This window comes from Larimichthys crocea, chromosome X, assembly GCF_000972845.2.
Source record: "Larimichthys crocea isolate SSNF chromosome X, L_crocea_2.0, whole genome shotgun sequence".
NCBI lineage: Eukaryota > Metazoa > Chordata > Actinopteri > Sciaenidae > Larimichthys > Larimichthys crocea.
This window is the reverse complement of record NC_040020.1, coordinates 15,486,757-15,604,969: the sequence shown is the minus strand read 5'-3', so window position 1 is coordinate 15,604,969 and position 118,213 is coordinate 15,486,757. Positions and strand designations below refer to the sequence as shown.

The window sequence follows — 118,213 nt, the reverse complement described above, 5'->3', positions numbered from 1 at the left end:
CTCATCTAGCCTAAAACCAGTTTGCCTACCAGACATAAAGAACGCCTTAGGACACCATGTGTATGGCACTCTACAGCCTTTTCTTACCTATAAAGACCAAAACTTGACTTTTAAAACCATCATACCAACCAAGCCAGTCAACAAACTCCATGTACTAGGACTAACTTGCACCTATGCAAGTGGATACTGGATTCCTTCATCAGTTGCCCTTATGGTATCCAGTATGTTACACTGGGCATGCACTACACTACACCACTCTCACCCTTAGCACCAGCATCCCCCAGGGCAGTGTGCTGACTCAAACACTAATGTTAAGTTTTTTGGATGATACGACAATCATCAGACTCACATCAGACAATGACGAAGCCTGAAAACGTTGAGCCACAAAATCGGTTTTAAACACAAACAAGACAAAGGAAATTATTGTGAATTTTAGGGCGACCAAGAAGATCATCCACAGTCTTGCCTGCATCAATATGAAGGCTATGGTGAAGGTCCCCAGCTTCAGGCTCCTAGGAGTCACCATCAAAGGACTGACTCTCCTAGACTGACAACACATCAGCAGTGGTGGCTAATGTACAGCAGCTGCACCAAAGCTGATAGAAAAGCCCTCCAGCTGTTGTGAAGACACCAAAGAACATTGTTGGCATTGAGCTGTCATCACGGCCATGGTTTTGTATTTCTGGTTTTACGTTGACTGAGTCTTTCCTCAGGTGTCTTGTCTTACTTTACTTCCTGTCAGTTCTCTTGTATTTAGTCCATGTGCATCCCCTCTTTTACTGCGTGTGTTCTGCAGTCCGGTCTTACTGCTTCTCATCAGTTCTTGCTTCTAGTGCATTTCTCTTGGATGTTTGGAGTATACAAATCTGTCTGTATTTGGGTTCACCTTTTGAACTAACTTAAAGTCAGACAAGACAGATGTGCTGCCATAACTGAAGCATGTGCGACATTTACTCAGATGACCAGACTCTGCAGTTTTCTTACACCTTATGGACAAGGGACACATTTTGGACAGGGAAGACATATGTATGTAAAAGTAAGTAAAAACAAAGTAGAAAAACTATTCCTCAACAGAGGAGGATGCCTCAGGCACCACCTATGCCCCACCAACAATGCTGTCCTTTCACCCCCCCTAGGAAACTGAACAACTAATTCACACTTGGCCTCATGTGACTCCAATGACCATCATCAACACCGGAGCTCAGGTGATTTAAACGGCTGTTGTTCACACCAGACCTCAGGGACGATAGTCATCCCATCAACAATAAGCACTAACCAGTGGAAACTATGACCAGGTCAACGATCCTACCCAGGATATATATCTGGATCGCCCCACCAGTTAGTCAGAACCGAAGAATCCTCTTGGATGAGAGATGAAATGTCTTCAAAGATTTACAACCAAATCCAGTCGCCCCAGGTTTAATCCTTCTTGAAGAAAGATGACCTGGATGACTGAGATCCTTGCAAGGCTCAGTCGATCACGTAAGGGACAAGACCAAAAACCTACTTTAAATGGCTATGACTTTCCTCAGGCAGAACTGCATTAAAAAGCCACATAATTGTATAAAAAATATTACTACATGGACTCACGAACACTCCAGAAAAACAGTATCATTAAACAAAGTTTATTGCTGCATCTGTAAATCCAAGTTGCAAGACTCTACCATACAAAAAGACCATACCATAGATATCAACAACATCCACAAACACTGCAGACTTCTCTGAGCCCGAGCTCATCTGAGATGGACTGACGGAACACTGACGGTGTGCTGTTGTGTGACAAGTCTACATTTCAAATTGTTTTTGAAAATCATGTATGTTTTGTCCTCTGGGGTAAATTTACATCTTTACAAATCATCCAAACTTTTTTGGGTTGCACAATGGTGTAATTCTACACCAAACACATGTCATTCAACAGCACAATACACTCACTCCATAACTGTCATACTGCATCTTATACTTCTTTATTTGAATATTTCTTATACAGCTTTTGAATGCTTTTGTTCAAAAGCTGATATCCATGATACATTCCTGTCTTATTTATTCTTTGTAAATATTCTTAAACAGAAATGCACTACTTGAGCCTTACACAATAATCAATAACGTTCTTGAAACATGAATCTAGCAGCTAATGTAGCCTCGATCCACAGGCTTCACAGGAGCATCTACAGAGGCCTGTAAAGATCACTTCTTTCTAATCCACAAATCCCAAAATGCTTCCATTTTCAAAGTCTTCAGCCCCAAGTTAATCAAATGACATGACTAATGCCACAAAAGCTTTAGAAATACAGTAATACCCCCCAAGACCTGGAAATCACTTTGATGTGTAAAAGTGGGATTTGTAATTTCACTTCTGTAAACAGTATCATCTCATCAAAATGTTATTTTGTCCAGTACTTTGGTAAATGACTATATACCTGCAAAATAAATGACATTCCCACTAGCCTCTGTTTGTCTTCAGTTTTAATTTGCTTTGTTCTTAGGTCTGCAATGAAACATGAGTAGTACTTTTTTTACTTGTAACCAAAACCTACCCACCCCTGGAAATTCGATATAAGATTCTTAGTGGTATAAATATGTGCATTTTGCACATGTTTTTATATAATCAGGCAAGGTTCACTTTCAGCCATCTGTTTATTCACATCTCTAAATAAAAATGAAGATGTTAATGAATTCAGACATAGAGCTAATATTTATCACAGAAACAACTTGTTGCCTAAAATATGTTTCAATTTGTTATTAAATCTCACTGCTTCTTTCACTTTTATGAAGGAAGACCTCTGGATAGAGGTAGAATGATAAGGGGGATGAAAAGGAGCGAGAAGGAGGAATGATACTGCAAAAGAGGAGAGTGGGTAGATGATGTAACAGATTGAGTTTGGCTAAGACAGGAACAAAGATGCTGATGATAGAAAGAGAGAGAGAGAGAGAGCGAGCGAGAGAGAGAGAGAGAGAGAGAGAGAGAGAGAGAGAGAGATGATGATGATGACGAAATGAAGCCAGGCAGGATATTACATAACAGGTCTGTCAGACCTGGAGAGAAGAAGGGAGGGAAGGGGGGGATAGAAGATGGGTTGATGGGAGCATACATAGAGGAGAGGACAGGCAGTGATGCAGAAATCACTCCTGACTCCACCTCTGCATGAACTAACATGGCAGACACACAGCCACACCTTCTGGTTTGAGTCATCGAGAGCTGAAATCAGAAATCAAACACAATTGTTTCATGCAACAGAACCTATGTCACTTTCAGTGAATCGACCGGAATGTAGTGGCAGTAGTGAGGTTACAAACAACGAAACAACCCAGGCCTCACCTGCTCATTTCAAGTATGAAGGAGAAACTATGGTGGCCACAAAACTCATGACAAAGAATGAGAATGTAAAACCAATGGCATCTGTAAATATAAAAGTCTCATTCTAAGGTAACAAAAACATAACAATTAGTTTTTTTTCAGGTGATTATAAACTAATGAAAACAAAGTTAAGAATATTATATTGGAAACAGAAAACTGAGGCACTCGTGAGGGTAAGATTACTTAAAATGCCTTTATTGATACATGGTTAATCTATTAAAAGCATCAGGACAAGAGTGAAACATTTCACTCTTGTCCTGATGAAGGCCAGTTTGGCTGAAACGCGTAGACACGCTTTTAATAGATTAGCCATGTATCAATAAAGGCATTTTAAGTAATCTTACCCTCACGAGTGCCTCAGTTTTCTGTTTGCAATATTTTATGGATCTCCCTGACTGAAGAGCACCTGAGGGATACACTTTTTGCAATACCCAAGCAGCACTCCATTCACTGCGTTCCGGTCTTAAGAATATTATATTCTGTAAATAAAGCCCCTTAAATATGACACAAATATGACTAGACCTTTAACCAGTCCAGAAGGTTAAGCTCCCATTGAGTTGCTGCTTGTTGTGACCATTTGGCTTTTTGGTTTATGTTGCTTACTGGCCTTTCTCTCTTGTTTTGTTTGCTTGTTCGGACTGACAACCTAGTACAAACTTTATTTTGCTCTTTGGACACTGCTGACAACTATTCTGTGAGTGGAACTGAGCCTCACAGAAATAAGCAGATAGGATAGGTCAGTTTAATTTAAAATTTGACTGACTTTTAGAATTATATTCAGATAAGACTGAAACAGATCAGGAGGGTGAGTGATCAATTGATAAAGAGCAGAGGCATCAATAGGTTCTGACAAATCCAGACTAAGAGGATCAGAACTGGTGAACTAATCAAATAAGACTGGAGTTATTTATTACTGTTAAGATGATAAAAAATATATATGCTACGTGCTTCGTTGCTTGCTGTATGTAATATGTAAGAGATTACAAACAAACCCACTAAATCAAATGGGAGCTATAATCCCAGATAATCCTATAGAAACCTCTGTCTCCTCAACAGCCAGTCAATCATCTGGCTAGCTAGCTTCATCAGCCTGCAGCTCAGTCAGCCAAACAGTCAGTCAGTCAACTAACCACGTGACTGTCTTTCAGTTATTCCTTTAAAACACCACGAAGCAACAAAGTGACGACTCAAAGAGGTTCAACAGTTTACAACTATGAGTTTCAGTGGTTCACAGAATGTCCAATATTGAGAGTGCTCCCTACCCTCCTTTTAAAGATCTGTTTAAAGAGCAATGCTGTGGTATTTGGTTGTTGTTCATACTGTATCTGAATAAAAAGTATGAACGCATCCTGGGATGTAGGACACATATAGACTGATGTATAGAATTTTAGCAGAAATATTTAAAAACTACTGTAGCGTCTGATTATTCTTTGAGTGTTGTTCTTTGAGTATGGGCTCATCTGTAAACAAGGACACAGGATGGCAGTGACATCGCCGTCAAATTACTCTTACATTACTTTTACACTGTTTTACATGTTTGCATATGTGCATATGTTTTATACACAACATGGCTAGACTCTTTGTCCTGTAAGTACTGTTGATTATATGTATAATTATTACTTTTTAATTAATTTCCATTTGTTATTGTTCATTCAGTACATTCATTCAAATTTATCTCTCTACTATATACTACTACTATACTACTATATATAGTAAGGTTCGGATTAGGGGGTTATTTCACTGTATTGGTTCCTTCCAAGTTCTTAGTGTCAAATTGAGACATGTTAACCAATACCAACAACAGACTAATAATTCTGAATAAACCAACATAATAATATAATATAATATAATATAATATAATATAATATAATATAATATATAATAATAAAAATATCATAGCTCTTAGGGTTCTCTTTGGAAGAGTAACTGTCATCTATTAAATGTCAAACAAGACTTTTAGTCAGATTATGGCTTATTCATGACACAGAGTGGCAAGTTATTGATGAATGTTTACAATCAGATGTTTGTAAATGTTTATTTATTTATTTATTTTTTTGCTATTTATTTTTCTGTTTGTGCTGACGTTTTGACGTTTTTATGTTATATGATATGTGTTCGGTCTTGTCTTTTAAGCTTGGGTCCATAGATATCTTGTCATAAAACTAGGTTTTACTGGTTTTACACATTCATAAGTGAAATAAATGAACGCTCTCATATTCACGGCAGCACGTGAACGCAGCAGCAGCCCCGCTGCCTCCAGACTGAAGGGGAAAAGACTCGTTTCTCCTCCTGGCTCCCGATTGGCTGAGCCGGCTGAGGAGGGGGCGTGACTTGCGTCTGAGCGCTGGCACCAGTCTGCTCTGCAAGCAGTGAAAGGTGGAGAGATTTTCACCATCACACACTCTTTAGACTGTCACACACGCACGCACACACACACACACACACACACTCAGCGAAAGAACCGGGACACGGTGAGTCGGTGAGTGAACCTAATTTCACATTTTCCATCAGAGTTAATGTGTGTCACGGCGGGAATGTCCGTTATTTACTGTGCCCTCGCGCTGCGCCGTCGTCTCGTGAATGAATGATGCATTGTCATATTTACAACGTTATTTAGGTCTCGCGCCGCCGCGGCGTGGACATAAGGCCTAGGTTTAGCTCTTCTATATGGCGGACCGGTGATTGAACATTGTTGTGTACGGTGTTCCCCATCACAATGGTGGAGGAGAGTGGGCGTGTGAGGAGGGGAGCTCTGTCTCATGCGGAGGTCCGTGTATTCGTGTCTCTTTGTTATGGTGCTGCCGCAGTCGGGATGGTACACCCCATCCTGCTGAAAACCCCACTTGAATAGTACTCCACAAATATTCCTATAATCTCACATCACTGATGCTGGACTTATTCCATGTAATATATGTCAGACTTTACCTCTTTAACCTTAATATTCCCATATGGGACTACAGTAACATACATTATGAATCTGAGTGCTATTTTGGTCTCCCTGTGTATCATTCTTACTACAGGAGTGTGTTCTTCTCAGAGGGTGCAGCTCCAGAGCAGTGAGGCCTTGTTACATAAAGGCTTTTTTTTCCTCATCTTACTGAGCCTATACAGCAGTTTGAGGAAGATTTTCTATAGAGACTAAGCCTGCCGTTATACAATAATACCCCCCAACTCTAAACACACATATACAGAGCTACATACACACACTGCATCCTGTGCCTTAGTACACATTGTTCCAGCTTATGCTTATGTCTTATCTCTCAGGTTGTCTGTCTCACTCTTAGATTTAAACATGCAATGTTTGAGGATAATGTACATTGTAAAATCAGTAAAGCAACATTATGTATAAATTCATATTTGGTAAACACGGACATCTGTACACGTGTACATTACTTATGATTGAAAAACTAGCGAGTTGACAACTTTGCTAACAGCCAAACATCAAGCAGGTGCAACAGCACAAGACATAGCAGCCAGCTAATATTACTGACTAGTCCAACAGCATTCAGCCCAGCTCGGCGTCTGTCTTTCACACTTTTATTTCACTAAGATCTCACCAACGACTAAAAGTCAGTCCCAGATTTACTCTTGTCTGGTGGCTTCTTGCTCAGTCGCTCTCTTGTTTTGTCTTCTTAGCTTGCTCTGTTAGTGTCCTCTTCGGTCTTTTTGCCTCTTTCATTACGTCCATAGAGACCGCTGAGCCCGGTCACTTTGCCCACTTGCCCAGCTCCGGTTCTGGCACGACACCAGCTCCATGTCAGCATCCCCCACACCCTGGCCCTAAATTCCTCCTCTTTCCCGGTTGTCCATAATGACTGTGTTACAAACATTCCCTCGGTGCTCTGAGCTCACAGTCAACAAACTGAACTGTAACGTTAACTAACAGCAGCTATAGTTTAGAGCAGTTTACTTTACTGTCCATTAGAAAACTCTGTAAATCACAAAGAGTTTGCAGCAGGAGGAGGACATCAGAGGGAAAACCAGAACATTTTCTCCATAAAATATGATCCAGTTTCACCAAAATCAAAGAAATAGTTGGTGGTTTGTGACCATAAAGCATTACGTACTTCTCACGGGTGATCGTACCCGGAGCACTGAGCTACATAGTGCGAGAACAGACATGATAATGACAGAGACGCCATTCACCTGATTACAAGTCAGTGTAGCATCAACATGATTTCAGATCTGTTATTTTCTGGAGAAAAGTTACACAATGTTTCTTTAATGAACAGGCTACAGCAGCACACAAACACACAAACACACACACACACACACACACACACACACACACACACAGATGCTGTAGACCTACATCAGGACATTTCAAGTAGAAGCGTAAGTGTGTATTAACTGCAGCAGCACACAAAATGAACATATTCTGGAGTTTGTGCTTCATCCTGTACAGTAATTCATTCTGACATGTTTGGTTGTCTTTGGAGGGTTTGGGGTCTAGACAAGAATTTGAAATCAGTTTCTGGGGGTGGTGGTGGTGGTGGTGACTTCTGCAGGGTTGAAGAGGTCACTCATTTTTCTGTGTTAATTTGTGGTTGGACACTTTCTGCCCGTCCAGCTCTGCCTACCTGTCACCTTGGTTCAGTCCGTTCACATCTCTGTCACTCATCTGTCACACTGGATTTAATCAAAGAATCCTATTCAGTTTGAAATATTTATTTTGTGACTTCTTCAGACTAAGAATGATCAGTATCAGACAGGTGGGAATTCAGATTTCCGATAACATGACATGTCTGATCGAAGATCCAAATAGTATTTTATGCATTTGTAATCAAATTTTCAACAGTGGTTCATTTTTTATATGATTGTATTATATTCAATATGATTTTATGTGTTGGGTGAGATGGTAGCAGCCAGTAGAACAGGTTGGCTGGAATGGTTGATGGTTTTTTGCTACACTTCACCACTTTTTAAGCCACTTTTCACAAAAATAACGCTATGAATAACTATTATTTACATTAACAAGTAACTTGTAGATTACGTTCTTAACTCTAATTTATAACAACCAATTTTGTAGTCTGTCGAACATCTGGAAATATTACTTCAAATAGTTCTAACACTGTAATCGAGAGAAAAGCAGAAAATCCTCACAAGGTGGGACCAGAACCCCCCTAAAAATTCTAATTGATTATTAAAGCAATCACTTAATTAAAGTGTCTCTTATATAAATGTATTGTAATATTATTTTCATGTGTCTTTTGACCACTGGACTACCACTTAGTTTAATGGTTAATCACCAAATATATATTTGTGATGAATAATATGACTTACTTAGCAAATTGTCATTAATGGGTGCTGCTGCTAGTTCTTGTATTTTATGTATCCTCAATGATGAAAAGCTGTCCATAACAGGAGGTAACAGCAGATGTCATTTTGGGATTTTGGTGATTGCAGATCTGTAACTTATCTTGAGTGAAATAAACAGTGATTATCTATCTACTTGCTCATCATATCCACATTTTTAAGATGTTTTGGGCAGATTAAGTTGTCAGTGTTTGTCAGTGCTGTGATGTGAGATGTCCTACACACTGCAGCCTGACAAACGCAGAGTGGAAATTGAAGATAACCCTCTGTGAGGAACTCCAGAGTTGTTCAGGATGTTAGACTGAAACTTCATCCTGTACGTTTGGCCTTGGAGGAACCTTTTCCAAGGGATTCAATGGACAGTGATGTGACAGAAATGTTACAAACCCAGGTTTATTAGCTTGTCATGACTCAGGACCTTTGGTGGGGATAATGAATGCCTGTCACTGGCAGACAGCAGACTCATTCTTGTTGTTGGCCATTTTACTTCAGTGACAGTGCGTTTCACAGGACAGTGAGTATCATGGTAGTGAGGTCAAAAATAGAGCTGCTTATACTAATTGTCAATAATTCAATTTTTCATTATAACAAGTGTAAAATAATAACCCCATAATGAACAGTGTTCAATTTCTAATTATTACTTGTGTGTACACTTGCTGTGTTAACTGTAGACTGGACAGTTTGCCATTCTGCATGCGTTCCCCCCTGTACTTGCTTACATTTCATCAGCAGTTCTTTCTAAACAGCATACATTTTATTGGAGTTATCTTGATGACATACGTATCAGACAAGTTTAGCAGACAGCCAGACAGCCAAGAATAAAAAATCATACATGATAAGAGGAAGAAAAGAGGATGATACACCTAGGAAGAGACTGATGTGGTAATAACTGATGTGGTAATAACTGATGTGGTAATAACTTGATAGGAACAAAGAATTTACAGAAATGCATCATGCAGGTTCCCAAATTCAGAGAGACCAACATATGAAGATGACAAGAATCGTAAAAGCCAAACATATTTTACAATACTATTAAAATAAGTAAGCAAGAATAAAAAGAAATGCTGGTTTGATTTTATTCTTATCATAATGGTAACCTTGCCAGTGGTGTTTGCAATGCTGTCCAGTTCTGAGTGAAGGTGTGTTCAGACTAACCGTAAAGTAAATTCTAGAGGCAGCCCGATTCACATATAGTTTACCTAGATTGAGAAAACACATCTGTGCTCAACAAAAATCAGCTTGAGAGTCAATACACGTTGGCGATACAAATACCTAAAATACTGCCTCTTGGGTCTAACACACAAGCGTATTGATTCTCGACATCTTCGTAGCTTACAGGTGCAGAGCGCCACAGTATTGATTAACCAGTCAAAAAAATGAATCTGACCTCAAGTTCAACGTGATGAAAGTTAAGACAAGTGTGATATTGTAGCGGTGAACTTGTAAAGAGTCCACTGTACTGAACAGCGGGAGCAGCTTCACTGGAACTTCTCTAACGTGGCATTTTCCATTCATCAGAAGCTAATCAAGATTGATAGCTAATGGGTTTGGGAAATTGGTGAGTTCTGTTTGCAGTGAAATACAAATTCTGAGACAGCGAAGCAGAAAATAATGAGAATGAGCAAAGAACACCTCAGAACACATCGGATCATGTTTGTATGGCTGGATCACAGCCTGCAAGGTTTTGTATCCTTGAATGTTTGAACCATAGATAGCATGAGGAAATATAAAAGAAAGACAGGCTGACAACTACAAGCTAGAGGGATTATCAGATGTTCTAATGCATGGCTGTTGTGATGATGATGATGCCATAATTTCTGCTTTAGGGATTGGTGGGATTACAAGCAATCCCCCCCAGATTACCAGCCAAGCAAACAAGAAATCAAGCAGGCGGTTGTCCAACGAGGTATACTCAACATTTTCAGTGTTTTTGTCAAGCAGTCAGCCATTCAGAGTCACTTGGGTTTCCAGTGGAACAGGCAGTCAATCAGTCATCCAGCTGGCTAGCTATTCACTGTATAAGTCCTTTTGCATCATAACATTGTCAGTTATAATCGGCTACAGGAAATGTGTAGGCTCTCCAGCCATCCAGTAGGTCAGCAAGACAGCCAGGCGGAGGCAGTGTAGCAGATATATGATCTAATAGTGATGTAGCCACCCCCTCCAGACAAGCTCTAAGCCCCAGTAATGAACTTCAGTGTCAACCCACAAAGTTATGTTTCGTGTTTCTGCCTAATATTACCCCAGGCTATATGAAGGAGCTAGATGACTCTGATATAACATAATAACATAAATATATAGAAGTACTTCTTCCTGTAATGGTGAAAGATCTGCTTTACTATAGCCTGCAATGAGGAGGAATGGGACAGATGGGAGTAAAAAAGATTATGATATGCAACCAAGAATCAAATAGTGAAACAATAAAGGACTATATCTACAGGTTTACCCACAAGCACAGTGTGATTGTAATTCACCTGTTTGAACTAAGAATTAAGATGTCATGGCTAATGTGAACAGCGATCATTAAAACCATAGGTGTACCGGGTTGAAAGCAGCACCATTTCAACTGAAATGGACAAAAACGTGCCAACTTGTAAAATCAGTATGAGAATAAATTGAAGTTCTACATAAAATGTGTCCAAATGGTTCATTTTAGGCTGGAGGTTTGCTGTTTGAATGAAGTTGAGCAAATTTCCTCCTGGACTCAAGATTTAAAGCTTCACTTAAAAAATATTTTCATATTTACAACGGGTCAAATGAAATGTAATGTGTCTGCTGCTGCCCATAGAGATGAATCCACAGAGAAATGTCCAACTCCGGCAATTCTCTGAAATTGGAACCTCTTTTAGCTAATTGCTTTGGTTGAGATAAACGAACAATAACAGAACAATAGGCAGAGTTAGCATTTAGCTCCTAAAGAGTCAGATCTATCACTGAAAACAGTGCTAAAAAGAAAAGAACACTATATAAATTGACATAATAACTTTATATGGTGATTAAAATAGCAGATGTGTTTTCAGCTTGTTCTGTTTACCCCAAGCAGATTAAAAATCAATAAATGTAGCTTTAAGTCTGAAACTTGTTGGGTCATCATTTTTCATGTTTTACTCAACAGATGTTTGTTTAGTGTTACTCAAAAGTTGAACACAAGTGTCTTGAATGATCCTTTATTGTTACCTTAAACTGTTTCTAATATCAATGTAAATAAATATTTTAAGACCTAACTCCTTTGGAAAGGATATTATGGGATTCAGATGTATTCAATATGTTGGTGTGTGTTGGAGAGCAACAATATTGCTGCTAAGGATTGAGAAGATAAGATAAATGGTCAGTGTAATAGTCTCACTCCTGCCTTGTAATGAGTGGGAAAAGCTTTCATTGATACAGTATTGTCTGTGAACACTGTGAAGTTGACCTCACGCTGTGCTAATGAGAATATCTGTGCAAACTGTTGCATCAGCTACTCCTGAGAATCCTTCCAAATATTTCCGTACACTTAATGCTCAGGAGTCGTTTTTATTCATTATTGATGACCGTAGACAATTATGTAAGCTGTGAGCTATCTGTTAGAAGCCATTTTATTGCCACAGTGGGAGTAATAAATCATTATGGGAAAGGAAAAGGAAAGTTTTTTACCACTGTGTTATCTTCATTGCTGCCTAAATTTATGTGTAGACAGTGTTTTGGTTGAATGGTGACTTGTGGGAGCCGGTTAGTGAGGAGGTGGGCATGTTATTTATACAGCTTGAACTGGAACCTGCTTCAGTTGTGGTTACCATGGTGATGTCGCCTGGTTAACAGTGAATCACCTTTGTGAAAATGAAAGGCCTGTGTGAAACTCAAAGTTCACTTACTAACACACTAATGTAGCTTTGTGAGGCAGACCCTGGCATTAATAGAAACTTCCTCACAGACCTAATCCAAACGACACAGCAGTGTTTCACCGAGGGGTTAGGGCTTCAAGAGCACTTTTTTAAATTACCAGGAATTATTTGGGACTTGAGCAGATGGTATTGAATTGGCCAGATACTTACTGTAAGTAAATGGAGATGAACATGCACATCCAGAACTGGCTAGAAATAACCTTTTTTCTTTGTGTTACAAGTCAGCTAAAAGACAAGGAGACACTGCACTGCCAAAGTTCTGAGACAATGACGTCCACGGGATACTGTAACCAGCGTTTACATATTTTAGATGTAGTCCTATGTAGTCACATTTTAGTCAGCTTTTGGCCAAAATGTCTTCTCTTTTTTTTAGGATAGTTTGAATATTTTGAAGTGGGGTTGTATGAGGTACTTATCCATAGTCAGTATAGTTGATGGCTTACAACATGCTAATTTGAAGAAGCAGACAGAAATCCTAGCATGGAAATAGAGCAAAGAGCTGTCTGTTTTAGCCACATAAAAAAGGCCCATATTCTCACCTATTTAACTTACTATTAGATCTGCAGCACACAATTGGACTTGGGCGTAGGAATACGTAAGTTGTACGGCAGAGACAAGGGGAAAGGGCTGTCTGACTGCAAGGTATTCCTTTAATTGTAACCACTGTACTAAAGGTGGATTAGTCTCTACTAGAAATTTTTTTTTTTGCAAAATACTACAGCCCCCATGATGCTTTACCAACCATGTCAGTTGGCGTTTTATTCAAATGTCATATTTCTATCCTTACAGCCATAACCTTTGCTGTCAAACAATATCTCCACTGTGCATTTTGAAAGGCATGTCTGATCTAGTCATGGCCACTTCACTCAACATTTCTCACCACCTGGTGAGCTGCTGCTGGTGAGTGCTTGTTAAAGGCCACTAAACCAGAAATATGATAGAGTAAAGCATGTTGTGTGACTTTATTATATCATAAAATAACAGATTTTTAATCATTTTGATGTTACAATGATGTGTAATCAGGTGAATGGTGTCTGTCATTCCTGCTTTTTTCCCCATACGTCTTCTCTTGCACTATATGCACTACTTTGTGCTCTGGGTACAATAACCTGCAAGACGTATGTGGAGGCTGGATATTGTTTATGGAGAAAATGTTTTCTGGTTTACAGAGTTTCTTGATGGACAGTAAAGTAAACTGCTTCCAACTGTAGCTGCTGTTAGCTAATGTTAGCTCAGTTTGTTAGCCGGGCAGTTTAGGGAGTGCAGGTGTTTGTACCGCAGGCCAGGACCAGGACTAGGAAGAGGTTTTCAGGCCGGGGCACATTGATACACTGATGGTTACTGGTGTCGTGCCAGAACCAGAGCCGGGAAAGCAGGTAATGTAACCGGGTTCAGCTGCTTCTACTGGCATAATTACAGTGAAAAGACCAAAGAGAATGTTGATGGAGGAAACTAAGATGAGAAGATCAAGCAAGAAGCAGCTGAACAAGAGTAAATCTGGGACTGACTTTTAGTCGTTGGTGAGAGCTTCGTGAAATAAAATAAAAACCTGGTTTAGCATTTATGTACTGACAATTCTTATCAGCCAACATATATACCCATACACTGATCTGATCTGCAGTAAGATAATATCTACTGATATATGTCGGCCTGGCCAATTTACAAAATATTTTGTATTATTACATTACTATGTATTATACAAAAATAATATTATTTATTAATGATATGCCTGTAGCAGTTTAACCAGTAAATACCAAACAAGTACAGTGCGATACAACAATGACTTAAATGTATGTTAGAGATGCCGTGAGCAGATCAAACAGACAGTTCAGAGGAAACAACAAAGGTCGCTCTCCCCTGCTGAGGGAAGAGGCAGAGATTCAGATCAGACCTGACATCATACGGTACAGTAGAGCCAGAGAGGACGGGGTGAGTCTTCCTCATTCTCATCATCCTCTTCCAGCGAGCTTCCATCAGTGTGTACTTGTGATGTGCAACAAGGAAAGGTCTTTTCTGTCCTGCTGATCACAGAGGCTGACATTCAGATCAGACCTGACATCAGACAGCACAGGAGAGTGAGGGACAAAATGTGCAAAAAAGTCCTCGTCCATCGACCGTCTCTGATGTATTAGAAGATGGGTCCTGTACATGAAACAAACACAAATGTCATATTTACATCCTGTTTTCTGCATTGTTTTTTTTTTTTTTACTGCTTGAGCTTCTACTGGCACTCTTTTAATTTCATCATCTCATTGCGCTCTCTTCTTCTGGTTTTTGGACTGGAGAATTGGTGCCACCTACTGCTAATTTTCACATAATGGTAGTGAACCGAAACAAGCACTCATTCACATTTTTAAACAAACCCGAAATGCAATTCAAATTTGCAGCACATCTGGATGGAAACATTACCGCTGTATTTTGAAACTGCCAGTTGGTGGCACTAGTCGGAAAATTTGAAAGTCTAGCCTAAATATTTTACTTTTGGTGGTAAGAGGTGGTCTGGACTGTAGAGTGGTTTTGAATATTTCTATTTTCTGCATGCATGTGTTGTATGCTTCAAATTCTAAAGCATTTCAACCCTCTTCGTTCTTATCAATGGTTCGATCAATTGCTTTTTCAATCATGGCTGACTGATAGGACCCCAGAAGGGAAATGAAATTGAAGCAATTCCATCTCAGTCCCCAAAATGTATCTGCAAATATAATATTACCCTTTAAATAGTAGATCTTGTTCTGGGAAACACAGAGCAAAGGACACACAGCTTTTAGCTGCTGCCATCTCCTTCTTCTCAGCCTCCTTTTTTGCGTCCTTTGTTCATGCTGTCTGTCCTCCTACGCCCTCCTTTGCATAAATAAACAGCGATTTTGCGTTAAGACTGTGGCAGTGTGGGTGACTGGGATACACAGTGAGGGATGCTCTTTGTTTTGGTTTCAGGGTAAACATACACTAATGTATTGTGTATGTGCAGTAGTAGGCAGACGTACTCAGATGAGAAAAAAAAAATCCTGTCAGTCAGCTATTTGCCTAATCTATTACTCATTTCAGCTCCAGAACAGATTGGAAGTCTAGACACTGGATAGCAAAGAGCAGCACAGTGAGGGGTTTCCTGAAAAACACAGGTGATTACATCAGCAGCTTGCTGTCTGTCTACTGTCTGATTGAGTCAACAGTTTCCACTTAAATGGAAACAGAGATCCAAGAGTATAAGATACATGAATTCCAAAATGAGAAACGGCACCATCACCACAGGGTCTTCATTGTTTTTCTATGCCACCACGTCCTCCATGTATTACACAGTAAATGTATTGCAGTGGTAGGTTCTTGCTGTGATACTGGGGGTGTTGACTATGCCATTTACAGTTGGGTAACTACCAAATACTGACTGAATATGTATTTTTCCAAAAAGTACATTTTGTTTTGAAACATTGCACAGATGATTACAAGCTTGATCAAAGGTTTTGAGAGACTACTGCAAATCTTTCTTCAATTTCCTCCATGTTGCCTTCAATCCCAACAATCCCAATTTTCTTTTAGAAAAGAGGAATGTGACTCCTTGTCCCTGTGCAAGAGTTGGCTGTACGCTCTCTGTATCTTACTGTTCAGCTCAGGTGATACTCTTAAGTACCCTACCCTTGCTATCTCCAGGCACTCGATTTATCTGGATACTGTTGAGTCTGTTTTGCAATTCACCTTGTTTTGGAGTGCTCTCTTGTGCCGTATACCTTTGTCATCAATTTGACTGATTTATTACTCAGTTTCTTTCATTCTTCTGTTTTCTTAATCCATTCCTTTACCTGGGTCATGGATTCTTCCAGTTGTCGTTATCGGAAATTGCTCCGATACTGCCGAAAATGCTGGCATCGATATCGGCTACTACTGGATCGATCCGATACCACTTAATTTATTAAATTAGTAATCTGGTTAGCTCCGTTAAACTCTGGCACAGTTCTTCCTCCCCGCTCTTAAAACAGTGGCGCTGTGCTGCAACCTGCAGCCTGCTGGTTTAGAGGGACAAGTTGACGCAAGGCATGGAACTAAGCTAACTACTAGGTAACTAGCACTAGCATATCATGTCGGCAGTGTGGCAGTATTTCACGCTGAATGCTCCCACCAGTAACGTGCGTGTTCAGGCAAGGACAGGTAAACCGGCAACCGGTGGTGGGGGAGTGCGATGTTGGGGGCGTGATGGGAGCTGAGGTGGGTTGCCATGGGCGTGTCTATACCTCCTGAATGTAACCACTGTATATATGTATATATTCATCTGACACAAATCAAATTAAACTTCTTTGTGTCACTGTTTTGTGGCGTAACTTGTGAGTCAGACTCAGATTTAGAAGCTGGTACATGAGATAAACAAAGTGAGAACACACACAGGTAGAGTATCAGAGTTTAGTCCGTGAATCCACCTGGATAGTCTCTGCTAAAAAACTGCGACATGCAACATATGCAAAGATGTGGCTGCACTTTCATTTTTAAAAATAATAATTATTCCTAGATTTATTTAGTCAAATTGCATTTGCACTAGTGTTTTTTATATTGTACATATCGTATATTCTGTTTAAAAATAAATGTACAAATAAATGGCTTTTTTAAATTTGCTGTATTTATTCATGTTTTTCAAAGGGTTTAACCTGAGCCAGGCCTCACCACAATGATAATCATATCACAAGTCATGCAGGCGTAGTATGATTTTTTTTTTTTATAACATTCTGGTATGGGATCAGTACTTGCGGCTGATACCCGCAGCACAATCAATCAATCAGTGGTATCGGAACGTGTCTAATATATATATTAGAATTAAAGACAAGATCATATCACTAGTGCATCCTTAGTTTGAATTTTGGTTGCATGACTCCTTATTGAGTGTAAATTTGAAGCAGAGCCACATGGATGCATGTTGTCTTCTACCCACGCACCATTAAAAACACTTGGACTTGGACTCTCCGGAGGAAGGAGAGAGATCCTGTACTGTTGTTGGGTGTCTTTCACTTGATTGAAAGACTTTTCTCCATCTCATGTCTTCTGTGCAGTCTTGAATTTCTTCATCATCTCTCACTTTGAAAACAACACACACACACAAACACGGTGCAGAGCCACATTTGACAGATTTGCGCTGTTTGTCATGGGCCTGGTTGAAAAAGCTGACTGTCTGCACCTGTCTCTCATATACTAATGCTCTGTGTGAGCGTGTGAATGTGTATGTGTGAATACAGTGGACACAGTGTGTTGTCAGCAGTAATCTAACCTGCTGCTCATCAGAGACACACTGTGCATGTGTGTGTGTGTGTGTGTGTGTGTGTGTGTGTATCCATCAAGAAGGAGACAGAGAGGAGCTGCTGAGTCACCATGGCGACTGGCTGGGCAGCCATGACAGGATTTTATTAACACGTTAGACGCTGTGAGGGTAAAAGAGCCTCTGGTGATGCTTTTCCTTTTATTTTCTCTTTGTCCTTAATGTGTAATCCCAGAGAAGCGTTCTATTCTCATGTCACCGTCCATTTGTTGGTGCAGGTTTTATCAACAATATAAAAAAAAGAAAAAAAGCCCAGAGGGAACTCCTCCAGCATGCCTGTAGCCATGATTCAGACGGATTCGACTGACATGACCATAACTTTCCCAGCCGACATTTCTGAGCTCCCTAATGGACTCTCAGACACATTTCAGCTGTCTAGCTTGTGAGCTTTGCACTAAATTAGGCTTCTCATTTATCCTCTGCGTCTGCTAGCCTTGTCATCTTAGGGCGTCGATTATCACATCGAATAGAGCAGTCCATCAAGGAAGTATTCTTGTTTGTAAAGTGAGGCCCTTAAACTCTCATTTAGTGAAGGTGTGTCAGTATTAGCAAGATGTTACTTCTTTATATGTCCAGTAGAAACAGAGCTAGATAAGCATCCATTTTGAGTCATGTTTTTGGCCACCTGATATATGTAAGACCCCATTCCAAGACCAAATGAGGAACAAACATAAAAAATATATTGAATAGGGGCATTGCACTTAGGGTGCAGTGGTGTGGGCCACAGGCCAAAAAACAAAACCATCAGCTAATTAAATTATCAGACTGGTCAAACTGCTTCACAGTCACTGCCACAGAGTGGTGGTGGAGTTCAAGGACTAAACTATGATACTCTACCTGTTGTGTTCTGTCTTGGTTTATTTCATCGACCCAGCTTCAGTTTTTGACTTGCAGTGTGCACTGCGGAGTAGTGACACCAAGAAGTTTCCTTTGGTTTGTGTGGTTTGTGTCACACAGCTGTGTGTGTGTCATAGACACTGAATCAGAGACAGGTAGTGCTGATAACAAGAAAGGTGGTGAAACAGAGAAATTAAAGTTTTTTTCTTTTTCATTAGTTGTTCCCATCAGCTGTACTGGAAGGCCAACTATCATGAAGGGTGGACATTTTCAGACTCTACTTCAGTCTCTCCAAAGAGACATTTCTAGTGCTGCAATTCACAGGGAAAGTGATAGAAACATTGTGATAGCCTATTTGGAGGTTGAAAAGGTGTGGTGGGGGGAGAGGATTATAGGTATACAGACACCTTTAGTCCAATATTCATTCTCTTTTTAGCTCTGTTCGGGTCATCACCAACTCTCGGGAGAATATCTGGCTCCTTAGTTGATAAACGCTCCACTATATTCACCAACTAGTCTTTAACTTTGTCAGCCTGTTGTTCAGTGCTGTGCAGGTCGTTTACAGTGGGTTTTTAATTAGAGCTTGTTTCACCGTAGGTTGATGAGAGCAAAAAAGTGAACCTAAACGGAAATCCCAAAACAATGAGCTGAAAGAAGCTAAACCGCTTTGCAGAGACCTGAGGGGAACTGCATAGGCAGGTGATAATTCTCTGTGGGTTCATCACACACAGCAATTAAATGCATTGTTAAGATAAAAAAAATATTCATTAGTGCAACTTTAATCACCTCACTGGGAAGAATAATTAATTGAAATACATGAACTAAGCAATATCCAGCTCACTCTGTATGTGCTCTAAAAACAATTTAATTTATATAATATATAGTGTCTCTATGGTCATCTAAATCAAGTAATCACACCTCTTGGCATTTCCTTGTGATTTGAATCCATTTTAGCATCACTCATGACCTCATTACAGTGCATGCACACACTCATTCTATGCTTCATCCGTTGATACAAGTCCAGTATCAGCAGTTTTGCTCAGAATAGCTCAGCACATACTCTTTAAAGTTGCAGTGCAGCTGGTTTTAGAGGTGAATGGGTAATTTTCTATCTTAGAGTCTTATCTTACAGTTAAAGTGCCATACTGTATAACTATACCCACTGAAGTAGAGCTCCAGCTCTCGTACACTAATGTCCAACATGGATAGATTTTAAAGAGATAGTTTGGGTTATTTGAAGTGTTGTTGTGTAAGGGAACTTATGCATGGTCATTGTGTTACCTAGAGTAGACTGCGGACAGCAAGCTCCTGCTTTGGAGAAGCAGACAGAAGTCCTGGCACAAATGTAGAGCAGTTGGGAGAAACCACTAACGCAATGACTATGCATAAGTAGCTCACACAACCCCATTTCAAATTACCTGAACTCTGCCTTAAATTATAGATGCCCAGATCGATTGGACATTGATCTTTATTGGCTGATATGTAGCAAAATATGCAATTAGAAGATCAGGTTTAATGTTGTTGAGTCAGGATCTTAAATTAATCAGTGTATTAGTTTATTAGAAAATATTAACCTCTCCATTATGATGACAGAACAGGCACAGAGCGGCAACATACAGCAGACTCCTTCCAGTCAAGATGGCGGTGATGGTAACAAGTATGTGGGTTTATTGATCTTTTTTCAAGTGTAACTTAAGTGGATAAGAACATATCGGGTATCACGTTAATCTGCAGATGGGGTGGCAGTAGCTCAGTCTGTAGGGACTTGGCTTGGGAACCAGAGGGCGGCCGTTCAAGTCCAGCATGGATCAAAGTATGGTAGCTTGAGAAGTACAGTACTGACTAGGTAAGAGTTGTTTTTAGGTTAGGAGGACTGAGGAGTCAGCAGTCAGTCAAAAGCCAATCGCTATAAAGTTTCCAGCCATTCTGGATTAAGTTTAAGACTTTGCTGGAACTCCCTTCAAGCAGCTTTTATTGTCCAAATAGACTTAACTTTTATTTTTTTTGTTGACACGCATTGATGCAGCATCAATCTGATGTACAATAACAAAAGGCGTCAGATATCTAAAGATGCCTTCATGGGAGAGAAATCAAATGACTTCTTCAGTCATTGATCTACTGCCTCATGATTATTCCTGACTACCTATTATTTGTCACTGTGTCACATGGTGAGCCAAACCAAATTCCCAAATCAGATTAGGAGTGATCGTCTTCCTCCTTTATCTCAGGTCTCGTCTTCTTGATGACATTTATTTCTGGCTGACAAGAGCAGACAGTGAAACTGAAAGTGGTCCTGAAGCAGTGACGTGCTTCACTGGTTGCACATTAATTTATCATGATTACATTGAGCTGAAGAAAGAATCTGCATAATGCAGTCTTCATAAAATCTAGCAATAAACAAAGATGCTGTGTTGACTCACACTAGCATAGAAAATGTATGAATATGTGTCTTAAATACCCAGAGATTTATGGCTTTGAATGACTGGAGATATTCTTTATTGCGTTTTCAGCGAACAACAACATGAATGCAGCAAGAAACAGCTCCTCTGGGCTCTAACCTCTCCATTTACTGTTGTTACATCATTAGCAGATACTGTGACTCATCACTGAGCTGGACTGACCTGCGGCTCGGCTGTGAAGCTAACCTGTATCATACAATGAGTAAAAACAGCTGTGTTGTGTTGTGTGGTGTGGTGGGATGATATTCACTTGTGCTGTGTGTTGAGTCTGATTTGACTTCCTTTGTGTTACTGTCTTCAATAATTCAGTACTGTCTATCTTCAGACAGATCAGTCAGCGTTTATTGACATGTTGACTGACAAGAGGGACGACCCTCTGGTCATAAGCCCATTCTCCCAGACTGTGAGCATCCACTTCGTCTATTATTCACAAGGCAGTGGTGAGCAGACAGTAATAACATCATTGAATTAGAGAAGTGATTTCAGAGGATTTGTGGCATTGACCAATTTTTTCTCTGTGTTATGAACGAAATTCTCAAGCTGTTCAGACTTATCTTAAAAATCAGGCCTCTCTACAATGAGAAAACACATCAGAATCATAATACCATAACCTGAAATTTAATATAACAAAGTAATAACTAATACAGTATTTTCACACCATCATCATCATCATCATCATCATCAGGGCTGCTAATAAAAAAAATACTTTTTTAGACCATCTAAATCATATGTTAGTCCCGGTATAGAAAGACTTTTTTTAGTATCTACAGTGCTGTTCTGATGACATATCGTTGACAGCTGTTCATTCATTTGGGTTTGGATTGCCTCACTGCTAAAGCTGAACCTAAACCTGCGCACAAACAGAGCGGAACACGTTGTCTTATATGTGAACTTTGATAAGTTTGTGCAGTTTAAAGAGTTTGCTGAATCCGCCTTGGAACCTCAAAGAAAACAGTAAAAGAGATTTAAGATGAAATGTTCTTGAGTGACGGTGATTATCTCATGACTGAAACCAGTAACTTCCTTGTGGAACTGACCAAATCTCTCTCATTTCGCCCACCTGCCTGCTGGAAAGCCAGTTATACTCATTATGATCCAGTGGACCAACATGTGATTGATGTTTGGTAAAATGGGCTTTTATTGTCATGGCGATGCAAAGACATGTGCAAAGTCTGTTGTTGTTTTCTTGACTTTGACACTTTGCTCTTCTGTTTGATGTTTTAATGCACAGGGATGCATTTTCAGTCAGAATAATGAAAACTCACATTCAGTGGATTTGATTTCAGCAGCTAACAAATATTAATGGATCGATACATTCAGAGACATTTAGACCTGTGACAAGCTCATCTGCTGAAAACTGTAAAAACAAAAAACTTTTAACAACACAGGGAATCTAAAGCTGCACAAACAAGCTGACAGCTAATTACTTCCTGGGGTTTTCTTTATTATGTTATTATCTCTGCTAGGTGTACGAGGGGATAAGTTGTGTGTGTGTCTGTTTGTAGCTAATGGTTGCGCTGATTCACAAATTCTGAAAAACATATTTGATTGGCCGCTCTGTTTCATGAAGACTGCTGACTCTTCCCTGCTCCTTATCGGCTGCTAGGTGCCACAAGTGATCAACAACTGCTAAATTAAAAACAAGTCTCAGTCTGTTGCAGGCCACATTTTGGTCTTTCCTGCGGCTCAAAAACTCGCTGCTGTGTATCGCCACTATGCATGTACATCGCCATAGCTCAGGATCTGCTAGTAAACAATACTTTGTGCATTACGAGAACTTCATGATGAAATTGGATGTAACCCACGAAATTCTGAAGTGTTTTTTATGAAATATTGCAAATGTGAGATGGTGACAGTGTTACTGGTTAATTGTTGCAAAAATTCATTCATTCATAAATTCAGTTACTGGAACAGATCTAATCAGCTCTATGCCAAAACAATAACCTACTGATCCACCACAAACTTCCACTGGGACATGCTGACTCTATGAATAGTGTCAATTATTTAGATTTCAGCTTTTGTCAGTTGATTTCTGTATCTATTATATTGTTATAAAGGTGCTTGCCTTGAAACCGAGAAGTTTGGATATGTATTGTTTCCTTATTAAGTTTATACAGTTAGGGGAGCTCAGAACACTCTGTACCATGAGACTATTCTATGCATATTAAGGAAAATTGAGACTATACTATATGGAAAAACTTTCTGCTGATTTATTGAAGTAGGTCCCTCACCCTCTGTTGCCTGGCTGGTGGAGATCTGCACACTTCTAGTAATTGATCTGTCACATTTGAGAAACACCTTGGTGACACATCCTGTCGGTTTCATTCGAATGCCTGTGATGAGTGTTTCTGTTTGGTGTTTTGTTTTCTGTACCGTCACGAATTATGTTTGCTCCTCTTTAGCAGCTCCACATGTGGCTGCTAAAAAGTTAGTTCTTTGTCACCATACTCACATTTATTTGATAATGTGATGAGTGTATTAGTATGTGATGTGATGAAAATCTATTTTAAGTTAACGCACTAAAACAAGTTGATGTGTGTACAAAGTGTGACATAGCAAGAAAGCCAGCCACCAATAGTTTCAATTAGGCCAATGGGCTGTGTGGAAACATGTAGGACAGTCTTGATATTGATATTTTCACTTTCACACACAATCACACACGCCGCCTCAAAGCTAGTTCAGGCAGACAACTTGAGCTGCACCGCATATGCACTTGTGACATGCCTCAATCATCCAATCCAAACACACCCTCCCAGTTTGGCAGTCTATTGAAGCTGCAAAATTCCTCATCGGTCGCTCTGCTACGTGAATGCCATCTCTGCCCTGCGTCACCATCACCGGCTGTTCTCAGGTCAGAGCCTAGACGCCAAATTTTGACAGTGTTCTCCTGTAAAACATTCTAATCGTGAGTTGTCACTGAAATCCATTTTAAATCATCAGCAGTTAACTGATGACTGTGTAAACATAGAGTTTTATTTCAGGTGCTACATATGTCTCATTACAGCGTTTTTTCATCCTCCTGGAAAAAAAGTTTTTTTGAACATGCATGGTTTTCACCGGACAGTGAGGTTATACTCTATATGGTGTTTATACATTATTAACATTCTGTTTATGGAGTTTGTTTGAAGCAGGACTCAGAGAGTAAACTCTCAACCTGACAGATCAGATTCAAAACTTTCTCCAGCTATTCTGACGATTACCAACAGAACCAATATATATATACAGCACTCAGGGTATGAAATTATTAAATGAAGACTGTAGGTTCATTTTCACCAAAACACCAAAATATCCACCAAATCTCTCTTGTGTTTTGATGATACATTAATGTGTTTGATTTCCGGCCAAACAGTAGCCTGCGTGTGTGTGTGTGTTTGTGTGAGGGATGATTATGTAGCAGACGGTTGGCTTCAGAGAGGAAGAGGTGGCGGATGCTGGAGCAGGGGATTGTGGGTACAGAGATAGTTTTTAATCCCTCAGAGTGCAACAGCTGTCCCAACAGCCCCTCATCATCATCATCATCATCGTCATCTCTCTTTCACACACAGTTACATCATAGTGCTTCTGTGTAACAGTGATATACAGTTCTCATGTCAGAGCTGTGTTCTGTGTGTGCCTCTGCCAACTGCAGTGATTCCTTTGAAGTGAATTGCTTTGAGTCTAAAAATATGTAGTTAAACGCTGGTTTGTCTGGACTCAGTGGTGATATAATGTAGTCTTAATTTGAAGGTTACTAATTTCAGTGTTGCAGCTGTCACTTGCTTTCATTATCGGTGATTGGTCGACAAAAAGAACAGAAAAATGCCTCATTTGTTTACAAAGTTCTATATTATTTCATTCATTTTATAGCATTATATTATTTTGTCCAACCAGACGCCTAAAACCTAAATGTATTGGTTTCCTGTGAGTATAAAAACAAAAATCTTCACATTTGAGCAGCTGGATTTTCTGTAATTTGCTGAAAAGATTATTTCATAGTCAAATGTGATTGTTTTTCTGTCTCAGCTTTGAATTTCCTGCAGTGTCATTCTGGTGTAATTAAGAAATCAGATGGTGGGGGCACCTGTGGGCTGTGAAAACACAACACCACCATCTCATGAGGGAAATATCTGGCTCTGTAGCAGCTTAATGCTCCAACATGACATGCTATGTTCACCAGCTAGTCGCTACCTCGTCTCTCTGTTATTTGGTGCTGGGCAGTTAGTGACCAGTTGTAAAAATAAAAATATATATGTACATTCTATACAAGCATACAGTCTGTGTGCTGATGGATAGCCTTGTGAAATATGTCATTGTTTAAAAGCAACAGTGGATTACAGGTTAATTGTCAGCTTGTCACTGCAGAAGTAGTTTATAGAACTACATCTCATAAACTGTATAAAACATAGACGTAGTGTCCATGACATCACCCGCATGTTTTTGAAGAGTTCAGTGTGGTCGCCCTGGCTATCTTGGCGTCTAGCCTCAGCCAGCTCCCCACTTATCCAAAGATGGACAAAGATGTGGGTCATAGGTGGAGCTGAGGCAGGCTGAATGATGCCTGGTTGCTCAAAGCAACCACCCGTAACACCACCCACCTGTCAGTCAAAGCAGTCAGGCTCTTAATTCTGCATAACTGTAAGCCTTAATATAATTGGAACAGGTGAGTTCTATAAAAAATTCACCCTCAGTACAGTTGTTGTGAACGGGGAAAGCTATAGAGTCCAAAACTGTTTTTGTACCAGGCTGTAAACATGTTTATTTCTGCTGTGAAGTTGTACATTTTAACATGGGAGCTTATGTAGCTTAACTCGTTCTGTAGCCAGCCTCAAGTGGACGTTTGAGGAACTGCAGTTTTTGGCACTTGTACATTGGCTTTACTTCACAGCCACAGAGGTTGCCACATGGTTTATCTGTGGTGATAATGTGGACCCCGGAAACCAAAACAAAATTACAGAATAGGCCAAAAGGCTTTGTTGAGTAGGTTCATTACTACGATCACAATTTAATGCATAAAATGAAAAATGTTGTTTGGTGTAGCTTTAAGAATTAAGAAGTTGCTTATGCATGGGCAACAATTCCAGTTTTCCAAAGGAGCAGAATAATCCTCTGTAATGGGCTTTTTGTGATCTTCATTTAGTGCTCATCATTCTTTTCCTGTAGTAATGAGGATATAAAGATGTTTTCAAGAACTGAAGAATCATCAAAAATATCTCATTAATCTAAATTTGAGGTCATACAAAGTTTAAACAGCATGTCTTTTTATGTTTTATGTTATATCTAAATGTGCCACGGATACGTAAAGATGCATGAATAATTAAAACAAAAATCTGCTCTAATGGGTGAAAAGCAACAACGAACACCAGCTCCGGGCCACTAAATATTCTGGCTTATGAAACCTCTCCAGTGAAGCGATAAATGTGGACGAATAATACGTTAAGAGGGTAATAGAGGTTAGGAAGCTTCTATTTGAGATTGGTTTATTTTTGTATTGGAGTGATGGAATTATTGAGTGCATCTTGAGTGTGTGTGTCTGAGAGGGAGAGAGAGCTGTGTGATTAAAAGTCAAAATGTGTGTGGTCAAGCATTTTAGTAAACAGAATTCATAGAGAAATGTGTGTATTTAAGAGAAACATGACACAAAATCAAAAGTAATGACAGGAATATAGACAGTTATTCATAACATCAACAGGGTCAGAGGGAAACGATGAGTGAACACAAAACAAGACTGTTAGTGGTCGAAACCCAAAGTGAAAGTGTGTGTGTGTGTGTGTGTGTGTGTGTGTGTGTGTGTGTGTGCGTGTGTATGTGTGTGTGTGTGTGAGGTATCCACTGTACTGTGTCCTTCCCCTGAAACAATGGCCTACAGTTCCACTCAAGGCCTGTTAACACTTTACTGTATGTTCTCATACTGGCCGCAGTGTGTGTTGTTGTGTGTGTGCGGTACGGTTACAAGACAATGACAGCTTGTTTGCTGGGAGGCTGGATGGAGGGATAAACAGAAACAGAGGACAGAAAGAAAGAAGAGTTTGTTCAGTGGTCAGACTGTCACCATTTATGTTGTGTGTGTGTAGCAGGTGTAACGTCGATCAAATTCAACCCAAACTTAATGTTTAAGGTTCAGTTCTAGTTTTATTTTAAAGTATTTAAACACAGCAGATCATAGTTTTATTCTCTTTTAGTCCCAGAAATGTGACTGTCTGACAGTGATGTCTCTGATTTGGTTCACTTAATGTTACCCAGTTCTTCCTGTCATTTCCATCTTGGCAACACAGAGTGCATCACAACTTGTGTTATGCCAAATACTGGGTGTTCAGAACAGCACATGTAATGCATTGTGTAACCGGCTGCAGATTTATTCACTGTTGTGTGGCAGCTTTCAGTGACAAAGACAGAGATAATTAACATTTGAAGCATTTCATTCTTAAATACAGAATACAGTCCAGTTGGTTACCAATAGGCTTCACTCAGGTGTTTTGGTATCAAGAAGCTGGTTCATTTTGCACTAGTGAAGATCACCATGGTAACCTATACTGCATGCATGATTTAGTTTAAAAGTATCAGATGAAAAACTACTGACAAAAAATGAATCCATCATTCCAACAGGGTGATGACCTTAACAGAAACAGAGTTTATGGTTAAATGATCAATCAATCACCATTGTTCAATGTCCAATCTGTGTTTACTGTAAAACAAGGCTGCGGGCAAACACAAAGATTGTGGGTAACCATGTTAACAGTCTTACTGTATTCAGGCAGGTGCTGAAGTCATTTTGTAGTCACATGTTCCATAGAAACATTTAATCTGCATCAGCGTCAACAAAAGTTACGATCACATTCTGTCCGTACATTGATATATTATGTCTTCAGGAAATATTGACTACTAACACATGCTATTCTTAACTTCTTTTTTCTTTGTTACGATGTTTCAAGGTAAAATTTCTGTTTTTGTCAATGGAGTCCGATGGGTTTGGGCACAGCCATAAACTACTGTTTCTGGTTCCTTTCCATAATGTTGTCAGACACTAAGAATACCAATCTGAGCCTGTCAGGGTAAAAAAAAACAAAAAAAAAAACGCGTTGGACATTGATGGAGCGTCATAGCCCAGAAGGATCACACTGCAATGTAGGCTGCAGTGCTCTGACTTTTCCCCATTAGTCACTTCGACACAAAAACACGAGAAAATAGGAGTTGAAAAATGCAGAATATTTTTTTGGTGGATTATTTTGGAATTAGATGTCATTTATCTCCCTGAAAGGTTTTTAGAATTTTTTTAGGAAAAATAAGAATTTGTTTTCTGGATTGAGCAACTGCAGTTTCAATTGTTTTATGTTCACTTCATTGCATGACTTATTTAGAGACCATTGTTTGTTCACCTTTGTGAATCATCAGGAGAAACACATGATTTATGATAAACTGCTGCTGTGCAAAGACCGTAAAGAAAGGAAAACACAACAAACTGTTCAGTCAGTGCAGTTTTTAAAATTGTGTTGATTCATACTATTTTCAGTTCACTTTTGATTATCATGATATCATGGCTTTGGCTTTAATTACTAATATTATTCCACAGGCCAGAATGTCCCCAGTTAAGAGAGAGGAGAGAAAATACATTCAGATACAGACAGATGAAAACATACCACACGCTGCAACATGTGCCAGTTTCCTCACATTGCTTTATCGACAGGCTTGTAAAAGGTGTGGTGGTCAGTCACATACAAATAATAAGTGTGATAGACAATGGAAGGAAGGAGTACAGGTAACATGACTGTCAGACAACCTGTGAAATGTAACAAGCAAAGAATAATAAAAGTCATCTCTCTTTGTCTCTCTCCAGTAACAGGACTATGGACCTGAGCCTGCGAGATGCTCTGGGTGGAGGTGGAGGTGGGGTGCCCGGCGGGGCCCCTGCCGAGGCCCTCCTAAAGAGAGACTTTGTTGCTACGCTGGAGAAAGAGAGCTATGATGACAAGGTGGGAGAGACGGTCTCCAAGAGCGACTACCGACCCCTTGTAGATGGAAAGGACACCAAGAGCGGTAAGTCGCCATGAACGTTTACAATGGGAGGAGGGAGTGATGCTTTTCCCTAATGTGAAGACGAAAAATGATGGATGATATATCCAGCTAACAAATCAGAGCTTCATCAACCTAAACACACGTCCACATCTTATATCTCACGAAAGATGTGATTTCACTCAGTCTTCATTCTGGGACTCATTTCCATGGAGGTAAACACTTCCTCTGAGTCCTATGTTCAATCGACTAGCAAGACAGATTTCCCGTCTACGAGTAGCCCCAATTAGACCGACTCTGCTCCATGAATCACGCCACGTTTATGACCAAAACATTGTCGCAAGGAGGGATGAGCAACTTGAGTAATACCTGCAAGTAGAGTTGTCACGATACCAAAATGAGTAACCACAATACTATACCAGACAAAGTATCACGGTTCTGGGTATTATCGCGATACTGTGGCCTTTTTTTTATGAACTCCAATCAAATCAAGTCAAATTTTATTTGTATAGCCCAAAGTCACAAAGTACATTTGCCTCGGAGGGCTTTACAATCTGTACAGGGAGTGACACCATCTGTCCTTAGACCCTTGGTTCGAGTGAGGAAAAACTTGCCCACAAAAACCCTTTTAACAGGGAAAAAAGGTGGAAGAAACCTCAGGTAGAGCCACAGATGTGGAAACCCTCTCCCAGGACGGACAGATGTGCATAAGATGTCACGTGTACAGGACAAATCAACACAAACATATTGTACAATAGGACAAATCAACACAAACATATTGTACAATTACAATGACTGATAAACTAATTACAGTAGCAGTGAAACCTGTGATAGAGATAGAGAGACACAGATGCACAGCATAAACTAACTATAAACTGTAATGGAGATATGGTAGCAATAATGACGGTAGTAATATGTGTAGTGGACATCATGCAGGACCACAGTAGCAGCCACGATCCAGTGTATTTGTACAAGTTATAAATACTTAGTTATTATACTTATTAGTTACTTATAATGTTGTTTGGTGCATGATAAACATAATACTGGTGAAGTAAGAATTATACTGAAACAAGTTTGAAACAACAAGTTTGTTTTTTTTTTAGCAAAATTAGTGTTGCCACTGACGACAACGCCACGGCAGAGTCTCCGCTCGAGCCCGGTGCTTCAGCCATGGTGAGCGTCTTGTCTCGTGACTGTAAGCCGTGCGCGTCTGGGCGAGACAGAACTTTAGCTTGTTGTTTGTTCTGAGGTGAATTTCTATGGAAGCGGAGTTGTCTTCATGGAGTTCGTTCTTGCCAACAGAAACACACGAACAGCCAATCAGCTAACAGACGGGCGGACTCAGTGTGCAGAAGCAGCCTATCATATTCCCGGACGTCACCAGTAACAGGCAAACAGCCAATCATTCAGCAGCTGTGTAGTTCGGTTGCCGTAGTTGCCATGTTGGTTTGTTTACAAGGGAGTAGCATGCAGTGAGAAGCCGGGAGGAGAGTAGAGACTGGCACCAGTAGTATAGTAATCCACAGTAGTACCGTCATGTAGAATTTCTAGTATAGTAGGAACTGTTACGATTTGGCACTGCGGGGTACCGTGTATACCGTGAGTATCGTGCAACTCTACCTGCAAGAGTGTGCAAGTGAGTTGCATAGTTATGTGTGTGTTCCTATCAGTAGAGTTTATTTATTGCTACCTGCACTTGTTTTACTAACTAGTATGCAGGTCTTCTTGCCCGATCATCCAGTGATCTGGATGATGCACATCTGCTCTTAGTATAGAGGAATAGTGCATTTATGTTTATTATTTTCATGGACTACACAATACAACTGTCAGATTTATTTATACGTTTTTACAGCAGTTGTTTTCGTTCCTTGTTGAGATTTCATCAACAGAGAACGTCACAGTGTCGTCAGATCTTTATTTCAGCACATGAATGCACCACCAGCAAGGATTCACACAAAAGCCTTCCATTAATAGCAACACCAATAAAGCTCTAAAATTAAGAAAGGGTGGACAGTTTTATTGTCATACATGTCGAGCAAGTGTCAAGGCACTGTGAGTTAGTGCGCTAAAATTAACAGAAACTGATGGAAGGTCAGAAAAAAACACATTTGTAAATTGCAAGAACTTGTCAATTATGCACAATTTAAAGAGTTTACTGGGCTGATCGTGCAAACCACTGGTCCTTTAATGGAATATCTCATTTACACTGATCCACATGGTCACGATTCTCATGCGGGTGTGTTATTAATTTTCCACATTCACTTAAAACTCATAAATTTTCTGTTGAGTAGCTACAAACTAAAGAATCAAATTAAAACTAACTTACCACATGTTCTCTAAGTCAATATGGATATTAATATTATCCAGGCTTTTAATGATTTATTATTGTTGTTAACATTTGTCATCTGCTTACATGTTATATTCGTCCTGATGAATAATATAACACACCTCCTGCAACTTTAATGAGAAATATGATGGAAGATGGAATTGGTTGAATAATCCAGTCAAAGAGGTGATTTAGTACCGTGTTTCTATGAAGTTGGCGAACTTGCAAGAGACTATTTTTTTTACATCCTGACTTTTAGTCTCAGGAACAGATCAAACTTCAAAACATGATATGCAACATATGAATAAAATCAACAGTGCATGGCAGACAGACAGACAGAAAGAAAGTGTAGAGCTTGGAGATGTTGAGAGTAGTAATATAGATAAGAGCAAACTGGAGGATTTGAGGAAGAGGAGAGCAAAGGACGGAGAAAAATAAAGGAGTCATCCAGGCTGGAGTGAAATAGAGCAGACAAAAGCCCTGTAGACACAGAGAGGCATGGATTATTATAGTAGAGGGGGGTTTGTTCAAACTTCAAGGAGAGGGGGGTCATTTCTCTGAACACGGTTAGTCCCCTTTGCACCAACATGTTTATGTCCCTGATTCAAGCAACTGAATTAATGCCGCAGTAAGTCAAATTGGAACTTTGAAATGTTCTTTTTAAAGTAATCAGTGGATCAAGTCTAAGCATGGTGGAGATGGTCTGTCTGTAGTGCACACCTATGGTAATGTTAGAACTAATGTTTATTATTATTATTGTTAAGAGAACATTTAGCATAAAGTTTGTCATTTTGAGCTGCCAAGATGATGTTAGCCTTTCTTTCAGTACTCTAATTGACCATATTTACATGGGGGTCAACGTCCTCTGATGTCACACTCAGGCTGGCATGCTCAAATGTCGCACTGCTGTCTTCCAAATTAAAAGTCGTATAAATGTATGAAACCTGACAAATCTTTATCACTTCGCTCATGATTGATTAACAACTGAAAAGACAGTGGATAGTGAAAAGACAAATCAACACTGGGCCATATTTCAAAGTAGAACATCATATTTTTTAACCCTACTGTCGACAACAGCTAATGTTAGCATTTCACCTTGTTCTAGATAACATTCTTGTTTGATAGTGTTTACTGATACAATCGGAAAGGTGTACATTAATTGAAAATACCAAGTTAGACACACTGGATGTATTCAAGCTTATAATGTAACATTTTTTGTCTCTTCAGCTGACCTCAGAGATGTTCTGGTTCAGTCAGTAACGTTATGTGACATTAAGATCACTGAACACATCTTTGTTCTCCTACAAATTACACTTAAAAAGTGTGTTCTGAGCACTTTAGCAAAGTTTTTTTGTGAAGAGCAAATTGATATTTGATCATTGCTGATCAATCGGGAAGTGACGATAATAATTCGTCAGATTCTTTACATCGATAGAACTTGCAACCTGAACACAGCAGAACGACATTTGAGCTTCCCATCCTGATCATGACATCAGAGGAAAATGGCCACGATGATAATATGGCGAATTGTGACAGTGAAAATTGACTCCAGGCACCTGTATGTTTTTCTCTAAGGAAAAGTTTCTATTTTCTAACTAGCCAGCCAAAGAAAAGTCTATGATTAGCTAAGGTATTCACATTTTTTTTCTTTTACTTCCTTTTTTTCTGGTTAGTCGCATCAAAATAAACTACCACGAAAAGTTCTCACTGACAACCTGTATAGCTGCTAAAATGTGTTTCACAGACCGACTTGACGAGCCACTTCCCATTGCTGAATCCAAATCCTAATACAATAATATAAAGATTCTGGGGGCAACGTGATGTTTGAGAGTTTCCAGTGTAGCCAGAAAATAACGGATATCCAGGCCAAGACTTCGCCTGCAATCTGATCAGCAGCTTGATACACAAGATTGATGAGAGACACATTTCTGCTAATTCTATGAACAGATATCTGCATATGAATTGCCTAAAAAGTTATTTATTTTTGACTGTTTTGGATTGGTGGGGAGAGTTTTTATGTTATGTCTTTGTTTTCAAAGTTTACCATAAACATTTTTCAGGAACATGCTGCATCTGTTGCATTTATTAATGTACTCAAGCCTGTTTTCAGACTGTTGCATCGCCACAGATCATCTGAAAAGGTTAGGAATCTCTCCTCCAGAGTCTGACAAAATAGTGGCCCCCAAATAGCATCTCGCATAAGGACCCCAGCTAGAAACGGCCCTGATAGAAAGCTAAATCATGGTCAGATTATAGCTGCAGATAGATTGCAATTTGGCCATTGCTACGCCTCTTTGTATGTTTTGAAGATGAAGTGTAATTGCTTCGACACTTTGGCCAACTCTGTCTAGACTTTAATTAGCTGTAGGACTTTGTCTTTATCTCTCAGGTTTATTCTCTTCATTGTTCTCTTCATCTTCATTCATTTTATCTGTATTTCTTCATCACTCTTCTTTATCTTTCAGTCTCTGTTCCACTCATCCTCTGTCTTTCTCTCTTCCTGTCATTGTTAAGCTGTGTCAGCCTGGAGACAGCGCTGTATTAGCATCATTACCATCACCACGTCCAAAATTAGTACCCAGCCCGTGGCACAGTTGGGTCCAGTGAGTTGAACGTTAACCCCTCTGTCTGTCAGTGTTTCACACGCAACAGTCCAGAGCTGCAGAGAACCAGGAGTTTGGTAACAACTCTAACCCAGGACACTTGGTCAGATCAAGTCTTGTGATATTTACCTCCATACAGTTCGGCAGATTGACAGGAAACAAAGCAGCAAAGGCTGAGATATCTGAGATATTTTAATCCCAAGTAGCGTCGAGATCCAAAAACCCTGGAGCCTACATTTCCCACACTGCATCATGGTAGCTTTTCTAATTAGAAATTATGACATTACTGGGGTTATTATTCAGACACTATACAACTTTTTACAGGCTGAGTAATTCTAGTACTTATTAGCATTTTCCAAAGATGTTAACAGCATGTCATCTGCTTTATCAGCTGATGGTGTTGGCTCAGTTATTATAGAGATACTGTGGAACACTGACACTCCTTTGACCAGTTTTGTTGGTCTGCTTTAAGAAGACTGCACCGAGGTTCAGAGACCCCGCTGGTCCAGGCGTACAGTGGATCGAGGAAGAGCAGAGAGTGAATAGAGGTCGATCTGGAGTTTTGTTGACCAGGTCAGGGTTACAGTGACAGAAAGTGACATCTGTCTGTAAACGAAACAGCTGACATTTCACAGTAAAAGTCCAGTTTGATTCACAGAATGAATGAAATTGATATGTGGAGTCCCAACACGCTGCATTCTTCTGTTTACTCCCTTAAATACTGCACTCTATGTTTTCTGTTGTGACTCTGTATTATCATTATTGTAATATTAGACTCAGTAAACCTGGTTATACAAGAGCTTCTCAACAATAAGTTGATGATATCTTTATATGTGACAGTAAAAGGACTATTTATTTGTGTAGTAGCTGCTCATGCATTAAATAAACTTCAGCTCACAGATGGCCGATGATTGAGAGTAAAGATTCAATTTAGTTTCCTTTTTATAACCAAATGCCAACCATGGTCATCTCTTCTATATTTTTTAATATTATCGCAAGTAACTGCTTCATAGAAGAAAAAACAATATTCTTTCCTTCCAAATGAAAAGTTGAATCAATAAGTAATAAAACGCACGGATGCTTTGTTCAGTACACTCTGGAGGTTTGCTTATTCATCTTTACTCGGTCTGCTATGACTGGTACCTCATGGTGGCTAATGGTTAAGTTTTGTATAACACATTACTGATTCACATCATTACTGCATGCATTGGAGCTACATGCTAAGTCAGATTACGTGGAACTTTGTGATCTAACTGCACACATGAACGTGGTGCTTGAGGCCCTTTTTTCATCTAAAAGGTCAAAGCAGGTGATTAATGTAAAGGATGACTAAAACATCTACGACCTCCCTCGTATGTAAGACATCTCAGCAGCACTAATTGATGTCCAGAAGGAAGATGAACCGTTGATGTGATTATGAATCCTCCTGATGAGGTGACATAGATGTTGTGGATAGATATAGTGGTGATGTAGATCCAGACGTAGATGAGATTTCGTTAATTGGTTTGATATTTATGATGCTAAACGCAGATGGCACATCAAACTGAGTTACGTGTATGTTTCTTTAACCATCAGCCTGCCCTATCATCTTGCATACTCTTCGACGTGCCCATACACAGCTGGTGTGATAATGATTTCCAAAAGCAGGCACACGTCCTCCAGCTGTGTGTGTGTGTGTGTGTGTGTGTGTGTCACTCTATAGGCCCGTAGGCTCTGTTCTGTATGCTACATATGGGTGCATATACTGAGGAAGATCTGACAGCAGATGTTTTACCACAGGGTTTCTCAAATGTTTGCGTATCGCAGATCATCAGTCAGATACACATTACACCAATGACTCACATGCAATAAGAATTTAAAACAGGCATCAGTGTGGGACTCCTCAATATATATGTATAGACTTAATAGTTTTTTTTATTGTGTAACAAAATAATATAAGCTCAAAGCTCTTTTGGGCCTCCTCTCCTTCTTCTTCAGGTGTTATCATGTCACCAAATTGTCACTGTCGCTGTCACTTCTCTGGTGCCCTCGATCTTTCTCCTGCAGTCTGCTGAGTCCAGACCTTAGACCTTTTCTACTGGATGCTGTGACCACTTTTGGTCTTTTGTCCACAGACAGCTGTTTCTAGTGCTTATTCAGTCTCTTGTTCAGACTACACAACTCCACTGTACTGTATGGTGGACCAGCAGAGTTCTGAAGGTGGTGGATGGTCTGGCTAGATGTTCTGACAGCCTGGGATGCTGCTGGTGGTCTGTCTTGAGATAGTGGTGTCCATCCTGGCCCTAAAGTCTTAAAATCACATGAGTAGGCATTAGATCGGACTAAGGACTACAAATTTGAAAAGAAAAAAGAAAAAAAAACAGCAGCAAAAAAACAACAACCTGGAGCTGTTGAGTTAATCGTTTATTGTTAGCCGTTGAATTGCATTTTTTTGCATCATCTTTGCAATTGCATAATCTTTTTTGTTTATATATTTGAAACATTTTCTGACACTTCTTTTATTATAGACATGATGAGATTTGAAATGGTGTTTCATTTATAGCTCCAAGAGCTTATTATTATTATCGATATTATATAACCTACTATTTAAACCAGTATTGGCATGGTACAGCTGAATTTTGGATGCTGTCTCTTCTTATATAATAAGAGTAGAGAGACATCGTCCAGCTTGGAGAACCAAAGATGTGAGAACAGCAGAGAGCAGTGATGAAACATTTCAGATAAAATGTCCTCACAGCTGCTTTATGTAAGTAAATCCTGCTCGGACCTCAATGATGTGCTAACCAAACTGAAATGAATAATACTTTTAAATACAGTACTGACTTTGATACCTGTGTGCAATCATTACAGTAATATGTTGTGAATGCAGGTGAAAATTTACGTTAAATATTTCTGACAGAGCAACCTGTCAGGCTGATGTATTGACATATCGAGGATGGTCGGGGTACATGTCAGAATCACTTGCAGTCAGTGAGATCTATATTCTCAGACGAGTATCCCTCAATGTTAACATCACTGCTTTTCTTTTACCCTGGTCCCTGGCTTTATTCTTGTGTTTATTGACTTATACTCATCCCTTCTTTCTGTCTCTTTATTGCTTCTTTTCATTCCTCTCTTGTCTTGTACCTTGTTTATCACACAAATTCTGCAGTGGCAAGTGTTGTACTTTTCCTTTCATTCCACTTTAAGTGGAAGATGTGAAGTCATTTAAGGCCTCAGCTTCGGTGACTCCTGAACGGGAAACCAAAAGCTCATCTATCCTCAGTGTCAGTGAGGGCAAACCTTTAGTTCTGCTTTGTTTTTCTTCCTCAAGCTCATTTTGCACCACACCTACAGTGTAGTAAATATCAAATGATTCTTTCCTGTGTCAGTTTAAACTAACCCTTGTAATGTCCTACCGATTGCCATACACCTTTTGTCCTCTGGGGTCAAAATGACCCAGCCGGGTTTTACCTTTTATCTATAGCATAAAGTATAATGTTTTGGAATTTAGGGCCAATAGGCCTTGCTTACATGAAAGTATACTCTGTTGTTGGTTTAATCCTCCTGGTGTCCTGGCATCATTTTAATTTAGTAGAATTCTGAGGTAAGACTCATACCAATACTTACTAATTGAATTCTAAGTGCAAGTCTTCTTCTGGTGTTTATGGCAGTTATCAAACAGCTTCAGATGCATTACCTCCCCTTCAGGACTGCAGTGCAGCTTCACAATCAGCCCAGAAAAAAGACGAGTTTGTGCTCATAGTTGTTGCTTTAGGGATCAGTCATTACTTGGCTGATTGCTGAGTTTTTAAATCTCTTTTTGTGTTTAAGATTTGGACCGTGAAAAAAAAAAAACAAGGGATCTCCTTCTTATGAAGTAGTTCTTGTAATTAAAATGTTCTTTCTGTGAATTAAATAAAATTATGTGCCAGTGCAGTATGTATGCATATCAAATATTTTTTTGTATTTTCTAAAAAAAATCTTTTCTTTGATTCTAGTGCAGCATCCTGCTTTGTTGTTCTTGTCACTTATGAAAGAACTTATGAATGTGTGAGTTTCATGCGGGAATATCTGCAAACGTTTCCTCGTCTTTGCAGAAGCCAACATGTTTTACTACAAATACAAACTGTTTGTCACACTGTGGTCGTGTTAGTCAGGGTCATTCATTTAAAGATTTTTTTTTTAACGTTTTTAAACTTTGTCCAGGTTTAAATGATGCCAGAGTGAAATGTGAGTTGTCCTGGGTTCATGCAGCAGCATAATGAAGATAAAGTTACACTGCAGTCCGTTTGCTGAAGCATGATAACACATCCCTGCAGAGTGTGTACCTCCACTGTACATATGTGCAGGAGAGAGAGAGAAGGCATTAACTAGTGTGTGTGTGTGTGTGTGTGTGTGTGTGTGTGTGTTGCCAGCAAACACGCAGTCACTCTGCAGTCATATCCGTATATGTGCGGCATTGTATTTTGCATTCCTGAGTGAATGGGTGTGCACTTCTGTGTGTGTTACAGTACAAGACACTGCAGTCACATGTGACTGCAGTACAGCAGCTTCACACACATGCAGTTCTGCAGTCACACACACACGCACACACACCTCGCTGTCACTGCCAATAATTAGGATGTGTGTGTGAGTGCACTGAGCTCAGCAGATATGTTGGAGTGAGTATGATGTGAGTGAAGCTGAAACAGCACCCATGGATGGACAGACAGACAGACTGAAGGACAGGTAGGCCAACGGACGGCCTTTTACTTTAACTTATGATTCGTAGTATCAGTTTGACAGTTTGAGATGAATGAATTCGGTCATGATAAAATTTCTAATCAGTAGAACTAATTGCTGAGATCTGAGAACATCACAATAACAAAGTCTGACAGAGAGTGTGTGTATCTGAACTGTAATAATGTTGCAACAAACAGACAAACTGTGTGGACACGTAGTACAGTAGGTCACAGCTGGGGCAGGAAGTGAACTGTAAACTGTGAATGTTGTTCACAGCAAACTGAGTAATAACATCATAGTTTTCTTTCATGTTCAGTTCAAGCTTTTTACAACCCTGTCTAGATGACTGACTGACCTGTTAAGGCCAAATTCCACCGGGCACGGATGCAACACTTTCCATGTGCGCCATTCTTGTCAATATTTTAAACCCAATCAGAGGCGCCATGGTCCGTTTCAGAAAGGTCACAGAAGCAGCTGTCAGGAAGTCAGACACAGAATCTGCATAGAGAATATGTTCATCTTTCAAAATAAAAGTTGTGAAAACAGCCAAAAGGGAAACAAACGAACTATGTAGCATATTTAGAAGTACATAAACCAAGTAAGAATGACCAAATCTGAGCAAGTTAACAAAGTTTGGTGGGTTCTGCTTCTGAAATGCTCCTAGAGGCCTTTGAAGCCTCATGGAGAACAGACCAGGCAGATGAGACGTGCCTGGTGGGGTTTCACCATTGGACTTCTCTGTGATCTTGCCAAATTCTTAAATATTACTGATAGGTATGATGGCCAAACGTATAAAAATAAGACTGTTGATTTCGGGTGATATATAAAGAGGAACTACACCCACATTAGTTTTTGTACACATAGTCACGTTGAGTCTTGTTGGTATATAAAGATGTGTTTTTTTCCCCAACAAAACACGCACACACAAAATAAAATTTGATTCAAAAGTTTGGTTCAACTGAATTCTGTCACTCCTCTCAAAGATGCAGAGAGAATTTTAGAAGTTTCTCATTATTGTCTATGAACAGCACAAAAGGTTTGTTCCTGGAAAGTAAGATCCAGCAAACTCGCAGTTGGATGTCACCTTAAAGGGACAGTTTAGTCTTTCTCAATGACGCCGACGAAGAGATTTTAATACAAAATGAGGCTCCTAACACAAACAACAAACCCTGGAAATACTTTGTTGAAGGTTAGTATATTTCTATGCACTGGGGACCATGTGTTTAGGTGAAAACAGAGATTGTAGCAGTAAATATAATCGTAAAAAGAGCATGTGTGACAGCTTAGAGGAGAAGCCCCCAGAGGTGCCACCGTCCAACAGTCTGTCAGTCACAGTATTTGCATCATGTGTTCAGCAGTCATGGGATTGCACCATTATTGCAGAGAATTTGGAGCGTGTTGTTATGCTGTTAATGGTTGTCAGGACCACAACAGCATCTACACCCGGGGGAGAGAATGATTTACCTGAATATCTCTGTGTTTCTTTCTTCTGTGTGTTTGTTTCTCTTTCATTTACTCTGATGTCTCTGTTTCTCTTCATTAGTTTGCTCTGCGTCATTCATTGTATTTCAGTAAAGGGCACTCACTCTCCATGTATTCCACCATCTATCATCTAAACAATAATACATTAAACATATCTTCCTCTGCACGCAGTGCCTTGTCTCTTATCACCTCACATCAACATTGTATTGTAACAAGAGACGACAGAACTAATTGATTTCTCAGCAGGTTTGTTTTAGCACTTAGCACTGATTCTTAAACACAATATATACCATCGAAATACTACATCATTTGGAGCAAAAAAAAAAAACTACAAGATCACTAGAATGAAATTTAGAAAAATGTTGCATTTTCTGTAATATTTTGTTTCAATATCAGCCTGCTACGTAGTCACGTTCATGCATGCAGCGCACGCATACATCCATCATTAGTTACGGGCTAAAATATGATGGCGAGATAGTAAGTGGAGGTAAAATGAATAGTTCACAAATGACCTACACTACTGTATTTTAACGTAGATCCTGATGGTGGTACACTGTAAAAAGTTTAATAGACTCTGGTCACAACAGAAAATGTGACACCACAGTATCACTGCATCTCTCCAAAATGGCTGGTGCTCAGAGCTTGGTGATGCTGGGCAACTCCCAGGGCTAGTTGGTGAATTACTGAAGCTTTTGAGTTAATGGTCATCACTAATCAGGTAAGGTAATACTGGCCCCTATAATCTGTAATTCTTTCAGTTGTCAACCAACGAAAAGCCTAAAACCAACAATGAATGGAGTCTTGTTAGCTAAAGTAATCAGCATAGTTTCTTTAAACATTTTGATATTTCAAGACATCTTCTCACATGATCTGGAGCTAAAAGAGTATTTAGTCAATAAATCCCTTTGAATTGATGCTAAGAAGTATACTGTGTAAACCAAAAACACCTCAGTGAGCCACGCTGGGTTACATGTTCCTCCATGAATACACAGTGTAGTTTATTTTGACTGAATCCCACATACACCATCCTCCTGCCCCAAATACTCACTAGAGCACCAAATGTGGATTAATCCACCGCTGAAAATAGTCCCAACAAATCTAGCTCTAGCTCTATTTCCTCCTGTTTCATTCATTTTAATTAATAAAGTTGACTAAAACTACAGTAATCAGCTGATTATTTTTAATAAAACATATATTTATGAGCCATTTTACATCAAGATTTACATCTTAAATAGGAAACAATAAATGGACACAAGGCTAAGGAGTACAAGGATATCAGAAGACCGCTTAATCATTGTTGGTTTGGAAACGCTACAGTTTGATTTGTTTTTAGCTGATTTTGTTCTCTCCACTATGATTTATTTATTTATGTATTTATTTGCACCAGTTACACAAACACCAAGCACTAAATGTGACAATGATAGATTCATATATGATATTTGACTTTTAATTGAAAAACATTTTACTCAGTGCTTTCATTACCCGCACCTCTTCTTCTCCCCCTTCTCCATCCACTGCCAACCTCATTCATCTCTTACTTTTCACCTCCTCCCCTCCCTTCCTCTCACTCTAAGTGCTTGTCTCTCTCCAGAGACAGTGACAGCTGTGACTGAGGAAGCAACGCTGTAGTCCGACACTAACCTCCTCTGCCCTTGGCTTGGAAAGACTTTAGCATTAGCAACATGCCAATATTAGCTGCATTAAACTAAGAGCAGGGTGACAGGGACAGGTCAAGGACAATGTGGTACAGAGAGATGGCACCACAGTTGTTTTTCATATCATTTTTTAACATAACTTGGATGGAAATGTGTAATCAATGGAGAAAGTTAGTGAGAAAATGTCCAAATTGTTTTTCAGCATTCACTTTTTTAACCACAGCAGACACAGACAGACATCAGACAGAATAAATCAATAAGAATAAATAGTAATAAACAAAACATGCACCTAGAGTACTGGCCTGAGTACAACATTTAAATCGTCATTTTAATATTGACCTTGGCCGTGACCTAATTTTACCAACTGTAACGAAGAGGACTGCCATCATCTGGACTCTTAATGTGAGCTAAAGGCAACTGGGTTCAGTCTTAAACTTCAGCAAACCCAAAACCATTTTAGGGGCAGAACAGACAGACAGCCAAAGTCCCATGACAAGACCAAAACCAACAATGTGTTACATCTTTATTCTGCCTATGGCACTCAGTCCCAAACTCTGTTGTTTCTCCTGAAGATGTTAAAAACGGACTATACAATTTAATTTTTAAAGGCTTAGAAAACATCTGGTTAGTGTAGTTTTTAGCAAATGTTTTTCATATAGGAGGACACAGTGCATTTATTGGGGACTATTTTCAGTGGTGGATTGTTCTAGTGGGTATTTGTGGCAGCCTGACAGTGTATTAAACTACAGTCTGTGTGTGTTCATGGTAACGAAGGAGCAGTGTGGCTCATTTGTTTTAATAGCTCCTTGACAACAGTGGAGTTATACCTTGTTGGTTTTTGGTCTTGATGAGATTTCCTTTGAGAGGCTGTATGAGGCACAGACAGCTAACAACTGCGACAGGCTTCTGTGTTTTAAGGGCAGAGCTACAAACCCAAATGACCTGAGCAATTAGAGTGGTGTAACACTGAAATGAATCACCTCACCTTTAAGCAGTGGTTAACGACTCAGAGGGCCATCTTCAAACACAAATACACCAATCTACTCTGCATGGGACAGTAGAGACAGTCACACTGCTCTGTGAGGCTTCAGGGAAGACATTTCTCTCAGAGCACATGCTTTACTGACAAATGTAGTGTTGAGCTAAATAGAAAATGGCATCCATTCTAAAATATTAAACTTCAACAGTACAGACAACCTTTTCAGACGCACTTGAGTTTTCTTTCTTAGCAATTTGAAAAGAAACACAACCAAAGGCTCGAGCCTCATACTTCTTTTTGTATCCCTTTTCCTTCTCTTCTATACCAGCGCAACACAAAATGAGCTAACCGCGCACTGTATTTCTTCAAACTACGCAATGAAGGCTATTTTTGTGGTGGTTCCCTGCTTGTATGTTTTGACTTGTTTCTCCTGGCAGTGTGTTTCAAAGAGCTTCCAGTCCAGTGATGCGGAAATGCCATAAAAAATCATGTTTGAAAAAAAGAAGGTGTTTGACCTTGAGGCTTGATACTGGCTGCTGTCCTCAGAGGACTGTCTGGGTTCTGACTGTTCCTGCACGCACATACTGTATGCGGGGACATCCAGGAAAGAGAAAGAGAACAAAAAGTCTGTACAAAAAAGAAACACGGGGGGAACTTTTTATGTTTAAAGTATCTTAATGCATCCATAGTCTGGTTTATTTATTTGTGCATTTACAGTGAGACTATGTCCTATTTTGCCCACATGTATACTGTATATGTATGTAAATGTAGCCTCTAGCATTAGTAAACTTAATATTTGGACCAATTTTAAGCTCAAGGTTTTTATCAGTACCAACAGGAGGTTTGCACCAGTAATCAAACCTTTTTCTATGTTAGGTCCTCTTCTATGGACTCCACCATGTTAAACCTCCATTTTTCCACAGTACCCCAGAGCAGACAAACCAAACTGATCTAGATATGGCCTTTTGTTTCTTTTCCTACATGATTGGAAGAAGAGGGTGAGGCGTGGAGGAGTATTCATTTGGTTGCTATCTGCAACTTCACTGCTAGGTGCCACTAAAGCCTACACACTGGACCTTTAATATGTTTAACTGGAAGGCTTTGAATACAGTTCACCTATCAGTCATGTGACATTCACTCATGTTGTTGATTAACTGGTAACCAGTGTGACAGGCCGAAGCTCTGCTGTATCTTTGCAGACTGCAGAATTAAAAGAGGGTTGATGTTGCGACTTTATGATTACTTTGAATCGTGTATCAAAGCTACATGACTTTCCATATATAGCCTATATTTTATATTTTAATTAGCTAGAGCCAACTTTATAGTAAAGTCAAGTTTACGACAGAAAAAATTGCACTTTTACAGTCTGTGAGGACGGTAATAATGTAAATTCAAATAAATAAGAGCTCAGGGGATTTGAAAATCACACTATTTAAAACTGTAACATCGATCGACAATTTATTGTTCACCTCTGGCTTCACCCGGTGACACTAAATGTTCTGCTTCACCCTCAGTGGCATTTCTTTTCCTGTCTTGTTAAATATTAATGATTTTGGAAGGAAATTTGGAAATTTCAACGGGGTGGTGTATATGCAATGAAATGTAGAGGGCAGTAAAGACTTATACCAATATTTGTTCATTTTTGTATCGTTGTACTGATTAATCAAACATAATGCAGTAATGATCTAGCAGTAATAAAAGTATAAAACCAATTGTGCCACCTTTAAGCTTATGTGATCGGACTGAAAGTTTGATCAAGACTGCCTCTGCAGTTATTGTGTTTGTCTATGAGTGTGTGTGTGTGTGCCAGTATCACTTGCTCTCACAAACACACTCACACTTGAGCCAGTGCTCACAGTTAATGCACGCTTGTTAATTATTCATGATATCCACATATTAATGAGTCCTTATTTCCACTGAAAACATGTGATAAAAAAGCGTAAAACCACTTCATTTCAGGTAAACAATGAACAATCATGCTGCATGTGTCTCAGTAGGAGTTACTTGTTCTGTCTCTGTACATGTTAAGTCCTGTTCAGACACAAGGTCCATCTTTTTATCTAGTGTTTCAGGACCACGGACAGATTCACACTTTATGCCATGAAGCAGCAGCATTCAAACACATGGGAAAGAAACTAGCAACTGTACTGAGGCTGAATTTTCATAGAACTCACCTGTTAAAATGATATTAAGGCTTAAAGCTATGCAGAATGGACAGTGTCGCTGTTTGGTTGACAGGTGGGTGTCATCACAGGTGGCTTGTCTGGGTAATCAGGCTTCATTCAGACCACCTCTCAGCTCTTTTATCAGGCAGCACATTTGTGAAGCTCATACTGTGTTTTGTTGGTTCTCTTTTAAATAAATATGGACTAATCAGGTTTCTGATCTCATTATGTTACAGCATGACTTCAGCATCCATGTAATCATGTAATGGCTGTAATGTAATCATGTAATGGCTGTGCAAATCTTTCTTTTACTTTAGTCAGTGGATTATATAGCCTTTTGATTTCTTTTATTATCCAGCAGCACGTAAATATCTGAGAAACTCTTTCTGCTGCTTCCCCTGCCCCTAATAATAATATTGAACATGCATTTTATTTATAGTATTTACCAATCCTGTATGGGATTGTGTTATGTGTGTCTTGGTATTCGTGCCTCGCCAGGTGGTGCACATGCATCGGCCCTTTAAGACATGTCCGCTGACAGCAAGGCGTTGCCTAGGGAACCGCAGATGGTGTCATCATCTCCTAGCATAACCATGGTGATGGTCCCTTCAGCGACGTGTTGTGTCTGCTTGCCTCACTGTCAAATGATGTACACAAAAACACACACACACGCAGGCACAGAGACACACACTCACAGGCTGGAGAGGCTGGTTTCGATGACCTGGTTTGATGATTGAACAGCTGACTGAGCAGGCAGGCAGGCAGGCAGGCAGGCAGGCAGGCAGACACACAGACAGACAGACAGACAGACAGACAGGCAGGCAGGCAGGCAGGCAGGCAGGCAGACAGACAGAGACAGACAGAGACAGACAGAGAGACAGACAGACAGACAGATAGATAGATAGATAGATAGATAGATAGATAGATAGATTCAGATGCAGGTTTCAGTCTATCTCAGCATGAGGAGTTTTTAAAGGAAGCCTGCAGGACGATGTAGGTGTTTGACAGGACAATGTAGGTGTTTCTAGGTCATTCAGAAAAGTGTTTCTATCTTTAATTTATTTCAGAGATGTCGTACCTGGAAGCAGATGTAGAGGGTAACCTTGGCAATAAAAACTTTGCAGCACAACATTAAAAAATGTAGCTTCGGTTTGAGGAAAGGAAAAAATATGAATCTAGAATTGTTACATGCAGGAGGATGAACAGATCGGTGTTTGTTATGTCAGAATAATGAGTCCATGATGCCTCTGTTTGTCTGTTGGCGACGGTCATAATAATACTCTTTATCTCCTTTAGGCCCGGGGATGATGTCATCAATGATGTCATCAGGGGGACGTCAAGACCCACCAGGACAGCCTGCCTTCAGCTCCGACTACCTGTCTGGTGAGGGTGGAGGGAGTGCTCGTTTTTAGTATAGAAGATGTCTGCACAGATGTTTGAGTCTTTTTTTGCAGAAAACTTACCAGTCGTGACACTTTTGGGCACTTTTGGGTCTGTGTTTAATGTACATTCCCATGTAAAAGCTTAAAATGTTCACAAAGTGGTCTCCATTTATAAAAACTAATCCCCTATGAGACCAGGACATCATATTCTTTATGACATCATAACAAGTTTCATGAATGTGTTCGTACATAATCCACAAATGCATGCCACATTAACATTTATTCAAAACTTCTGTTTCCATCGGCTTGTGTTACATTTCCTCTTTGTTACTGTTCAAAAATGGTTTGACTCGTCATAGCAGAAAAGAAGAGTTACTGATTGATTAACATTAATAATGGCTCTGTTATATTCAATATAGTGTGACAGTGAGCCACCATGCACATAACATGACCCTAAACCTAAACCTTCATCATTCATTTTGTTATATACACGTGAGCTTCTCCTGCTGTGACGTGTACAACACAAACACGTGATTGGTCTGTGAACATCCTGCGGGATAGTCATGTTTCATGTTGTGTCTCAGTGGTTCATTCATTCTGCTCCTCATCTCTCCTGATCATTCACCTCATTTTGTCTCTCCTCCCACTCATTTTGACTCTCTCTCTCTCTCTGGCTCTCTGCCCTCACTGTCCTCTCTGATTCTCTAATTGTCCCTCCCTTGGTCACTCTTCTCTCTCTCTCTCAGGTCCTGTGATGGGTGGGAGAACAGATCAGTGGAGCCTGAACAAGACAAAGGACAGCAGCATGCCTGACTCCTTTCTAGGTCCACTTTACTTTTTCACCTCCCAAGTCCTTTTTTACCTCTGACTGCGCACTTAGTAGGAGGTTATGTTCATCCCTCCACTCTCTTTTTACCTGAAGATAGTAAATGTGAAAAAACTATTAAGTCATTTGGCTGAAATTGGTAATTAAAATTTGAATCAAAGATCAATTAAATATGGTGTGGTCAAGCAGCTCTAGCTCTGGCTGTGGATGTTTTGTTGTCATGTCCATGTCCTCATAAACAGCTCATATTTTATAAGAAAATCGACCTGGGAGGTAAACAATAAAAACAAACCTTGATGCAAGCTGCTGCTTTGTAGTTGTTCAGCACTGTTGGATGTTTACGATCCATTCATACATAATATATTCATGTTGGTCACTGCATTAGCTACTTTCTCTGTCTTTATTAATCTCTCAGTTATACCTGAATGCAATTTTATAGCACCATTTCGTGGATCGCTGGAAAAATAAAGTTTTTCCAGTTTCAGTATATATCACAACATGGTGAGTTTATGCAAGACCAAAATGTTTTGCACAGGTAAAATGTTAACAATTAATTTACTTCGTAATATAACATTTTCCTTGAGTTACTGTATTAATGTATGTATTAACTACATGATGTAGTCCGAATGATGAGAGTAAAAAACAAACCATGATGACTGAGACTTTATGAAGAGATCAACATGAAAAGTTGGTTTTGTACTTTTTTGTTTTAAAACCTCCATGCTAACATTACTTAGGGTGGCTCCAGCAGGGCCCATTACTATGGAGGCTTCTGTGCTTTTAACCTGTGTTTGTCACTCCCTGTAGAGCTGACTGTGCTTTTAGTCTCAGATCTGACATTAACATTAATACATGAAACAAACACAAATATCTGATTTACATTTTTCTGCATTGTGTTTCACCGTTTGAACTTCCACTGGCACTCATTACGTCATCTTGTTGCGCTCTCTTCTTCTGGTTTTCTGACTGGAGAATTGTCGCCACCTACTGCTTATCAAGTGAACCAACTCCCATGTCACGTAGCACATTTAGATGTAAACATAGCTGTTGTTGGTTAATTCTTCAGTTTATCCATAACAATGATTTATTATTTTTGTTGAAACTAGTTTAGTATATACTGTAGAGACTTTACATAAATGTTGGTGATGTATCTGTGTGTTTTGTGTCTCTATCAGGTTTCTCTCAGTCTGGAATGGGAGGGACCATGGGGTCTGGCCTGCCACCGTTCCAGTCCAGTATGAGCTCCACTTTTGGCCAGACCGGGATAGGGTCAGCTATGGACACCCAGAAGAGCTCAGGCTTGTTTGCTGTTGAAAACAAAACCTTCAGTAACATCAGTGGAAGCAGTCCATTGAAAACCAGTGATGTGTTTTCTTCTGGTGGCCCAGGAATCAACTCTGTGGATCATTCTACAGGTATTACAAAAAGGGTTGGATGCATGTTTCCCTATATGCTGGGGGCAGCAGGGGCAGGTGGTGTCAGGAAAATAAGGAGAGGATACGATATATGTAGTGTGCTTTGGGGATTTATGGTTGGGGTGGGTGGCATTAGAAGAAACGAAACAGCCTGATCCCACAGGGCATGTTTTGAGCAGCAGAGGGCAGCCTTTTCTCGTTGTTTTCACTGTAGGTGAAACAGCTCCAGCTCGCTGGTTGCCTCATGGCTTTCTGCTCCGTTCACTCTGCTATCTACAGACAAACTGGATCAACAGACAGATGAAGGGACCCCTTTAAATCATAAACACAGGACAAGCCATAGTTTTGTCTTCAGTTGTTACTGCCGTCTGATGAGAATGCACCCTATAGTTGCCTTTCATTATAAATTGTTAATGTTTGTAATAATCAATAGCTGCTCGAGTGAATCACAGCTGAACACTGGCTGAATTTGTGGTTGCTGAGCAACAAAAACACAAACCCGCAGGAGGATCTGACATCAAAGACAGAGCAGCACACCATGCCCTTTACAGTCTTCCTGTGTAATTGTGCCCAAAAGCTACATTTCAGATAGCGTAATAGAGACATACATGCAGTGCAGCAAACATGGTTTCATTATATGAACATGACTTTACATTCAGTCAGACCGTTAGAGAGAAATGGGCAACAAATAAAGATTTTAACGACAGGACAATGACTCAGCATCTGAGTTTCAATAAGACGGGACTTATTAAACATTTACCAGCTCTTATTTTTTATCTCTTCTCCCTACTGTTTTGGTGGTGTACTAAAGATAGCCCCGCTAGCTTAAAGCCTGTGAGCAGTACAAGCTGGTTGTTATGCAACAGTTACTGTTCTAATTCAGTCGCTATTGAAGACATGATGGAAATTTCAACCGACTTCCTCCTTCAAGAGAAAGAGAGAGAATTGAGGAAAGTTACCCAAAATGACTTGCTACCCAACATTAGTGCCCATTACTGGCAGATGTAATGGCTGCCCCACTGATCTTTAGAATGAAAACTGTAGTTATACAGTTATCTGACCATATAGAGAACTTCCTACTATTCATTCAGATTTCAATAGCACCACAGGCTGCTACTTTTAAAATACTGGGTTTAGCTAAGCACTAAGAACAAATACCTGCAGACATTCTGTAAATGTACTAGTCCTGTTACATCGTTTGGTTGACAACAATGGAAAATAAAATATAAACTTTACGTAAAGCGGAACCCTGTTTTGATCTACATTAGTACAGTCTGAGTTACGTCATCAGTGATGAACAACGCACAAGAAGGGTAGAAAACCAACCATGATGACTGAGAGTAGATCTGCAAGACAGGTTGTTTTTGTGCCATAACAGAATGTTCATTATTTCACCTCCAGCTGTCTGACATATAAAGATTTATATGTTGCAAAGTATGTTGCAAAGTACTAGAAGGTGGTGGAGGCTTTTGTTGAGGATCTATTAATATAGTGCCAATAATGAGAAAGTATCGGATGGACAACACGTCTCCACAAGCCAAATGGCTGCTGCCATTTTAGTGATGATGATGTCATTTGGAGCCAGAGTCTGCTCAGTGGTGATCAGCCACAGTATCGAGGTCCCGCCATACTTCCACCGTCAGTCGTAAGCAGGGCTCAGCTGTCAGTCATCACTCAAGACCTCCCTAAAATGTCCAAAACCATCTTTGTGAAGAATTTATTTGATGTGAATTTTGATTTTTTTAGTTTGGCCCTTGTACTGCAGCCAGCCACCAGGGGGTGATCCAATGTTTTGGCTTCACTTTTGGAAGGCTGCCATGTCGTCTTTATAAACAGTCTAAGGTTTTACTAATTACATTAGCAATGACTCTGTTCTATTCAAGTCTCGGTAAGCCATGGCAGCATGCACAGTACCAGACGTCCATGCTCAATCATCCCAACAGTAAAGCCACTGATATTAAAATCCTTTGTTCCTCTCAGTCACAGCTGATTTTGCACATCATATGAGCAATCTCATGTTAAGTCATCTGCAGTGTTTTTCTTTAATAGACCACAGCAGTTTGAATAACTGTAACTTCTCTTAATGTCTTTGTCTTACTTGCTTTTTCTTCAAGCTTTGATCAGGGTAGTTGACTGTGAGAAAAGTCCATTCCTGTTCCTGCCTGTCTCACATCACTGAGTATCTAATGAAGGAGCGCAGTCATAAATGCTCTCATAAAAAATATTCACAGCTGGAGTCCAGTTGGATCACTCCACGCTCTGTTTGGCCTCATTTATTTCACAAGAGTCATAACATTTCTGCAGTCGGATGTGTCTAAATTGAGTTATGTTTCAGGTTAAAGCAACAATTCTCAAGTACCATCGGGTTGCCTGCAATATAAATCTTAATCTAAAACACCCTGGTGCATTTAAATTGACGTGTAAGACTGCAGGTATAGGAAAAAACAAAGATGTTTTCTGGACCTACAAGACTTTGTAGACAGATCATTAACCAACCAGCCTTCAGCTCTGTCTCTCATCTCCTCAGTACACTCTTTCTTCTGTGTGTGCAGGTGCCAGTCTGTGTCAGTGAGATGACACCCCTCTGCACGAAATTTCAGATTAACTCTCACACACCCCCTTTTTTTTTTTATATAGGCAATGTGTGTTTGAGGCAGCCAGCACTCCACCATTAATGTTTCTCTTGGCAGTTAGCCAGACTCCAGATTAAGATGTACTCCCATTAAATATCTTATCACATTAAATATAGATGATAAAACCCCGGCCTCGTCTCTTCTTCAAGCTGTTTATAGCTGGGGAAGCTTCGGAGGCCAAAGGGAGAAAATAGCAACTGCAATCAATTTAGAAATACAGTGAAAGGTGCCGGAATTTAGAGGGGAATGCACCCCTATTGTTATTATTATTATATATTTTTTGGATTCACGTTAATATCCAGTGATGTAAGATAGGCTGTGAGGAAAAAGAGGAGATGGGAGGATGAAAATTGAGATAGAGGAATTATAGTTTAAACAGGAAGACGACTCGATGAGCAGACTGAGAGACGCGTTTAGGTCAGAGTTTATTTATAGTCTATCCTTCTATCTGTCTGTTCATCTTTCTGTCTCTCATCCTCTCTGAGCTGACGAACTGCTTGTCTGAATTAATTGAGTAATATGGCTTCAGAGGAAAAAGCCATACTCAATTGTGTATGACTTCACCCCCATACAAGAGAAGATAGTGGGAACAGAAAAAATGAAGGGGTCATTTCAGTGCAAGAGAACGTTATTTTCTTGTTTGTGAAAACTAGCATGTGCAAAATTTGTCATTGTGATTGTGCAGCACATTCCATATCCATATTATTTAACGTGTTTGGATAATTTTAGTTTTTGCATGTATGACAGTGATCCATTTATTACCATGATTCTTCAGACATGCATGTATTTACTTTAAATCATGCATGTTAGAGCCGATGTGAAATGTGATTAACTGACTGATTTACCTCCAAAGCTCCCGGGGTGTTTGTTTTACTCTTTTGTGTGTGACTGGTCCCTACAAGAACGGCACTGCTCCCCCTCGATGATGATGATGATGATGATGATGATGATGATGATGATGATGATTAAAAGAAAGAGAGAATCACACAAAGTATTAATTTGACTGAAAGGTGCTATCTATATGTCCCTTCCTGACTCCAAAAAGAATTTCAGAATTGAATCTTACAGCTTTTATTTCCTCCAATTTCATTGTATTGATCTTAAAACAGAGCCAGGCCTCTTCTAAAGATTTAAAATGTATATATACAGTGTACCTCCTGTACAGTCAGCTTTGGTCCTAATGTACAGTGTTTTACTTATGAATAACGATTTGGCAAATTCGAATAAAAACACTGTTTTATATGAAATGTAAATTTAATTCACCCTGGCAGAGATGGGACACACAAGAAGATAAATCAGAGAAAACTCTTATGACCCCATGCTCAGTGCTGAACCATTATGTTGCTATAAAACAGCACCTGTCTTAATATAATTTGATCATGCACATTTAATCTAATGTAGGCTTTGTAAAACCATAGAAAGTCTGTAACAGGTGAGTACATGTTGAATGTATTTATAAAAGTAGGCACCATCACATACACCATATTTTTTGAAAGGTTCCAAAAGGGTTCCCCAAAGGGGCCTAAAAGCAGTCAGACTATGGTTACTATGGCTGGAAACATGAAAACCTTATGACTTTTTATGACATTTATTCAAATGTATCATCCAAGTCTAGTGCTAACACATATGGTGGCATCATATATTACACATGAAATGCAAATATTGCTAAATGCAGTACTTATACGATCATAGTACCACCTTACAGTTGCTACCAACACCCAGTCCCATAAGGTCTCAGTCGGTGCCGTACAATCAATGCATGAACACCACGACTGTCTGTTGGTGGTGTTTGTGGCAATGAGGCACATGAAGCAAATACTTCACTGGGTCACTACCTCCACATTAGTGGCTTCTTCCAGGATGTGTGAATATTAATGCTGTAGTATTTACGTCAGTGTTCTAAGTAGTCAGTAAATGGGCATGCATTATGTATGTATTGAGCACAGTGTATGTCTTAAAAATATCCCTGTCAGACAAACTCATAGAAGCCTTTCATTTCTGCTGGCAAAACAGTGGAAGTAGTGGGAGTTAAGCTTTTGTCCAATAAATTGTCATCTATAGGATCAATGTAGCTCCACTTAAAGAGGTTCTCCGTCTGTTTAGCATTGTACACCTATAACATTGACAAGTCAGAGAACTGGGTGTGTAGGTTTGGGCCACTAGCCTTAAGCAGGGATGAGTAGTGGATGAGCTTATTTCTTTCTCCACACGCCATACCACCAGTTTATTTCATGTTCAAACTTCTGGTCCTCAGCCCCAGCTGTCTTTTTTCAAGTTGAACGTCTTGAGGCAATTTAGCAAACTTCGCCCAACTCCCCTCCAACTCTATACCTGTGAACTTGCATTGGTGTGTTTGTGGAGATACCCTTTAAAATAGGGAAATCTCAACCATCCAGCTATCACATAGTTTTATGTGCACCCTGACTCTTTACAAATATGAACACATTCACGGCTTAGTGTCAAGTACCCCAATCCCAAATGGTCATCCTAACACTAACCTATTCAACATACCATCAAATTACATGTAAAAGCTATTGGTATCCATGAGTTTGTCTGACTCTGTGATAAACTATCCCTATGACAGCTGTGCATCAAAAATCAGTGATCTACCTACAGTACAGTTATTGGTAATTCTATAAGCTCCCCCTTCAGAATGTTACAACTGGTATGGACATTGTAATTTCGATGAGACAAGCCATTACACTCATTTACTCCTATGAAACAATAAACAATTTAGGAAGACGTAGTGAAAAACACCTATGGTAACCACAATCTGATGGCTTTTTGGCAGGTGATTCTCTGACACAGTATGTGATTGGTTCCTTCTCTTATAAAACCCTCCCCCCCTCGGCAGCTCCCATCCTCTCTCCCAGTGGCTCAATGGACGACAGCAGTCCCACTTCCTCCAACTCTGAACCCCTCAGTCCTGAGCGAGTGGGGCTTGGGGGCGAAGCTGGCAAACAGCAGCAGAGGCGGAAGAAGAAGAAGAGGAAAGGCCATGACGAGGTCTACGACTTCTTGGATAGCCAGGAGAACAATATTGGCCAAGCAGACAAGCATGGAATGCTGGATAAGGGTGGACGGGAAGTGGAGGATGACGAGGACGAGGAGGAGAACTGGGAGTGGGAGATCAGAGAGAGTGGAGGAGGGGGTAGAGTGAAAGGCAAGAAGACTAAGAGTCGGGCAAGACTTCCAGAGGAGTGGGGAGCACCCCAACAGCCCATCTCTCCCACGGTGGCTACAGGCACTCCTACTGGAGCTACAACTGCCAACTCTGATCCTTCTGACTGCAAAGCTCCAAACATCAACCCCAGCCCTATTTTGCCCTCTGCCCCTGCACAAATACCCACAAGTTTCACCAACCGTTCCCATGCTAGCCTTGTAACAGATTCCTCTCCACGTTCCTATGAGCCAATGTGTGTAGACGATTTCCCTACATCTGCTAAAGAAGGCCAAAAAGCAAATGAAGAGAAAGGTTCAACCAGCAAACCTGAACCTAACAGTAGCTCAGTTGCCAGTGCTGCCAGCAAGAGTAGTGTAGCTGCAGATGGTAGTCTAGCATTGATGACAGGAGACAATCTGAGCCCAGTCTCACAGACCTTCTCTTTCCTGGATTCAGTCCTCCAGACCCCTCCAGGCTCAACTCCTGACTCCCAGACCACTACTCCTATCACTAACACCCCGTCCCTTGCTACTTCCGCCCTGACAAAGTCCACCCCGACAGAAACTGTTGCCCCTCCTTCACAAGCAAATTCTGTTTTCAACCCCTCAAAGAGCACTCCAGACATTCCTCCTACTTCTGCTTTGTTCACCAGCCCATCTCCCTCAGCTGTCACAAGCACTTACCCTGCGACACTTGCAGCTGGATCAGCCCTCAATGTTGATGCCAAGCCTTTCGTCCCCTCAGCTATCCTCATGTCCTCCACAGCTACACAAAGTTTGACTGAATCTGTCCCTGTCATTATCCCAGCAGCAGCTTCCACAGGATCCACTGCATACACTACCACCTCAGCCATGCCCCTTAGTTCCTCAGCTTCTCCCTGTAAGGCCACTCCCACATCACTACCCGACACTCCCCCCAAAACGGTAGCCACACCAATTAGCCAAGTGACAACCACGCCCCCTCCTTCCATCACCCCTGCAGCCCCTCCTTCTCTCCCTGCACACTCAGAGCACCTGGAGTCCTCGTCGTCAAAGCTCCCCCCACTGGAAGGTTGGTGAACTACAGGGAAGATTATGAATAACATGGGGCTAATTTGAACAAAATGATTGTAGGTTAACATAGCAGGAAGTAGCTACTATATGTCTTCCTGTATGCATGGCTCTTTGTCTGTTGATTAAGCACCAGGCCTGCTTGGTGCTTGATCCTTTTCCTGTATGTATTTGTAATAACCAGGGCCCGATGATGTAGAACAGCTCAGGTTTGAATCATTTTTTGAGAAATTCACATCAATAGATCTTCACACAGATCTGCCCTTCTTATTACCATAAAAAATCTCTAAGAAATATGGTTTTATCTCAAAAATTTACCAAAGAATCGAGAAAAATGGATCTTCCCACCTGTTGGCATGAGTATGGGAGAGAAATGCACTGTGCTGATCGGGCCCTATATTAACAAAACTACAAGGGTAAAGTGATAAGTTGTCTGATTTGATTTCCCTCTGCCTGCCTCTGTGTATCTGTTATCATGATCATAACAATTTTATTACTTGACCGTCTGCTGATAGCTCCACTATCTATGCTTGCTCCTCTTTCAACTGTTTCATCTGATTGTCAGCTGCCTGTGTAACCTCCCACTATCTCCTCTCCGTCCTTAGAAACACAAAGATAACCTGGGTCCTTGCATCGCAAAGCTAGTTTGCTAATGGCATTTAGCTTTACGAAGTCAATAATGTTATAGTAGTTATTGTCTAACAACTGCATAGAGCAATATTAATGTAGTCTTGAAGTTAACAGTAGACCTGGCTGTGACGAGAAGACGTTGAGAATTAGTTTACCAGCATTGGCAAGGTACAACCTGCCATTATTCATTTTTCTTGATGCCTTTTGGGTTTTTTGTGTCTGTATTTTGTGCAACTAATGTATTTGGCCACATTTGTAGTCTCAAAGATCTTGATCTGTAGAAACAGAAATGCTAATTGTAAGAGCTGTAGGACATTCAGATTTCATCTGACACATGCTTTACCAGTGAAGACCAAATTGGAATGAGCTAATATTTTGAACTCAGTGTTCAAAACACTTCTTAAGTATACAATATTTGTATGCATTAGTTAAAGTTTGACATAAGTTATTTTAACTCAGAGTCCCCTTAATAAATGTATCAATCAACCAGTCAGTTTTTGGCAAATGATGACCAAAATGAGGACTTTTAGTTAAGATGTTTTTGCCAAACTACTGCACTCAGTGGCCTGTACATTAAGTACACTCATCTCACAATCTTTTGCAATTCAATACAGCTCTAAATTCTACATTATCTGAATATAATACAGTCCAATGCAATGCCACCCCCAAGCACGACCTGAGAAATCTGCAGAATAGTTGCATTAGATTGCACTAGATTGTACAGGTGTACCTTATAATGTGGCCACTGATTTTCATGGTTAAGAATAAACCTTTAAGCTCAGTGACTTGTGACCTTGTGCAATGCAAAGATCCAGTGTGCTTTATAGGTCTTAAAAAATCAGTTTTAGTTCTGGTTGAAATCCTCGTCCAGGTTACAGTCTGCTTATCTGGTATGTTCTCCTAAATGACAAAATAAATCACCTTCAGATATCAGGCTTTCCCCCAGTTATTACAACAGAATGACAGAACTGCAGACTCTTAGACTGTACGTCTAAAAAAGTTTTGTATGTGACATATGCTGTAGATGACCACACGTGTAACCATGTAGTGCCTATTCCAGCTGCCCTTTGGGCTTGCCTGACTTCTTGTACACTTGGGGAAACCCTGAGATGACCTCAGTCTAATGCTTCTTTCTCCTGATAATTCTGGGTTTCAATCCTGAATACTTTATCTCTGGCTACATCCCACAGTCGGTTGCTGAACGGAGCTTTATTTTCCAGTGTGATTCTCTCTGTGCTTCTCTTCAGCCCTTTCTCACAACCAAAATCTGACCAAGACAGAGATTCTGACAAGAATGTGTGTTAACTGCAATTAATTGAATCGGACGCTGTAGCTCTACACCTTCCAAATTCTGGTACCATAGGCTGTTCTTCTGACATAGTAGTGTTCAATAACACAGTGTTTTTATTCACACTGGCCTTTTAGCTATAATAGTGACAAATCCCTAAAATGTCCTGTAGTTTCCAGAAATTCTAACTGGAGTTTTGAAGCACGTTCATGATTTTATGTTTTGTAACAAAAGTTCTTATATTGAGACATTGTTAGGGTTGGTGTTAGAACTGTGTTTAATGCAATGAAGATGATTCTGAACTGACTGAAAGTTTTTTCTCCCCACCCCTTCCCTTTTTTCTGTTTCATAACGCCACAATCATGTGACCATGAACAACAGGTAAGACAAGTTTATCTTTTGCATATTTCATTCTCATGTAGAACTTTGTAGGGGATGTTGCACACCCCTGACCCCACCGTGGTGATTGTGTGGTGATTAGTAATTTCATATATTTGCACATTGCTGGGTTTTAACAAATATGGCAGTTAATGATTTACATATTGCAATTTGATTTGTCATCAGCATAGCATAACATAAACCACCATCTTATCTTCCTTTGGTACAAACTTCATCCCAACTGTAAGGCTGATCTGTTTCAGTGGAAGAAATCTGCTTGTATTAGAGATGTACTGGGATGGAGGTACCTGAGGTAACATTTTGGAACAATTCCATTGCCTCTTGCTGCCTTTTAGCACATGAGAATGGAATTACACTGTAATGCACAAGATGGCATTGGCAACATGTATTCACGTTAAGATGTAGCAATTGTATAAGCTGAAGATAAGATAGGAAAACTGTGATAGAGTGTCATCTATTGCACCAAATTTGTCACATATGCTATGTGGATAGAGAGCATTTGACTGTGCGTCATATTTGCCTTTATCACGTGTCCCAATATAGTTGATATGGGTCAAAATATCAGTCAGTGTCAGTGAAGGTATTGTCACTGTTACCCAGTGAAAGCTGCAAATGAATGAAATGAATCATTGCTGTTATGTTACTGCAGCTGTTTGTATGAGCCTGCTTGCAAACAAGTTGGCACACTGTGTAAAATGTAAATAGAAACTAAATGTGATAATGTGCACACAGAACACTGAAACCCCATATTTAATTAGTAATCAAATCACAAAGACAATTCTGAAATGTTGAAACTGAGAAATTTGGATGGTGATGCATTTCAAGTGATGCACCTTAACTGCCATAAAGAGGATTCGATCTCATCCATGCCAATGCGTACAAATCACAATGAATCTTTGGATAAACCTGCAGCTCTTTATTCATCTCACAGCTTTTAGTCTGTGTTGGTTTGTTTACTGTGTCTGCTGCAGATGGTAGCACCATCCAAGATGTCTACTTTGCTTATTCAGTCTGCACTAAGATGTCCCAGAGTGAATATGTTGCTCTGAGGCTGGTGCTGCCTCAGTGCTGGACTAGACTGAGCTCTGTTACTGCTGAATTATCACAGACTTGACTGGATTTGAAAAATGAAGGTTATTAAGACGAGAGTGCAAACAGTACGGTGTTATTTTTCAAATAGAGGTGCTGCTCCGGTAAAAATTCAGCTTTTAATATTTATTAGCTCATAAAGTAGTCATCACTAAGTGTTTGCTTTTTCTAATACTAATACCCTTTAAATTTACTGCTCATTGCTTTCCTCAAAAACCTCAACAACGTGTTGTTAAAAATTGTTGCTTCGGGTTCAGTTTCTGTAGGTGGTGCTCTTTTATCATCATTAGATATCATTAACAACAGTAGATGTTGTCTTGTCCTGTCCTGCAGATATACCACCAGACATGAAACACATTATTCCATTTTGTTATGAAGATTTGAATCTAAATCCATAAATCTACAACTACAGTCTGATCTGTTGGTTTGATAGCAAAATCCACATACTGATGACAGCCACTCACACTAAGATGTTGCAAGACACAATCCAGCAGTGAGTGAGATAGCCAGTATTTATGTCCTCTAAATACCTTTGAACAGTACAGTCATGAGAGTGTTTTTCTATGAAAACTATAAACACATTTTAGAAATACTGAGGTCAAGTTCCCCAAACATACAATTTACCTACTACCTACTACTACTGGACCTTTAACTATACCCACATTACTAAAACTCCAAAGTCCCAGAAAAGAAAACATGACCTAGTTGTCTTCACAGATACATTGTACTGCATCTGGAGTCAACAAGTAGGCTAATAATTTACATTACTTTTAATATAAACCACATGATTCTTCTGTATTGAGATGACACACGCTTTATTATTATTTTGACGAGTGTGTGATGAGTGCTTTATCTTCATCTGTTATCTTCATCTGTCTCTTTTTATAAACTCATGTTCTGCCTGCTCATCCCCTGATTGTCCCTCAAATACAATATTGATGCCTGGGACTATTTCACCCTCACATAAGGCAAGGACATGCTCACCTTTTATCCTGCAGACGTGTGTGTGTGTGGCCTGTAAGATGGGCTGTCACCTTTGTGTCTATGTATATGTAGAAGCCTGTGTGTGTGTGTGTGTGTGTGTGTGTGTGTGCAGGCTTTGTCAGATGGTGTGTGTGTGTAAGAGAGAGACATCATTCTTGTAGGAAAAGCAAAACAGCAGCCATCTTTTGCCTGATTCAAATTTGCAATTTAACAACAGACACACTCGCACACACAAGATGCAATGACCTGGTTTTGTCCTTGAGAGTGAAGCCAGTGAGATTGAATCAAAGTGATGCTATAAATTGAGATAATCACTGGAGACCCACATGTGTTGTGGTTGGCAGTGCAACATTGCAGATAGGTAATCATGTTGCAGCAGCAGTGTGTTGTCATGAAGTTCTGTGGGGGTTTGTTGAGCCTCAGTGCCGCTCGTTGGCTCCATCAGGTGTCCGCTGGGAGGACTGCAGTTCATCAGAGAGAGGCATGACTGAGCAGCAGCAGACAGACATTGGTCTAAAATCAGAATTTTAGTATATGGCAAGGCCAAAACAAATAAAGCTGTGGTCCATTAAAAATCACTTTTCTCTTGCCTCCCTGTCTGTCATTGTCTCAGCAGGTGAACCCAGTATGTAAAGTTAACACCCAAAACATGTTTAATCTCCCTTTTTAATATCCTTCCAGAGAAATCTAAGATCTATGGGCAATCCCAAAATATGTGTTCCCTACCAACCCGCAACTCCTTATCATCGAAATCAAAGCAGTGAAATTGGCATCAGTATGTGTTGGTTCGTATTTCTGTACATTAAGGTCAAACTAGTTTTAAGATCATTTAGTGTCACAGTTACATGATTTTTTTGGTTTGTATTTATGTTATTTAAAAAAATGTTCCCCCAGCAGATATATCACTATCTGTTCACTGTTCCCGATAATCAGAGGAGAAACATCCTAACACTTGATGTTAGCTAGCAATTGTTGACAGATGTTAAAAAATCACCTCCAGTTCTCTCTGAAGAATAGACCACCTTTGTTGACCACGTTCCCTCAACCAACCAGACTCGTTTAGGCTATTTTCTCACTGTAGAGCGTCACTACCAGCATGTTTTTTTTTCTCCATGAGATTACTTGAGGTGGTGTGATGTTCCTCTCTGCCAGTATGCCAATAATATATGATATATAAAAGAGTGTGTGTGGTGCAACCTCATTTCAAAATCAATTGGGATTTGTATTCCTGTAGTCTGAGATCATTGTGTTGTCATGCTGTTAAGTGAAGTCTCCCTTGAAAATCTATTATACAGTATGTTCATGTGCTGTGAGAGGTTTGGGATCTGAGATACGACTGATACCTGGACACACAGCCAGCAAACAGAGATGTTATGAAGAAGATCACATGAAATTACCAAAGAAAACTGTTTTACAGCCAAATGTAGAAATGCATGTCGTTGGTGGTCAGCTGGAGTTTGGATACATTATTTTTATTTTAGGAGATTTGTATCTTTAAGGTAGCAACCATGACATCTGGGACATAACAGATTTCTGACCTTAATAGGTCTGTAGGATTATCCGTTAGTGCTAGAGCATGGTAGATTACTGAAATCATATTTTAGAGTCTCTTCCCATCAGCTGTTACCAGAATCCCAGAATTTTGGCCTTTCAGTTCTTCCTTCCTCTTGCCGCCCTGCCAAATCTGACTCACTGAAACATAACATAAATTGCAGTGCAGAGGCTGCCAGAGAAGCTGTCAGTCTTCTCTTTTTGTGATGGAATTATGCAGGTCTTCTAATTGATGTTTTCTTGATTTTAGAAACATTAGGTCAACACACTCTTTCTCTGATCCTTTTCCAGCTCTAATTTCTGGGATTAAATACTGTTTTTCGGGCATTTTAAACCATTTCCAGACCACAGAGAGACAGACAGAACAGATTAAAGTGGCTAAAGTAAGAAGTGGGCTAGTGGAGAGTTTTTTCTTTTAATGTATTTTTTCTTCTTGTCCTCCTTTCTTACTCCTTTCACCCCCATCTCTATCTATCTCTTCTACTTCCACTCTCTGCAATAGATGACACTCTATCTCCCAGTCTGGTTGACTATTTTCCTCTCTGTGTTTACTTCATTTAATCTCCTCTGGCCTTCCACATTGCCACAGTGTTTTATTTCCTTTTCCTCTTTCCCGTCTTCCTGTATCAGTGTTCATCTGTTGCCCTTTATCATTTCTCATCTTTATCTATTCCAGGATTCTTCCCTCCTCCATCTTCTTCAATTCCCGTGTTTATCCCCCTCCATCTCCCTGCTTTCTGCCTCCTTCTACCTTTGCCCTTTCCTTTTCCTCCTCCTTCCCTTCCATTTTCCTCTCCCTCCATCTCTTTGCCCTTTCTGTCTCCTCCATCCACGTCACGTCTTCCCCGCTCCTGCCCAGACTCCCTGTGTCGCTGCGGTACCGTGATAATCACTGCATTGGCGAGTGGTGGGGGTGGGGGTTGGGGGGCGGCGAGGGGGCTGTAGGGTGTTGGTGGGGAGGGAGGGGGGGGGCGTTGTCAGGGAGACACAGGAGGCGGTTGCCGTGGAAACAAAGAGACTCTGCGAGTGAGGGATGGAGGGATAGAGAAGGGGTGGACTGGGTGTGACAATCAGTGAGGTCGAAGAGTAAAAATAGAAACGCTCTGACAAGATCCGCCTCCCCCCCAATCCCCCCACCCTCCTCCGTCTCTCTCTCTCTCTCTGCCCAACACCATGGGCAACCAGCTGTAGCATCCTCTCTCTCTCTCTGTTTCCTCCATCTCCAGCTGATGTTGAACAATCTGTGACCTTCAAAAGGAGGACTTACAGTGACCTCTGTGGTTTTTGCTTGTGTAGAAAACCACAAGAATATCAGATTTAATTTGAGCCGTAAGCGTCTTCTTCTAAATATATGACTTGTTATTTTGTTCTACTGCTTTTGAACTTTATTTGTCTTCCATATATCCCACTGAGTGTCTCTGTGGTCTAGCTTGTTAGTTGCCAAGTTGCCAAAGTTTTAGTTTCAGGTTTTTCCTTGGGGAGCCATATTTAACAGCCTCAATTTTATAATCATAAAACTTTCCCGACCTTTTCCAGTCCTTTCATAGGCAAAATACAGCCTTCTTCTTTGCATAATAATGAAAGAACTAATGAAAGCTGGACCGAGGAAATCAAATATGTGCCGTATATGAATCCAATTTTGGAGGCATTTTCGTATCTAAAGTCAAATTAGCTAATATCGTGCAGTCATATCGTATTGGAGCACAAACACTAATGCACTAATGAAAGTAACAAAACTCATAAAAGAACAAAATGCTGCAGACAATAGGACATGTATGTCTGTTAATGTGTGAATATGTTTAACACAGGAACACATTTTCTCTAAATTATCTGTTTCTCTGCAGTTTGTTTGTGTGGTTGTGATTTAGTTGGAGAAACTGTTGATGGGACTGAACAGTCCGGTCCTGTGTTTCGGGAGAGAACCACCCACGAAACATGTTAATACACTGACATAATGACGTTACTCTTTATTTGTATAATTGTCAACAAATCCCAAATCCATTTGTTCCTACTTAAGATGTAAATCTTTACTTTTTCAAAAGGTTTAGTATTTTTTTAAGCAGATGGTAGTTTTTTGTTAGTTTCTTCGTCAACTGGAGGAAACGCTGCATTTTGGATTTTGGGGGACTATTTTCATCAGTGGATAAATGCATGTTTGGTGTTCTGGTGAGTATTTGGGACAGCGGATTGGTGTGTGCATTCCTGGTTTTTGAACTGCAATGAAGCTCTATGACACATATTTCTAAAATACGTCAGGATTTGAATGTGTGTGTCTTTATCATATTTGGACAGTAAAGAAGTGGATTATGCTGCAGATTGGTTTGATGAATTTCTGTGTAAATTTTTCATTTTTTTCCATAAAATCGGTTTACATTAAAAATCCACTGTGAGTGGTACAGTATCCAAGATAAATTTAGACTATATACGCGTGGCTCCAGACATTTGAATTGGTGATGAGTCTATCAGATTTCTATAGGTGGGACTAAAAATGGTGATATCACTTGTGCTGGAGACAGAAACACTGACAGAAAAATGGCTACAAGCATGGGAGGGGGTGTTCAAGCTGTGAGGTAAGATCCCTAAAGGGGGCCACAGGAGAGTTCTGGGGGCTAAACGAAGACAAAGATACTGCATGAGGTGAAAAAGATGTTAGTGTTCTAAAAACAACAGGAAGGTCGTTATTGTAGTTTGGTCATTGGTTTTGCCACTCGTCAACTCACCTGCAGTCATGGCACACAGCGAATAGTACCTTGAACTAAGGTACCTTAAAACCTGTGATTGCCCCAGTTTGCATCAGGAACTGTACTGCTTTTCAGTCACAACTCAGTCAAAGATGATGCACATATTTTTATATTCAGTGTGACTTATAATTTACAAGGAAACAAGGATATCATTATCTCTGATGTCTATCACAAAGAATTGTCCATGAATACAATTAAACACCAGAGAAAAAGACACTCCATATAACAGCAGAATTTGCGAGAATCGTCACGTTTTTCAGCTTTCTTCAGCAGCAAAGGAATCACTGATAGTTTTCTATACTGCAATGGGTACACTGCAGAAACAGGAACTACCAATAGCTAATTAGTCATACTTTAAATGGTGCCAGTCTGCAAAAACATAAACAAATAAATGCTAAAATATTGGGCTCGAGTTGCAGCCCACAACCCAACTCACTGAATCCACAGCAACATCCTCCCAACACGGGCTCCAGCCCCCACAACCCTGATAAGTGGTTACAGAAAACTGATGGATGGCTGTTTGCACACTGCACTGTAAAGGACATTACATTACAACTTGAAGAGACATGTGTCTCAGGAGCCCACAGTGATTTTTTATTTTTTATTATTATTTTTTTTTTTGCAGATAGACATACTCTGAGATCTGTACATTTGATGATGATGAGTTTCAATTTATTGTCATTACACATGTATAAATACAAGGCAACGAAATGCAAGATGAAAAACATTGGCTTCATGTCCCACATGCATCGATGTTGACACAAAATGACAGGCAGAACAGATACATCAGTCATTGTTTATCTGTCTCGGCAAAATAACCCCCATCTCCGACGGACAGTTAGCTTGACTGTGATGTAAGACGAATTGGCAATTGAGTCTGCTCTAAGCAGCGACCTCCATGGCTGTAAAATAAAGCCAAGACAGAAATGGCAACGACTGCAGTTTCTTAAATGAGAGTAAGATGATCAACTTGGGGGTTAGGGTTAGGCAACGAAATGACTTGGTTCTCTTGGGCGCAGAAACAACGGGTACAAATCCCACAAGAGGTTCACAAATTAAGGGTCACTGTCTAGAAATGACCCATGGAACAGGGCGAGTCAGGACTGCCAAGAGGGCTACAGCCAGAGGGAAACGTGGGTGATTGACTTCAGTCATTTAAGTCTTTAACCTGAAGAGGTCTAAACTTTTAGACCTTTTTCACAGTAGCCATTTTGACATAAAATAGTGCCCAGACATGTCAGGTCTTTATTCTACATCAGATTTGATCCACTCTCGCATGAAAGTCAAAGCAGTTTGTGAAGAAGAGAATTTAATCCAGTGCTGATCGTCTGTGTCTTCTAAGAGTCAGACTTGCTCTCATCTTGTCTTGGAAATGGCAGAACCCCAGCTGTCAAGCTTACAAATGTTTCTGCTTTAACCAGAGAACCCGCTGACTGAACAGAAACATTGCCTCGATTTTTTGCACAACACCCAACCTTTCAAAGTCTATTGAAACTGAGCAATGCTCTAATGTCTTCCTCTCCGGCTGCCTCTCCCTTTGTGGTTACAGTAGATGAATTGTTTATGGAGGATTATGTAATAATATTCATTTTCAGTCATGCTTGACAAGCCTCTCTTGTTATTTTGGCTTAGACCTCGGGGGTGAAGTGGGGTTGGTGGGAGACAGTCAGCTGTCATTTGCACACAAAAAGTCCCAAATATCTAGAGATATTTACTTCTGTCTTCACATGGACTAACTGTCACAGCTTTCTGACTCTGTTTGCCTGCTTTTGTCTTCTGAGAGCACTGAACACTTTTTGTTGTATCGTCACTTTGACGACGATCCCAATCTTGGACTTTAAGAAGAGAGTACTATACTACTAAACATACATAGACATGAAGTTAACACAGTTTAATGATCTTTCAGATTCTGAAATATCATTTGTTGGTGGGCTCTCTTTTCTTTTATATTAACCCGTTGGATCTATCTTTCTATAGTCATGGCCCTCATAGGCTCATGATTAAGTAGCTGAGGTAAGGTAGGATTTATAACCCTGGTATCGTGATACACGTACTACATAGTGTGAGAGCAGCATCCGAGTTTGAACATGACCTTGGTCTTTGGGAAAGGTTGCTTGATGCTTAAAGCCACAAGAATGATCAGTGCCAGTAGAGATTCTGTCAAGAGAGAATACTGAATTCCAGATGGTTGCACTCCTTGAAGTCAATTTATGCTTTCCACATCGCACATGGAATTGACGATATGAGTGCTGCACAGCATGTCATTAGGTCACTCTGCGAAGCACAGTCAGTTAAATGTCTCAAATATAGCTATTGATTTCATCTTGTATTTCTTAAGACTACAATTTTAGGTAGATGTAATGTAATACTTATATTTAGCTCCTACAATTTCTCACTAAGTCCAGAAAGTCAGAGCTCGGCAAAAATGTGCAGAGGCAGGGAGAAGGATGAGAAGTTTTAATCCTTCCTTCAAGCTGTACTACAAATCCCAGTGGAGTGGAGTGAGAAGTGGAAAAGGCTCCAGCTCTTTTAAGGATGGAGGTTCAAATCTTCATCACACACAGCTCACCATAGCTTCCTATAGTGATGTTCTATATATTGAATGACGATGTCTCGGAAAAAGTTTGGACTTCATTCTAAATCAATTAGTGCTGTGTTATAGGGGCATTATTACCATAGGGGCACCATAGGAATGACCTTATGCCCTGACCATTATACAGCCACGCAGAGCAATCAAAGCTAATGAGTCTTCATACCATCACAGACCACGTGTAACAATTCTGTGGCAGTGCTCACAGTTAGTTGAATGAATATGACTAATGCAAGAGAAATATAAAAGATCTTTGCTGATGCTGATAGCTGATGCTATCATGCAGATCTTTATGTCTACGTTTTTATTAGCTGCTCCCTATGTACTGTCAACAACTGATAAATATTGAAGGGTGGAGGTTGCTTTCAGTTTGTAAAGGTGGGCATGACAGAAGAGGTTGCATTAAACAAACAATGACTAATCTCTGATTACTAAGTGGCAGAAAGTCAGCAAAACAAACTCCAAATTATTGATTTTGTAATTGACAATAAGTGCAAGATGTTGTTAGCAGTATTCTTGGCCCCCTGATGAGTTTACTGTGAAACCAGTATTTACTAAGGCTAGATATGATTGGTCTTTGACTTGCTAAATGATTTATTCCTCAGACTCTTTGACTCTTTGTCATGTTGTGCTAGGTATATAATATAAATTTAGCTTGTACTAGCTAACTTTGTGCTACATGTGTACAGTTAGCTAATAGGTGCTTCTATACTTAAATAGTATATATTGAGTATTGAGTTTTTTTTTGCTGAGCTGTTCTGTCTGTCCTGCAAACGGCGACCTTCCTCTGTTGCTCTTCCTGAAGTTTTTATGTTTTTTCCAAGGTTAAGCAGTATCTTGGGGGCAGTTGTCTCTCAGGACAGAGGGTGTAATGCTGAGTTTTCTTTCAGACGTCTCTCTCATTCCCTTTGTTTACTTGACTAGCAAGGGGTCAATGGGTTTCTCTACCCAGCATCAAGCTCCTCAAAGTAATTTGTGATTTTGGGCTATATAAATGAAATTGCTGCTTCTAGAAGATATTTCTTCAGTCCACAGAACAAAACCAAATATTAATAAAAAAGTGTGATCATTTTAACCAAGCTATAGCTGAAAGCCATTCAAGTTGATTATCAACACTGCAGTTTGAAAATGTTTGTACTTTTATAAATGATGTTGTCTGCTTTGTGCTGCTTAAAAACAAAAACACACACATCCAACTAACTGCTAATTATAAAAGCTCTTTTATAGCTCACACACACCGCAACCACCACAAATCAAGCTAACACGATTAACCTTTGTGAGTCATTGTGAGTCATTTTTTTCTATTGCAAAGCCATCGTTAAACTATTTTTCCATGTGGCATATCACATATCACAGGGAATACACAGAAAAACATGCACACAGGATTGTTTCGTAGAGGTCCACAGCTCTAGTCAATTCACCAGAAGTACACCACTATAACATTGTCAATATTTGAATTTTGAGGTCATTTGAACTCATTGTGGTCATTAAAGATCCCGTGGTAAGGGTTACCCATTGTCCTGGCTAAAGTCCAAACCTGGCTCCACCACCTAATCAACCCCCAGTGTAATTGGCTCTCCACCTCAAGCTGATGTGTGGTCAGTGTTCTGGTGGATACTTGCTGTTGTGTATCACCCAGGTGGGTGTTTGTCATGGTAGTGGTTGAGATGAACTAGCCTTTTATATCTACAGATGCTGTAGGTCCTCCTCCACAAGGGGTCCGCCATGTTGAACCACAGTAGCCCAGGAGAGACAAACCAGAACACTGGTTAGTGTTAGTGATGGGTCCTATCCCATTTTTTGCGCATATCAAGGTCAGGGGGAAAGTGTGACACCAAGGGTTGCAGTCAGCAACTACACCACTAGATGGCACTAAATCCTACACACTGGGCCTTTAATGGTTTGCAGACTAAGCTTCACCCCAGTTTGTCACCAAAAGTTGAACAAATTCTTGGTGCAGGATGCTTACCTTTGTTCAAGAAAGTTTGTAATCAATAAACATGACAATATGATGAAAATGTGAACATATGTAATCTATCTATGAAAACAAAACGGCAAACTTAAATACTTTTAAAAAATAAAGAAATTAATTAATAAAAAAATGTATTTAACCTTTTGGGGACAAATTTTGGGGCCTCCAGAGGGTTAATCGACTGATTCAACACAATCAGCTGAATCAATTGAGTTCATCATTAGAAGCGAGTGAAAATAAGACGTTTTTGGAGTAAAAGACAACAGCACAAGGTCCAGGGCACAGTTCCTTCATGCGCATCATCTCATGACGTCAATTATAGCCTGAAAATATACTTTTTTTTTTTTTTTACTTCTGTCATGAACTGATAGAACCAAGTCCAACCAGAGTCTGGTCAGGATTATCATCAACAGTGATGTTTCAGTAATCTCTCCTCATGTCTGTCACTTACACACACTGAATCAACATGTGAGCAGTGGCTGTCATATGGCAGCTGAGTAACTGTGACAGCCATAGATTTGTTTGTATGCATGCATGCATGTATGTTGGCCACAACACATGTTATATACGTGTGTGATATTGTGTCTTCATGTGTGTATGCCTGTGCACGCTTGTCGCTAGGGGCTAGATGCTGAAATTTTGCTCCAGCGAATGAGGGAATGTCGGCTGTCATGTGACTTTGTGATGTCAGAGAGAGAGAGAGATAGAGAGAGAGAGAGAGAAAGGAAACAGAGATACAGAGAGAGAGAGAGAGAGAGAGAGCAAGGTGCAATTTAGCCCCACAGCTGATCCGTGCAGTGCTCAGAGAGAAGCTGAGACGACCAGACACACACACACACACACACACACACTCTCACACGCACTCCTTTTGCCTCGCCTCTAAACACACATATGCATTTTGCAAACCCACATGCACTTCACACACATCAGCTCAGTTACACACACACACACACACACAACTCTGAGGCATCACTTTAAAAAAGAAAGGATGCATTGCTTCCTCTACTTTGCAAGCTCATAACACTTGCTGGATGCTGAGGACATTTTTGCCTCCTGGACAAGAGTGAAGCGGAGACAGGAAAGATCAAGAGACAGGAGGAACAACGAAAGACGGAGACAAAGAAGAAGAAAACTACAAAAAAGACAAAGGAGTAAATAAGAGACCAAGCCAGAAAAGGAACAAGATAAAAGGACCTGAAAACAGACCAGGAGAATGTCCTTCCTGTCTGGCTCGTCCTGGCAGCAGCCTGGCATTATTAGCGGTACCAGTGGGTACGGACAACCTTCCAGTGGGCATCAACAACAGCAGCAGCATCAACAGCAGCACAAACCTCCCAGTACCCTCTCTGGTGCCAGCATCCCTGCGGCCCTGGCCTCCTCTCCACTATCACCCTCTAGCCCGGCCTCTGACCGACACAGTGACTGGCACTGCCAAGGGCAGATGGCACCAGGGGTGCAGGTTGCTGCCGCAACACAAGGGGGGTCCAAAATAACTTTGATGGAAGATGAGTTAAAATTAGGGCAAGACAGGAATGAGGGGACGATAGCCGAGGCAACAGGAACTCCAAGCTTTAAGATGCCAGTGCTGAAGATAGAGGATGAGGGGTCCAAAGGGGGGAGGCCGAGGGAGAGCGGACAAAGGGGTGGAGAGGCATGGGGGTCATTAGGGAGTGCAGGACAGAGCCCCAGCAGCCCCCTGTCTTCCTACTCCTCCCCTTCCTCTTCATTACCTTCCCCTTCTGTCTCTCCTGGGAGAACCTTTGTGAATTCTTCGCCAGACCGTAAGCCCACATCAAGCCCTAGCTGTGGACAAAATAATCAGCAACAAAACTATACAGGCAGCAAAGATGGATTTTACATCCAGGGATCCCAAGCGTCTGTTCAAGTTGGGCAGCTTGGGGAGAGAAACACACTAAGTCCTTGCTTCACTGGAAGTACCAGATCAAGTCAAGGAAACAAAGAGGATGACAAGAAATCTGTTATGTCGTATAATTCTGGAGGCCTACATGGAAGTCTAAAAGAAAATTCAGTTGCTGTTCTAACTGGAAATCAAACTCTCAAGCCATCTTTAGGAAAGCAAAGTGTTACACAACCTGCTGGTACTGCTTCTCCTGCTGCTGACCTAATAGGCAATAAAGATAGTGCCACTGCAGGGCCTAGAGCAGGTGTTGGGGTGAGTGAAGTAAGAGAGAGTGAGGTTGAAAGAGAAACCTTAAGCCATACTGAAAAGGGCAGGACGGGGTCTGGTACTCCACCTAGCAGAGGCGTAACAGGTGGGGTTGCAATTCATGGCCTGTCACAGGAGTTAAGTCGTGTTGAAGATGGAAGAGCGGGGTCATGTGCTACCTTAAACAAAGAGACAAAAACTAGCCAAGGCACTGAACTGCCACAGCGGACTGCAGTGAGACGTGCAATGTCTGATTGTTCACATCTGTCTGTTCCCATGGTGATGGCCGGAACATACCCCACTGGTATAGGAGGCTCACCAGTGATGTTCCCCAATGTACCGAATTTTGCCCTGATGGGAAACGTATGCCCGCCTAGGGCGCCGTACCCACATGTGGCTGTCCGGCGTTCGCTCACAGTCACGGACGGCACAGAAGCAGCTGCTGCAATGGCAATGATGTCATCACCATTAATGCTGTCACCTGTAATGCCATCATCCCCACCTCCTAGGAGGCATCATGGGAGTTGCGAGACCAATTTTTTACTTGCTGTTCCACCTCCTGCAGGAACGTCCATCAGCACCAAAGATAGAGAAATAAATATGACGGGTAAGAGTTTTGTCTTGTGCTGGCGTGTCTGTTGTGATAAATATAAGAAAACATAACGGTAGATTATCACAAATACAGGGTAAAGTTTCCATAGTTTTGTTCCAGACCTCAGAGGCATCACCGAAATCTCTAATTTGTTCAATGATTCATGCAGGTTTGGTTTTGGGCCCATAATGGCTGTTTCCGCCATTTTAAGAAAGAGTTGACCAATCAGTGCAGAAAAAGAAAATGGGGACGTCATCATCTTACATAGCTAGCTAGCTACCTAGCTGCAAGCAACAGCTGTCAGAACCATCTCCAACAGACTCGACAGTGAGGACTGAGGATTGCCTTCATCCTCAAAAGATTGTGTGAATGTCATTATTATTATTATACAGTGAAAATCATGAGTGCCTGTGAGTGTTATTTCTTCGTCACTCCTGCCGCTTCACTTCGCCTGAGCGCATGTTGCAAGCCATGGCATTACAGCTCAATTTGATTAAGTATGGGTTGTTGGCTGCGCTTTCTTTTCCAACATTTGCTATATATAAAGATGTGCATTTCAGATTCATCAGTAGAAGGCTGCCACACTGCTGGTTATCGCTTAGATAGAGAGCACATCTCAGTGTGCTGTGGCTGGGTATGGTTTTCCACCTGTGGATATTGGTTCTGTTCCCTTCTGTTCCTTTTAGAGCTGCATGTATTCTCCCTGATCTCAGTTATACAAGCTCTAATTTGCTCCAATGAATGAGGCAGGGCTAATAACATCTAAGCTATATACATTTTATGTTACCACAGTGTAGCTAATTTAAGATAGTGGTTAATCAAGTTAATCAGCTGAGTTGAAAGGTGCATGGGTTTTGCACATGTCAATACTACTGGTCAGAGTAATGAAGGTATCCGAGGTGTAACCTCACTATGCTTTGATGCCACAGCCGGTCTGCACCCTCTGATTTATTTGAACACTTGAGTTCAGGGATCATACAGATAGTATACACACTGAATATATGAAATATGAGATATGTTGTCCAGGTGTTATTTTGCTGTCACTTTTTAAGAAATCAATCAATCGATTTTGCTTTTGTGAAATCATTGAGTGCAAGACAAAATCAAAAGAAAAAAAAGAGCCAATTATCAGGATAACACATCAGTAAATATGGGTGAGGTTATTCTTAATGAGCCTCCTTTATCAAGGGCTGCCATGTCGACCAACAACAATAGCTTTTGTGGCTTCTGTGGCTCACTGAGTGAGTTTTTCTCCTTCGGAGAGATGAGTGAGTTTCAGAAGTTCTGATGGAAATATCACACTTTTGTTGGGATATCATGTGCGCCTGGTTGATTCTGAGCAAGTAAGCAGAATGAGTTTAGGAAAACAAGTCTTCACTTCCATACTCTCAAAGGTTAATGCTCTTTTAATCGTAATCTCCTTCTCCAATACAGGTTTTAATAGGGTGAATCAATGTGGAGAAAATGGGTTTTACATTACTGTATTTCATTTCACAGATATTATCACATCTTTATTACATTATTTGAATTGACCCAATGAAGTGATGAATTCTAGGATGAATTCAGAGGACATTCTGACAAGTTGAGGTTGATGGTGATGTAATGGAAAAGGAGAGGCAGAGGATTATGGGCGCACCAGCCCAGGGCTTAGAATTTAAAGTGAATGCTGATTTAGATTATTGACGTCTTTTCTAAGACTCCATGTAACAAAGAGGAACCATCCATGAATTTATTCATGCCTTTCCCCCCTCATAGTAATATTTACATTCAGTTTTTAGTGTATGTTTCTCTATCTATGTGATCTTTCCATCCTGCCGTACGTTCTGTTTTTCAGTCTGCACTCGAAAGAGAAAAGCTGGGACATTGATTAGACATTGACTCTGACTGTACTCATTCAAATATAGAGCAGCTATTTCTAGCATCATGTGCGTGTGTGTGAGCGCGTGCACATCCATGAGCGCGTGTGTGCATGTGAACAGCTTCCACTGACGTGAATCTTACAGATTTTAAAGGCACACGCCCCCACAGACACACTGACAGTAGACTGCGAGTCTGCAACTTAAGGTGTTTTGTTCATTTAACACAGAAATAGATCACAGCTGCACAACAATACACACACATCACGCACAAAGAAGTAGTGTAAGGGGGCTGGGGGCAAGTGCGAGTCTTGAAGCACGAGCTAACAGGAAATTCAAACAGTGATATTACAAAACCAATTATCAAACAGACAGGCTCGGCTACCTGCAGTCGTCATTCAAAGCACTTCTTCGTGTGAGACCCATGTCCTTCTTCTAACGCTGTCTCTATGGGCTGTGTAGGAGTCAGGGTGAAGGAACAGCAAATCCAGAGGGACAAATTATCAAACAGAGCTGAACTGATGACATTTACTTTTAGCTTGTAGCATGTAGGCAGCTCCTGAACGTGTGATTACAAGAGAGGAAAGGCAAACAGGTGCACCAGGTGCATGTGGACAGGCGGGGAGGTTGACTCAAGTGTGTGAGGGGTTTTCAGGGTCACAGATTCAGACTGCATACTAGAGCAAAGAAATTCTGGACACAAATCGCAGTGCCAACCTGCATTACAAATATTTAATCAGAAAATGGTGAGTGAATAATGAGTACAAACGTTATATTCACTCCTAAAAAACATTATCATATGCATTGCAGTGCTGAAACTAATGATTATTTTCATTATTGATTAATCTGTCACTCATTTTCTCAATGAATCGATGAATTGTTTGGTCCATAAAATGTTGATCAGTGTTCCCCGAATCCCAAGGTGACGTCCTCAAATGTTTTGTTTTGTCCTCAGCACAAAGAGATTTATTTTACTGTCACAGAGGACCAAAGAAACCAGAAAATACTCACATTTCTGAAGCTGCAATCAGAGAATCTGAACACAAAAATGACTCAAAACAATGGATGAATCATCAATATAGACGGTGATTAATTTAATGGTTGACTAATCATTATGAAAGTTTGTCTGCAGCAATGTCACTGAGCAAAAAATCAGTGTGCACTGAATGTGTGTCTGTCTATTGATTGTCCGGCTTGTCAATGTGCTTGATAGCTATCATGTGGGCCAGTAGGAAGTAGGAGTCAGTACTCAAACTGGGTTTATGTGTGTGTCTGTGTGTGTCTGTGTGTGTCGAGAAGGCCGCCTGCAGCAAAATGTCCTCGCACCAGCTCCATGTCTGTGTATATTAGTCATGCCCTGATTTACGTGGCAGTCAACTCTCTCTGTTTCTCTGTCTGTCTGTCACACACACACACACACACACACACACACACACACACACACCAGAACACACACAGCTGGTTGCCAGCAGCTGTGTATCGTAGCGTGGTATTAGATGGATCCTCTGTGTTCTCAGCCAGCAGTTTCATGTTGAGATGAGTCATATTGCTGGTGTTGCAGGGTGGAGCGATACAGTGATGAAGACCACTGTAGCATGAGAAATAAAGCCACCAGTTTGTGTTTTTGCCACAATAACAGTGCCGTATTTTAAAGTCTCTATGTGTGGATACTTTGTGAGTACAGCTTCTTTCAAGCATTTTATAAATATATATTATTTTTTGATGCAGAACTGGTGCAGTCTACTTTTTGCTTTTAGCCCCTCACTCTTGGTTTTTCCCCCAGTGAGATCCATGTCAGTTTAATTGAGTTTGTTTTCCTGTAACAGATAGAAATCCAAGTTTCTGTGTTCAATGAACAATCCAAACACCAGCCATATGAAAAGGTAATTTTGTTTATTCCAACTTGGAACTTTTTTCCATAGTTTTCCATTGGTAACATTTTACTGACCCAGTTTCTTTTCTGACAATATGGAAACATCATTACAAAAAGCCTGATGTAGCAAGTAACAGACAGTCAGAACAAAAACAATGTATCTAAGCCATTCAAACACTCACACACCTCACTAATAAGACATTAATGAATGAGGTACTGTTGATACTGTTGAGCTCGGGGAGTTCACATCTTGTCTGATCACCAGACTGCTTATGTTTCTTGCTGCGTCTGGTATTGGAGAGGACAACGTTGTTTAAATCTCACAGTAACAATCTTCAAGTCCACTTATGAGTTTTATCAGCTGATCTGCTGATGAAGACAACGAGATGTCGTTGAAAGCTCTAGAAAAAAAATATTTGAGATTGTTTTATCTAGCTGTATCTGTCTGGTGGTATCTCTGATCCTGCAGCATCCATTTTGATCCTTTTTTGAAAAACTGAGTCATGATTTATAGATGAAATGCTAAGTCACTTAAGTCTTTTAATGTCTGGAGCAAAAAAAGCAAAATTACAATCTGATACATCAGGACAGATAGAACAGTGGACAGAATCTCTTAATTCTCTTGAGCATTACAGATGACACACTTCTCTTTAGTTCCTTCACTCCTGTTGAGATGAAATGGATTCTTTTGATGCATATTTTCTCTGTGAGACATCAGAATCAGACAGGACCAAAACACTGCAAGTAATCTTTGAATCAAGGACATTAAAATTCATGGAACAAGTAGGTGTCATTGAGAGGTTTCGTGAAGCAGCTGCAGCAAGTGATGAGTTTGCATTAACATCAGCTCAACATCGCGAGGCAGGAAGTGACTTCATTACAGCTCAAAAAAGCACGGCAAAACAATACTGTTTGGATGAATAGTGAGAAAAGGGATGAGTGACTCTGAACGTACTTTAGCCTTTTCCATTGTCTGCATGACCACGCTTGTAAAAATCCTCCATTCTTATAATCAGTCTGGCTCCAGGCTGAGCTGGTTTGCAGCCACAGTGTTTTGTTTGATGGTGTCTGTAGTCCCAAAGAGAAAGAGAAAACAAATTTGCACCATTTCAGAGGAGAAAGAGTAGAGAGTTATCACACAGCAAACGTCAGCACACAGGCAAGAGAGTGGACATTAGGGGACAGCATAGCCAGGCCTGTCCAGTGTCACTGTTATATAAGAGATGTCTTGGTGGCAACAAAGAGGCCCTGTCTCTTTCTGCCCCTCCCCCGGCTGTCGCCCATAACCCCATCAACCTCCTGAACCCCTTCTGTCGCTGTCTCCTTCCACTCTGCTCACATTTCTCTGTCATTCTTCTTCTCGCTTTCACTTTATTCTTTCCATTTCTTTCTCATACTGTTGCTCGTCCTATGAATCAGCTGTTGGCATCCCAGTTTGACCTAGTGCTTCCTCTGTGGAGGAGGATGTCTGAATGTTGTTTTCATAATCCTGGCAAACTGACGAAGAACACTGACGTGACACATACCTTTTCAAATTTGATTTGATGGAGTTTTAATAACTAATTTATGTTTTTTGTACTCATATCCATCAATCAATCTTACCTGAATACATAAGTCAACAATAACTAAACATAGCTATAATAATAACTTAATATATTTATATCATCCTAAACATCCTAAAACAGACATTCCAGTTGTATGATGTTATCTTTTACGTCATTAAGGTTGTTCTGGATTGAGCTCTGAGTTACAACTTTGTAAAAGAAAGTGTGTGTATCAAACAGGACATGTAGAATGTGAAAGACAAGGACTAAGGAGGGTCTAAGTAAAGATTCCATTGAAATGCATCATGGGAATTGTATGACTCATTGATCAGCCAGCCTTCCTCGGAAAAGTCACTTAAAGGCAAGTCATCTTAGCCTGGTCCCAGACCTCTGGATCACGCCCACGTCATGGACGCGCTGTCTTTCTTTGCCACAGAGAGAAAATTGGGGACAGAAAAAAATCACCCCAAAAAAGTGTGCAAGAGGCTATATTTGTATAATTTTTCGATTATTGTAGAAAACTAGACTGAAAATAAGATGATGGTGTCATTCCAGGAGACAGGATGGTGTGTCAGTGCTGATTGGTTAGGACGAAATAACATGGAAACAGGAAACAGCTGACATGAACACTGAGAATAATGTGAAAGAAAATTGCACATCAGCTGATTATTAAAGTTAAAGTTTTATGTCATATATATACAAAGAAAAGGGTCTCAGGATAGAGGCAGTAGAGGGCAAATATATATATACTTGTTATAACTGATACAATGTAATGTACAAAACACTACCAGATATAATGAGGAAATCGTGCATAACAGATGTTTTTTCAACGTGTAATTCAAATAGTGCATTAAGTATTGAAAAGAGAGAGAGACAGACAGAGAGAGAGAGAGAGAGAGAGAGAGAGAGAAAAAGACTATTCATTTTATACAGCCTAAGGCCAGGATATACTCTGGATATTCTGGATATGACCTTACTGACATGGATTTGGAAACTTGTGTAATGCGGAGCGGTGGAATCACTGAGCTTGGCCTGTTTACCAACCAGACCCAGAATCATCTGCTGATGCGACCTACATAAAATAACCCACATGAACATTCATTTCTATAAATAACTAAAGTCCATTTGCAATGAGCAAATGACTTGATGTGATGGATTTTGTAGGTTAAAACATTCTTAGATATTGGAGCTGTTCAGGTCTGACTGTGTGCAAGTTATTCAAAGGTTGCGTTGTACGTCACTATATCTGACCCAGAATAAACTTTGAGCATTCAGAAGCATGTAAGGAATTCAAATGTTTAACAGACTGCTCTCTCTGAACCGTGACTACATCTTTCCTGAACCATGGCCACAGTGTTTCAGCATAAAACTGAACCTCAAAAAGAAAAGTCTTTGCTACAAACAAGGCCGTCCACTAATCAGAAGATTGGTGGTTTGATTCCTCAGTCTCCATGCTGAAGTGTCCTTGTGTTGGCAAGATACTGAACCCCAAATTGCTCCCAAAGGCTGTGCCACGGGTGTGTATGAATATGATTAGCTCCTTTCTGATGAGCAGTTGGCACCTTGCATGGCAGCCTCTGCCATCAGTGTATGAATGAATGAATGGGTGAATGTGATGTGCAGTATAAAGCCCTTTGAGTGGTTGGAAGACTAGAAAGGCGCTATTTAAGCTCTATCCACATGATCCACATTATACCACATGATCTATCAGATTTAATTTGTTAAGACAAGACAGCCTTACAAATAACATTCTTTAGCAAATATTAATTGGAAAATGTTTCGGTCCGAAATGCTTTTATGCTGACGATGATGTTCTTTCTCTCACAGTGAAATCTGACAACAAGGACAAGCAGGAGAAGACAGACATCATGTCCAGCAAGACAGACAAGATCGACACCTTGGACAAGAAAGAGAAAGATGAGCAGCAGAAGAAGGACAACGGCCCAGACAAGAACCAGAAGTCTGAGAAGATCGTCAAAGACGAGGAAAAGATGGATAAGATGAATGCAGAGAAAAACAACAAGGCCAACGAGAAGGCGGAGAAGGTGGACAAGCCAGAGAAGACCAACAAAGACGAGAAGAAGGAAGAGGAGAAGAAACCGGCCGAGAAGAAGGAGGAGAAGGGAGGGAAAGCAACGGCTAAGTCCCCAACAGGCAATGGCAGCAAGACTGTGACAAGTCCTGACAGCAAGAGCAAGGTGGGTCATACACACACACACACAGACCGACACTGCTGTCCACACACACTTTTCCTGCATACAGATTCACCCACCCAAAGTGGCAGAGTGTCCACTGGTTAAAGAAACAGCCTTGTCACCCAAAGGTCACTGCTTTGAACTCTGCCACAACTCTGTCCAAAGACAGACACATAAAACACACACACACATATGATCAGGATGATCCTCCACTTCAGTCAGTGCACTGCTTTTTCTGCTTCCACCGGTCTGTATGTGTGGACCTTCTTGTGTGCGTGTGTGTCTTTTTTAAAGCCAGTTGTGACCAGGTCATGAAATCTCAAAGTATTCAGTGGATTTACTCACAGCAGCAAATTCAGTCTGTGCGAATGTGTTTTATTTTGATGAACTTTAACATGAACTTTGTGCTGCTGACCAGTAACGATCAGTCTTAAAGGAATGCAAAGCCAGAGAGTCCAAAATGGAGAAAACCGCCACAGTTTATTGGCACCGTCACTGTTTATTTAGAGCTGCGACTCACGATTTTAATTGATCGAAGGAGTATATAGACAGTTATGATACAACAGGGCCCAGTGCACGCTATTATGATGGGCCCTAACTGCTGTATATGATATTGTGGTAAGGAGAGAATAGATATTGGATAAAATCCTGTTGTCCACCCTATTGAAGTGCCTGATCTGGCTCTCTGAGCCTGTAGTGTGTGTGTAGAAGTGTTAAATAACATGTCGAGTCTCCATGGATGTGTGCGTGCTGATTCCCAGTGTTTGTGTATGAGTGACCTGATTGTGCTGCTTTTGGACTGCTGCTCATTTCATCAGATTCAGATTAATTTTATGATTTATGCTCATGGGCTCTCTGTAAATTGCAAATTTAATTTTAGATTTTATTTTATGATTGTCATACTGGCTTCGCTGCCCCATCACGCTGTCATTGCAATCAGTGATCGCTTTTTCTTTCCTTCCCTTCTCTCTTTTTTTTTTTTTCTGCTGTTGTGGCTTCTTTTAATTCCATTATCACCAGCCTGACGCGGGTTCTACTAAACCAAACTCAGCCAAAACCCGCCCACCCACCCTCTCCACCAATGGTGAGGCCACCTCGGCCAAACGCCCCTCCCCCACCACATCCTCAGCCAATAAAAAAAGTCCTATACCCAAGGCAACCACACCCACAGCCGCCAAGCGGCCATCAACAGCCAAGGCTGCCATGGTGAGTATCATCCACATGGATAGATAGACTGGAACATCTCTCAGTCTGCGTTCTTGTCTGTACCTGTGTTCTCATGGACTTGTGAAACATCATCAGTCACATCCCAATGTAATACACACATGTTCTCGCTCCGCCCCCTTCTGGTTTTATTTCTGTACAATACTGATTTTCTTTCTAAGAACTTTATTTGACAGCACACACAAACATTTTGTAATAGAATATTGAATTTAATTTTATGTTCATGACAAACATTGACTATTAAATAACTTTCACTTTTTCTTTGAACAAAATCATTTTACAGGAGCGTCTCTCACTCGAACAAATCAATTCTTAAAATTAAAAAGTTAGGCGACTGGACAGAACTTTTACAATTAAAATCCAAGTGGAGAGAAATAAAAGTTCCAGATCCACCTCACTCACAGATCTGCTCACCTCACACACCTACACCTGTACACTAAGACCCCACCCTTACCCTCCATACGCCGAGCCTCTTTCTGTATGTTGTTTCTTGTTGTCTCTCTGTGTCTGCTGTAATGATTTTTCAAAACATTGTGTCAGCCCCCTAAAATGTGATTCTTATTTTACAACAGCAGGTGAGTCACGTGTGGAGGAGGCTTATTTTTTTAGCGCATGTGACGATATTCGATTACTATCTGTGCCACCGTGGGCATGACGTGAACTGTCACGTGGCGCAGGAAGCATGTCAATTTACCAAATAGTACATACCAAAGATAGATACCAAATCAGATATATGACACTAGTCATGTCTGATCAGGTTAAAAGAAATACCTTTTTCGGTCACCAGTTAATCGATTGATGTAGCCACACGAAACAAAACTTAATTTTGGCAAAATCAGACTGATATAACATCTAAATCTATCTCTAATGAAAATATAAAGTTTGTATAAAAACTCATGTTGTTGATTCAACATCTAAGCCAATCAACACTTAGATTGGAGGAGGACCAAATGTTTCCCATCATGCCCTGAAAGTCTTGCAATCTGGTTGAGATCAGCTGAAGCTCCCGTGATCCTGTGAGGTTGTCGTTGCCTACTGGCAAAGCGTTTCAGGATCAAGTCGGACAGAAATCTAACAGACGTGCATTGTGGGTTTCTTCTGCCTTCTGCACGCCTGGCTCATCTCAAATGAGCCCATTATTCACAGTTATGTGGAAGCGTAATAACCAGAGCCTGGCAGAGCCGGTAGATGTCTGTTGAACTTGCCAAGTATTAACTCCCACGGACGTGAGTTGGAACGTGGAACACGGAGAAAGGCCTTTTGTTCCCACTGATTTCAACTTTTGACCCAGAAGATGTTTATATTGTTACATAAATCTCTTTCCGACTGCGGCTTTAGAAGCTTTTGTATGACCTCTGACATCAGTGACATCCCACACAAATGACTGCAGTGACTGTTATTTCTGTTAACTTTTTGATTTTTTTAATCCGATACATAAAACTTTAGTCCTCCTTCCGTCCTCTACTGTCCATCTCAAGTATGTCTTCGCCTTTTTTCTTATGTCACGATTGCATGATTGGCCAAAAAACAGGACACACACAGCAGCAGAACAAACAAACCTACTGTACATGTACACAAACTCACAAACTGTCACAAAACAGCTTATCTCTTTTCTGTTGGGATTTCCAGACTCCAGAAAATGGTACAGCTGAGAAACGCTCACCTGCGCCAAAGGCCACACCCACTCCCCGTGCATCTGCCAATAAGAATGGCTCCTCTGCAACTGCTGCAAATAAAACTCCTGGTACGTGCACACACACACACACACACTTACACAGCTTGGACAGTATCATCATTTCAGTTATATCTCCAGTGTCTGTGCCCTCTGTCACAGACGGTATCTCCTCTCTGCTTTGGCTGCTTCATAGTGTTTCCAGTGCAACATGACCTCTACAACAGGACCTGAACTCACTATAGTAGCTGTAAAAATGACTCACAATGTGGACTGGCACCACTCCAGGCAACAGGCTAACTGAATTGCTACCATATGTTACACATAATCGGATTGAGGAGCTGGCTTTTGAAGACAGCAGACTGGTATTTTTATCTGCACATCACAAACAGTATCTCACCTCTCTAAGTGAGGGAACTATGACTCAGTCTGAGCCATGTTAGTCAAACAGGCTTTTTGTGCACTTCAGCTCAGCACCCTCAGAGAATATGATTCATTCACTCAGTTTACACTGATGGGTGTTATGTGCTGCAAGGTGCATATATCATTTTAGCTGCATGAGTGAACTCCATTGCTTTTGTGACTGTCGCACCAATGGCAGCAGTTTAGTCAGATTCCATAATGCTTCTGCCACATGATGGCAGCATCACATACAGCACAGCTTTATCAACATGATGGATGCGCTGTCACACCTCCAGAAACTGTGAAATGACTCAAGATCCCTTAAAGCTCCCGCACATTTGATCAATCAAGAACGATTGCAGCCAACTGCAGGGTTTTGTTGGACATGAATTTGTGACTCATCGGCCGTTAACAGCCAATCACCTTCTTCTTTTACTTTTGATGGCAGCAGAAAAATAGATGACCAGCTGACAAGCCAAAGCTTTCCAGTTTTCTCCAGCATCAGCGTTTGCATGGTCACTTGTTGACACAACAACTCTATAACAAGAGCACAGCCATGATAGCCAGTAGAATACATACTGTACGCTAGCGTTGGGACCAGACAAAAGTGCAAGCTCATGTTTCTTTTGTGCTGGCAGATGTGTGTGGCCAACCTTTCATTCAAACAGAATTCCACCAAACTTGGAACCAGTCGGGCCAATCACAAACATTTAATCAAGATTTTGGTGGATAAGAGATCGGTTGCTGCATCCATTCTTTAGGTCCATCCAACACATCGGCTCACAAGCTGATCAAATCTAAATCAACATTCTGTTACTGAATTGACTATTCCTCTTCCTTTCCACAAACATATTTTAGTTACCGTTTAGCTGTAATTTCAGAAGGTTTGTTCCTGGGCCGTAATTTTTTACTACTTGGAAATTTACCAAGCTTCGCCCCACCTTGCATGTGTCACTCAGAGATGCGTCACACCTTCCATTGCTCTGATTGGTTTAAGATCTATCCAATTGCATACAGAGGCACCTTGGGTGGCACCTATTGATAACCTCTTGGAAACTGAAAATGAACTGAGAGATTTCAGCCTAACGTTGATTGTTTTCCTGCTTTCAGCGAACAAGAGTGACAAGGCCGAGAATAAGACCGGAGAGCCCAAGAAACCCAAGATTACAGGTAACAAACAACAAAGTTCAGTGACGGTACATTTCAATATTGTTCTCCTGGAATTCTAAATGTCACCAGAATAAAATAAAGGTTATGGATAGAAATCTATACAGAACTTTTAAGCTCACACTGTTTGGATCAATTGTCCAGCCACACAGTGGAGCTTGCACCTAATGCAGCTTGTTCTTGTCAATTTTAAGTTTATTCAATCAAGGCACTGTCCTCAACCTTTTTTTCCTAGGATGGAAACAGTCTTAATCATGAGTCACTCTATTCTGCCTCTGATTGGCTTACCCCAGTATTCTAACCTTAACCCTAACCAGTCTCACTCTTCATACCTAAGTAAATAACATTTAAAGGCAGAGTAGGATGGGTCATGACTTTGCCATCCTTGGAAAAAGATTTAGCACCCTCAACAATTTTCACAAAAAGAGACACAGCCAGCATTACTTTGTGTGATCTCACTGTGAGCAGAAAGGAGGGAAAAAAAGAAAAACCTGTCTGCAAATGTTCTGCAGTGAAGGTCAGCATTAGATCACAGCACAGACTCAGTCGAGATGTTTGAAATACTACTCCAGTGATATTAAAACAGATTCAATATAGTGCATAACAGATCGTTTGGCAGCAGCCGTGTTGGGAAATCTGATCACAGAACTTCTCGAACAGAAATCCATTGGATCGTCACAATAGCCAGATAGTTCATCATTCAGCAGTTAATCAGCCTTTATGACCTCCTCAAACTGCATGTCAGACAACAACTGATCTGGCAGAAATCTGTGACGTTTCCAAAATTAGCCTGCACCGATCAATTTAGGTTTATGGCTTAATCCATACAATGTCTGGCTGACTTCAGGGGACAATAAGTGACAAAATAACCATGTCTGATGTCTTAAATTAGAGGATGATGATGGTGGCTAAGGTGATGGGACCACCAGCTCCTGTTCTTTCATCTTTACTCGACGCAGCTAGTTTCATGATTAATGAGATCGTAAAGCCTGTGAACCTTTATATCTACATCTCTTTGATGTTAATACTCACTTTCTCTGTAGCTCGTCCCCGCCCAGCCTCCTCCACCACTCCTGCTACTCCAGCTGCCTCCACTAACGGGGAGGCCTCCACTCACCGCCGCCGGGTCATCACCAAACCCCCCGTGCCCAAGCAGACCCCAATGGAGAAGAAGCCGCCGGTGCCCCGCGCTCCTCGAACCCCCCGACCCATCAACGCTCCGACACCTGACCTTAAGAACGTCCGCTCCAAGATCGGATCCATTGACAACATCAAATACCAGCCTGGTGGAGGAAAGGTAGGACAGACCCAACAGTAGAAGGAAAAGAACTAACCTGAAATGATGCAGACTAATTTCTGGTATCAACCAATCAGTCCCAATCAAGTGATTTGTGCTGTACATCATAATAATATGTTTTCCTCCACACTGGGTCCAGACTGGCTGTCAAAATAAATGCTCATCAATAATTTCTTGAAAAGTTAACTGCTAGTTGTAATTCTTGTGCTGCTGCACTACAGAATTTACCACTATTTTTTAAATTGATTTTTATATTTACAATTATCTGACAAAATAATTAGAAAAACTGGTTGGTGACAGCAGCTGGGCAGCATGATTGGCTAGAATGACATGACAGGAAGGTGTCAAGAGAGGAGGGGATGACATGCAGTAAAAGTCCACAGGTTGGAAGTCAACCTGGACTGCTACAGTACTGAGCCTTTGTAGTTCGCGTACATGCTCTACCAGGTGAGCTACTGGGATGCCCCGGCCCTTACTAAGAATTCTGTTGAGAGATTTTGCTTTCTGTGTTGTGGTTTGATTTTAATGTAGCCAGAAAAATGTATGTCAAAATGAAAAGCAGTTATTTAGTCATCAGAAATAAAAAGTTAAATTCTGTCCTTTAAAGAATGTGCACCATAGCTTACTTTCCTCTTTACATACTGCACAGATAGGACACCAAAACAAAGAGAAAAATACACTTAAATTTTTTTTTTTTTAGCTAGCTAAGTGTGGACGTAGTGATATCCCACCAGTCACCTCATGACTGTTTTCATTCTGTCAGAACCTGCAAGCATCAGCTGTCTTAAAATATAAGACTATAGGACAGACTCTGCATTTATGAGACAGGTACAAAAGGTTGTTTCACTTGGTTGATAGAAATAAAAGTTTTCTACAAACGTTTATGTAAGAAATTCATCTTATATAGAAATACAAAAGTTATGTCACTCTTTTACCTTTAATCTAACAATATATTGAATACTCTGATGATAAACTAGCTTTTGCTTGTGTAGTTTGTCTCAATGCAATGCTTACTGATGTGGAAGTAGATTACATGAAGCATCGTGAGTGCTGTCCATACATCCCTATAAATCTGTAACAACAATGTCTATGTATCTGGGGCTGATTACTAAACCAAACAGAAGATCCCTGCATGCTATGTCTGCATTGAATACACTGGATTCAGTCACATTTGCAGCACTCCCAAAACTCACTGCTGTGCTGTGAGGCAGCACAGTGTGTCACAGCTGTTGTTGAGACATGTAATAAGGGTGAGTTAAGGATGGACGGAGAGGGGAGGACATTCCCTGTCAACATCAATGTTCAAATTAGCATTTGTAATGAGTTCAAGTGGGAGAGGGAGCATGACACCACCTTATCAATACTTACAAACTTACCAACCTCTGCACTGCAGAGATTCTTGGAGAGTGTTATATCTGTTTCTCTGTTTGTCTTTCTGTTTCTCTACCCTGGCTCCCCTCATTCATCTACCTTTTAATTATCTTTCATCCGTTCTTCCTTCCGCACTTCAGCATGCAGCATTGACATTGTTTATCACTGCCTAAAGCTGCCATGTCAACTTTGTTTCTCACACTCGCAGGTACACCTGTCTCACACTTTCTCAGAGTCCATTGGCACCTGCTGTAACACACACAGAGTGACACACACAAAACAGTGAAAATGCTCTTTTTATCTTTATTCCACTGTGATAAAGGTGCACAGCATGTCGTGGACTGACATGGCTCAGACACCTGGTTGTGTTTTTGTCCCAGTGTGTCTTGGGGAAAGGTTTGTGCTGTCTCATTGAATCACAAACATCGTCTGCTCTCCGTCTGTCCTGCTCTCTGATACAATGCGTCAGGCCGGCTCATCCTGTTTCCATGTTTTTTCTTTTTCGTCAAAGCACAGTTGTTTATATGCCTGTCAACACCCATAAAACTCCATTATAAAAAATTACACCTATCTTGTTATTTTTCACTGAAAGGTGTTGGTGGTTATTTTTAATGTTGCAGTGAGACAGGCTAGCTGTTACACCCTACTTGTTTATGTTAGGCTAAACTAATCATAGCTGATTATCTAATCATATCTGTCGATCTTCTCATTAACAAAAAAAGATTTAACAAGACGCAGTGTATTCAGCGCTTCAGAGGTGCTGGGATTTGTATTTATATGTGAAAGTTGGAGCTAACTGTTTTCCTGTGTTTTCCCGGGTCTTTTACAGAGAGAGCAGGTCCTCTTACATAGAGTCCACCATGTTTCTAGCCTAGAGTGGACAAGTCAAACAGTGGCCCTAGATAGGGGTGTTTTGTGGCCACTGTTTTCCCAACATCCTTGGATGTCACTAAATACTACACACTGGTCCTTTAAGATATTCTAAATGATTTGTCATAGTCATTTCTGTAGTCGTGCATATGTAAGGTACACCTTGCTGTGCTGTGAAATAGCTCTGCATTTTCATCTCCTTTACTTCACCATCTTTATGTCACATCTGTCCATATTCCACTAACCGTCTTCTGCTTGCTCACACTGTAGAGCAGACTAATACATAGCAGTGTCTGCATTGGTTTGCATACCACCAAGGATTTGTCATACCCAGCACTGACACCCCCCACCACCCTCTATTTATCCAGGGATCAGCATGCAGCACCCTGTTTCATATTCACAGTCATTTTTCATTTCCTCAACGTATCATTTAGACATGATTACATGGCCAGTTAGCTTTAGATCGGTGTAGAGAGGCTCTGTGAAATTTCATGTCAACCTCATATTTCCTGCACACAACAAAAGAGCAGCGAAAAGGGAAAATGTTGCAGAGTCTCCGGTTGTCGGCATCAAACTGTAATTTGCAGCCACTGTTCACCCTTTGAGGCAGATGCACTGTGTTATGCAGTAGCAGGTCTGTTACCACAGTGTCAAAGACATACTCCCACTCTTTTTGTCAGTCTGCCAAAGTGAAACCACTTTACACGCACAAACACATCACCGACCTGCATCACATTAAGTGCCACTGATTTGTCTATTATGTATTTTAATATTTTTCATTCAACAGGAGCTTATTGGTCTAACAACCTTTCCACCCTCAGTATTCATCAATAGGACTGTTGTTGTTTGTCTGATCAGTAGCACATACTGCAGTAATGTGACATTTGATCTGTTGTTCTCTGGTTCTTGTTTGTAACTGCTCTTACACTCATGTTTTGTGCTGACATTTGATTGGCTCTTGTCACTAACACAGGACAAACTGTATTTTTTGGTACTAATCTTTTAATGCTGTTTTAAATGTTTTGAAAAGTGCTCCATCTGCTCCAGCTTACTGCCATTTTCCATCTGATGCAGCACATCTGACAGTTCTACAAACAAATGTATAAATCTGACATTACTCTCCCATTTGATTGGCCCATAATTAAATCGTACATCTAATTGCTGCATTACAGTATATAAACGTATTCATACACCCACACAGTAATTACAGAGCTTGGTTCAGTTTGCTTCTTTTTGATCCATGCTCTTACTTTCCATACATACTTTTGATTGGCTACACTGACCCATACACTGATCTGATTGGTCCAGCTGCTAACCCACACGTTCAGCCCCCCCACCTCCATTTAATCGGTTCTCACGTCCCCACCCCTCCACCTGCTCTTCCACCCCGTTGTGTTGTGGCGTGTGATCAGTTAGAGGTTGTATTGACCAAGGGGGTGCTTGTCTCCCCAGGCCTCCTCCACCCAGAACAACAAGGCATCAGACCCCTCCACCCCTGCCGCCAAGGCCAGAGTGAGTCCCTACCATCTACACCCTCACACACAAACACATCCTCCCACCTTCTCTCTGCATTCACCACATACACCCGCCCATTCTACATCCACCCAGGACACAACTGAGCCCTGCAGTTTTCATGTGACCAGACAAACTTAAATAATCTGCACAAGACTTCTCTAATCGAGATTTTTGTGGATTTTATTTCATGTAACGGTTCAACAATGGTCACTGTGGCCACATGATACTGACATTTTTGAGTAACGCTGCAGTCCATTCAAAGTTGTTGGAGGTCAGAAATTCCTAGTTAAAAGTTTCACCTTCTGAGCTCCAAGCATTCCAGTTATCTCAAACTGATGTTTCTTTGGCAAGCGTTCACACAATTGACCTCTCAGCAGTGCAGCCTTGCATACACACTGTTGTCCATAAAGTTGCAGTAATTTTGTTCAGACACATTCCTATTTATACACATCAGGTTAATTGTGATTTATTTTTTACTGTGATATGTTTGAAAGAGATTGATCAATGAAGTTTTTAGAAGATACACTTTATCTATCAAGAATAAATCACATTGTCACAATAAATTCATGAGAAGAGGTAAAAATATTTTATTCCAACCTTATGGGCAACAGTGTATAAATCAAACACGGGGAAAAACAATGCATGAGTAACAGATGCAGGACTTTGCCTGGTTTGCCAGGTTTACAAGTAGGAACTCTAACTCTTAGTGGCATTCCATTGTGCTTTTTCTATTAGGAGGTCGGACATTTTCAAGTTCCAAGTTGTCTGGAACACGTTAGAGGCGTTAGAGGTAGCTGCAAGATACATGTCCCAGTGGTTAACTGCAGTACAGCAAGAAAAAGCATTTTACCCACAGTCAGCTATCATAAAAATGATGTCTGTAAGACTGTCAACAGGACATCTGAAACTATAAACAAAGTAAATAATTCATCTTTGTGTTCTAAATTTGTAAAACCAAGGTTCGATAAAAATCTATACTTACGTACAAAAAAGGACCTGATTAATAAAAGTTCATTTTCATTTAAATAATTTTAGGGTGGGCAGACCAGTGCAAAACTTCTTTTTTTTTTTAAAGCAGCACTTGCTGATCATTTTTTTGTAATGAACCAATTCCTAACAGTTGTAGTTAAACAGTTAAATCAGATAACCAGGTGAACTATTTTACACACCGCCTACCTGAGCAGCGAGTGTGTCAACAGATTACAGCAGCCAAATGTAAAAAGTGCTTATGCTCATGCGAGACACCGTGGTTTATCCACTTCAAAATAAAATGTATTTCATTTGTTTACAATTGGCTTTTATTGTGAAATATTTTTATTTAGTATTTGCTCTAGTCTACGTGTTCTTGCGCACACCACTGTACACCCCCACAGTGAAGTCATGTCTGGTGTCACGTTTGCAGTCTCACTGGCTGTGTGTGGCTTGTTGGTCTGTGCTTTCATGAAACCATGCACTGCTTGTAAAACACACCAGGAAGCTGGCATTTTGTAGTTCAAAGTGTTAACAAATAAACTACAAAAGAGCGGCTTTTCCTTCCCATTTGTTAGCTGCAGGTTTGTCCGCTGCGTCCTGCACCTTACAGTGTTAGGGTGACAATGCTGCAGTATGTACATGCACACAGCTGCAGGACAAATGTGCACAGAAGAGGGGGGAAGGCACGTAGACACAGAAGGCATCCTGAGAAAGAACTAGTCAGTGAAATGACCGTGTGTCTTTGGCCACAAATATGGTAACCTTTCCCTGTTTGAGTTTCACTTCAGCTTCACTTTGTTCCTTTTCCAAACTTGTGGTAATGTGTGGAAACGTGTTCAGCATCCCGCAGTGTCCCTTAAGCATTCTAACAGAAATTAAGGACACATGATAAATCACAAGCTCGCAGCTACTACAGGTATACTGACATCAATTAAAACTTACTCTGTTTAGACTACTGCTCTGTGTGTGTGTGTGTGTGTGTGTGTGTGTGTGTGTGTGTGTCTGTGTGTGCGCTCACTGCTCAGTGAGTCATCCTTTTCTGGTGCCACCTGCGTCATCGTGCCATTTTCATCCTGGAGAAAGAGTCTAAGACGGAGACAGAGAGAATGGTGGAAGGCGTCTTACGTCTGCTGCGGGGCTTTTTACAATACGACCACAGAGGCTATGAAACTGATATCACACGATGAGATACATGGGCGTGTGTGTGTGTGTGGGAGGGAGATCGTTTGATTCCTCAAACGACCTGGTAGAACAACAATATAACTGACCAGTGCATAATAATATGATCCTGCTTGATTAAAGCAATACATCAAGTTCTTCAGAAAATGAGCAGTTTATACGGCCACAAGGGGAGGAGAATATTACAAAATATTAATATAATTTCAATGCTGCATGCTGACTTTTCATTGTGAATTTTAAGTGGCAATAAGGACCTAGTGTTTATCATTATAAAGTGAGCTAGTTGTATAGTATTTATGAAAGTGAGCATAATACTGGAAGAAAGGTATTTTGACTGTTTTATAGGGAGTCAAACTTAAAGGCTGATGGGAAACAGTGGAGCTGTCAGCTGTCAGTGAAGATGTTGTTGAGGAGTCGGCCTTGATCTTCTGTTAGTCTGCATAAAGTTCAGTTTCTACAATAAAGATGACATCATGACTTCAGAGACGAGTATTTCTTGTGATGTGACTAAAATGTCAAATTGAATCTGAATACATTTAAGTGTCTGATTTGATTCACATTTTAGTCCTGCTGGTTCTTTAATGATGAACTTTTTCTTTTCATTTTAAACCCTCCGTTAGCAAGGACCACACCGTCAAAAGACACCTTGATAACGATTTATTTAAAAAATGAAAAGATTGTGAGTGAAGCTTGAACTCTTTACCCGGGCTGTTGCTGCGGTGTGGGAAAGCTTCGGTTGCCACTCCCCTAAGGAGAGTAGGAAGGAGAGGAAGAAATAGGAGAAAGAAATAGAATAGGGGAGGGGTGCAGAATACAAGAGCGGAGAGGATGAGAGGGTTAGGATGGTATTTATAGGAATGTCGTACGGTTGAGGTGTGGTCCTGCTCCTGAAACTCTGCAGATAGCTTCAAATGTTGTGTTGCGTTCATGTTTTTTCTGAGTTTTCTGCCTATTTTTGGGATCTTTGTCATATATATGATGCAAGTTGAAAGTTGAGATGACATTCCTAACATGCCACATGAACGATTTTGGCCATTACTTAATATTTAGGTTGACAAATGAGCCAAACTCTCCAAATCTCAGAGCTCTAAGAAAATCCAGGTATCCCAGCTAACCCAACCATGCAACGTGTACCTTCGTACTGAGTGAGGCGCTGCAGGGCAGAACAGCAGGCTGATAAAACAACAACCCTAAAAGATAACGTCCTTTGTCTTCCGTACACCCGTATTAGTCTCTTATACAGTTGTTTCTTTGCTCCGAAGAGCACGTGTTAACACACGATCACTGAGTGTCCTGTGTAATATTGTGTTGCATGTGCTTTGTCTCCTCTTCCAGTGTTTGTCCTGTGCTTGATCAGTTTTGGTTAATGCTGTTTATGGAAGCACTCTGTTGTTATTCAGTCAGTATCCTCGTCTTTTGGTCCTCCAGCATTCATTTTTCTTAGAATTCATGAACTTTTATGAAAGATTAGCTGCACCCTCATTTTGGATCACAATGATTTTGTTGCATAATGTCCCAAAACCCCCACATGTTCTGACTAACTTATCACATAATCACTGAATGTATAAGAGGAGTTCTTTGATTTGAATGACACAATCTCTTCCATACTTGCAGAGCAAGGCTAATCTGTTTCCTGTTAACTGAAGCTGCCAGCTGATCTGCTCTTCTCTGCTGCTCTTGTCTGTCTGCTTGTCATACCTTTTCTTTTCTTTTTCTTTCTTTCTTCTTTCTTTTCCCTCTCTATCTCCTCACTCCCTCGCTTGTCTGTGTGTCTGCCTGCCTGTCTTTAGGTTCAGATAGTGCACAAAAAGCTGGACTTCAGCCATGTCACGTCTCGCTGTGGCTCCAAGGACAATATCAAACATGTCCCTGGAGGTGGCAATGTAAGTACTGCTGGAGCTGGAGGCAGACTCTGGTTAGGGTGGGTGCATATCATTGTCATGCTAATTTAGATCCGTTCTGGCTGTCTTTGCTCAAAATTGTGATCAGCTGGGAATCTCAGTTTTATCCCAAAAGACCTGATTTGTCACAAAAGGATAAGAGAGAGAGAGTTTAGATACATATTAGATCTTTTCCAGCTGATTGGGCTGTGTGCACACAGAAGAAGACTTAACACTTTATCACAATGATGCAGCATGACTTTGAGAAGATCTGATATGATATGCATAAATCTTGGGTTATCCTTGATCAAACTGCTTGAGTGTTTTCAGTAGTGAGATTCCATCAGGGCTCGGAGCAATTGATCAAATACAACAATACAGAAAGCTTTTTTTCTCACAGATCAAACATTTACATGAAAGGTTATGGTTTTCAAAGTATTTAGCAGTTAATGTGCTGTTATTATCACATTTGTGGCTCCTTCTGTTTACATTTTGGATTGATTTCAGTTCAAATGAGCTGACCACAGGTCCTTCTGCCCACCCTTCCAGATGTTGTTCCCATCTGCTCCAAACAACTGCTGCACTATCTTATTCCATCTCCGGGCTGCTCTCACAATCACCTATTTCCTGCCTCAGATCAATTAAACAAAATGAAATATTAAAGTTATATTATGGAAACGGTTGTCCCAGTAGTGGCATCAAATAGAACTATTAGGCTGGACCGATTACACGTATTCTGGGTCACTTCCATCAGTTTAACCTGTAGTCATTACAATGCTCCATAATATGCCATGATCTTACAAGACGGCATTCCTCTGTAATCCTAACTTCATAACGTTAACATGTTTCATCATGCTGCAATATAACAAGTCACATTCCCTGTAATTCCCCGCCTTTCAACAGTATTATTGTGATTGATATTTATTTCTATATTTACTTTACTTTTCCTACTGTCTCGTCCATTTTCTTTTTTTGCTTGAATTACATCAAGTGTTCCTTCCTTTTTTATGTATTGCTGTTTTACATGTAAATGTAAAACAACACATGTATGTTCTAACAAGTATGTCCCACAGAAAGAAACAAATACTATAAGGTGTGAATACTACGGTACAAGGGTACTACACAGATCTCATGGTGATGTACTGTAGTAGTATTAGCACATCAGGTTGCACTTATATAAACTGTTGTGTCTCCTCTGTCTAAAGAGACATAATGAATATTTAAATTAGTTGTTAAGAATTAAACGTATTTATGTTTATATTATAAAATTAGGTCACTGATATGCTAACCTGTCAATCAGACTGTAATGAGCGAGAGCTCTGATGTCAATCAGCACTAATCAAAGTGCGTTTGTTCATAAAAGTTTAACAGCACCGAGGGTCACTATTAGTCCTCCTGTCTGTCATCAAATATGTAAGTATGATTGATCTCATCACACACTGTCAGCCAGGTCACCGGGTCTTAAAATCCATCAGTGCCAGCTGCTGTCACACTAATCAGGATTTACTCCTCGTGATCCTGAACAAACTGCCTTCTCCCATCCTCCAATTATAGCCTGTCCCAGTTTATCTGCATAAATGGAGCATCACTTACCAGCTTAACACAGCAACAAGGCACTTGCAGTAACAATAAAACAGGTCAAAGTGAGGAGTGAAGCATGGGTTGGGAGTTGAGCGAGTCCTGTGGTGTATCCATTCTCTATCCATACTCAAATGTCATCCTCTCTATAAATGCACCAGGTGCACCATAATGGATGACAGCGATTTTCTAAAGTGGATGAAGAGTGGACGCTGAAGTAAAGATGTATTGTTCTGGATGCGGTCTTTATGAGTCAGTGTAAAGAGGCTACATTATGATCTCCCCTCTTACCCAGGTGCAGATCCTGAATAAGAAGGTTGATGTGAGCAAGGTGACGTCCAAATGTGGCTCTAAGGACAACATCAAATATAAGCCAGGTCAGTGCCAAAGCCTCCTCTCTTTAAACTCGATTTTACTCCATGCTGGTCTCATACTAACCTCCTTCTTCTTGCCTCAGGTGGAGGTGATGTGAAGATTGATTCCCATAAACTAAACATTAAAGCCAAGTCTAAGGTTGGATCTATGGACAATGTGGGGCCAGGCAATGGACAGACCAATGGACACAAGGTCGAACATTAACACAATCATTCATTTCATTATTTGATGCACAGTCTGCTGACTCATTGTGCTTTTACTGGTCAACACCACTAGATGGTGTGGCAGCTTGATATAGTACACTATAAAAAAAGAAACACTGTGTGTGTCTGTGTGTGTGTCTGCCCTTGTGTGTCTATATTTGGCTGCAGGAGGAGAAAACAGAGGAGAAGACATCTTCACCCCCAAGTGGTGCTCCAACAACAGGATCAGCAGGTGTTGCTAAGGCAACAGCACCAGGAGGTGTTGCTAAGGAGAATGGGGTGAAGGAGCCCGCACCTACTCCGTTTGGGGGAGACGGACTGAGGGAGCCCCTTAGCATAGACAAACGCATCACTGAGACAAGTGAGTAAGACATAAACACAAACAGAGCCATCAGTTTTAAAAGCATTGAAGTTGTAGCCAACTGACCGTTAGCGTAGCACCCTCCACCTTACATGCTGCTGCTACGCTTGTCAGGTTTTCTATTCATGCACAGCACAGCGGCACAGCAGATTTACCTCTCACAATACTCAGTCATGTTTGAAACTATGGGTCCTCAATTTCAGATAGATATAAACAAAAGCAGGCTTTTCATCTAGAGCCAACAACCCTGGATTTTGTCGGCTGAAATGACAACTGGTGCTGGCAGATGTTTTCAGCTGTATTTATAGAAAGTATTAACTATGTTGTAGTATCAGTAATGTCACCCACAATTTTCTAAAGAGCTGTTTTGAAGCTGAACGGGGAATTAGCTATAGAGACCAAAACTGTTTTTTGTACCAGGCTGTAAACATGTTTATTTCTGCTGTGAAGTTGAACATTTGAACATGGGGACTTATAGAGACTGACTCACTTCTGGAGCCAGCCTCAAGTGGACGTTTGAGGAACTGCCCTTTTTAGCACTTCTATGTTGGCGTTATTTCACAGCCATGGAGGATGTCGCTTGGCTGTATGTGAGCTTATGCTTACACTGAAACTCCATTAGTTGAAAACTATAATGCGTGTTAAAAACATGTAAGGTTCTCAGATATGGACATAATGGCAATATACATAATATTATGCTAAAGGACTGAAGTTAAATCTAAAGCAACTGATGAGCCATTTGGAAAACATGGAAATGCAGCTTTGTACTGTACGGCAGCGCCCAAGTATTATTGATAAAAATGTTATTTAAATGTTATGTATTCTAATATAATCATTGGATGATTTGAAAGCTTACTAAAGAAGAGATTATGGTTTATTGCTTGCATTTTCAGTCAGTGTACTTCACTTTTTTGAGAGGAAAGGATTTAAGGGTGAGAAAATAACCAATTAAATGTCACGATATCTAATGCACGCTTGGTTGGAGCATAAACAACCCTAAATTGACTAGGATATCTTGTGTTTTTGCTTTTGGAAATGTGAGGAGAAAAAAAAGAGATACTACCCTCCAAAGTCTTGCTCTTGATATGGCCCAGTGTATGCCGCTGCAACATGTGTAGACATCCAAAGCTTAACAAGCCTTATATGCCTAGATACGGTTGCTAAGGTATGAATGACAATAGCTGTTCAGGGTTTTTTCAAACGGTCAATTACAGAGACAATTGGCAATAAGTACAGAGTGTGTGTGCATGCATGTGTGTTGTCTTCTCTCTGCTACATGTCTGATGGAGAGGAGAGGTAAAAATAGCAGACACTTTGCTGCAAAATGAAATTATGAAGAAACCTACAGAGTAAAGATTAGCCGGTCTTAGTGGATAAATTCATCTCTGGCACTGCAGCTGGCCTCCACAATGCCAGAGTTCAGAGGGACAGCAGACTTCTGCCACCCGATGCGGTTGCCAAACTCGGCCTAATTGATGGATGGTTGTAGTGCTAATACAATAAAAGACAGGAATGTTTTATAATTTAGCTCATGATTTATAAGAACCTGTCCCAACAGCCTATTAGCTAGAGACCATCTGGCTGGTGATAAAAATGTTCCACCTCTGTCTCAGCAACACTTTTCTCTCTTTTTCTCACCTTCTTTTCTTTTTTTTCTGTTGGTTACTTTCCCTTTTCTTAAACCAGTTTATTCCCCTCCACAGATTGAGTCCCAGTGACATGTAGATTTCGGTGGGACACGCATGGCGCTTGCCGACCTGCCAATCAACCGACCAACCAACCTACCACGGTGCAGTCACTTCCCTCTGGCCCCGCCCTTCATCTCGCCCACCGCAGCACCAAACTGACCAATCGCCTCACAGTGTTTCTCTGGGGCCCGCCTGCCAGCTTCCTGCTACCAACCCTGACCTTTGACCTCCTGACGCCCATAGGTCGACCTTTGGCCCTGCCTACCACAGAGAAGAGTGCTTTCTGTTTGTCTGTGTTTCTCTGTGTGCGGTTCCACCAGCTTCTCAACTGATAAAATTCCTGTGTGGGCGCTTATTTAAAGGACTTCAACCTCAAAACCCTGAATCTAACAACCCCAATGCAATAAATTCACTATAGTAGTCAGTGCTTTATGGAAGTACACTGAAGACAGTCAGTTTTTTCATAGAATATTTCCATAAATAGTCATAGTCTCATTACTGTTTTAACACTTGTCCTTAGAGTGTAAACACCCTGCCACAGTTTTTCATGCTAATCTATGGTCCCTCTTAGAGGCCTTTACACTTCAAAACCACTTTGCTCTCCCAGCCTTGTTAACAGACCTATACGAAGACTTCTATTTGGTCCACCTCCATCTACCATCCAGACCACACTAACCAGCAGCAGGGCAAATACTGTCCAGTCTGCTTTAAATCAACACATTCCAGCCTCCCAGTCAGCCGACAATTATTTCTAGACCTACAGTATCTACAGCTCACTCATCAAACAATATCTCCCATTACATCTCTTGGTATAATTGCATCAGTTTGTCTCCCCCAACTATATTACAATAATGCTTCTTTATCTCTGGACTATTAATGTCATGATGATAACAATTAGCAGTGATGGTGCAGAGGACAGGAGAAACAGTTGGAGGAGTGAGGAAATAGATCTCAAGAATGGAAACAGATCTAAAGATAGAGTTCAAAATCAGTGCGGAAAGTCACTGCAGAAGCTGTTGGGATCTTTTGTGTTATGTTTAAAGAAAAGATGCATTCTTTGACAGTACTTATCAGGAGATATAGATGCAACAACAAACAAAACAACTTACTATAGGTTGAAAGATTTAATGACGTTATAAGTGCGTGACAGTCATCAAGAGAGGTGGGTGTAAAGTGTTGATGGCGGAGCTCTGTTGCTTCTCTTGGTATTCTTGGCTCAAAAAGGATTTGGCACTGCAGCACAAGTTTTTGATGTTGAAGCCAATTATTTTTTAAGCAAAGATCAAAGTATTTGACCTTGAAGGAGCGAATACAAATTCAAGCAGAACGAGCGATCTCGAACATGAGTATTTACCTCTCTGATAACTGCTTGCTGCTGCTGCACCGTTTAGTCAAACGATATTAAGCATTAATGCACTGTATATTTTATGTAGCACTTTTCTAATTGTGGACCACAAGCTGCAGTGTAAAGACCCCGCTCTTCACACTTAAAATGGGGGAAAAGTTTCACAGCAGATTGTGTCGTTCTTTATGGGATCAGAGAGCAAAATGTAGGACGCTATCGCAGATTATTAGCTGTGTTACACCATCCGCTCCCTCATCCTCTCTTCTATTGAAGTATACGCTACGCTACAAAGGAGGAATGGTTCCCAGGCAGTTATGAGACACGACCCGTGGTACAAATACGTTTCTCAATAAACTGTGTGAACATATTTTCCAATTAACGACTGTGCTAACAAGCTTGCTAACTGAAAATTAGCAGGCTTGCTAGCTTGGAGAGGTTTCTTTTGACCTCTTCAACAAGTGAATGAAAGAATCTTAGTGGTTAGCTACAGTAGTTCACCAATTATCCCCATGTCATCATGCCACTTTCTGGTTTGACTGGGCCTTGATTCACTACAACACAATATTCTTTCTTTATCTGGATCCCCATTAGCTTCCACAAAGTGGTCGGTGGCCTTTCTGCAACACAATACTTTGAATGCATGTCAGCACATCAGGGTACGCACAGGTCTGTAGACTACTTTATCTACTCGTGGGAAAATCGAGTGGAATAGCACTACTTAATATTACTTAACTGGTCATATTCTGCTCATGAAACTGAACCTGTAACACTTTGATTTAGACTAGCCTGGGTCACATGGTCTTAGAATAAGTTCACAAACTATGACGGATTTTTTGCATGTGCAGTTCGGGTTGATGAAAGTTAGAGAAATGTTTTTGAAAAGCACCTTAAGTAACATTATTCATTGACTAACAAACCATTAACTTTCATCACTAAATAAGCTCACATACTTATATGTCCGGCCCTTTGTGTGGCTTTTGAGGGGTGGAAACTGAAACCTTTTAGTCTTAATCAATAAGACACAGCACATGTAACCCTGTTCTGCTGCACCATAACTCTTTTGGTTCCCTCACTGTCTAATCCCAGAAACCTCCCATGTGTCCCACAATGCCGCTTATACACTGCTGTGAGCGACCCCACGAGTCACCCTGAGCTGTGTCTAGCATTTACAGTTCACATGTGGCTTTTAGAGACAGACAGACAGACAGACAGACAGACAGACAGACAGACAGACAGTACCATCCTTCTCTCGCGCATGTGGTACTTCCTGGTCATGTGGTTCACCCCAGTGGAGAGGGCCACACCCTCTTTTAAGTCCTACCCACTAGCCGGTGTCTTAGAATCCTCTCTGTGAGACGTGGTAACTTTGTTCACACACAAACACACTTACACATAAGCACATAAGTTCTAAACAGGAAAGCACACACAAGCTTGTTGGTGTGCATGAACACATACACACAGACAAACAGAAATCAGCACATATATATATATATTATATATAGATACTCCCTGAAATAAAAACGGTTTGCTGTTCATTGAAACGTTTCTCTGTTCTAAAATGAAACCAACTCTTTCTTGTGTTTTGGTGGTCTATGCTGATATTGTTAAAACAATGATGAGCTGTGTCGGTGTGTTGTTCCTATCCTAGTCATTGTCGGACATTTTCATCATAGGCTCACCTCATCCTGCCTCTTTCTCGTCTGTTTCCTCTACTCTCTGACAGCAATACAGTGATCTTAGTTGGAAAACGTCTCCTGTTAACCCACGCATACACATGACGTACAGACAGAGAGAGAGGGATGGACAGAGACCGAGAACAACCACAGAGGCTAACAGGTAGTTAAGAGAGGAACGAGTTCACTCGCAGGAAGAGCTGTCGGTTAAAGGGAATAATGTTACATTCATGGCAAGCCTGATGATTTTTTAAGTGATTTACTGACTTACTAGAGACTGTCTAACAGATTAAAGTCAGAGCTACTACCACGCCACTTGAGGTGAGTACTGCACAGTAGCAGATAATCAGGTTTTTTGTCTCTAGCTTTTTACTCATTAGCTGTAATGTAAATAGATGGAAGTAAATAGCTTTTTTTTTTATTCTTTTTCCTAGACATTTTTGTTCAGCATTTTCTTATTCTTATTTTGTATAGGATATCACTGGATTAAAATATTACAATTCTCAAAGGTTCAAAAATTCTGAACACATTATTTTACTTACTTACTCATGCCATGAATGCAGCATTATTTCAGCAAAGCAGGCCAAAAAACGGCCTGCAAATACTGTAGCTGGGACCGTCTAGTGGTGTCTGTATGTAAAATATAAATCCACATTTTAGGTGATAGAAATGGATTGGTCGTAATACACCCAAAAAATCAAAATCAGTGGTTGATGAGAACCTAAAGATGTAGGGAACATTATTTTTGGCATTTTAGACTTTATGAAAACACTGTGATGTGACTTTAATTTACAGACCAAAAGGCATTGTTATGTGTCACACCAGTAAAATGAGTAGAAGAAGAATGCCCTGTCTACTCACTGTAATTCTATGCATAGTGCATTAAAGGCTGAGATGGTCTCTGCTGAAATCATGAAGGATTAGTGACATGTTTGTGGGGTGTTGCCGTAGTTGTCAGATGTGTGAAGTGTTGCTACTGCATCCATCCTGTAGAGAGCGCTGCTTAGCCTCTGGAACACTGATAGTCTGGCTCTGAGACTTATAGGCTGAATGAGAAACCTTACATCACCAGAAGCTTCAGTAGACTTACATACTGTTCTCATTTAAACTAGCTTTGATGGCCACACTATATAATTGTGAGTTTAATACTAAATACTATGAAAATCGTATTAATGATGTACAGTTCCCCTTAAAACTCAAAAGTCTTGTGCACTTTGAACACAGTCTTGTTCATTTATTGATGCACTAAAGTGATATAAAAGTTGCTTTACTGTATATTGGTAAAACATTGTCAGCTGTGTACTGTACATGTGTGCTTTTGGGAGCAAAACAGTCTTGGTAGTTATATAAAGTGATCAAATAGTCAACAATAAATACTAAAGAAGTAAAATCAACGTATGAGCATATTTAATATTGTACTGTTCCCTCCAAATCATTCCCATGAGTTGCCTAAAAGCAAAACACGATACATGACATATGTGTGGATCATATGTGAAAACGATAATGTGAATCTTTCTTCGAGAATAGAAGAACAAAGGGATGAAAGCACTTTGATAGGTGTAGACAATGGTTTGTGTATATAAAATAGGAGCAAGTTGTAGTCTTAATGTGGGTTGAAAGCTCAGTGTTAGCGTGTGTTACCATTTAATGGGATGAGCTGATGTTGTGTATCTTGGATGACACGTCGGTCCCCCTTTATCTTGGTCAGCTTAGAGGATTTTAGTAGAACTTTGGTTATCAGTGTTGTACTACTGGCTACGATGGTTTAACACTCAACTCTCCAGCCTGCTCTCATGTTGTTCCTGTCAACATTCACTGGTTATTACTGTCTGACCAAGCTGCATAGTCACAAGTGTAGAAGTTTCTGTTTATGGTCGGTTGGAGGACCATAGTAAACTTTGAAAAGACTTGCTTTGACAGGACCCCTTTTAGCATGCAGTATGTTAAGTAAATGTAATGTTAAGTAACCTGTAGCAGTTCATTGCATGGGTAATTTATTTTACTGAGAGGCATCCAAACCTGTGAGGTTTGTTCCACAACCTGTAAAACAGACATAAGAGAGCAAACAATTTTAAGACACTCATTGTGAATGAGTGAGGTCAGCTGGACAGATAAAGTTTTTGATGATTTATGAATTTACATGTCATAAAGAAAAATACAAAGTTACATTAGAAAACATTACAAAGTTCGTCCATCAGAAAATGTCCTGCCCGGTGCAAAGCTTCATCTTTAGTAAACAAATTGAAGGAATCCTTGTGAAAAGTGTTTGTTTATGATATGTGTTTATCTATAAAAACATCATTATCACATTTCTAAATATCAAGATTTCTAAATAACAATCTATTGGTCAGGCTTTACTTTACATACTGTATGCTAAAGCAATAGCACATAAAGCTAGCCAATAGATAATTATGTAGTAAAACAATTAAAATGTATTATAATCACAGAGAATTTCATCAGGTTTCAGACTAGCTTTATGCTTTTAGTACTTAATGGTAACCAGTGTGGTTCTTTGTGGAATAAAGTTAATGTTGCAGCTTTGCAGCTTGGACAAAAAGGTCAAATAACCAGAGTGACTGATGTCCATTCACAACCGTTTGATTCCCCAGTTATCGTGCTTGAATGCTGTCCTTCCACTAGTGTCTCACACTGTCCCTTGTATATAGTTTCCACCATGTTTTTATCACTTCAGAAGTAACTCAAATAAATTAAAATGAAAAAAAGACAAAAAAATGTACTTCTTAACAGGGTGTTGTGGATGTTGACAGATAAGCTTTCACGTTCATAAACCTGTTGCTGTTAAGGTTAATAATGGTATTATTATATGATTGAAAGCATAAAAAAGGAAAAGTGTACTTTTTCCTGTTTCAGAGTCTGCCTTTTTTCCTCCAAGAATAGGGCTGCTGAAGTTTCAAGAATGTTTTTAAAATGTATTAAAAAATGCAAGATCATGAATACATGTATGAGGTTTGTCTCTGTTCTGTTTTGGAAGATAGATTACATATAGAAACACTGTTTACTGGATTCAAAGTGACGGAAAGGGAGGCAGTGTGTGTTTGGTACGGTCTGATACATGACTCAACAGAAGTATTACAGACAGAAAACCTAAATCACAGAGAACAAAATAACACACTGCAGAATCTCATTGGTTTAAAACGCACTACTGTACATGTGACACCTGACACTCACTGGTCAGCCCTTTCTCCCGCCTCCTGCCACCCCCCTGTTAGACTAAACTGATTTAGTCTTTTGGCATGTGGTAAAAAGTAATGTTATGTATTAGCAGCTCCTATATAGACACCTTGACATACCTACCAACACAAGACTGAATTAAGGGATGTCTTGGACCAAATTATTTTCTCAGCGTCAACAAAAAAGGGTGAGAATAATTCTAAGATTTGGCAGGTTAAAAATCAATGAATGTTGAGCTCAAACATATGGTAAGTTTGAACTTGAAATGTCCTTCCAAGAAAGGTAACTGGGAAAAAGGGTAAATCCAGAATAAAAAGGGAGTGTTGGTAGATATGCACCTGGAGCCCCTAGCTGTGTCTCCCACCTACAGAGGCTTGTCAACATCACAGCACTGAAAAGCAGCTTATTTTACTTGTGTCCTTTACCACATATGGAGCAAATACCAGATGGTAGTCCAGCAAAAACAATGTTCCAACTGTTTGTTTTTCAAGGAGAGCACAAATTAAGACTCTGTACTGCTTTGTGAATAAGACAGGTAGGTTTATGGAAGATCTGTCCAAATTTGCCATTACAAAGTGAGAAGGTAGCAGGCAAAATATTCTACTTTTCAGTCCTGTGGAGTGGATCCACTGTAGTGTGTGTTGTATTATTCTGTAGGGCACAACACCATAGCAAGAGCATGCAGAAGACAACAACAAACTGCTGGTTGTTAGAGGCATCTGTCCTATTAGATAGAGCTCATCTCCCCTCTTCAATTCTGAATATTTGGTATGAAAGAGATGTTCATTGTGATTAATTGTTAACCAGTGATGTGAATATTAATCATGAAATAAAAAAGATGAGCAAAATGCAGTCCTATTTGTGTCTTTTTTCTTTTTTCCATATTCATTTACAGTCTAAACATCTACTAATGTGGTGTAAGCTATTTTTACACAATGATTGATTTCATTAACACAAGTGTTTAACCTGGTTCAGAGCTCGAGCATTTAGTGTAAAACAGTGACTTTTAGCTACAACTGCAGCTTATGTTCAAGGAGTCAGACCTGGTTGTAAAGTAGAGAAAAGTACAGAAGTATTTGACGAAAGTATTATTGTATAAATCACTTTAATGACAATGACAAATGACAATAGTGGGATTAATTGACATAATAAAGTGACATATTTAATGTATATTTCAGATTATATTAAATGCATAGCAATAACCGATCAGAACAACTGATGAACGGAGCAATGAGCCCAAACAGTGAATGCAATAAGTGCAAGAAGTTTGTGTCAGACAAATCATTTGGACAAACCAATTTGGATGAATTTTCAGCATATTATTTTCTGTGAATATTACACCAGAGATGAGTTTTTGATATTTTAGAAACTTTTTATACAATTTTTATCAATGTTAACAAATAGATTCTTAATACTGTATGTGTCTTTTGTGTATATTCAGTGTTTTCTTCTCACTGTTCTAGGAGCTCTTTAGTTGTTTTAACTGTGTACTTTCTAATACAGGATTTTTAGCAGAGGTCAAGACTCTGAATACAGCTTGTGTTCAGGTGTTTATCATACCCCTATGCTGTGAAACTTTTTTTCTATCTTAAATAATCATCTAAATTTGAACATCACAGAAATAAATTAATGGAATCCTGAGATGCTCAAGAACACCTCACAACCGCCATGAAGCTTTGGCGTTCCCTAGTGGCTGTCAGATTCCCATGTAGGGAATGAGCTACTGCAACCAAAAGCTTCAATCACAACTATTTCCAGATTCCTCCATGTAGTTTTCCACAGTAATCTACTGCCTTCCTCGACACTTTTAAATACTAGCAAGACACATGTAGTCTGAACCTCCACCAATTGCCTCTGTAATTGACCTCCATCTGCCCATTCTGGCATTGCAACAGACAGCAGTCTTATTTCTCCTCCTTTGCTATACCATCATTCCAAGAGTAGCCTCCACCTTCAGATCTTATCAGACATATTATGCCTCAGCCAACCACTTCTACTTCCAGTTCCCACCAGACAGCTATGGTCCCAGCCTTCACCAACTGCTTCTTGCCAACAGCACCCACAGGCAACAACAACCATTTCCATGACCAGACTTTACTTACAGAACCTTGCAGCCCCACCTTTTGTCTGCCTGTGGCATTCAGCCATCATCCACCCACAGCCTTCAGGAAACACTATTTATGTTTCCTGCAGAATTCAAACAACAACTCCCAAACTCCCAATTAAAACTTGGGTTTCTCAGTAATAGATAATAGTAACGAAGTAAAACAGTCTCTGCAGTCAGATCAGATCAGTCCTTGGAGTCCGCAAAAATAAAAAAGAAGCCTTAATATTTGAGATCTCAGTGGATGTGTGTCATTTTGAATGCTCTTTTCTCATCAGACACTTTTCTCTTTTTTATAACATTTGAAAGCAGCTATCTGTTCTTTAGTTTCAATGAGGAATGCCAAAAATGATCAAAAAGCTACTGAAATGAATATGTTTAATTTTAGAAAGACTAATACTACACTGTAAAACCATTAACTATTTCACATGGATAAGGACTACAAGTTGTTTGAACTTAAATAAAAATGATTAGCATGTAAATTAATTTTGTTCTAACAGAAAACCAAGCCAGTCCTCAGTCTTCATCAAAAGTGAACAAGTCTTCATATAAAACTTGATTCAGTACAAAGTGAGAAAGTTCTGCTAACTTTCTCAGTAGTGGAACCATTTCAGAACTAATATGTAATGTATGTACAGTATGTATGACTAAATGTAAAACTAATTGTTCTGTGAACCCATTAAACGAAGTTGTTTAGAAATGTTGTTAGCAAACATGGTTTTTAACATTCAACTAAAACCACAATCCACAGGTGAGGTTGAAAGATAATGTAAATAAAACATTTTAGTAACTTCAAGAAAAGAATCATCCACCATAACCACATTCAAAATGCACAAATGCAGATTGGATTCGGGGGGACCAGCGTCAAGAGGTTCTTGATCTCACTTTTCCACACAGTGAGCAAGCCATTCCAACGCTGCCCATGCAGCATATGTGACTAAAAACTGTTGCAAGTCTGCCTTCATGTTCAACACGTTGGCTCTTGCAACTGTAAGGTCACTGTGTTGCCATGGTTTTCTCTGAGTGCTTCGGTTTCTCCACTTTTAAATCATAAAAAAACAACAACATCAAAGTAACATCAAAATAACATCAAAGTAACATCTTCCTAGCGATGAGATCAGGGTTCAGTTCTGGACCTTGACCTCTTTGCTGTTGAGTTCACGGTGTTGCTGTGGTTTCCTCCGAGTGCTTCGGTTTCTCCACTTTTGAATTATTCATTCAAAAAAAAAAAAAAAACATCAAAATAACCAACCTGGACTTGACTCAGGACTCCGGGCCCCATAGATCTGCAGGATCTATAGTGTCCACTGTGCCTTTCCAGCGTTGCTGTGAGGAGTTTACAGTGTTCACGGTGTTGCTGTGGTTTCCCCCAAGTGCTTCGGTTTCTCCACTTTTGAATTATTCATAAAAATAAAAAAAAAACATTAGTTGAGCACACTGTACTACCTGTGTTCAACCAGCAGATGATGCAGTAGTTCTGCAGCTTCCATAGGTCTGCACAGGTCAGGCAAGGTTTTCAAATCTTTCTTTTCTCAGTATTTGTAGCACAGGTGTGGCTGTGTAAGTCAGGCTGAAGTTCTGCAGATTAAAAGAACAATCTGTATCTGTGTAAGTCAGGCTGAAGTTCTGCTGATTAAAAGAACAATCTGTATTTGATAATAACGTCCTGATTTCTGTTTTTTCAACATAAACTGAATATATTTGGGTTTTGCCTGTCGCTCACACCAACAAACATATGTTGTCCTGGATTTTGGAAACTTATGATGGACATTTTACACAATTTATTCTGATTTTAAAAAATAAAAAAATATATGCTAATAATTTTAAAAAAAAAATTTGTTGCAGCGCTGCAAAACAAAATGAAAAAATAATTTCAGTAACTAAACAGTGAACTCTTCAGTTATCACTGAAATATGTTTGATCGTTAAAGGGTCAATGACGTGATGCAATTTTTTTTTTGTGTTCCTATGGTTTAGTTACATTTAAAAAGGTTAACATTTGAAACTAAACTCACAAATTACTTGAATGCATTCTCTTTTTGAAGACCTTGTCTACAAATTTCTGGATTTGATACATTGTGAGAGAATCTTTAGGGGATAATGGTAAAAATGTCAATGTGGTGTAACCATAAAAACTTTCTACCAAAAACTTTAACATGCTCAAAAAAAGTGAAATTCCCAATAAAAAACACTATCAATTAGTTTGGCATAATTCTACATTTGTGTTGATGAATACAATAAATGGAACACAATTGCTCTGAATAACTAACTGAACTAACTAACTGAATTATAACTAACTTGGGGAATTGTGTCTGTTAAGTCAACTTCCTAAATTGTCAAGGTGGTGTAAACGACATTTGAGGAACCATTTTGTTGATTTGTGTAAGAAGATCATGTTACAGGAAATGACATCACAAAGAAAGAGCCCTGATCACCTTAACTGCAGCTTGCCAAGGTTTGTAGCTTTCTTTGAAATCTTGATAATTTAACATTTTTAGGGTGTGGTCAGGTGTGCTTAGAGTTACATGTCAAATGGTATGACCTTAGGAAACCATTTATAATTCACAATAACTGTAAAACTAAGTATTTATTTTAAAAAATGTGTTTGAATTCTTCACATCAAGGCCACATACTTACATAGGTGCCTATCATAATGCCTGTTAAATTTGAATTTAAATTGAAATGTCAAATGGTGTAACCGGTTACACTTAAAATACTCCAAATTAAACATTTCATAAATATTTACTAATATTTATTTTAATTTGTATTTTCAGATCAAATGCTCACAGAACCAGAAAGATTAAATATAAGTATTATTAAGATACTGCCCTAAAGCTTGCATCTCAGTTGTTACTGTTGTTACTCTTATTGTTACTATTGTTACAGAAATCATGTCCTGCACAGAATTATATTATATATTATATGTTGCTTTATTAGGGTAATTAAATACATATCACAGGAGTAAATTATCTTATGGAAATTGCATGACTGTGTAATTACACCACTGTGATAACTATGTATTTTATTATTGTTCCTACCTTTTTTTTGTTGTGGTTTATTTTTGCTTTTTTAATCCTGTATCCTATTTTAATTCTATACTTTCTGTGCCTGTCCCACATCCTTTTATTGATTATTCCACTATTTTTTAATTTACTATATCTGTCTTTAATAAATATCCCTCTGGTGCATAGTCGTCACTACAGTGGACAGCTACTAAAAAGTAACTTTCTCTTTAATGCATTGGTTTCTATTGCGGAATAGCATATCAACCTCTAGAGCATGGGTTTTCAAAGTGTGAGGCGCGTCTCCCTTGGGAGGTGCCAGAGGACTTCAGGGGAGGCGCGGTGGAGGAAAAAATTAAAATATATCTTACAAAGATATTTGTCTCATCACTGTGCGGTGAAAACTCGCCGAGCTAGCCCCCAAAAAGTAGCAAAAAAAATCCACAAAACGATACAGTATGTCTTATCTTTGCTGTTTGTGTCAAAAGTTCTATTCCAGTGTGAAAAAACGCTGGTAATGTCTCTGCTAATGTCTCCTGCTAATGTCTCCTGCTATATCTCTGCTTTAGTTTGAATCAATCACGAAGGTCCTGGTTGTTACATAAAGACAAAGACTTTCAAAGTGAGGTGTGACCTCTTAGTGCGATATACTACTTTTGGGTTTACTTCAGTCTGGAGCGTCATTGGTGGGTCAAAGGTAAATGTGGGCGGTACTAATCGATTCTCCTGACTCTGATTGGTCGACAGGTGTCAATCATCAAAATCCGCCAATCGGGACATCCACACTCTGTGTTGTTTTAGCCTTAGCAGCACCACTAGCTGCTACCGCGGCTGCTTCATATTTTTTTAATACTTGTTTCAAACATCGCGTCATATTAAAACTCGAAGTCTTCTTTTCTCCTCGCTGAATCCTCCTGAACAACTTTTGCAAACAACTGATGTCAATAACTTCTGTTATCTCTGCCACACTGGTGAAGACATGTTCATTATTAGTCTGGCAGAGATGAGGTCAGGCTTGGGTCCTGCCATTAAGGCGCGATAACTTTTGGGGATACTCAGCCTGGTAAAAAAAAATATGATGATATACAGTAAGATATGGGAAGGATATTATCTGTTTGGAATATGACATTTTTATGTGAAATATGTAGAAAATTACGATTAACCATGTGTCCAATGAAGTGGACATCATGCATCACCCAGTGATGATGAGTGGCTGCCAGAGAAGAACCGAGACATAGGAGCTAATGATGATGGAGATACAGACAGTCAGGATGCAGAAAGTGAGGATGATGAGGGGCAGGATGCAGAGGATGGTCAGCATGATCAAGGAGCTGTGGAAGATGGGCACATGGCACCTGACCATAATCAAGCCAGAAAAATATCTGGAAAGTCCAAGACAATGACTTTGAAGGAGAGCGATACACCATGTTTTCATGCCCCCCTTTCGTGCCCCCTACAACTGCAATAGGTATTTGTTTTCCAGCATTCTTGACAGCAAAGAAATTGAGGCCCCTGGCAGACAGTTGCACGAGATGGAGACCCAACAAGGAGAATGGATCCTTTCAGCAGAAAAAGATAAGTGAACTCTCTGAAAACCTGGAACGTGAGTGCAATGAAAACAGAATCAGGCTGAGTATTTAACCACTGACCTTGGTCAAGAGAGGGAAACATATGAAATGGATATTAATTAAAAAAGAAACGATTGTAACACTTGGGAAACAACTGTATGAGTTGAAAATCCAACTCGGAAAAGCAGAGTATAACAGTTCTTCTGCTCAGGAGGAAATGAAAACTGAAATCTGTAAAAAATAAAATAAAATAATAATAATTAAAAAAAAAACATCAATCAGAAAGCACTGAAAACCTGCTGAGTATCCAGCTAGAACAACTTCAGAACCTTGGCACAGAATACAATAGCCTATGCTGTGCATACGATAAACTCTAAAGAAAACGGCAGTCTCCGGGAAAGATATAACAAGGATATGAACGCCAAAGAACAAAGTATTGCCATGCTTAAGGAAAAATTCAATACGATGAGACAAAAACAGCAAGATATTAGAGCAGGAAAAAAAGGTTAAAAGTATGTTGTCCGGGGCGGTCGGTGGCGTAGTGGGTTAAGCGGCCGCCTCGTGTGTAGAGGCTATAGTCCTCACTGCAGCTGGCCCCGGTTCGAATCCCGCATCGGACAGCCATTTACTGCGTGTCATTCCCCCTCTCTCTGCCCCCTGCTTCCTGTCCATCTTCAGCTGTACTATCAATAAAAGGCATAAAAGAAAAAATAATTTAAAAAAAAAAAAAAAAAAGTATGTTGTCTGCGCTCCAGAAAATAGCGCATGACACCAATTATATGAAACAAGCATCTGAGAGGTACATGGAGTTGGACTGAAAATGAGCAGAACTCAAAAAATGCTCAGCTTGTTGCTCAGTTCCAGACTGAGAAAGAACTTAATAGGGTCCTTCACTCAGAACTGGATAAGCTCAAGAAGCAGGTCCACGAGATGGAGAAGCCCCTCTGTCTTTCACAGGACCTGGAACGTCAACGAAAGAGTCTTACTTCAGTAATTCACATTATTCAGTGGATAAAGAGTCCACCCGTGTTCCTCAGAACCCTGAACTTGTGGTTGAAGACACTCCCTCTGTTTCTCAGGGGTTTTTTTTGTTTCTTGGTTGACAAACAAGAAAAGAACTCACCACTTCCTTGGTCTGAGGAAGAGAAATAAGGTGGAAAAGGTGCACCAGCACACCGAGTCCCCCTCAGTGGCTGAAGAATCCGATTGTGTTTCACAGACAACCAGTGAGTTGAAATTAAAACAAGTTATTCATGTTCAATAAACCTGTGTTTTTTGTGCTGATACAGTGTGATTGAAACATGTTTTGATTTACTACAACTGAAACATCCCATTTCACATGGCCCTGGTGGGACTATTTAGACTGTGCACAGTTCTCCATCTCTTCACTTGTAAATAAAAATATAAATGAAAATTGAAGAATGCTGCCAATCAGAATTTTTAGCAGGGAGGAAGAGGGGGGGAAATGGCTCCGTCCACATGGCACTTAAGGTTTTATGAATAAAATGTCTCACCCTTCAATGTAATATTGCTATTATACAAAAATTGGCAACTTAGATAAAACATCATCAAATGTATTCATATTTTCTCTCAAAATAAACATGTTTGGTTACGTTATATCTGTTTCCATGGAGATAGACAGGGTCTGAAGTGAAAACAATCAGTAGACTCCTAATGAAACCCAGTTTACTATTCCAGCAACCTAGCACCAGAGACGATTTCTAGTCCCAGCCAACTAACGTTAAAGTTTTCTAGAGATTGTAACAATTGCCTAAGCTGACCACACATAAAAACACAAAACTGCCTTGCTAGCTGAGTCTAGTAGTAACTAAGATATGATAGGAAAATCCGAGGCAGTCGCAGTGATAACACTGTTGAAGCTGTCAGATATATAGTTTTTGCTCGAGACGCGAAGATTCGGAAGCAGTAGTAAACACAAGAATGTTTATTCTCACAACATGAAAATTCAAGTTGAACTTGTTGAGATTCAAAAACCCCAAAGGTATGAAAACAATAAACAAAAATAATAAACAAAAAATAAAATAAATTGTCCTCTCAGCTCTTAGCTGTTCTGATATCAAAGTTCAATTTGTCCAGTCAAAAGTTTAGTTGGAGTCCGTATTAGTCCAAGTTCAAGTTCAGTGTGTATGTGGTCTACCCGGGTAGTATGTTTGTGTATGTATGTTACTGCGCGCTGGTTCAGGATATTTCCTCCAGGTGACGACTCTCCACGACGACGATGAAGATGAAGGAATCTGCCTCCTCTCTGTTTCCGCCTCTCAGACAAAAACCCCTGGTCAACTCAATGTAGATTCAGCAATTCGGCATATAAAAAAAACAATCTGCATAGTAGAACATAAAGTTAACTAGCAGTCAATATTATCTGTACAGATTTATATCTATTTCTCTCCTCTTTTACTCAAATGTAACTAATACTGACCACAAAGAATGAGTGACTGCATTATGAGACATAGAAAAAAAACCTCAGGTCACCATTAATGTGTGTGTTTTTTTTAACAGTACTATATCAATCATGTTACACAAATAAACTCTGATCTCCTTTCAATCATGTTTCTCATTTACACTTACAAAATACATATTTCAGTTTCAAAAATGAATTTAAACATATTATTTACATTAAGAAAAATCAGCGAACCTCTGTGTGTACATGTCAGGTTACGTTCAGCACACACCGCTCTTTTCCACTCACTAACATTGAACATGGCGTCGGAATGACGCAGTGAAAATTCCAGCGACACTCGTAAATTAAATGCACTTTTCCTCAACTCAACTTAGTATGTTGACTCGCTACAACATCTTAAAAACACTTACAGTCAACTCCGATTGGTTTTTATGGCTTTACAGTTCAACATTCTGCATATATAAGCAACTGAAAACTCATGGTCATTAGCTGTTAGCAACTTAGCGTTGTAGCATAGCACCATAACACAGTACAGCAACTCACCGGAGTCCTCGGTTTGAAACACAAAACAAAGTGTCTCCTCCGGTTACAGTCGTGCGGGCACTCTCTCGAAAAAACTCAAAAAATGATACAGAGTCGTAACTGTGAAAATAAAACCGTGCTTTTGCAGAAAACAGCGGCAACTTTGCTTAGCAATATCTCCCGACAGCATGACTGCTTTTCCTCATTGAGCATACTTAAGCGCCCTCTTGAGGTCACATGAAACAACTACAACTATATACTTTTGTCATGAATTTAACACAAACGAACTGATACACACTAATCCATAACAAATACATTTAGTAAACCCACTGTATTTTTATCGGGGTTACATAACGTTTCTCTGAATTGCTCCTAAGGGCACATTTCTTCATTTATCGACACAAAATGACTATGTAGACGTTCAGGAAGGGCACAGGATGCTTCAGGTTAAGCTGGATCAATGATTGGAAATACGGTTCCAACTGACATTCTAACAGGTGCAGATCAGCTGCTGCTGATTAGGTCCCGGTTGCTTGGCAACCTCAAGCCTGCCTGAAGGAGGAGAGGGGGGAGAAGCCGAGCTGCGGCCATCTTAGCAGTTTTGGCACTCAATTAGAACTTGTCTGTCTAAAATGACACACAGAGATAGCAGTAGCTGTAAAGACATGCTATTTTCTAACATTAGCGACCAATGCTAACATTAACTACTAGGAATTAAATACATGTTAATTGCTAACATGCTAATGTTAACATGTTAGTGCTAATTAGCATTAGCCACTAAAAATTAAATACATGTTAATGTTAACATGTTAATTGCTAGCGCGTCAGCGCATCAGTGCTAACACGCTAATGTTTACATGCTAATGTTAACATGCTAATGTTAATTGCTAGCGCATCAACGTTAACATGTTAATGCTAACATACTAATATTAACAAGCTAACATGCTAATGATAAAATGTTAACTGCTAGCACATCAACGTTAACATGCTAACGATAAAATGCTAATTGCTAATGTAAACGTGCTAATGCTAACATGTTAATGTTAATTGCTAGCGCATCAGCGCTAACATGTTAATGCTAACATATTAATATTAACAAGCTAACATGCTAATGATAAAATGTTAATTGCTAGCGCATCAGCATTAACATGCTAACAATAAAATGCAAATTGCTAATGTTAACATGGTAATGCTAACATGTTAATGTTAATTGGTAGCGCATCAGTGCTAACATGCTAATGCTAACATGGTAATGTTAATTGGTAGCGCATCAGCGTTAACATGTTAATGTTAACATGGTAATGCTTGTCTTTTGACAAGATGGCGGCGCGCAACAGTGCAGCGGCTTCTCGTGCTCCCGGGGTCAAGCCCTCTTTTAGTACTTTTTCCGTTGGTCCCGAGGCCAACTTCACTCGTGTTGCTTGGGTTAACAAGCGTACAATGTACAGCCGAACCGAACTTTTCAAAATAAAGGATGGTTCGGTCAGAGACACAACAACAGCAACAACATCAACAACAACAGCGGCCCTCGGACTCAGGGCCTTGCTGGGCAGACTGCAGCTCCTGAGGACATCGGGCTGGCGCAGAGGTACCCGCTGGACAAAGGGCAAACGGAAGCGGTGTGCAAGGAAGCAGAAGAGGGGTAAATGGAGCGGACTGCTAGCCAGGCTAAAGGCTAATGCGGGGAGACCACCGATCCCGCCACTGTTCCTCTCCAATGTCCGCTCTCTGGACAACAAGATGGACCTGCTTCGACTGAGGCTGAGGGCTTCCCGTGAGATGAGGAACTGTGCGGTGCTTTGTCTTACGGAAACCTGGCTGAACGACAACATGCCGGACTCAGCCTTCCAGATCGACGGCCGGCTTCTCTTCCGAGCGGACCGTAACCAGCAGTCGGGGAAAGCCCGCGGGGGCGGATTATGTGTCTATGTGAACAAAGGTTGGTGTACAAACTGTGCTTTGGTGAACAGCCACTGCTCCGAGGCAGTAGAGTACATGACTGTGAAGTGCCGGCCACACTATTTGCCTCGTGAGTTTACGGCGGTGTTTGTTATGGCTGTTTACATCCCGCCGGGTGCGAAGGCCAACGAAGCGCTTAAGGAGCTTCATGACATCATCAGCTCGCTCCAGCACAAGCACCCGGAGGCATTTTACGTGGTAGCGGGGGATTTTAACCACGTAAACCTGACAGACACTCTGCCTAAGTTCCACCAGCATGTCACCATACCGACACGGGGAGATAACACGCTGGACCGTGTTTACACCAACAAAAAAGACGCATACAGAGCCGTCCCCCACCCCCACCTGGGCCTCTCCGACCACATCTCCATCATGCTGGTCCCCGCCTACCGTCCTCTGCTCAGACGCCACAGGCCAACACAGAGGACTATCACCGTGTGGCCCAGTGATGCGGCCCTAACACTGCAGGACTGTTTCCAGCGCACAGACTGGCAAATCTTCAGGGAGGCAGCTGCCCTTGAGGGACAGGTGGACCTAGAGGAATATACGTCGGCTGTCCTCGGCTACATCAACAAGTGTGCAGAGGATGTCACCACCACCAGGACAATAACAGTCTACCCGAACCAGAAACCCTGGCTGAATGCGGAGGTCAGGTCTCTGCTGAAAGCCAGGGATGCTGTGTTCAGGTCAGGTGACAGACTGGCACTCAGAGCGGCTAGGAGACAGCTGATAGCAGGAGTAAAGAGGGCCAAGGCCACATATGCCCGGAGGATCGAGGGACATTTTACATCTAACGATCCACGGAGTATGTGGAGGGGCATAAAGTGCATCACAGACTACAACACCAGAGATGCACAGTGCCCCAGGGACTCCTCTCTGCCCGACGCTCTCAACACTTTCTACGCCCGCTTTGATGACCCGAACACCTCCCCCAGCACCAGACTCACTCCACCACCAGGTGAAGAGCCTCTCAGCGTGACCCCAGCAGAGGTGAGGAGAACCCTCCAGAGGATTAATCCACGCAAAGCCACGGGTCCCGATAACATCTCCGGGAGGCTGCTGAGGAGCTGCGCACACCAGCTGACGGATGTCCTGACAGACATCTTTAACACCTCCCTCCAACAAGCAGCGGTCCCTACCTGCCTGAAGACGGCCACAATCATCCCCATCCCCAAAACCTCCACAGTGACAGGCCTGAATGACTATCGGCCGGTTGCCCTCACACCGATAGTCATGAAGTGCTTCGAGAGACTGGTGATGGCCCACATCAAAGACTGCATCGACGTCACTGTGGACCCACACCAGTATGCATACAGAAAGAATCGATCCACAGAGGATGCCATTTCTTCTGTGGTCCACACAGCCCTCACCCACTTAGAGAACAAGGACTCTTATGTTCGCCTGCTCTTTGTGGACTTCACGTCTGCATTCAACACCATCAGACCGCAGACTCTGGTTTCGAAACTGACCACACTCGGGCTGAGCTCTACCCTCTGCAACTGGGTTCTGGACTTCTTAACAAAAAGGCCGCAGTCTGTTAAGATCCATGATGTCTCCTCCTCCACCATCACCCTCAGCACAGGCTCCCCCCAGGGCTGTGTGCTGAGCCCCCTTCTGTTCACTCTGCTCACACACGACTGCTCAGCGAGACATCCGAGCTGTCTAATAGTGAAGTTTGCAGATGATACAGCTGTGGTTGGACGAATCGCTAACAACGACGAGTCGAACTACAGGCAGGAAGTGGAACACCTGGAGGGTTGGTGCAGAGAAAACAACCTCTGCATCAACGTGAAGAAGACCAAGGAGATGATCGTGGACTTCAGAAGGGGCAGACATCTCCCCCCTCCCCTGCACATCGGAGGGAAAGCGGTGGAAGTGGTCTCCAGCTTCAGGTACCTGGGTGCGAACATCGCAAACGACCTCACCTGGAGCACCAACACCTCCTATCTGGTTAGGAAGGCACACCAGCGCCTCTACTTCCTCAGGAGGCTGCGGTGCGCTGGACTGGGGAGCTCAGTCCTGACCTCGTTCTACAGATGTGTGGTGGAAAGCGTCATGTGCACCTGCATCACCGTGTGGCACGGCAACTGCTCTGCAGCAGAGAAGAAGGCTCTGCAGAGGGTGGTTAAAGCTGCACAGAGGACTGTGGGATGCAGCCTACCCACCACCACGGACATTTACACCTCCAGATGCAGGAAAAGGGCCTCCTGCATCATGAAGGACCCCACTCACCCCGCACACGCTCTGTTTGCCCCTCTCCCCTCGGGCAGGAGGCTGCGGAGCATTAAGAGCAGGACCACCAGACTGAGGAACAGCTTCTTCCCAGAAGCTGTGAGACTGTTGAACTCTGGAGGACCCCTGTAGCCCCTGCCCCTCATCCCCAACCCCACCTCCACCCCCACCCCCCATCCCCCATCTGGACCCCCCACCACAGATGCACAGACAATAATACAAAAATACTTTGCACTGCAATTACTTGCACAATGCAGTTGTTTGCACAACCTGGACACTTGCACATCTCACTACCTCACCATGGTGTTATACTGTTGTTGTTTTTCTATTTATTGTATATACTTTTTCTTAAATTTAAATTTGCCTTTACTTTTTATATTTTATGTTCTATATATATTATTTTATTTATTTTATATTTTTATTTTATATTTGGATATTGGGCTGCTCCAGGACCAGGGGAAACCAATTTCGTTTCATCCCATGTTTACATGTGTTGTAATGACAAATAAAACTCCTTGAATCCTAATTGCTAGCGCATCAGCACTAACATGCTAATGTTAACATGCTAATGCTAATTAACATTACCCACTAAGAATTAAATGCATGCTAATGTTAACATGCTAATGCAAACATGCTAACATTAATTGCTAACGCGTCAGTGCATCAGCAATAACATGCTAATGCAAACAATGCTAATACTTACTGCTAGCGCATCAGCGCTAACAGGCCAATGTTAATTGCTAGCGTGTCAGCACATCAACGCTAACATGCTAATGTTAATTGCTAATGATAACATACTAATGTTAACATGCTAATGTTAACATGTTAATAGTAATTGCTAGCACATCAGCGCTAGCTGCTCCTGTGTCTAAATAAACATGTTCAAAATGACTATTTGAGGTGTGCTGTTTGAATACAGCCCCCTGGCAACAGCAAACTCGTCAGTCTCAAAATTTCTGCGGGAATTTTCTAGTACTGAATTTGCTGAGCAGTGTCAGTAATACTGTATGGGGGCGACAGGGCCAGAGTCAGGCACTCAAAATTTCTTTAGAAATTTTTCTAGTTTTTTTTTTTTTTACCCTGATAGCTAAGATAAGATAATAGAGTGCTGCTGCTTGCTGTCAAGGAGGACAGCAACTAATGTTAGGTAACAAGTGATGTAACGATACATCGTGACACGATTAAAATCGGTACAAATGCGTGACGAATCGCATCGGTTAACAGAAAAAATGAATCGCGATTCTTGGCGAATGCGAGAGAAGTAGGATATGTTCTTTTTCGTCTTTTTTTAAAATTAGAAATAGGTTACGTTGTGGCTGCAGCTGCCTTTCTGTGTCACACACACACACACACACACGCAGTAGTGGTAATCGGCGTCAGGCCTGACTGTACCGTAAATGATACCATAGCACATACCCTCCAGGAATTCACGATGTTGCAATTTGCAAGTTCAACGCA

General features: G+C 40.5%; 1 protein-coding gene across 8 annotated transcripts; it reads left to right on the top strand.

Annotated features, from left to right (window-relative positions):
• Positions 1 to 5,605: 5,605 nt before the first annotated feature.
• On the top strand, positions 5,606 to 103,799 carry map4l (microtubule associated protein 4 like). Of its 8 annotated transcripts, none has more exons than XM_027283192.1 (17): positions 5,606 to 5,826; positions 28,955 to 29,154; positions 46,341 to 46,427; positions 47,173 to 47,250; positions 48,428 to 48,667; positions 54,155 to 55,513; positions 78,616 to 78,986; positions 80,004 to 80,189; positions 81,837 to 81,951; positions 83,392 to 83,451; positions 84,492 to 84,745; positions 88,439 to 88,498; positions 92,443 to 92,535; positions 94,406 to 94,487; positions 94,568 to 94,677; positions 94,857 to 95,049; positions 96,753 to 103,799. In XM_027283192.1, the coding sequence occupies exons 2-17, from the start codon at positions 28,965 to 28,967 to the stop codon at positions 96,755 to 96,757; spliced, it is 3,483 nt and encodes a 1,160-aa protein (XP_027138993.1). In that variant the 5' UTR covers positions 5,606 to 5,826; positions 28,955 to 28,964; the 3' UTR covers positions 96,758 to 103,799. The 8 variants fall into 8 exon arrangements, with proteins under 8 accessions (XP_027138993.1, XP_027138992.1, XP_027138996.1 ...); XM_027283191.1 differs by having other exon boundaries at positions 5,606 to 5,834; XM_027283193.1 differs by lacking the exon at positions 47,173 to 47,250 and having other exon boundaries at positions 5,607 to 5,834.
• The last annotated feature ends 14,414 nt before the right edge of the window (positions 103,800 to 118,213 follow it).

What these genes read in the sequence shown, in the direction of transcription:
- map4l (XM_027283192.1), top strand. Translation starts at nt 28,965, where the DNA reads ATGGACCTGAGCCTGCGAGATGCTCTGGGTGGAGGTGGAGGTGGGGTG. An exon ending in CAGCTCCGACTACCTGTCTG is followed by an intron (nt 46,428 to 47,172) that starts GTGAGGGTGGAG and finishes TCTCTCTCTCAG; the next exon opens with GTCCTGTGATGGGTGGGAGA. An exon ending in CTCTGTGGATCATTCTACAG is followed by an intron (nt 48,668 to 54,154) that starts GTATTACAAAAA and finishes CCCCCTCGGCAG; the next exon opens with CTCCCATCCTCTCTCCCAGT.